Here is a 121,896-nt window from a genome sequence, read left to right as displayed (position 1 = left end):
GTCCGGTTTGCTACCTGCACTATGGGAAGGGAAAGGGGGAACAGAAAGAGGAAAGCGGAGTTAAGTTTTTGTGTTCTTTTCTCCTTGAAGTCGACCAAAGTCTCTTCAAGGTGATTATCGGCGTTGATGAAGCAGGAGGCAGGTTGGCGGTAATAAAACTTGAAGATATATTGCAACGGAAATATTTACACAGTCAAATACAGAGTTAGCAAAAGAATACTGATGCAAAACACACAAGTAAACAGCGCCTTACTCTTCTACTTTTCTTAAGTTAGAGCCTAGGACAACTGTCACTACATACGACCAACCGAGTCTCACTGTTCTACCACTAAGTGGTTACGGCCCAGACTAGCATTTCATCGTACGGAGTCTTACTGTTCTATCATGTTTAGTGATTACAGCCTAGACTGCGGAACAAGCACCTCGTCTCGATTGTTATGGGCGAAAGAGACAAAGAAAAAGGGCGGTAGGACCGTTAGCCCATCCCACAGAAGCAGTTGCCAATGAGAGTTGACAGTTTCTTAAGCCACAACCCAAAGGGATGGGCTTACTCTCAAAAGTAAATGCATTGCAAAACAACCCTGTTTTCCTTCTTCCCACAACTTAGTTTCCCTCTCTTATTTCCACGTGGTCAGTGACGGCCTCGGCAAACACGCCAGGCACGCACGATTTATTGAGGACATCTCGCACCTCAGCGGCGTTTCTAGCTAGCAGGGGGCTCGGGCGCTGGTGTCCCAACACCGCGTACCGCAGTCCCCCTCAAGGTTTTTCCTCGTAGAAAAATAATGACCGCTGGCGGCATCCGGACTCGGTGTTCTTAAAACGACGTTCTCCGAACGCGGCCTCCGCATGCGCACCGCGCCCGTCTCTACGGCGCGCATTCCAAGTTGTAACACGACACCAAGCGGGTTCTCCTCAGCCCTCAAAACAATATGCACGTGGCTGCCGCCCGAATGCGTAGGGGCGTGAACCCTCCCGCTCCGTACGCGCAACACGTGGTCCACATTGCTAGCAGCTGCGTCTCTAACCAGCAGGGGACTCAGGAGCCGGCGCCACAACGTCGCGTATACCACCGTCCCACTCGAGGTTTGTCCGCGTGGCCCTATTATGACCATTGGCGGAATGTCAACACAGCGCGCGTAAGAGCATGTTCTCCGAATCCGTTTTCCGCCTCCGCACCGCGCCCCCCCCCCCCCCCCCCCGGCGCGCGCCTCGGCTCGTCACCCGACACGACGCGGGCCGTCCGACCCCTCAAAAACAGAAACGGTTGCTGCCCGACGCGCTGGGGGGTGGACACCTCCCCATTCACAAAACGCATGGGCAACTCGCGGCACTGTAAAAGTATATACAAAACAATCATGCAGCCCTACACCGTCCATTCTGCCTGTTCGAGAGATGAGCGGCCTAACAAGCAGGATAGAGGGAACACTGTCTGTGCACACAGCAAAGCGCCTGGAAATCAGTGAAGTCAAAGCAAGTACTCCGTCGATACGTTAGGCTGCCGTCATTCTGCTGTCTGAAGCTAATCTTGGTGCTTCATAGCTGGTGACGCATATTGAAGTCACCAGTGAAGACCAAGGATCCGGTGGGCGTCAGCAGTATGTTGCAGTGCGTGGCAGTATATTTTTAAGCTAAACCCCAGCGGTTCTGACTTCAGTGCGAATAGAATGATGCGGATGAGCCATGATGCTTACCCAAGAGTTGCAAGTACTGAATTGAAAGCATCCAGCACTTGCATTGCACTTCGCGCTGACGAAGTGTGCAGGTTATTTACGAGGATTTGAAAAGTATTCATCAGAGACCAGAGCATCATAACCACTTGCCGGCCTTCTTCGGACAATTTGTCAGGAACCGCACACTGTGCACTCTACAGCCGTGCGCAGCGGTATCACTTGACGTGGCATCGGCTGTAGGAGCAGCGGTGGTATCAGTTGTGGCTTCGGTTGTGGCTTCGGCTGTGGCTTCGGCTGTGGCTTCGGCTGTTGTTCTGGCTTTGGCTGTTGCTTTAGTAGTGAAGACTAAGTTCCATTGTTCTTGGCTATGACCTTATCACATTTAGATTGAATTACCCCAGGCCTAAAGGGCAGAGGAGGAGGTGTCGGATGGGGCGCACTCTTCACAGAGGCATCAGCGTTCTTTGAAGTCCGACGGCATCGGGTGCGTCGCTTTCTAACGGCCGCAACAGCTTCCCGACGAGACGAATGGTTTCTCGCCACCTGCTTCAAGATCACCTTTTCCTTCCTTATTTTGGGGCAGTCCTTCGAGGAAGCATCATGGGACCCATGGCAATTGATGCATTTGACAACTGTGGCTGCGAAGAGTATGCAGCGTGGAGCTAGCCGCAGCGTGAGCAAACTCTCGTGTTCTCGCACATGGCGCTCACGTGTCCCAGCCTCATACAATTGCGGCATTGCAGTGGCCTTGGGATTAATGGTCACACAGGGTGTCTCAAGTGGCCCACCTTGACGTGCGAAGGGAGAGTCTCGTCCTTGAATATAATTTTCACACGGCGGGATGTGCCGAGGCGATACACGTGTTATGGTGACGCCATCAACGGCAGGCTTCACTAGAATCGGCAAGTCAGCGCTGGAGATGGAGACGTCCACGTCGTAGATGCCACCAGTAGTGGAACCATCGTTAAGGGTGATGTACGAGCAGATCTTAACGCCACCTAGTTCTGTAACTTTAGTCAAATTTCTCAGCGCAGTCTCATGTGTGACGTCGATAGCCAACACTTTTCGTGAGTTGACTAACGTCTGTTATCTGGTTTGGCTCCTCCACTTCAAGTTTCGCCGATACGGACTGTCTGTTTAGTCGCCTCAGGTTGTCAGTAGCGGGTTCTGGTACAAATAGAATCGTACTTATTGCGCTATCCTGAGTTGCTCCTACCGTTGGCATGCTCGAAGACATGGATGCCCTCGTGGCGTGTCTTCGTTTCACATTGCGGCTCCGCACAAGCTCAAAGGCGTCATCAGAGAAGTTCTCACTGCTGAGCGAGTAGACTCTGGTGTCGTCGGTGTCGCTCTGGAGGCCGCCGCTTCCTAGACGCAGCCGCCGCTGAAGTCGCCATTCCCGGCAGAGGCACGGGACGTCAACTTGCATCCACGCTACGAACCATGCCGGCTCTCCAAAGATGTACGCAGAAATAAGGACAAAACAGCTGAGCTGGAGAAGTAGCGTCCTGGCTTGCAGACGCTTCGTCTTCGTCCTGCGCCATCAGCTGAAAAAAAGAAGTAAATTGCAAGCATGTATCATTTTCGTATATTGACCTAACAGGAATATTGCGTGTAGAGGCGAAACGGCAATGCAGATAAATTATTTCACTTTTACATACATTTCGTAACAAGTAGACACCTCCCAAACAATGCATAAAATATGAAGAAAACATCCGATCTTCAAGCATTCCTCCCTTTCCGGGAATTATTTCCTGCACTTTAAGAGCAAATACAAGGGTGACTGCGCGTTTCCAAAACAACTTGGCCTCAGTCGACGCAGTAGTATACGCCAAGTACACAGAGGTGGCTACAACACAGGCTCTCAGTAAGACCATGCCACAGGCTCGCAGAATGCCTTCTAGTCGCACTCAAAACATTTGTGGGTGCAAAGCCTGTTTTCAGTCGCTCAGAAGACATACATGTCAAGTTCTTGAGCTCCTGGGCGTTATCTTTTACGCGTACTGCCAGCGCAAGCAACAGATTCTCGTGTTATCATTCTCGGCAATCGCTTTTCGCGTTTTCGACAAGCGTGAGTACCGAAATAAGGTGTATGTTGTTGCAGGGCCATAAAAAACGTCAGAAACTTGTCCCACGAAAATTCAGTACACGCAAAACTCACTCACCATGGCCGGCTTGCTTTTTCGCTAAGAGCTTCACAACCCCAGGCGCAGGTAGCAAGCCGCAAAAGTATCACAAAAAGTTACCGAATGAATTACAATAATTTTTGGGGTCAGAGAATGCGTCACGAACTTCTCCCAGTAAGATTTAGTACAGTACTCACGGATTGAAATAGGACATTCGGAGCGCGTGGCCGTGGCTACTTGTAGCGCCGCTCGTGGGTGCCCATAGAACCAACGTGCTACATGGTGGTATAGGGTTAGGGGGAGAACATCTACGGAATAGAATTGCTCCTTCCGGTCGCCAACGAACCGCTCTGTGGTTTAGCACACTGCCAGTGTGGCGCTGCAAGGCTTGCGTGCCTGCGTGTGCCGACCGAAATGGCTCGACGGTGCGCACATGCGTGAGCAGTCCCCGCCCCCCCCCCCCCCCCCCCCCGACGCTCTCTTTACACGCGCTTAAATTTGGCGATGCGGCACGCATGCTGTGCAAGCAAGACATGGGATTCGGCTACGAGATTGCGCCTTACGTGCGTTCGTATGTATGATAAACATCTGCACAAAAGAATAGCTTATTTCGTGCAAACGCCTGTGGAGTAGCCGACGAGAAACTTACGTTCTTTATTTCAGCCTCGAAATGATAACTCCCGGTATTGTTGGTCGTACTGACGTCAGCGGAAGCCGAGCCACAGGCAGTTATATATGGCGAGCACAAGACGCGCCTCCGTTTCAGACACGAGCAGCAATGCCAAGCGTAGCCATCTCAGAACGAATGCAGATTGTGACTGTCTTCAGCAGGTTTACCGCAGCAACAAAACGCCGATATGACCGGACGCCCCCGCTCGTCGGTGAGCAGGATTGTGCGGGCTTTCAGGACCGATGCTCGCTTGACAAATCTGCTCAGAGGACACCGGCCGAAGGTGACGACCGACTCTGACGACGAGCGTATAGTTGAAGCAGCGAGAGAAAACCCGAAAATGACGGCGAAATAAATACGAAACGACCTGGGGCTCGCAGCCAGCACACAAGTAGTACGCAAGCGCCTTCACATGGGTGGCCTTCGTAGTTGTGCTGCGGCGATTGAGCCCTTCATCTCCTCAGAAAACAGGATCAAAAGGCTGCTGTTTGCAGAGGAGCATCGGTCATGGACAGTGGAAGAGTGGCAGAATGTCATTTTTACGGACGAGAGCACGTTTACACCAAATGGGACCAGCAGCAGCGAGCGTGCCATGGAGGACACGAAGCATGAGGTAGGTGGACTCTTTCACGCAGCTTCTCTAAAAAAAAATCCGCCAACGTTTATCTTTCTTTACATTCCCGTAGCGCATAATACATAGGATAGATTGTATGTGTCGGCTAGGTATGCGTTTTCATCAAAAATTACGTTTTATATTCCGTGCACTCCGCTACCGCGAGGAGAGAGCGCACGCCGAAATCTTTTCACCAGCGCCTTGTTTCGTCACTAAATGGTCACTAAAGGCAGTGCATTCTGCCAACATTCAAGCGCAGGAACCCTTATCGTTGCGGTTGTGAATCGCAGTGATATAAAATAATGTCTTGTGTTCTTTCCGCTTCCTTCACACAGGTTCGACGCCCCCAATCTGCATCATGCTGCAAGCAGCGGTCGATGTATACCGTCAACGTGCGGGGGTGTATTTCCAAAGATGGCTTGGGTCCGCTTGCTCGCCTGGACGGCCGCGTTAATGCCGCAGCATACTTAGACCTCCTCGACACCGCCCTTATGCCGTATGCCCTGGATGGCCCATTTAAGGACTGCTTGTTTTACTACCAGCAGGACCGGAGCCCAGTTCACACCGCAGCACCCCTGGCTCGCCTGCTAGAAGACAGGTGTGTGACGGTGTTGAGCTGGCCTCCGCCAGGTGTGTACATGCATATTATTGACATTGTATGGGCTGAAATAAAGAAGGCCCTGTCTCGTCGGCCGCTCCACAGGTGTTCTTCGGACAACCTGTGGGTGGCTGTTCAAGAAGAATGGGAGCAGCTAGCGCGTTCTTCCTTGGCCGGTAACTTCTACGAAAGCTTGCCACGCAGAATGTCCGCCGTATTAGTTGCTAGGGGCGAACCAACAAAATACTGAGACTTCGTTTACATGTTTCACGAGGACAGGCCTGTGACTGCTTCTTTTGTTTTTGTCGTTACAAAACGGGCGAAATAAACTTTATTTCCTTTTGTGCAAGTGTTGATCATGTCTACGAAGGCACGTACGGCGTTATCTCGTAGCTGAATCCTGTGTATTAATTGCACAGCATGCGTGCCGGATCGCCAAAACGCGTGTAACGAGAGCGTCGTCTGCTCGCGCAGTTGCGCAAGCAGACGACGCCGCAAAACGGGCAGTGCGCACCGCCGAACCATTTCAGTCGGCACACGAAGGCGCGTAAGCCTTGCAGTGCCACGCAGGTGGGCTTCTTCGATTTTCCACTTCTGGCTACCCGCGGGCTGCCAGAACCTGCCAGGACGATTTTGGTCTGGCTTCTTTCTGGAAGTTCTCTGGCTAGCAGACTGCTAAAAGAGGTGATGGGCGCTCGCCGCCAATCTTTGCGGGGACTTCACGGATTGCAACGCAGGTGCTTTACCTCGCTCAGCCAACTGTCTACGGGAATCTTCGGATTTCCTTACTTTTGGCGTTATCTTTCTAAGTGGTAATGCTCACTGCCAGTGTGGTGGAGGCCGGCGACATGCACTAATATTTAACACAAGGTGAATATAAGCAAAACAACAATCACAACGGGTCTTCGTTCCTTCTAAGTGCCGCGCTTCTATGCGCTGCGGCCACCCGCCACTGCACGACAGCGCCATGTGCTGGACTACCGGCGACGCACGGTCCCCTTCGTTGCGACAGTCAGCAGCAGAGCAACCGAACGGTGCACTCGAAATTTATCAAGCATGACGAAGCCCCGCGTGAGAGTGAGGGCGAAGTCTGGCGTCACTCGGGGCACTCTCTTCGTCAGCGCGCGCAGCGCGATAGCAGCGCCCCGGTGTGGCCCCGCAGCCGCTCCAGCCACTTGAGCCGTGGTGCGTTTACTTTTTTGGCCGATAGTTCATATCTCGTTTTTCTGCAGTTAGCGATAGCTTTGCAGCTAGTCCGTGCTCGCTCCGTCTCTCCGTCGTATACTTAGGTGGCAGCTCGAAACCGATATGTGTTCAAACTGCAGGCCGTTGATCTAAGAATACACTGATTGCACTCGGTACATTTGACACACGTACATTGGCTTATTGCTCTCATGATAGCGACCAATGTTGTTTTTCGTGTGAAACGATTCGCTCATCACCAGCCACGTGCATTTTTATGCGCCAGCCGCGTCCCCAGCTACTTAGGGTGAAAATGAGAAGCACCATCAGCCACAACGAACTTTCTGAAATCGAAACCCAAGCAGGTGGACACGAAATTTCATGTGTATGAGACCTACCCGATAACCTGCTTTTTCATGTCTTGTGATGCCACAACGCCAAGTCATCAATGTCGTCAGTGGGCGACGTGATCGCAGCGAGCAGGGATCCTTGCTTTCGAGTATACAATCACTTACGCGCGATTTCGAGTCTTGTATCCGCCGCGTCGGAGGCCCTCTCTTGCACAGCGCGCAAGGTACGTGACGTTGGCCCAGTGCGCGTCCTGCGCCGTGTCGCGTGAAATCGCGAGAAAGTGATCGCATCTCTGAATGCAACTATATTTTCAATCTGGCAACGCATAAATGGGCCGACTACACCGAGCGCGCGCCGGTCGCTGCCATGCTGGTAGCTTGTTTACATTTCGCCAGCTGTCCCGGCGTTCGATTTTGCAAACTTCGGGCAGGTTCGGGTTGTCTTGGGATCCCAGCCCACGTTACTTCCTATCCTAACCGGAACTAGCTATCTGCCAGCGGACTGCCAGCGGGCTGCCTGAACTCCGAAGTTCGAAGAGGCCCAGTGTGGTAAACCACAGGCTGGCTCGTTGGCGACCGGAAGGAGCAATTCTGCTTTGTATATGTTCTCCCCCTCGCGCTATACCCCAATGCATCACCTTGGTTTCATGGGCATGCACGGGGGGCGCTGCATGCAGTGACGGTCACTCGCTCCGAATGTTCTATTTCAATCCGTGAGTACTGTACACGCGAAACTAACTGCTGCACACAACCTAGCTGCTTTTTGCTAACTGCGCCACTACGCCGAGCGCAGCCACATTGCTTGAAAGGTACCTTCAAAAGTAGCAAAATTGCTACAATAGTGTCTGGGGTCACAGAAAGCGCCAAAACTTGTCCCGGTAAGGTTCAGTGCACGCGAAACTGCGTCATGCGGCCGAGGTGCTTTTCGTCACAAAACCAGGTGCGGCGAGCGTGCCCAAGAACTACCCAAATAAGTTATAATAATAATGGTTGGGCTCACAGAAAGTGTCGCAAACATCTCCCAGTACTAGTAATTAACTCAATTTAACTAGGCCTGGATGGTGGCGCTGTTTTTCGATAACTGCATCACTATATGTAGGTTCAGTTTTGCGCAGTAAGAATAAATGTGCTTGAAGTGCGTCACAGACTGTAGAACAAAATTCCTCACCTTGATGCAGTCCAGTAGTGCAGCGTTGCCGTGTCGAAATGCAGACGCATAGCACGAAAATGCCGGGAGCTCGACAAACGGGCTACATCCAAAAGAGACGGGTCGCCGAGCAGGCGACCTTCACATGCGCAGGCGGCCTCGCTCGCCTCGGTTGCATGCCTGGCGAATTACGAATGCATATGGCGCGTCTGGCGTGCCGCTAGCTTGTTGCTAGGTGACGAAAGAAAAATAAGTCGCGAAGTATAAGTTCATTTATACGTAAAACGTTTTGTGTTTTAGTGGGAAAGAACAAAAAAATAAAACGTCTGTAAGTTCGTTTCAGATTCTTCTTTTTTTCCCGATCCTCGCATCAACTAATGAATGGAGTTTACACTAGGCGTGGCGTGTTTCCTGTTGCCAGTTTTTCCCGAGTGTCCCCTCTTGTTGAATTTCTTTCTCTATGGCGCTATCCTGGACTGTAAAGGTGAGCCTTTACAGTCAATATTTGACCATCTATTGTTCCTGCTTTATGTACGTAGCCTGCACATAGCCCATGTAAAGATATAGCTGAGCAAAGAAGCAACAGGTGTTAAGCGCTTAACTTCTTTCATATTGGAAATGGCGCTAACACAATGCGCGGAGAAAGTTGAATCAAAACAGGGAAGAAAGCCCATTCGTTACATACGTAGGTGACAACCGGCTTTCCGAAGCCCTAAAGAGACTTCTTCCATTAGGCACAACTCTGGTAGCCATATCATTGACCCACGAATCACAGGGAAGCAAGTGCCACGGTACCAGAATAATGAAGCTGAGAACCAAAATGGTGTATTAGGACCAACGAAAGGCATTCACTTACGCCGTGAGTGGCCATCTTGGTTGCCATGCTGCTCAACATCTCACTGCTCACACTCAAGTCATCTGACACAATGGTCGTCAGGGACATGGCGTCCACGCTCTACAGAAAATAGAGCAGCAACATAAAATCAGACACAAACATCACCAGCATGATCGGTACTTGCATGATCGGCATGTGCCTCGGAGAGGGACAGGTGCGTGGCGGCCTGACAATGGTTCCTAGCGGACAATGTTTTTCTGCCGACATGACATAAAACACTATGCTGCAAAATCCTAAATGCCACAGCTCTTCCTGCGTATTCTTATGGGCGAATACCTTATGTTTACCCTTCAACGCACTGATTTAATTCAGAGCATGCATATGTGAATGGAATAAAGGAATGTGCCAGCTTCAAACGGTATTGAATGAGAGACCGAGATACAGGACATGGACTAACGCGCACCTTAATTTTATTAGGGACGGCTTATCTACATATATACAACATAGGCAAGTGAGCAGAGCGCATTTCACATAAAAGCTACAATCGCATAATTTCTCAGTTTTAACAGCTTTTCTAAAGACATTTTCTTTGAGGTGAAGCAAGACGGAAGCACCCTATCTTTACCTAGTGCTTCTTCTGTGCCGTGTAAACTAGCTAGGTTGCGCCCACATATTACTGCGCCACGAAAAAAATTCACTTGTGTTAAGGGCTAAGCCAGGCCGTGCATCATGTGCGTTCTTGACATTGGGCATAAAATTCCGCTCGCATGAGGAAACGTCTGGTTCGGGCAGACAGATAGTTATATATCAGCCATCTTGCGCGGAAACATTAGCGATCTGTTAAGAATAGTACTTTATTGCATTTACGAGCACCCTGTCGGTCCTCTTCCTGTGAGCTATTACTATCAAGCTATCGAATCCTGGGCCAGAGCAGGAACATGCTTTGAAGAGAGATAATGGAGGCTTGCCATATTAGAAAAAAAACGATAAGACCTGTATAAGTAACGCTTGTGCTTTGCTGCACGGAAAAGATGTTTATTTGGATAGGAATTACATGGACACTCCAAGCGCATTTGTGTGGTCGCCGTGATGTTGCGTATAAAGTCCAACGGCGATAACACTGTTGGCGCGCGTCGTAAGCTGTATGTGCGAGTGAAAGCATGCAAGGTGTTAAGAACGGCCAGTTGCAGTGCAAGTTTTGCCGACCAGTGGTGTCAGTGGCAGCAACTTTCCTGGAACGCCGCCGCCAACCTCTAGCCACGGCGTGACTAAGTCGACTTTGTGTCGGGAACAATACGCGCGTCCTCCGCTCTCCGTCGCTTCAGCTAGGATTCGTTTGACGAAGCAGGCTTTGTGCTGAAACCGCCACTGTTACACTCTAGCCTCGCCGCCGTTGTGACAGAATGGGTCCGGCGGGCCAACTATGGTTACCGAACCCACCAACGCGGACCTGATCTGCTATGCGTGGGAGAGCTGCCTGCCACGGGAACATCGTCGGAGACCTCTCCCCACGCGCCGACCAAGACGCAAGACAATGGCTACCCGTACGCACTGCGAGGGTCCGCTCCGAGTTCTACGAAATTCGTGTGATGTCGGTTTTGGACCGAGAACATGTGTGTGTGTGTGTGTGTGTGTGTGTGTGTGTGTGTGTGTGTGTGTGTGTGTGTGTGTGTGTGTGTGTGTGTGTGTGTGTGTGTGTGTGTGTGTGTGTGTGTGTGTGTGTGTGTGTGTGTGTGTGTGTGTGTGTGTGTGTGTGTGTGTGTGTGTGTGTGTGTGTGTGTGTGTGTGTGTGTGTGTGTGTGTGTGTGTGTGTGTGTGTGTGTGTGTGTGTGTGTGTGTGTGTGTGTGTGTGTGTGTGTGTGTGTGTGTGTGTGTGTGTGTGTGTGTGTGTGTGTGTGTGTGTGTGTGTGTGTGTGTGTGTGTGTGTGTGTGTGTGTGTGTGTGTGTGTGTGTGTGTGTGTGTGTGTGTGTGTGTGTGTGTGTGTGTGTGTGTGCGTGCGTGCGTGCGTGTAAGCCGTCCCGCGGAGAGACGGCGTGTTTACAATGACTGGACGAACGTTTCCGTCCCTTTGGAATCAAGGGGAGGACCGAGTGGTTATAAGCCGCAGTAGTGTGGATGCTCGGTACGCAGTTTCTTAAGCAGTCATGTTAGACTGAGACACTCTCTCAAGCAGTCGTGTTAGACTGATGTACTTTCTCTCGCAGTCATGCTATACTGATGAACTGCATGTAATTACTGTAAATAAACCCATATTCCTCGTTCTCGATGAGAAGCAGTCGTTCCCTTCATCAACGTCCCCAGCGTGGATAAGTTGGACGACGGAATGGGCCAGCTAGCTTCTAATTCATGCCGTACTCCAATCTTGACAACGGGTTACGAACGGCGGGATTGAGCCCCCAATCATGACAACTGGTGACAGCGGTGGGATGGACTTTGCGACGTGGTGCTGTGTCTGCGGTGAGTGCTTGGTTCTTGCTTTGACTCTCTAGGCTTCATATTGTGGTTCTGTTTAGAACCGTAGGGAAGCTAGATTGTTGATTGTTAGCTAGGTTGTGTTTTCCTAGCTAGATTTAGCGAGCAGGACCAAAGCAGTAAAGCAGCAATTATGGAGTTAAGGACACTGCTGAGAGACGAATTGTTGATTGTTGGTGAGGAACTGGGCTTAGATGTACGCAAGGAAATGCTAAAATAGGAATTACTGAAGCTAATTTCCGATCAGGCCAGTGAGGAAGAAATTGAAATGGGGTTGGAACTTCTGAAAAAAAGAGAAGAACGGGACAGAGAGAGAGAGAGAGAGAGAGAGGAACGCGAGTTAAGAAAAATGCAAATTGAACTTGAAAGCAAACGTCTGGAGTTTTCTCAAGGAAGTGAAGGGGCTCTGGGACGATCAAGTGAGGCAGAATCATACCGCATGGACAGGCTATTAAAGTCTTTTGAGGTCGGGACCGACATAGGCTTGTTCCTATGCAATTTTGAAAAGACTTGCGAGAAGATGAACTTCGGCCCGAGTACATGGCCACAGTGGTTGCTGTCTATGTTGCCGTGTGAGGCGGCGGAAGTAATCGCCAGACTCAGTGCGGAAGATGCATATGATTAAGCGAAAGTCAAGGCTAATCTTCTGAAAAAATATCGTCTTTCAGCTGAAGCTTTTCGGAAAAGGTTTAGAAGCACAGGCAAGAGAGATAGCGAGGGCTATCCGGAGTTTGCATACGGCTTAAAGGCCAACCTAGCCGAGTGGCTGAAAAGCGCGGAAGCGTACGAGAGCAGAGACATGATTATTGACTGCATGTGTCTAGAGCAGTTTTAAGAAGCATCCCACAATTTGTGAAACTATGGGTGCAAGACAGAGGGAATGTAAACACTGTGGAAAGGGCGGCTGAATTAGCCGAAGAGTACGCAACGCGTAGAAAGTTAAACGCCGAGGACGGAAATTTGGACGGTCGAAATGGACCGCGGAAACCCTTTCCGTTCAAAAAGGGTTCGCAGACTAGACCATGGGAGCCTGTAGATGTGGAGAAAAGCCCGCAGAAAAGAGCGAGGACATACTTAACGGAGAAACCGCACAAAAAGAACAGAAAAGAAAATTCGAATCTTTTAGACCAATTCGCTGTTATAAATGCCACAAACTGGGACACATAGCTGTAAACTGCGGGAACCCTAGCGTAGTTTTCTCCTACGTGGAGGAAAAAGACGAGAATATGGAACTTTTGAGCCCATATCTTCACGACCTGCAAGTTAATGGCAAACAATGCAGGGTGCTAAGAGTCAGTGCCGCCACGATGGACATTGTCCATCCGTCTTACGTGATGGTAGATGACTTCACTGGAAAAGTAGCATGGATGAAACAGGTCGTAGAAGAACACAGCCTGTGTCTGCCCATGGCCAATGTCAAAATCAGTGGACTATTCGGGGAGCTATGGACCCAGGCTGCAGTTTACAAATTTTTGTCACTACAGTACCCTTACATTTTTTTCAAATCGTTCGAATCAGTTACTGCGTGAGAAAGGGCTTAGATTGGGAGACGGCGTAGTACAGGCATTGACCCGCGGCCAAGCTCGTAAAATCGCGTCGCTTTCGGCTGCAAATGCAGCAGCTGCTCCAGCGGAGGTATAACTTCAATACCCGAATCCGTGCTATACCTGACGGACAACAAATAACTTGAGGAGAGCCTGCCAGCTGACCAGCTCAATGAGAGCGTAGCTCCAGAGTAAAGTTCAAGCCTGCAGGAAGAGCAAGCTGACGCAATCACAAGCGAGACAGGGTCCTTATTATCACCGGCCTCAAACGGATTTGATCAGCTGTTACGTGTGGATAGAGTCACTGGCAGCCGAGCAAAAGAATGATGAGAGCTAAAGAAGGCATTGCTAGGCGCAACGTGACGATACATGAGAGAGCAGGGTTGTTGTATCGGCACTACAGAGATCGAAAGGGTAGGATTTTAGATAAGTTAGTCGTACCTACTAGGTACAGGGAGGACCTTTTGAGTCTCTGTCATGGAAATGGGTGGTCCGGCCACCTAGGTATAAACAAAGGAAAGATTGCTTATGGAATACTACTGGCCTGGCTGCTTCAAAGACGTAGAAAACTTTGTAAGATCATGCGACGCCTGCCAGCGCTCGGGTAAACCAGGAGAGACATGGAAAGCTCCACTAAAGGTAGTGCCCTTAATAACAGAGCCTTTCAGACGACTTGTAATAGACACGGTAGGGCCTCTACCAAAAACAAAATCAGGTTACAGGTACTTGTTTACCATGCTGTGTCCGGCTACAAAGATTCCAGAAGCAATCCCTCTGAAAGAGCTCAGCTCCACCGAAGTAGTAGACACGCTTTTGACAGTGTTTGCACGAGTTGGGTTTCCAGCCGAAATCCAGGCGGATCAAGGGTCAGTATTCACCAGCGCACTGACTTCCACATTCTTGCAAAAGTGCGGGGTAAAGTTAATACACAGTTCCGTCTATCACTCTCAGCCAAACAGTGTAGAGAGGTGGCATTCAGTGCTTAAGCGAGTTTTGCGTGCGCTCTGTTACGAGCACATGGTGGACTGGAAGAACTGTCTGCCGGCAACTTTGTTTGCTTTAGAACGGTTCCACATGAAGCGACAGGGTTCTCGCCAGCAGAACTAGTGTATGGGAGGACACTCCGTTCTCCACTAAGAATGTTAAGAGAGATGTGGGAGGAAAGAGGAGAGAGTCCAACATAGGTTGGATACGTGCTAAATATGCTGGAACAGCTAAGCGCAACCCAAGAACTAGTCGGAGAACATGTGTGTGTGTGTGCATGTTTGTGTGTAAGCCGTCCCGCGTAGAGACGGCGTGTTTACAATGATTGGACTAACGTTTCCGTCCCCTTGGAATCAAGGGGGAGACCGAGTGGTTATAAGCCGCTGTTGTGCGTATGCTTGGTACACACTTTCTCTCGCAGTCATGCTATACTGATGAACTGCATGTAATTACTGTAAATAAACCCATATTCCTCGTTCTCGATGAGAAGCTGTCCTTCCCTTCATCAACGTCCTCAGCGTGGGTAAGTTGGGCGACGGTATGGGCCAGCTACCTTCTAATTCATGCCGGACTCCAATCTTGACAACGGGTTACGAACGGCGGGATTGAGCCCCCAGTCATGACAGAAGGAAGCCGACGATCGCGGCTTAATCTGGCGCACGCTAACGAAGAAATCGGAGAGCAAACTCGCCGTTTCCTGTCGCGCGAAAGGTTGTGAGGGGATGGGATGGAGGGCAGCGAGGTTGTGCTCCAGCAGCAACTGCGCATTTCACAGCCGCGCGCAAGGGCAATTGATGATCGAGACCCTATCTCGCGCGCCATATGTGAAGGCAAGCGGTGATCGAGGCGGCGCGGGATGGAGGAAGGGTGCGCGGCTTCGACTGCGCGAACAAGTGCTGCTTCTACGGTCGCGCGTGCAGTATCTTGACATAATCTGCGGACGGTTCATATCTACGCGCACACTGTGCTCACCGCTCTTGCGTTGAAGCCGTAGACCGCACGAAGGTCACTTCGCTCGCTACTGCTGCTGCCGCGTTGCTCACATCAGCGTTTCCACAGCGACTGCTCGTGCCCATCGAGCGTGATGTGTTCATGTTGGCTCGTGCACGCTGACACAATATGCTTGCTACTTGAGTTAGTAAGCGAATGTTTCCAAGTTTAGACGGCCGATAAAGCTACTGTGCTTACTTCATATAACTGCGCACTAATTTGCTATGCCAATCGATGCTTCGCCTTGAGGGCGAAAGTACGATTTTTTTAAACGAGCTGTTACAATCACTGCATGTTGGCCAAGATGATGCGATTGTTGCTTCTATACAGACTGCGGCCTGCGTACCTGCCTGGGTTCGATCTACCTGGTGTTCCGCGTAACCTGAACGAAAGATTTTAAAAAGTCGTTAACAGTTGCTGGGCGAGGCCAAGGACATATCTTTTGCCTTATGTGTTGCTCCTCAAAATGCTTATATTTCGCTTATTGTATAGAAAAGAGATTAATGATTAAAGCTTTTCAACATTTACTTTAGTGCCAAGTGCATTTTGTCACAATGTAGAAAGTGTTCCCATCTTTTGTGACAACGTGCATGTTGCGTGACGAGATTTCTTCGGCGTTTAAATATGACCCTTCAAAATAGCAAATAAAAGGACGTCACTTAGCTCATGCGCTATCATATTGCAGCGTTCTCAATCGTGCTTCGAGCAAAAGAACCATGCGGGCGGTTCTATCGCTTATCAAGAAAGGCGATTAGTCTTTTCCGCGTGGCGCCGCGGAAGGTACCGATGCCTAGAGCGTCGGCCACTCACTCCGGCAAGCGTGAAACCAGACTACTGCGGCGAATCCAGAAATCCCGAGGATGAAGTTCACGAAATCCAGGCTAGTTACGTACAGTCGCATTCATAAATTTGGAGACCATGCGAGCCCGTGGCCGTGTGCGTGCGCACGCCGTCTGGCGGCTCGGTGCCTGCTGCCGAGAGTATCGCAGTGCGCATGCGCGTCCTTCCTATCTCGCTGGCCCGCTCACTGCCCACCCGCGAGCGCGCCGTTCACAGGAATTTGCAGCCGCCGTCGCCAGTAGTGCTGTCAGGGGAGCACACTCTCAAGTTCAACAAATGGCCACAGAGGGCGAAAAAATCGACCGCGCGCCGCTGCTAACAAAGCCAGCGTAGTAGCATCACTTCGGTATGCTTTCGTTAGTTCCAGCATTTCCCGGTAGAGGCGTCGTAGTAAGCGCAATTTTATCTTACAAACTTTCTCTTACAATTACCGAAGCATTTTCTTTTACATAAAAAACAGGGCAAAATTATCATTGCTAATTAGATATTGTACTCTTTGTTATTAAGTTTATTGTTTCTTCGTCATTATAAACGCAAATAGCGTTCAGCATCATCGATATTTCAGGTGACCTCTGGCCTGGATTTAAAATTTTTACCGCTATTTTCGAGTGCACGGCGGCACGGATTCATTCGTTCGTACACAGAGACTGGTTGCTTCTTTGTTTCTAAAACTAGTTTCTTGCGCTTCGATGTCTCGCGTTATTTAACTTGGGGTGAAGTTACGTGTTTGCAAGCGGACATGTAAGCCCGGAAGTTGGGTTTCCGTCGTGAGCCATTCGGATCAGGTCTGCATCGAAACGGGAGCTGGATTTTGCTGCGGCTGGCAACGGCAATAAAGGTGAGTCGTTTAACACCGCTGCTTGAATCGTTATATAATATCCGTCTCATTACCTTCCAGGCGGGCACAAGTTAACGAACTAGATCCTGCATTACATATGAGTAGTCAGGATCTCAGTTGCTGTTTCCTAAATAAACCTTTACTTGCGAGGCTGTCGTTTACACACACAACCAGGAAAGACAGAGCGATATCGGAACGCGCGTATCATTTTTCATCTTATTGTAGCCGTGGTTGTAGGTGACTGAGTAGCCTTATCAATATACATATTAAACTCTTTTTTCGAGTCCACCGGCAACGTCTTTCGTCCACAAAACCGAATAATCCTTTGGTAAAATGAGGTGAAAGTACAGAATTAAATGTATTAAACAGTTGCAAGCATGATAATTCACCCATATTTCGAACTTGTTGGTTCCAAATGTTCTTGCTGTTCAGATTGGTTACCGTAGGGCATTTATTTTTGCAGTAGTGAAGCGGTGCATCACGTTCGTGCAGAAAAATAATGCATCAGTTCTAATAGCTTCATGACTTTCATGCATTTGCTTGTGGAACCAGCAGTGTGATCTCTTCTACTCTATAAATGAACCCACAAATGTTCTTATTTGTGATCTTAATAATACATAAGCTGTTGACATGCATTGTAGTTAGGCAGACATCAATTTTATGGACAATAGCAATATTTATTTAACATGCTGCTTAAGCACCCTAGAACAGACAGTGTAAATTTACATATGTTCTGTAGTCGCAAATCATTACAACATATATGTCACACCTTTTTGCATTTCATATTGCAAAACTTTGCTTTTTCAATTTCTGATTCAGTCAAAATTTCTGTTCCAGACATGCAGTAATGAGGACGGCACCAGTATAAAGCAACACACTCCACGCACTAAACAGAAGCTGCTGCCTGCTACAACAAGGTCGTTGGACAACTAAGGACAACAAGGACCTGCCTGGACAAGAAGGACGTTGGCTACTACTACAAGGTAAACAACACATGGTTCAGAAATAAATATGTTTGATATATGCTGTATTGGCTTGCTGTTTGCAGCAGATATGAATGTTTGTTCATATTTATGGTTCAGTATAATTGGTTCGAACATAAAAGAAAACACACATAAGTTTGGCTAATCTGTGCTGTATCATGTGTCACCGTTTTGCCCCAACAGAGTCTATGCCAAGCACATCTTGGTCATCACAGGAGCTCCTATCTGCGCCTACAGGAAGGGGCTGGAGCCGAATTTGCAAGGCTTTTACACCAAGAACAAAGAAGCGCATGCAGAAGAATATGAATGAGATATCAAGTCTGCAGAGGACTGTGTCAAGACTGAAAAGAGCTTCAGCCACCATTCCACCAGCACGGACATTTGGCTGAGTCATCCAGGTAACTCAAAAAGGACTTTCTACAAATTCTTCGTCTTCAGATGTACCTGCAACATCCAACCAAGCACGGACGACACTGGCCAAAAGATCGAGTTCCGTCAGTTTGCCCTTAATCAGCTTCCTAGCCTTGTCTATTCCGTTTGTGCCAAGTGTAATTTTTCTTCTATAAATGCAAGCTTTCTCATTGCCCATTTTTGTTAGAGATCATTCATCCTCATCCAAATATAAAGGTCAACCGATTCTTCGCTGATACTTAATACCAGTCACCGTCTAGTAGCCTAACATATCTGTAGCAGTATCTTCTAGTGTATGTTGTCATGCGCAATTCCTCTCCTGAAATAGCTGATGCAGCATCGGCATGTGTCTTGCATTAACCTATGCACATGTGCTATGCACCATTTTAATTTTCTTGATGTTTTTAGCCTTCAATGCTTGCAGAGCAGAGTGGCTTCTCTCTTGAATGCAAGCTTTCTCATTTTCCATATTCCTAGTCTTGTTGATGATTGCTCCTCTTCCTTGATAGCCTGGGTCTTTGTGCAAGCTACACTGAAGTGATTGATTGCAGAATCTGGTTTTGCCACCCCACTTGGTTGTGGTAACTGTGTTACGTTTCTTGGATGTGGGGGCCTGGTCAGTTGCATTGGTAAGCAGTCCCTCGAGGTAAGCATTTGCTCCTGCAGTTCGCAAAGCGACATAGACTCCCAGTATACGCACACCGTAACTGGTGCGCCCCGTTCGTTCTGGCCTGCTGCAGCAATGGGCAAATTGTGCTTGTGGCCTGCCTCGGCCATGATTTGCTCAAAACGGAGACCAGTATATGTGCTTACATGGTTCGAAGTGTATAGAGTTGATAGCCGTATGGGTAGAAAGGCCAGCAAGAATGGCTGCCGAAGGTGATGCCTACAAAAACGACTTGTCCACATTGCTACAAAGTGGGACACAAAGTGTGAGCCACACATAGCGGCCCTCGAAAGAAAATAAATGTGCAGGTTGGAAAGGAGTTAACACTAAAATGCCGGGTAGTCCATGTCGCTGTGTTTGTTGCGGCAGCAGATGCCTGCGTCACCTGATTGCTTCGCAATGGAAGTTGCTCATCTTCAACGGCAACTGTTGGTTCAAACAGGTGCGAGGCTCTGTCGAATCTGTTTGTACCGCAGGTTGTCACTCCTTACCAGACCACCACATGCGACAAAGGCTAGCATTATGCCTGTAAGATGGTTCGTAGCCAATGTATAATGTATTGTCTGAACCTCATGCGGTGACCGATTGCTGTTTAATTTTGCTGTTATGTCACTTGGTTACGGTCGCAGTGTTATGTTTTTCGAATATTGCGGCCTGGTCGGTTGCACTGGGAAGCAGTCTCTCGTAGTAAGCATTTGATCCTGCAGTCTGCACAGCGACATAGACTCCCAATTTACGCACACCGTGATTCGTGCTCCCCGTTCACCCTTTCCTGCTGCAGCCATGGGCAAATTGTGCCTCTGGCCTTCCTCGGCCGCGATTAGGCATGAACGGAGACCAGCATACGTGCTTACATGGCCGGACGTGTATGAAGTTGGGTGGAAAGGCCCGCAAAAGTGGCTGATGAAGGTGGTGCCCATGAAAGCGACTTGTCCATATTGAGGCAATGTGGGACACCAAGTGTGAGCCATGCATTTGCAGCCTCAGAAAGAAAAGAAACGTGCAGGTTGGAAAGGAGTCAATGCTAAAATGATGGGTAGTCCATGTCGCTGTGTAGGCTGCGGCAGCAGATGCCTGCGTCACCCGATTGCTTCGCACTGCAAGTTGCTCATATTTAACAGCGACTGTCGCTGCAAACAGGTGGGACACTTTGTCCAATCTGTTTCTGCTGCTGGTTGTCGCTCGTTACTAGACCACCACGTGCGACGAAGGCAAGCATTACGCCTGTAGGTAGACGGCTGAATGTACCGCAAGAGACCCGTGTATGTTAATGCTCACTGTTGCCATATGGTTTGTAGCCAATGTATAATGTATTGTCTGAACCTTATGTGGTGATTGATTGCTGTTTAATTTTCCTGTTATGTCACTTGGCTACGGTCGCAGTGTTATGTTTTTAGAATATTGCGGTCTGGTCGGTTGCACTGGGAAGCAGTCTCTCGAAGTAAGCATTCGCTCTTCCAGCCTGCACAGCGACATAGACTCCCAATTTTCATGCACCGTGATTCGTGCTCCCCGTTCGCCCTTTGCTGCTGCAGCAATGGGCAAATTGTGCCTCTGGCCTTTCTCGGCCGCGATTAGGCATGAACGGAGACCAGCATACGAGCTTACATAGTCCGATACGTATGAAGTTGATAGCCAGATGGTTGGAAAGGCCCGCAAAAGTAGCTGATGGAGGCGATGCCCACGAAAGCGACTTGTCCATAGTGAGACAATGTGAGACACCAAGTGTGAGCCACATATTAGCGGCCCCCGAAAAAAAAAAAAAAAACGTGCAGATTGGAAAGGAGTGAACGGCTAAAATCTGGGGTAGCCCATGTGGAAAGGAGTGAACGGCTAAAATCTGGGGTAGCCCATGTCGCTGTGTAGGCTGCGGCAGCAGATGCCTGCGTCTCCCGATTGCTTCGCAATGCAATTTGGGCATTTTTAACGGCGACTGTCGCTGCAAACAAGTGGCACACTCTGTCCAATATGTTTCCGCTGCTGGTTGTTGCTCGTTAACCTGACCACCACGTGCGACGACGACGGTGAGCCGTTTACGAGCTCGCGTCAATGATTCCAGCGTATCTCGACATGCACATTTTATTTCTGCTATTGCACGAGAATGTACACTGCTTGTTTTCTGCCAATAATGTCGCGCGTTCTGTTCACTCACTTGTGGCTTGTTTGTATGGGCGTCAGTAGAAGCTCTTGGCAATTAGAACGCACCAGCTACGCGGCAGCGAAGGCATTGAGGCATGCCGCATAGCCTGCAGGGCAAGCACAAGCACGGCGCGTACCAGCGTACGCAACCGGCAAAAAACGGCCATATTGGATTTTGCTCAAAAAACAAAAAAAATACGTGCACTTCCGCTTCCGGATTGAGCAACGTCATCTGGCGTCCCCCTAAGTAAGTTCCATGCGCTGCCGCTGCTTATTTTCAAACCACGGCGGAAGGTACCGTTTCCCGTCTCTAAGTTGGTTCTTTATTCTATGGTGCTGTTCGCGAAGCAGCGGCGCGGCATCTTCGGTCCCCTTGGTCCGATCTCGGCGGTGTTTTTGAACTACGGAAGCGCTTGCTCTCCCCGCTTCTGTCATGGCTGTGTGGCCGATACCACGGCGTAAGATATCTGCTCTTTAGGTGCAACCGCACGCATGGATGGCAGCGGATACCTATCAGTGGTACGACGCAACTTCAAGATGGGAGATGTTTCATTGATTTTATGTCCCGTTGGTATGGCAATGGCGCTTCGCAGAAAATCCGAAGTGATTGACGCGCGAAAGTATATCTATCTATCTATCTGTCTATCTATCTATCTATCTATCTATCTATCTATCTATCTATCTATCTATCTATCTATCTATCTATCTATCTATCTATCTATCTATCTATCTATCTATCTATCTATCTATCTATCTATCTATCTATCTATCTATCTATCTATATCTATCTATCTATCTATATCTATCTATCTATCTATCTATATCTATCTATCTATCTATATCTATCTATCTATCTATCTATCTATCTATCTATCTATCTATCTATCTATCTATCTATCTATCTATCTATCTATCTATCTAGTTACGACCCTACATAAATGGTCGACCATATATGTCGGGTCGGAACTGATGTCACCGTCGGTAATGTGGGACGATGATGGTGGCCTTTGAGACGACGAAGAAGAGTGTAGCATTATCGCAGCTCTACGCTTGCTGGCTCAGCCATTAAAAGCCATCTGTAAATAGACGCACACTTCTTCCTTCCCGGAGCATCTTTGGTGGACGTGCGGGGTAATCAATTGCGCAAGACGGAGCTCCGCAGCGGACGTAACCTGGCAGCCATCTAATCAGAAGGCGAGAGTTCAACCACGGCCCCGTCGTCACCACCGACGGTCATTTTGGTCCAGCCTCGCGACCCTGGCATGTTTTCCGGGATCAACAACGTTGACGTCGATGACTGGTTGCAGAATTACGAACGGGTCAGCGCACACAACAGGTGGGATAACATTCTTATGCTGGCCAATATAATATTCTACCTCAAGGAAATGGCACGGGTCTGGTTCGAAACCCACGAAGAAGAGATTGCGAGTTGGGACCAGTGCAAGCAGAAGCTTGCACTGGTCCCAACTGGCAAGCCTGTCGGCCACCAATGTGCTGCGAAGAAGGACCTTGGGACCCGCGTACAGACGTCCACTGAGTCTTACGTGGCGTATATCCAGGACGCCCTCGCCCTTTGCCTCAAAGTTGATAACAATATGGCAGAAGCAGACAAGGTCGGCCACGTTTTAAAAGGCATCGCGGACGACGCGTTTAACCTGCTTGTTTACAAGAACGTAACAGCGGTCAATGAGGTCATTAACGAATGTCGCCGCTTTGAAGACGCGAAGAGTCGCCGCATAGTTCAACAGTTTACGCGTCTACCTAATACCGCAGCTTCATCGACGTGCGAAGACGTTTGTCCACCTCGCGCGCCCACCTCCTGCGAGAACGTCGTACGTATCGTTCGGCGAGAAATCGAAGCAGCGTCTCCTGCCACGCCAGTGACGCAGAGCTTTGACGATTCCCGGCCACTTGTGTCTCTCATTCACTCGGTAATTCGCCAAGAACTTGCCAATGTGGGTCTTTCGTCCATCTGCTCCGCCAGCCGTCCTGACTTTGCTTCGTCTGCTGCCTCTGACCCTATTCAGCGGAGCCAATATGGTTCATATCCGAGCTATCGCAACCCGGCCGAATGACGCACACATGACGATAGACCCATCTGCTTTTACTGTGGACGTGTGGGCCACATCTCTCGCGATTGTCGAAGTTCCTGGCCATCCCACTCTCGACCAAGCTTTCCCGCCTACCGCCGCTCCCCACTGAATCCTCGCCCGCCATCACTCTCCACCGAAATTGAAGACACTCCTGCCAACGCTCGAGCCACCGCGACCAGCCGCTCGCCATCACCACATAGTCGCCGCTCCCGTTCGCCCCAGCTGCGTCGCTCTCCATCCACAGCTTACCGTCGCCGCTCTCCGACGGGAAACTAACTGGGGCAGCTCCTGGAGGTGACGCTGCTCTAGAACCCCGGCCTGAAATTCCTCTGCTGAGCCTGCCTACTAATCGGAACCTTCTGGACGTGGACGAGGATGGTTTGCCTGTTACAGCACTCATCGACACAGGAGCCCAAATTTCAATCATGAGTGCGGAACTTCGAACGCGCTTGAAGAAAGTACCGACTCCTGCTCCGACTAGACTGCTCCAAGTCGCCGACGGTGGAACTCCGGCTGTGCTTGGAATGTGTATTGCTCGTGTCAGTGTCGCCGGTCGCCACACGGCCGTTTTGTTAAGTGTGCTCGAAAGTTGCCCTCACAATGTTATCCTCGGACTCGACTTTTTGGCCGCTCATTCTGCTCTTATTGACTGTTCCGCCGGCGTTGTACAACTTGACCTACCACTAACTGTCCCCGTTGACCTTCCTGCTCAAGCTCCAACTCAGCTTTGTTCCGCGGATTTTATACACCTGCCATCTCTTGCAGCAACCTGCATCCCTGTCTTAGCCTGCCCACCTGTAGCTGACGGAGACTATGTCCTTACTCCCGCGACTTCAGTCCTGCTTTCTCACAATGTCTCCTTCCCACACACCATCGTTTCTGTTGCAGATAATCAGACATGTCCTCCCATCCTAAATTTCGGACAGTGGCCCCAAGTACTTCCTCGAGGCATGTCTCTAGCCACTTTGTCACCGACGCACGAGTGCCACATTTTCGCTCTATCTGTTGCGCCGTCTTCGACCAATGCTCACTCTGCGCCTTCTGCATCAGTCCCGACCGACGACTTTACAAAGATGATCGCACCGGACCTCTCAACCCAACAAACCGCAGAGCTCCGTGGCCTCCTCGAGTCCTACTCCGACATTTTCGACCTGAACGATCGCCCTTTGTGTCAAACCACGATCGTGAAGCATCGTATAAATACCGGCGATGCAACACCTGTCTGCCGACGCCAATACCGGCTGTCGCCTTCTGCGCGACAAGTTATCCAGAGCGAGGTTGACAAGATGCTTGCCAAAGGGATTATTGAACACCCTTCCAGCCCGTAGGCGTCCCCTGTTGTTCTCGTCAAAAAGAAGGATAACAGCTGGCGAGCTGCGTTGACTATCGTCATCTAAACACGATCACCAAGAAAGATGTATATCCACTTCCCCGCATTGACGATGCTCTGGATTGTCTCCAAGGCGCCACTTATTTTTCATCTATAGGCCTTCGCTCTGGATATTGGCAAATTGCCGTGGATGAAATGGACCGTGAGAAGAGCGCATTCGTCACACCAGACGCCTTGTATCAGTTCCGGGTAATGCCTTTTGGCTTGTGCAATGCCCCGGCGGCTTTTGAACGGATGATGGACATGCTCTTACGTGGCTTGAAATGGTCCATCTGTTTGTGCTACTTGGATGACGTCATCGTATTCTCTTCAACTTTTGTTACGCCTCTTGAAAGACTTTCATCTGTTCTTTCTGTTTTTCGCACCGCTGGCTTGCAGCTCAACTCGTCCAAGTGCCACTTCGGTCACCGCCAAATAACCATGCTCAGACACCTCGTGGATTCGTCAGGCATTCGCCCCGACCCCGCTAAGGTTCATGCTGTGCAGAATTTCCCCGTACCAACTTGTGCCAAAGATATTCGCAGCTTTATTGTCCTTTGCTCGTACTTCCGCAGGTTTGTAGAAAATTTCGCCCATGTTGCCCGTCCCCTGACTGATCTCCTTAAGAAAGACGTTCTTTTCCGTTGGCGCTCAGAACAAGCGTCTTCTTTCTCGCAGCTCATCACGCTGCTCACCACACCTCCTGTTCTCGCACATTTTGACGCCTCCGCTCTGACAGAAATCCGCACTGACGCCAGTGGCTACGGCATCGGCGCAGTTTTAGCTCAACGTCAATGTGGGCACGACCGCGTCATCGCCTACGCCAGCCGCCTCCTCTCTCCTGCAGAGCGCAATTACTCGATTAGTGAGCGCGAGTGTTTCGCCCTCATTTGGGCGGTGGGCAAGTTCCGACCCTACATATATGGTCGACCATTTACAGTTACAACCGACCACCACGCCCTTTGTTGGCTTTCCTCCCTCAAGGATCCCACCGGACGCCTCGGTCGCTGGGCCCTACGGCTACAGGAATACACAGACACTGTGGTCTACAAGTCGGGTCGTCTACATCAGGACGCCGACTGCCTGTCTCGTCATCCCGTCGATGTACCGGATGTCGCACCGATCTGCGTTCTTTCGCTCTCTGCCTTGCAAGACATTGGCGCTGAACAACGACGCGATGAGTCGTTACGCCCCATTATCGAACGCCTGCTGTCTGATCCGTCTGACCCATCCCTTCACATGTTCGTACTACAAAATGGCATCCTGTATCGCCGCAACATGCACCGCGATGGGCCCGAGCTCGTACCCGTCATTCCGTCTCATCTGCGACAGATTGTACTGCAGCAACTGCACGACGATCCCACCGCTGGACACCTTGGCATCACGCGGACCTATGACCGAATTCGGCGATGGTTTTTCTAGCCCCGTCTCAACCGCGCCGTCCGGCGCTATGTTGCCGCGTGTGAGTCGTGTCAACGCCGGAAAAGACCAGCTGTGCCTCCCGCCGGACTGCTGCAGCCTTTAGATATACCGGCCGACCCTTTTTTCGCGTTGGCGTTGATCTTCTCGGACCATTCCCTATATCGAATGACGGAAATAGGTGGATTGCCGTCGCTACGGACTATACAACTCGCTATGCCATTACTAGAGCCCTACCGACCAGCTGCGCCACATACGTCGCTGATTTCTTGCTTCACGACGTTATCTTGCACCACGGTGCACTTCGTCAACTTCTCACCGATCGCGGCAGATACTTTCTTGCCAAAGTCATAGACGACCTACTTCGTTCGTGTGCTACTAAACACAAACTTACTACCACTTACCATCCTCAAGCTAACGGTCTTACCGAACGCTTGAACCGTACATTAATGACATGTTAGCAATGTATGTTTCCTCCGATCATCGCGACTGGGACATTGCTTTACCATTTGTCACGTTCGCCTACAATTCCTCGCGCCACGACACAGCTGGATATTCACCCTTCTATCTCCTCTTCGGCCGTGAGCCGACTTTGCCTTTCGAGACTCTCCTTTCAACCACACTCGACTCGCCAACAGAGTACACTCGGGATGTCATAGCCACAGCGACCCAAGCACGCCAGATTGCCCGCATTTATCTTTCTGCTTTACAGACACGCCAGGAGTGCCGTTACGAACAGAGCCATCGCGACGTGCACTACGAACCAGGTGCTCTTGTGCTAGTGTGGTATCCAACTCGGCGTGTTGGTCTTTCGGAGAAATTCCTCTCGCGGTACTATGGCCCTTACCGGATCCTTCGCCAGGAGACCCCTGTCACATATGAAGTGTCTCCGCTGGATGCCACCGTGCCTTAACCTCTCTCTGACATCATCCACGTCAGCCGCCTCAAACCCTACCTTTCTCAGACCGATGAGCCGCACCAATAAGGTGCTTTTTCCGACGGGGGTGATGTCGCCGTCGGTAATGTGGGAAGAGGAGGACGATGATGGTGGCCTTAGAGACGACGAAGAGTGCAGCATTATCGCTGCTCTACGCTTGCTGGCTCAGCCATTAAAAGCCATCTGTAAATAGACGCACGCTTCTTCCTTCCCGAAACAATATATATATATATATATATATATATATTGTCGCGAAAAGAGTATAGCGCGGGCCTCTTTGCTTTCTTTCGGGGAATTTTGTGGGCTCCTCGACGCGGGCGAAACCTTTGTACACAAATAACCGCGACGGCGCCCGCGACGGCGACGGCGCCGCGGGCATGTACTGCCGCCCGGCCGCCGCACCTGACGTCACACGTGCACCTGACTCGCCCTCTGCCCACGCTAGGCTGTCAAAAGCCGATTAGTTATGGTCAAAGTGCTTTTGTGTACAGAGTGTTGACGCGACCATTTCTTGGCCCCTTAAACTCTGACGCTTATTGGATGATGTCGGCTTGCCTGATTGGTCGGGGTAACGAAATAGCCCATTGGTGGAGAAATGTGTCGCTTGGATGCTGTGTAAACTTATTCAAGGAATAGTTCGAGTAGTTTTTTAGGATTCGCTTTCCTGACTCGCTTCGAAGCAGCAGCACATTCGCTTTCCTGACTCGCTTCGAAGCAGCAGCAAATTCGCTTTCCTGACTCGCTTCGAAGCAGCAGCAAGAGAATTCGCTCTCCTGATTGATACGAGTAGCAGCAATGGATTCGCTTTCCTGACTCTCTAAGGACCGGCAGCAGAGCACAGCATGGATTTCGCCTCACCCGGAGAGCGCCCGCCGCACGTTCGCCACCGTCGCCACGCCAGTCTAAGCTTGGTGACACTCGGCCCCGCGTCACTGGACAAACTCCGGTCAAGGGAAGACCTTGAAATCCGTGCCACACGCATGCTGGGCCAGTGGCTCAAACAACGCGCCACCACCATCACTCCACCCATGTTTTCCCCACCACCTGAGGACACCCCAGAAAACGCCATGAACCCGTCAGCCGCCGAGGTAGCCTTGGAGCCTCCCGCGGACGGTTTTCAAGCACACGAGGAGCCCCATGCCTCGATCCCCCTACCTTCCTCTGACGACGAGGACATGGACCTGTCAAGCTCGAGAAAACGAGCTCGCGAAACGGAGAGCGACGACGACGAGGACACCACGCGTCGTAAGCAGCCGCTGAACGCTCTCCCTACCTCGGAGCTACACGTTGCAGCCAGCAGCCACGTGGGGCAAGGAGACCAGGGCAGCGCCATTTTGCCAACCTCCCGCGAAACAGGTGCGAGTCTCTCCCTTCCGGCCGACCAAGGAGCCCCTCCGGCTTACCCGGATGGATGGATGGATGTTATGAGCGTCCCCTTTGGAACGGGGCGGTGGCTTGCGCCACCAAGCTCTTGCTACTATGCTGCTTAATATCCTACCTAGGTTAACCAATGAAAAAACAAAAAAACCCCACTATGAACTACCACGTCCAAATTTTCTGATACCCTATTGCGAACTGTGCTTTTGTACGTCTCCGTCTTTGGTCGTTTCCCTACTTTTCTTCCACCAATCCTCCAATCGCCTCTTACTGATGTCTATTGCGGACCTGTTTGCTTTACCACTGCTCCCGCTGAACCCAAGGGCTTCAAGGAGGCCAATGCCTAAATCGACCGCTGGATAGACGTCTTCACATTCTAATAAAATATGCTCCGTCGTTTCCCTAGCTTTACCGCAGCAAGCACATGCTTCTTCTTCCTTCTTATATCTCGCTTTATAGGTGCGTGTTCTAAGGCATCCCGATCTCGCTTCGAAAAGTAATGAGCTTCCCTTTGAGTTATCATAAATGGTTTCTTTCCTAATTTCGTTTTTTCCCCTTAAGTAGTTAGTCAAGGCAGGTTTCTTTTCCATCGCCGCCACCCATGAGATTAATTCAGCCTCTCTGACTTTCCGCTTGACCTTTGTTGCTGTGTTGCCCACCCCACAGGCCACATACTTGCTGGTAAGCTTCCTAGTTCTTTTCCTCCACTGTGAATCAATGTTTTGCCTGTACAGATACCTGAACACTCTCCCAGCCCATAACCTTTCCTCCATATTCCTCAGCCGTTCTTCATACTCAATTTTACTGCGAGCTTCCCTCACTTCAAAACTAGTCCAGCCCATATCCCCTTGCACAGCTTCATTTGTAGTCTTCCCGTGCGCGCCCAATGCGAGGCGACCCACTGATCTTTGGTTCCCGTCGAGTCCTGATTGTACCCCTGATTTAAAGCAAACAACCGCATTTCCAAAAGTAAGTCCTGGAACCATTACCCCTTTCCACATACCTCGGAGGACCTCGTACCTATTGTATCCCCATAGCGCTCTGTGCTTCATTATGGCTGCATTTCTCTTCCCCTTGACTGTTATGGTTTTTTCCTGTGTTTCCATATATCCGTTGCCTTCGTTTATCCATATACCAAGGTATTTATATTCTGTTACCCGAGGTATTTCTTGGCCCTGTATCTCCACTGTCTGTTCACTGTTTTCATTGAATACAATAACACCTGATTTTCTAACACTAAATTTCAAACCTAAATTGTTGCCTTCCTGTCCACAGATATTAGCCAGACGTTGCAAATCACTTTGCTTGTTTGCGAGCAACACAATGTCGTCCGCATAAAATAAACCTGGGAGTTGCTGCTCTATTATTGTACCTGCCTGTTTGTATGAGAGATTAAACCCGATATTACTTCCTTCTAGCGCCCTCTCCATCCTCACCATGTACATCATAAACAGCAGCGGGGATAAAGGGCACCCCTGCCTCAGTCCCTTGTTGATATGAACTTTCTCCGCGCTCCTCATCCCTTCCCATTCAACGCAAACAGTATTTTCTAGGTAAATCTCTCTCAAAAGCTGTATACAATCGTTACCTAAGCCTTCCCCTTCCAGAATATCCCACAAAATGCTGCGGTCTACGTTGTCGTATGCTCCTGTAATGTCCAAAAAGGCCACATACAACGGTCTGCTTTCTGCTTTTGATATTTCAATACACTGTGTAAGAACAAACAAGTTATCATCCAAACGCCTACCTATTCTAAAGCCATTCTGAAGCTCTCCAAAATGCCATTATTTTCTGCCCATGCTTGAAGCTTTAATTTGATTGCCTGCATTGCTAGCCTGTATATTACCGATGTAATGGCCAACGGTCTATACGAGTGAATTCTGTCTTTCTCCCCCTTACCTTTATAAATTAAATTCATTCTACTTTGTCGCCAACTGTCTGGTATTCGTCTATCTTTTAAAGTTTTTTCAACTGCTTTCACGAGAGCTTCCTTACTTTTTGGTCCCAGTTCATTTATCAGCCTAACGGGAACCTCGTCTAGCCCTGTGACTGTGCGCTTAGGAATTTTCTCTTCCGCTTTCTTCCAGTTTAAATTTGTAAGCACTAGCTCCTTTCCCCCTTGGGTCTCTTTCATGCTCTTTTTTTCTTCAAATACAACCTTGTCCTTACCCTCGGGTAAGTGCGGGCGCCATCTCTCGGCGTCCCGACGAGGCGACAGCCACCTGCTTCGCGCCTCCTCCGAACGAGGGCGCGCCTGGCCCCACCCCCTTAGTGTTCCTGTATATGCTCCCGCAGGGAGCAGAGTTGCGCATACCTTTTCCGGCGCCGCTCGTACCGCTATTGGCCGAGCGCGAAAAATGACGTCAAATGATCCGCGCCGCTGCGAAGCCAACTTTACGGGCGCATCGCCGACTCATGCGAACTCGTCGTTTCCGTCAGTACCATCGCCAGTGCAATCAGTGGACCGTCGATCGTGCGTTCAGAGGAGCAGCTAGAGGCTCTTGCATCTTTTTCTATTTGCAGATTTGCGGCTACTAAATAGTAAGCACTACTAAATAGTAAGTACTACTAAATAGTAATAGTAAATAAAAGTAAGCTTTGCTTAATATGTGCACATGTCAACATTTGAAATGCGCTTAAATCTGTGTCTGCACCGCATGTATCGAAAACGTGCAGCTGTTGTGAACGATGGTTAGTGATAAATGGCGCTCTGTTAACGGTCACTGACATAACTGCAGGCACAATAGCTCTCTTGGCGACGGTCATTAATCGGCTGGTTTCGGCAGCCAAAATGCGCTAAGTGTCCACCTTACGTGTGTGAAGTTTTAAACACTCTTTAAAACATTTCTTGCTTTCTGACCATGATAAGACAAGTTCATATGCATGCTGAAAATCATTGCACCGCTGTTTGTGGCAACGTACTGCGCGTTTGCGAGCGAACATTGGAGCTGTTCGAGCCACGGGAGTATTTTATTTTGGGGAATCGAAGGCGGTCCCACCCCATATTTGTACGTTCGTGTGTGTGTTTGTATATGCGTGTTTACATAGGTGCATACAAAGTTTCGGTTGGTTGGAAGCCCACCCCCTCCAGCTGCACGAATGACTCGTTCTAGCGTATTCTGTATTAACAAGTGCCCTTTGCTAAGCGCCTGCGAACAATAGGCGCTTGTAGCTCGCGACCTCCAGAGAAAAAGGCGGAACACCGCGCGGCATTTGGCTCCTGCGCGCGCGAGGAGTGGCTTCCCTGCAGAGCTGGATCACGGCGGCGGTACTATGCGCAACTCTGCTCCCTGCGGGAGCATATACAGGAACACTACACCCCCTACGCGCCGTCTGCTCCCAATGGCGGCGCGCCCCTCGCAGCGTCGTCTGCTAGCATTCTGGCTGCTCGCGAGAACGATGCTGCCGCGATGGAGCTAGCGGACGAAGGCCCCACTGGCTCGTCCCAGCAGGGCCCCGAGCACACTGCGGCGCGATTCCTTAAGGACCCGCCACGCCAACCTGCTCCGCTACCGAAGCGAAAGGGGAAGAAGCACAACAAAGCTCCTGCCGTTGCCTCGTCTTCGTCTCCCGACTCTTCGGACGGCTCGCGGCGCCCGCCCGCCAGCCCTGTCACCCCCAGCGTGCCTGTAGCAGCCGTACCGAGGAATTCACCACCCGCCAGCGAGCCAACCTCAGACGGCTTCACCCTCGTGCAGTCGAGGGGGGACAGGCGGCGTGCGAAGGCCCTGGAGACTGCTGCACTCCCAGTGGACCCTGCGGTCATCGCTACGGTGCTGTTCCGTCCTTCGGCACCCGGCGGAGCCTTCCGGGGAGCACCGCGCCTCGCACTCGCTGCGGCCCTCTCTTCGCGGCCCGGGGTAGCAGTGGTGCGAGTCAACCACAGGCGCAACATCGTGGCCGCTGATACCACCACCCACGAGTGCCTAGAGGGGCTGCTCAAGCTCACCGAGCTGCACGCGATCCCCGTGACTGCTCGACTACCGGCTGAGCGGGGCAAGAGCACCGGCTTTCTACACGGGGTGAGCGGGCTGCCTGCAGACACGGACCTGCTGGGAGCAATCGAATCCAGCGTGCCTGTGCTGTCGGCGACGCTGGACGGGAGTACCGCCACCCTCCGTTTTGCGGGACCGGTCCCCCCTGAGCATGTTCGCGTGCTCAAACTCGGCTTCAGGGTGAGGCCAGCCACGCCCCGTCCAGTGCAGTGCCGGCAGTGCGGCCGCTTCGGGCACGTCCTAGAGTCATGCCAATGGCCGAGCTACTGCATCTCATGCGGCAAAAACCACGCGGCGAGCGTCTCCTGCCAGACCATCCGATGCAGAAAGTGCGGGGGCTCCCACAGAGCCGACACTCCCGCTTGCCCCAAGTGGCAGGAAGAACGGAGGGTGGCCACGATCATGGCTTCGTCCACCTCGGCACTGTCGAGGCGCGCTGTCAGGGCAGCAGTTCGCGAGGAGCAGCGGTCCTCACCCGCGGCACGGTCCTACGCCAGCGCACTGAAGGGCCCCAGCCCTGCACCGAGGCGCCCAGTACCAGCGCCGCGTGCTTCCCAACGCCAGCCCAGACAGGACGCCGCCCCACCTGCCCAGACCACTGTGGATCAGCTGGTAGCAAATCTGCTACTCACCATGCAAGCAGTCAGCACTATGCTACCAGCTGACCACCCACTCCGGATCATCTGCCTGCAGGCAGTGGCTAGCCAACAGCCACACAACCAGCATGGCTAGTCGCAATGCCAAACATCGGCCGCGCATCCTGCAGTGGAATGTGCGTTCGCTGCGGCGGCGTCACGCGGAATTAGCCGCACACCTACTCCTGCACGAGTACGACGTACTCGCGTTGCAGGAAACATACACGCGCAACGGAGACTGCAGCCTACCGGGTTTCGTGGGCTACCACAGCGCGACCACCTGCGAGCTACGGACTTGCCCGCTACACCCGCCCGGTCGCTCCCGCGCGGCTGTTTACATCCGTGCGAGCTTTGCTCAAGCCGTCGTTCGCGTGGCCGACATCGTCCCTGCTTCCGTGGAGTGCGTGGCTGTGACTGTGCGCGTTGGGGGGGGGGGGGGCGACACTTGTGTCGCCAGCGTGTATGCGCAGCCCGTACGACAGTGGGATAGCCTCATCGCGCGCATCGGTGGCGACTGTGTCGTGTGCGGTGATTTTAACTCTCACCACACGGTATGGGGCAGCGCCCTATTGGATTTGGCGGTCGTAGCTGTAGAGATGAACTTGGGACGACAGGGCTAGGCGAGCAGGATTTATATACATATTAACAGTTTAAGCAGGATACATTGGCAGACTAGCGCGACTCCCATCCCATATGGAGCCCGCAAAACTAACATACAGCAAACAGTTTACGAGCACACAGCTCACTAGTACAATTCTAGTATGACAAGGAGCACTCAGCTCCCGACAACGATCACGACACGAGCACTCCTTAGCAGCCGGCAAACGCTGCTTATAAGCTCTCCGCTTGACGTCATAGTTCGACGTCGTCGTTCGGCGGGGACGGAGCAGGAATGGTCGGGAAGGTTCGTCCAAGCATTGTAAACTTGCCGCCGCCCCGCACTATCGTTTACGCCTAAACACACGCAAACACACAGGTGCGAACCCATACACGCAAAGGCTCCGGAGTCGACGACCGAGGGCTTCGTAGAAGTGTGCTCCGTCTGGTGTGGCGCGGCGGAGTGCCACATTCCTGAACTGACCGCGCGCCACGTGGCTGCCGGTCATCCGCAGTTCTCGGTACTGCCCAGCTTTCAGTGCCGACATCAGAGGGCTTCGTAGAACTGCTTTGTCCCGGATGGCTCCGCCAAGTACCAATTTCCTGATGAGCTGATCGCGCGCCACGTGGCCGCCGGCCGACCGCAGTTCTCGGAAGGGCGCCCCGACTGGTGGGCTTGGAACACGTGCAGTGGGCTGAAAGCTGGCACGTTGCCACCCCGTATGGCCATTCTTAACAGCTCCTCCATGGCCCGGAAAATCTCGCCTGGCCAGTGCTGGCAACCGCTGGGCAGGAAGAGAATGGCTGGCGAGCAAGATGACGGCTTTGCTCTCTGCAACCCCTGCGTACTCGGAATGCCTTCAACCATCTTACAACAACTGGCACAGAAGAGTCGACCCGGCAACACAATACCGCTCAGCGTTCAAACGCCCGGAATCAGCTGCTAACCCACCAGGCCTCCTATCACAATTTCAATGCAAGTCACTCAACTGGGAATCCCAAATTTTGCCCCAAAATTTCGTGCCGCCAAAGCGAGCGTTCACGTTCCTCCTGAGTTCGACCAAACCCGACCGTCGCGCTGCACAAGAGTAAAGGTTTACGCAGAATTAAACTGAAGCCTTTCAAACACCAATACTCAAACATAACTTCAGCAGCCTAACTTCGCGAACAGCCTGTTCCTACCCTATCACAGTGGCGTACTTATCTCATGTACTGTTGCCACTGAACAGGTACGCAATCACAATCGCGCTAGCTTTGCGGTCCCTATTCCGAACACGTGCTTGCATCCTACAAAGTTTTCATCACGCTGACTCACATTTGTTCCTTTAGTCCACACAGGACACGTTCCTTAAACAAACAACCACACTTGCGTAACTTACGCAACACAGAGGAACGTTTGAACAAATGTGTCTTTTACTAACTAGCTCTTCGCACGCGCACCAGAGAAGTACGAATACGGCTGCCATCGACACACACGAGCAACCCAGTCATCAACGTTCTGCTTCCTTCCGTCCACACAGGACACGTGCTAATGGACCTAAGAGCTCTTCTCAGTGCAAATCACGCACTTACTGAAAATCTACGCGGTTAACCTTAGAAAATAAAGAAACGCTTAAAAAAAAAGAAGGTTAACTAAAACGCACGCGCGTTACGATAGGCCTCTCAACAATAACCTTGACACTCAGGTTATTTACACCCACAAAAAAAAGAAAGCCTATATACTTATTAATGAACACCTCGCGAGACTACAGGTTTACTTAAAACGCGTCTTTCAAATCTCGAGCTTCTCAAACAAATCATAAACAGAGCTCATACCTTACATATTGAAAGAATTCCTAGTCTCAAATCGCGAAAATTTGCAAATGTTCAAAAACAAAACAAAACAGCACGTTTTCCTACTACGGAAGCTCTCCTGGCCTCCCGTTCCCGATTGCTTACGACTGACTCATACTTTCGGCCGAACCCGAGGTGGTCGCGGTTTAAAAGCTACTCCGGCTACGGAGGAACAACAAAAGGGCTGACTCACTATCAGCTCCCCCAAGACGTTATGGTCTCCTGCGAATTTGCATCCTCGCGCCCCGCTTTCAACATGACCTCGACTGACCGCGTCGCTACTCCCCACCTGGTCTCGTCTTGCCACCTTGCGCTTCTTTGTACTGCACGCTGAGCTTCGAAGAGAACGACGGAACGACGAGGAATTTGACTGCCCCGTGCCCTTGGTCCGCGTCCGTGCAGAACAAGCTTCTCGGTCCCCCTTTGACCGGTGGCTCGAACGTTTTCGATGCGTCAACATCGTCAGAGACGACCGCACCTTCTTCCTCGCGCCCTGCCCTTTTCGGTTTCTCGCCATCTTTGGCGGCGCTACATTAGTTACCGTCTTTCGGTCTTTACCGCGCTTCTTTTTACGGCGCTTTCTCTTCGCACTCACTTTCATGTCGCCTTCTCGTGCCTCGTGCTGGCCGGTACACATTTCATCGGCCCGGATTGGTCTCTTACTCGCACAGTCTGAGTGATTTACATTTAAATCTACTCTCACTTTGCCTCGACTGGCGCACAGCTCAACCGACTCTGGAACAATGCAGCAGGCTTTACTCGAGTTAGACAACTCGCACTCTTGCGAACTGCCCTCTACTACATTGCCCAGCTCACGCTGTGCATCTGCACACAGCCCGTCGGTATCGATCGCTGTCTCACGCGCACAGTCCGAATGATTAACAACTGAATCATCCCTATCTAGGCTATCTAGACTGGCGGAGAGCCGCACTGATCCCTGAACAATGCAGTTGTTCTCTCGTGAGCTACGGAGCTCGCCACCCCGAGAACTATTCTCAACTGCATCGTCCAGCTCGCACTTCACTTCTGCACGCAGATCTGACCTGACATGGGTGCTCGCGTCTGTCAAGTCCGTAGTATTCTGTACCTCGCTAACGACCTCGCTACCATGAGATGCGACGCACACGCGCGGTAACTGTGCCAACTTGTTCGCAGCTGGCCTAGCTATCTCTACAGTCCTCTGTTGGCACAGCACCTCGTCGCTCTCACTCTGGCCGCTGTTGCCACTAAGGCTTCGTTAGCTGCTAGCACTTCGAGTTCACCTATGAACGTGCTGCTACTCTCACAGGTACTACTACTTTCCTTGGCTTTTGAACAAAATCTGCTATTTACTTCCTGCCACTTTCGCTGCGTCCAGCTTACAGATTTCTCCAGCCGCTGTTGACTTCGCTCGATTGACTGCTCAAAACCTTGAATCTCTTTGTTCAATGCATCAATGTACCGCCTGGTTACTTCTGTTAGGCCTTCTTCCTGTGTAATGCTTTTCAGTTCCTGCCTAGCATTTTCCTGTTCTTGCTCAAATTCTTTCTGTTCTTGCCTAATTGCTTCCTGTTCTCGTTTCTTACTTAGAATTCGTTTGCCCATTTGCTCTATGAATTTCAAATCATTCTCACTTTCGAGAATTGTCTTACGAATTTCTGATTCCGTCAAGTTCTCATCCACGTTTACCTCGATCTCCTCACACAACCACAACAGGTCAGCTCTCGTCAAACACATTAGGACCATGGTCGCTACTTTAAGCTTTGGCTCTGCTGTCACACAATACTTGTTGCGATACCCACGCAAATCAAAATACAAGTAAAAGATCCCAGCGAATCAAATCCAAAAACACAGTGAAATTGAAGCCTGGTAAATCTTACAGCCAAAACCAAACGCTTACCCACTGAAGCAGCACCATATCACCAGTCCTTCCCCGCCGTATCCAGTCAGTTGCAAGAGGTGGTCAATCTCAAGTCGCCTCCAACTTGATCAGGATGCCGGTCGGTCACCATGTGCCAACGTCCGTCAGCTGCCGTTGCTGTCTCCCGAGTCGTAGGCCGATCTAGGAGCCGTAGTCGGATCTCACCGCTGCCATTCAGTTGTCAGATTTGGAGCGGTCGTAGTCGTAGCGAGGACCGTGGGACGACAGGGCTAGGCGAGCAGGATTTATTTACATATTAACAGTTTAAGCAGGATACATTGGCAGACTAGCGCGACTCCCATATGGAGCCCGCAAAACTAACATACAGCAAACAGTTTACGAGCACACAGCTCACTAGTACAATTCTAGTATGACAAGGAGCACTCAGCTCCCGACAACGATCACGACACGAGCACTCCTTAGCAGCCGGCAAACGCTGCTTATAAGCTCTCCGCTTGACGTCATAGTTCGACGTCATCGTTCGGCGGGGACGGAGCAGGAATGGTCGGGAAGGTTCGTCCAAGCATTGTAAACTTGCCGCCGCGCCGCACTATCGTTTACGCCCAAACACACGCAAACACACAGGTGCGAACCCATACACACAAAGGCTCCGGAGTCGATGACCGAGGGCTTCGTAGAACTGTGCTCCGTCTGGCGTGGCGCAGCGGAGTGCCACATTCCTGAACTGACCGCGCGCCACGTGGCTGCCGGTCATCCGCAGTTCTCGGTACTGCCCAGCTTTCAGTGCCGACGTCAGAGGGCTTCGTAGAACTGCTTTGTCCCAGATGGCTCCGCCAAGTACCAATTTCCTGAGCTGATCGCGCGCCACGTGGCCGCCGGTCGACCGCAGTTCTCGGAAGGGCGCCCCGACTGGTGGGCTTGGAACACGTGCAGTGCCACCCCGTATGGCCATTCTTAACAGCCCACAGCGATCCGACTGGCAGGGACCTGCTGAACTGCATCAATTCAACGGGCCTGCTAATCCTGAACACCGGCAGTCCTACTTTTGTTCGTCGGAGGGTACACAGGAGTGCAATAGACCTGTCGCTCGTGAGCGAGCGCTGCCACTACGAGTGGGTCCGCAGCCCTGACACGCAGGGATCGGATCATTACCCGATCTCCCTCGACCCGCTCGGCTTCAACTGCACAAGAACGTGTACGTATCGCGTCACGGACTGGTCCAAGTTCCGATCACTCTGCGCCACACCCCCTCCGGCGAACACAGATTTCGTCACGCATATTTCAAGGTGCGTGAACGCCGCCACCAAATCGTGCGTGGTGCCTGCTGGAACGCCGGCCCCCGATATGAAGCTCCTCAACTTGCGCGCTGTCCGTCGTCGCGCCGAACGCCGTGCCATCAGAAGCGACAAGGTGGAACATTGGTCGATATATAACCGCCTTGACGCTGCATGCCGCCGTCACGCCAGGCAGCGCCGCAACCAGAGCTGGCAGAGCCTTTGTGTGTCGTTGGAAGATAGTCGCGACAAGTCGCGCCCTTGGCGCATTCTCGCTGCCCTCCTTCACCCGAAGATCCCCCGCCACCCTGCACTCTCCATCGCAGTAGCTCAGGGCTTGAGCACACAGCAACTGGCAGAACTATTCGCGGATTCCTTCGCGCGGCCGTTACCCGCTGCACGCCCCGTGAGTGCAGCCTGCGCACTCCCGCCGTACAACAAGGCTCAACTGCTCGCTCCCCTGCGCTCTTTTCCTATGCGTGCAATTTTGGAGCATGTCGAGGTGTTGTGTTCGGCGGACTTTACACTCAGTGAGTTGCGAAGGGTGTTGAACACGCGTAAACGACGTTCCGCGCCTGGCGCCGACGGACTGACACATCAGGTCCTGAGGAACATCGATGCAGCGCAGCTCCCTTCACTGCTCGAGGCATTCAACCGTGTCTGGCGCAGTGGTATCATCCCTGCCGAGTGGAAGGAAGCGATCGTCGTGCCCATACTCGAGCGCGGCAAAGCGGCCACGAACACCAGCTCGTATCGTCCAGTGTCGCTTACCTCGGTAGCCGGCAAAACACTGGAGGTCATGGCTTTGCACCGCCTTGAGTGGATCGCTTCCGCCCTCGACGCTTTCGCCCCCGAACAGAGTGGATTCCGGCGACTGCGCTCAACAGCAGACTCACTCGCGGACGTTGTGGCTACGCTCGAGGACGCGGCAAGTCGCCGTGAGGCTGGATATCTCGTGCTGCTTGACGTGCAAGGCGCATTCGATGGTCTGCCCCATACCACCATCACTTAAGCACTACGTGAGCTGCATGTCACCGGCCGCATCTTCGACTACGTCGCGGCCTTCCTCAGTGACCGCACGCTCAGAGTCCGAGTTGGCAACGCGCTCAGCTCCACCCGAAGCGTGACTTTCGGCGTTCCACAGGGTAGCGTCATCAGCCCGTTTCTATTCAACCTCGCACTGGCAAGGCTCCCTGATCACATTCCGAAGATCACAGCACACGAAGTCCATGTGGCGATTTACGCCGACGACATTGCGCTGTTTGCGTGCGGGCCCACGGACCCCGGCTATCCAGTACGAGAATCACTGCAGTCGGCGATCAATGCCGTGGATGAACACCTTACCAGCATAGGGCTACAGCTCTCGGCATCAAAAACTGAGGCGCTGTTGGTGCATCCCCGGTCTCGTGCGCGCTTCGAAGTACCTCCTCTCATGCTGCGTGGAAGCCCCCTCCCGTGGCAGAGAAAAGTACGTTATCTCGGCCTCAATATAGACTGCCGGCTCAACTTCGACGCCGCCGTCTCCCAGCTATGTAAGGACTCGAAGAAGGTGGCCGGCGCCGCACGCTCTCTGCTCGCCCGTGGTCGTGGATGCACACCGCAACTTGCGCTCCGAGTCTACAACTCGGTCGCAACGTCGTGTGTGCTCTATCCACTGCCCATTACCAACGTCAGAGCCGCCAACTGGAAGGCGATCGATATGGAGCACCGCACCGCAATCCGCCAACTTTACGGGCTTCCTCGCAACTGGCAAATAGGAGCAACTCTCGCCGAAGCGGGAGACTGGCCGCCCTCACTTCGTGCACGGAAGCAAGCGATGAACCACATCGAGCGCCTTCAACGTTCGCCACAGGGACAACGCCTCGTGTGTCGCCTCCATACCCTCGAAGGCTCGGGCATGGGCCAGCGTGCCACCGAGTTCAGCGCACTCGTCGCGTCGACGCCGCAACTCCTACCCCTGCCGGTCTCGCCGCACGCCTCCGCGCTACTCGATGTCAACACCACGGTGCCAGTCCAAGCGTCGAACAGCTGTTTGTGCTATGCAGCAGGAAACGGCCGCACTTCTGCACGAGCGCTTGGGGGGCCGGCTGCTCATTTACACCGATGGCTCAGTGGCGAGTGATGGTTCCGGTGCGGCAGCGTGCACGGCGCCGGATATTTGTGCTACACGGCAGTGCCGCCTTCGTGTTGTGTCGTCGTCGACGGTGGCCGAGCTTGCTGCGATCGACCTAGCAGCTGATCTTCTGCTTCAACAGTGCAGTGTTGTTTCTGCCGCGATCCTTTCGGTCTCGCGCGCGGCACTGTGTATGCTGGCGAAGGATTACCTGAGACCTCCGTTGGTGCAGCGCGTCCGCTCAAAGCTCCGCCATCTCGTCAGTGAGGGCTGCGATTTGGCGTTGCAATCAGTGTTGCCAGGTCGGACAACGCGGCGTAGCCCAAAGCTAAAGAAACTGTAGCCCAAATGTAGCCAAACACAAAAAAGAGCAAAACAAATTTGTAGCCAAATATAGCCATTGTTATTTTCAGTTTTATCTGTATATCCATTTTCACATTCGACTACGGTAATCCCTGTTTGTACAACGTCCCGTCGTAAAAAAAATGCCCGTGATGCCGTGACGTACGGTCGACCCTTGACATCTACAATAGCTACATGATGCTTGCACACAGAACACTTTTCTGTTGGCCCCGAAAACTCAACTTCCAGCGTATCGCTGCTGAGGGAGAACGTATCGAAATGAGTGTCGGTGGGAGCACAAACAAAAAACTTGGAGGAGGCTTGGAGGACAACTGGCCAGAAAGTGTTGTGGGACGTTGATGGAAATGAACTGATCATGATTTATGGTGATAGAAACAGGCGCGCTGTTCGGGATTTAAGTAGGGATTATAATTTTAAACTGGCAAAGAAAATCTCAAAGGCCAGTAAGTGGCGAGGCCTGACAATAAAACCTTGGTACTTCCGATGTAGTCTATGAGATTACTGTAAGTAAGTCCGCTGTTATTAAGTACTACATAATTATTGCTTAATATTGCAGTTGCTATAATATTAGACACTCGCGCTTTATTTTATGCTTCGGAACTCAAAAGCGCACGCAGGGCTACGGCAACACGCTGAACTGCGTATCACGCGTAAAATCGTCGTTTCGTTTTCAATCCGATTGGTTTCGGTTTGACGTTTAAATATCAAAGCACTTGGGCCAGAAACAATGAAAACACATGACAATTACCGCAAAAGTACTTAACGCTTCGGCAAACATGAATCGCAGGAACGTCGAATTGCTAGACAAAATACTTTGTCACAATTACGGCCGCACTGTCGTCTGCCTCCCATAATGCCGGCGTATAATCATTATCGTGCTCACCTACCACCGCTTTGAGCATGGCTTTGAGCACGTTGCCAGTGAAAGACTACATCTTCACTGCATATAAAAATATTCTGATAAAAAATGTTCCACGGCGTTTTCCGCGTTACTACTCCTTGATTACACACTCTGACTGGTAAAATTTCCATTGCATTAAAGAATAGGTACCATGAAAATTGCTTCTCAGCTCTTTAATATTAAGATTTAAGAGTGGAATGGTGATAGCATTCAAAGATCCCTGACTGCTTCTCACGCTTCCCGGCAAATGCAGCGTATGCAACCATAATGTTTACCTGCGAACGCTGGAGGCGAACAATATGAACGAAGGCGAGCTTTCTAGTTCTCTTTTTTTTCCACTCGCACGGCAGGCGCAGCCGCTGCTGCGGAGGCGAGTGCCATCCGGATGGTGCTGCATGGAACTGAGCGGGGCGCGCCACTCCTGTTTGGCAGTAACCGCTTGTCCTCGTTTTTTTCCTGTGTCCCCTGTCCTTCTTCGAGCTGCACCACTCAGTCTCATGGAAAACCAACTAGCCCAAACCATCGCCCCCCTATAAGACGTCGAACGGCAGCTGGAAAAGGGGCACGTGTTCGAGGTTCCGCGTAACAAACATGCTTTCTCGTATATTGAAATTACAATTCGACGCTACCATGTCTGTAGGTTGAGTGTAAGTCATACTTTACGAATTTTCTTACGCGTTTTACTTTGAAAAAAAAAACGATTATTACAGTAATGCATATGCGCCAGCCGAAGGGCCTACGTGGTTCGGGATCAATTTTTTCACACGGACAACGGCGTCGACGCCGGATTTTCTCCGACATGGGACCCTTAACGCCTGCCGCGTTAAAGTTCATTTCGCACGCAAAGGAAAAGGGCTGTAAAGAGCTTACCGTGAGAAACGCGGACTAGGTCGAAAACTGTGCCCAGCGCGATACCTCAGATGCCTTCGCCCTGCACACTGGACCGTGTCATCTACCCGTGCTTCCCTTCTTTCATGTCGGCGCCACGATCGCCCAACCATATTGCTCTCCGTTTCTCAGCATAACCATGTTAGTACAGTGTACTGTGAAACACCCTCCACTCACAGGTTCATCCCGATGCCCGGTGAGTGGGTGTCGGCATGAGACAAAGATGAGAAGACATTGCTGGAGTAAATGTTAGCGTGGTGAAGCGCGGTGTAAATTTAAGTGCGTCAAGGATAAAATCATCGGCTCAAAGAACGATGCACTGAGGAAAGGGGGGGGGGGGGGTCATTTCGCGCACACGCACAGCCGCGCTGCTGGCTCAGCCATCTAAAACATAGAGTTCAAGATTTGTTTCTACTCTATGAGAGTCACCTCTGGAGCGTGGATTAAGGTGCCACTCATAGCCCCAACAAAGCCAAGTCGCAGATTTTCAGTAGCCCAAATATAGCCCCGTAGCCAACTCGCCCAAGTCGACGCCAAAAATGTTTTTCTGTAGCCCAATTTGGCTATATACAGCCAAACCTGGCAACACTGGTTGCAATGTGTTCCGGCGCACATTGGCCTGCAAGGGAACGAAGCCGCCGACGCTCTCGCAAAGCAGGCTCATTCCTATCGCTTCCCCCTCGCCACCTCGGTCAGCGGTTTCGACGTGGCGAAAACAACTATTCTGCGCTCGCTCCGCGCGCAGCATCCGGACCAGCGCGTCGCAAATAAAGTTTGTAACCGTCGCCGCAGGTGCGTCACTTCGACTCCTCCCCCGCGTGGGCTTCTCTCGGGCGGACCGCTCCTTCCTGCTTCGCCTGCGCGTCGGCTGCTACAAGTCGGCTGCGAGAACGCACAGGCTTCAGGGAATTGGCCGCCCCACGGGCAGCAATGGTGGCGATTTGGAGACGCTCGACCACTTGCTACTTTACTGCCCTGCCTTCGGTGTGGAGCGCACGGACTTGTGTATAGTATATCGACGACTGGGACTGACTTGCGATACGGCGACCGCACCAGGGGCGTAGCCAGGGGGGGGGGGGGGCTGGGGGCTTCAGCCCCCCCCAAAATTTTTTCGTGCTGTCCATTCACCGCCGACCAAAGCAAGCCCCGGCGCCGGAAATCATTCTGGATTTTGTCTAGAACGTCTTTTTCACGCTCAAAAAGCCATTTCACCCAGTGAAGCATCCAGTGAAGACACTAAAGCCAGCCAAGGTAACTACGTTCTTATTTATTTTTTCTACTTTGACTTTTAATCGCGAGGACACATTGATCCCCTTCAATTTTTTTGTTCTCGCTCCCCTGCCCGCGGGCTGCGAGAGCCAGCCAGAGCGCATGCATTTTTCTCGTGTTGCCCCGACCACCGCGCGGCGCACTTCGGTGCACATTCGGTTTTCTCTGGCCGAGTGCATTTTCGTCTGGCAGTTTTAGACGCTTTCTGGCTAGCAGACGAGGAAAAGAAACAATGGTCGCTCGCCGCCATCACTGTGGGGACGACGGATTGCACCGCGTTCGCTTGACCGCAACCTCTCCAGAATGTCTTGCCTCGCCGGTGTAGGATACCGAGCAGTATGCGCATGGTTCTTGGTGGACCAAGCGTCTTGTGTTTTCTTCGATATTCCTTTAATAGCCACATTAGTTGCCCAAAGTAGGCATTCGATTGTGACCAACATACTTTCCTTTGCGTTTTTTTTTTCATTATGGTGCCCCCGCCCCACAAAAGAAAAAAAAAAAAAACGTTGAGGCGCAGCAAATTGTCGCGTGGTGAAAGTTCTATTTTGTTACTTATTTTGCGGAAAGTAATGGGCCATGGGACGCTTCAGCTGCGGATACTCTTATTATATTATTGCAATAGCAATTATATGGAGACTCTAGGCGCATTCCTGCCGTCGCCGTTGCCCTCATGTTCCGCATAAATTCTAAGGGCGATAACATCGTGACCGTGCACCGCATGCTGTATGTGCGAGTGAAAGCATGTGAGGGGTGAGGGGGAATGGGTGAGCCGACGATGGTGGCTCAGTCTTGCGTGCGCAAGGGAGAAAAGTGAGGAGCAAGCGCGCCGCCTTCGGTCGCGCACAATACATCGGGGGGAGTGGATGGAATGGGGGCGGGATCTAGGATTCTGTGAATCTGTGATTGCGTAACATGTTTATTTGCCTTGTTTGACCCATTATATAGCGTGACTCTTTCTTAGATACGTAGATTTATTGGAGACTTATACGTATGTTTTGTGTATACGTGCAGTGAACTATGTTTCCGGTGGCACTTTTTTGCCCGTTATCAAGCTGTGTCTTCGCATTTGTATATTCCATTGTATCTTCGCATTTCTAATGTACGAGGGCAATCAAATGAAAGTGAGCCTACCCACCCCGCGCAATTATGGTTCTGTTCATTATCTGCAAGGCCTGCGCGTAGCACACAGGCATCTGTGATTTACAAAAGTGACACGCAGGTTTGAGGATAAATGTTCTTTAACGCTCTCATACACTGGGATGAACATGGTTGCGTGACGTAATGGACGCTCCAGAAGTGGAGCAGCGTAGTGCCGTGAGGTTTTTGACAGCTGAAGGTGTTTCTCAAAAAGGAATTAAGTCACCGTATGGCTGCCGTGTACGTCGAACATTGCATTTCATTGGCCACTGTGAAGCGTTAGAACAAACCGTTCAAAGAACGACGTGAAAGTTGCAAAGACGATCCCAGACCGGGCCAAAGCCATCGTGCAATCACACCTAACAAAATTGCAAAGGTTGATGAGCTGATGACACAAGAACGGAGGATAAGCATCGATGAACTGCCAGAGCGTGTGAACATCGCTCACGGTTCGGTTCACCGTCACCGTTCACGCCGTAATTCATGAACATTTCGGCTATCGGCTCTTGTATGCGCAATGGATGCCCAAGATTTTGGACCACCGCCAGAATACGGAGATGTTCGGCGCTGCCTTCACTCATCTGATCCGGTATGACAATAAGAGTGACGATTTCTTGTCTGAAATTGTGATCGGAGACGAACCATCATGCCACTACTACGAGCCTGAATCACGACAGCAAATCTTATAATGGAAACATTTGAATTCACCACCCCAAAAGAAAGCAAAGGCCGTCATTTCCGCCGGACAGGTATTGTTGACTTTTATTTTTCGATTGTCAGGGGCCATTACTGATAGAATTTGCTAAATTTTGAGACTATCAATTGTTTCTGATATTGCTAAACGCCGGATCGGCTACGTGTCGCAATCAAGAACAAACTACGTGACAAATTGACGAATGGGGTCATCTTGTTCCACGACAATGCCCGTCCCTACGTCGCTGATGTGGTTAATACAAAACTGGCAAAGTTCAAGCGGGGAACGCTGCAACATCCGCCAGACAGCTCAGACCTGTTGCCTTGCGACTTCCCCATTTTTGGGCGACCGAAAAAACAGCTCAAGGGAACCAGATTTGTCTCGGACGATGACGTGAATGTCAGTTGCAGACGTTTTGAAGCAGCAAGCCAAGCAACTCTATGAGACGGGAATTACGCGACTCGTTTGTCAACGGGACAAATGTCTGAATGCAAATGAAGGATACTTTTAAACAAAGTACCCCATTTTTCATATATTTGCACTGGCTCACTTTCATTTGACTCACCCTCGTATATTCTGCAAAACTCCTGCTTTTTATACGTGCTCTCTGTTGCGACTATAATTTCGGTGCAATTACTCACGATACACGACCGGTGACAGCTGCTCCTGCGTAATACATTGGAACAAATGACAGCGTCATTGAGATTTTTCACTGGCCGTTTCATATGTACAAGAATGTAAACAAGGATCTTGAATGACAAAGTTTCATTAACATATTTGTCCTCAACTTGTTCATTTCATGGCCTTTGCATTTTTCATATCAGCGGCATGGAATGCTTTGGTGGTTTCGAACTGATGTAGTTCTAAAGTTCGTGTGATATTTTCTTTACTTATTAAATAGACGAAAAACATGGAAGCATTGACACCAGTTATGTTGGGCACAATTTCTGGCACATATGAGTATAATATTTTATGAAAAGAATACATATTTTACTTGTATTGACAGTGCGTAGCGTTCAAGAATTCGTTTGCAGCATCTTTGGCAATGATAATGCAGCTATTATTCATGTATTTGATCCATAGGCAAATTGTTTAAGAGGAAGCTTTAACTCGGGCTGAACTCCGACGTGGCCTATTCAGATACATGTAAAACGTAGAAACGCTTTTCTGAGATAACTCCTGAATCGCTTTTAATGAAATTTGTCGCATTTCAGAGAGTAAGTTGAATTCTAGTGTCTGTTGGAAGCGGAATTTCGATTTAGGGCCTGAACTTTGTTTATTTAAAATATTTTGAAAAATTCGAAACTTCGAAAAAAATAGTAACACGAAGTTTACAAATTAATAGCTCTGCATCAAGAACAGATATCCCGCTTCTGTAAACAGCATCCATTGCACCATTCAAAGCGGACAAATTCGATATGTCTATTTGTATCTTACGGGAATTGGTTATGTTATGTACAAGGGTTCTGCAAAAGCCGTGTTTCCATAAGACTTCATTTTTTTAGACTCATGTGTAACATATCAACTTTGTCCGCTGTAGATGTCCTGTTATCTGCAAATCACAGAATTGTGATATCAATTTTTATTGCTGATATACAGAGTTGTAAACTGCATTGTGTCGTTTCCTGAAAATTTTCGATTTTGCCACTTTTCAATAAAATATTGACTACCTAAATCGAAAATTCGAAACAAACAGTCACTAGAATTTAAGATTTTCTTTTAAATGCAACAAACCTCATCAAATTTTGTGCAGTGGTTGCCGAGAAAAACCAATACTCCTTCTACATGTATTTAGACAAGAGCATCCGACCTAATGTTTCCTCTTAGGAGGAGGCCGAGCTGCAACGTTAGCCCCCCCCCCGAACGAAATTTCTGGCTACGCCACTGGACCGCACTGCTATTCCCTGCAGCCCACTCGTCCATCGTGAAGCACGCTCTTTCGGCACTGCTACACTACTGCAATGCGACGCACTTGAGAGCGCGGCTCTGAGGCCCGCACTCGCATTTTCATCTGTTTTTTTTTTTGCCCTTGCCACGTTCCTCCTGTCTTTCTCTCCTTCCCCTTTTTCTCCCCATTCCCCCTTCCCCGTGCAGTGCTGTTGAGGTGTCCTCCTGTGAGATACAGTTACGGCACTGCACTCATCCCTTCCGTCTCCTTTTCGAAAATCACTTCACAGTAGTTTTTTAGTGTGAGCAAGTAGACAGCAGCGGACGGCGCAACTTCACCACGGGAGACCAGGCTGGTCAGGCAGGCCGACGACGACGGGTATGACATCGTTCTGTTTGTATATATTTTGTAGTGTTAACACAAAGTAAAATATCAAGTGGATAAACCTAGTTGTTTAAATGCTACTTCTCGTCGTCGTACCTGTGGATTTGGACTTGCCCCTGCCAGAGCTCATCCCCATTCATCTTCGTCTCCCTGGTGAGCTGATGCGTCTGATATCTAACGGCTGCGTCACTTCGCTACACTATATATATATATATATATATAGATATATGTCACCATAGTAAGGGGAGTTGGTGGGGGAGAGGGCATCGCCGGGCTTATGAGCAGATACGGCGACGCGTCGCCGCCTGCAGACGCCAATCTCTGGTTGGCTGTATTATGCGCGCGTTTCTTGTCCGCGCAAGCCACTGCATGCGTTTTAATTGAAGTTGCGTCGTCGCTCCAAAATGTATCCGCTGCCGCCACCGGGCCGCTGAAAGCGCGCCATTGTAACTTTAGCTGGTCGATCGTATCTCAGCAAGCCGAGAAGATTCCCCACCTAAGGAGGAGTACAGTCGCGATCGATTTAAAGGTGATCGCTCGAGCGGCGACCCAAACTATGAGCATCGCCACGTTAGGTCATCACCGTCAGTCGAGAGGGAAACATCAGATAGCTTCCATCTCTCTCTTTTGCTGTTCGCTGAGCAGCTGTCACCACCGTCTGGCAATTCACAGCTTTTCGTCATCCTTCACGAGATAACCTGCGAATTAATTTCGACTGCCTTCTCAGCTATTGCACAGAGGCGTCATTGTTAGCCAATGTATGCATGAGGCAGCCACGCACACACATCATTGCCATGAAAGGGTAACAAGCAGAAAAATGTCGCGAGTTAGTTTTGGGGGTTACGGTTGCAGTCTGGACGAGCGTAAAAGGGGAAGAAGGCAGCGCAATTTTTATCTTCGCAGTTCAGAAATCGGCCGCTATGCAGCTTGGCAAGCCTTCCGGTTGCAGCTCGAGCGATCACCTTCAAATTGATCGCGACTGTACATATCTTGCACCGTGGCCGATACACACCACTCGCGCTTTTTGCGGAGCGCGGCGTTCCCTGCTCGGAGTGCTATCGTCGGCAGAATGCCTCGTTCGAAGAGGCGCTACTCATTATCAGGCTTTCACGCTGCTGTGCTCAGATATTTCCACTGCGTTATCGCGCCTCTCTATTGGCGGACACAGGCGTTGTTTGAGAGGTCTTACACTGTGAAAGTGTATAAGCGCATTTTGTGTATTGCCGCTTAGTCTTCTGCAACCATGCCGCCAGCTGGAGAGAGTGCTGAACGAACAAAAATCTCCGATCGCGCCCCTGGTGACAACGAACGCAAATTACGATAATCGGCCCGCGCGCTGGTGCGCAGCCAGCGAGGACGCGCATGCGCACTGCGATACTCTCGACAGCAGGCACCGAGCCGCCAGACAGCGAGCGTATGCACACGGCCACGGGCTCGCATGGTCTCCAAATTTATGAACGCGACTGTACATGCAGCTTTGCTCTAAATCTGGCCTGAACACGAACCCATGGTTATCTCGCTCACTGTCTCAAAGCAGTTAGAGCAGCTCGCGTGCAATGCTAAGCATTTTTACGGTTTTGTTACAGGAAGTCGCAAAAGTAGCACAGTGACCCAACCTGAAAAATTGTACCACCCTTGAGTGAAGGCACTGAAAGGCTTGAAAAGCCTCTTGGCGCTTGCGAGATCCCTTTAGTATATTGGCGATGTCATGATCGCACAAGGTTTTCTCACTTTGTTTTTATCACAATCATGTAGTCCAGTTTATCTCACCTAGCATTCAGCGCACGTCATTATACGTATTGAAGCAAGCTTTGTTCACCAATAGCAGCCATAACGTTTCTAGATGGGGAGAAATGTACATTATATATATGCAACAAGATACAATGGCGTGACTTGTTTTCTGAGCGTCGTACAAATCTGAACACGGGTAGAGATTTGTTCTGGAAAAAGAACAGCAAAAGTCACACTTTGGCTTATATTGCGGTCTTTAGCACACTGCTTTAGTATCTTAAACAAGTCTGTTTTAAGTTAATTGCTTTTATGGAGGCACGATTATGGAGGATCGTGATGGATGGAGTATTGTTAAGGATACACGGGTAGATTTGCGCGAGGGTAGCCTTCTAGGTCGTAGTTCAGATTTTCTTTTCTTCGATTGCGCTATCGTGAACAAGGGTACGAAGCCATGGAGCTGGTAAGTTGTCCGCTGCCATATAGCGCTAATTATGTAGCATACGTTGTTATTGTACTACACAGAGGGCGTAGCTTAGCCAGCACATGCTTTTACTAGGTGCAGATATATTTTGCGAAGAGAAGCTCTTCATGACAAATATGAACGATTTTGACTTCTGAATACGCTTTGACTGAGAGTAGGGCGTTCGCTGTGTCGGCAGAATGCAGTTTAAAGTAATAGTTTAACGGAAGCCTGCAAGGTGGAGACAAGTAATAAAAGGAAAATGAGACATCCTACCCAATAGTAGTAGTTGCTACAAAGGAAACCCATACGGGTTCCTCGAAAGAAAAGCCTCCCAATTAAAGAAATATTCGTCCTGGTCCGGCACTCAAACTTGGGAGCTCAGTTCCAAAGCATATTGACCAACAGCTGCTTTAAGCATCCAGTGGCAGCAATAAATGGCACAATCGCAAGAGAGAACGAAAGCGTTTTACACTGGCGTTGCATCGGACAAGGGCAACGAATTGTGAGGTGCTCATTAATGGAAACCATTTCGATGCGTGACTTTCATCCTGGCATACGCTTCGTTCACAAATAAGGGTACAGCTTCTATTGGATGTTCGCGCTCGAGCCAGCGGCACCAGGTTGTCATAAAAGCGTAGAACGAGTTTGACTGCATAACGAGATACCAGCGCCACGGCGACGAGAATAGTTGAGATGCTTCGCGTTGATCGCCCACATTTCTTCATGACGCTTCGGTTATTCAAGTACTATGCCACGCGCCTTACGTTCGGTCATCGCAGCATAAGGCGAATGAATATGAAGCTGCAGAAGCTCGACACACGGCATTCGCTTCGGTACACGCACGTACACGAGCAGCGGAAACACACCCAGTTGTTGAATAAGTAGGTGCTACACACAGACAGACGCATTGCTTCTCGCGTGTACCGGGGAAACCTTGGCATTATCGCAGCCCTTTCACGCTGGGCAAGTGTCTATAGACAGTGAAATTTAAAAAAAAAACAGCTCGCGTGAATAGAAATACCTCTCAAAGCGACTTGATCTGCGCAAGCCAAGTCTCTGGTGTACATAACGTATGAATCATCGGCGAGACATTAAAGAGCTCCGATTTTTGTGCTAGTACGTGATACTAAAAGAAATTTGTCAACGAAACTAGCCTCAAGAGGCACCTAGCTGGAAGCAGACAGCCAAACCAAAGCGGCAATGCAAATGCGCAGTTACTCTCCTAGAAAAGCACAAAAATCTGCTTCTGCAATTTTCGTAGCCTTCCGTCATGGCTCCTAGCACAGCACACAATAACGTCTAAAATACTATAAAATCCATGCGCCAGAAACCAACAACAAATTTTAATGTCTCACTTGGTCGCTGCTCGTCCCTACGTTGTCGGAGCCCTCGGGAACCTGCGATTATGAAAGCCAACATTTCAGCTTGTATTCAGTCAGGATTTTTAAAGAATCTTAAAACTTATGATGCTCACTCCAACTTGCTGAACCAAAACTCGGAAACATAAATATTGTCACGTGGTGGTGACGTTGAAGAACACAGTCAATACTGTGAAAGACAAAACTAACTTTTATTGGGTGAACCTGTGCCCACAAAAACAGGCTACACTTATAGCACAACGATAGTGGCGAAAACGGTCGGCGATCGTCGAAAATCTGATCAACGGTTCAAGCGCGTCGGCTTGTATACATCAATCGTCGAATGTTCCAGACTAATCGTTGGGACCCGCGTGCTTTCCACAAAGTCGCGTCAGGTGATGAAGTCAGATAACATAAGGTTCGGTGACAACAGACAGCGGATAGAAGCATCGATAACTTTCCAGAAACTTCGGATACATACAGGCGTGTCCCTCGCTGTGCGATAACATTTGTTAGGCGGCGAAACGTGGTCGCCCGATAAACATAAGTACACTTGTCATTACCCCCCCTCTTAAAAAGCATCCACACGATGCTGCAAACGAAAGTAATAAAGAAAAGCACTCGTAGCAAAGAAAACAACAAAATAAGGAAGTTCGTCAGCGTCCGTAAAAGGGTTTAAGGCGCACCACGTGGACCACTTCAGGTCGTGCGCGGCGCCGTTGTGAAGGCGAAATGCCGTCTGGCACGACGTCATAGTCCAGTGCGCCAATACGTCGGATGAACGTGTAGGGTCCGATATAGCGTCGCAGTAGTTTCTCACTGAGTCCTCGTCGGCGTATCGGGGTCCAAACCCAAACACGGTCGTCGGACTGATACTCGACGAAGCGTCATCGGATGTTGTAGTGTCGGCTGTCGGTCCTCGGCTGGTTCTTGATCCGCAGGCGGGCGAGCTGTCGGGCTTCTTCGGTGCGCTGGAGGTAGGTAGCGACGTCAAGATTCTCTTCGTCAGGGACGTGCGGCAGCATGGCGTCGAGCGCCGTCGTCGGGTTCCTGCCGTAAACCAGCTTAAATGGCGTGATCTGCGTTGTTTCTTGCACCGCCGTGTTGTAAGCGAATGTTACGTAGGGCAGGACCGCATCCCACGTCTTGTGCTCGACGTCGACGTACATTGCTAGCATGTCGGCGAGGGTCTTGTTCAGGCGCTCCGTGAGACCATTCGTCTGCGGATGGTAGGCAATTGTCGTCCTGTGACTTGTCTGGCTGTATTGCAGAATGGCTTACGTGAGGTCTGCTGTAAAAGCCGTTCCTCTGTAGGTGATGAGGACCTCTGGAGCACCATGTCGCAGCAGGATGTTCTCGACGAAAAATTTCGCCACTTCGGCTGCGCTGCCTTTCGGTAGAGCTTTAGTTTCCGCGAAGCGGGTGAGATAATACGTCGCCACGACGACGCACTTATTTCCGGAAGTTGATGTGAAAAAGGGTCCCAACAAGTCCATCCCGATCTGCTGAAAAGGTCGGTAAGGAGGCTTGATCGGCTGTAGTAATCCCGCTGGCCTTGTCGGTGGTGTCTTACGTCGCTGACAGTCTCGGCATGTCTTGACGTAACGGGCAACATCGGCGGTTAGGTGCGGCCAGTAATACCTTTCTTGTATCCTCGATAGCGTCCGAGAGAAACCGCGGTGCCCAGCGGTCGGATCGTCATGTAGGGCGTGCAGTACATCTGGACGCAGCGCCGACGGAACAACAAGAAGGTAGTTGGCGCGGACTGGTGAGAAGTTCTTCTTCACGAGTAGGTTGTTTTGAAGCGTGAACGAAGACAATCCACGCTTAAGCAACAGCAGCTCAGAAGTCTGCTCCGACGATACAAAGGCTGCTTTTCGACGTCATCGAGGATTCGACAAACACCAGTCGCCAAGCATCGCATATTCACCGACGAGTGCGCTCGACCACTCCGCCAGAGCCCTGACCGAGTTTCGCCGCGTGAACGTGAAGCTATAAGAGAACAAGTCGACGAAATGCTGCGCGACGACATCATCCAGCCGTCGAAAAGCCCGTGGGCATCCCCTGTTGTCCTGGTGAAGAAAAAGGACGGAACCCTACGTTCCTGCGTCGGTTATCGTCGTCTGAACAAGATCACGAAGAAGGATGTATACCCCCTCCCACGGATAGACGACGCATTGGATCCGCTCTGCAACTCTAAATACTTCTCGTCGATGGACCTCAAGTCTGGCTGTTGGCAAATAGAAGTCGTCGAAAGAGATCGCGAAAAGACCGCCTTCGTCACCCCAGACGGCCTCTACGAGTTCAAGGTTATGCCATTTGGACTGTGCTCGGCGCATGCAACGTTCCATCACGTGATGGACACGGTTTTAGCAGGACTGAAGTGGCAGACCTGTCGCGTTTTCTTGGATGACGTCGTTGTCTTCGTCGGAAATTTCCACGATCACCTGAGGCGGCTTGCAACAGTACCAGTAGCCATCAAGTCATCAGGGCTCACTCTGAAGCCAGAAAAGTGCCGCTTCGCTTACGATGAGCTTCTATTCCTAGACGACGTCATCAGCAAGTCTGGAGTCCGCCCCGACCCGCAGAAGACAGCTGCCATCGCAAAGTTCCCGCAGCCCATCGACAAGAAGGCAGTGCGTAGATTTCTTGGCATGTGTGCCTACTACAGGCGATTTGTCAAGGACTTTTCACGCATCGCTGAGCCGCTGACACAGCTAACTAAATGTGACGTCGAGTTCAAGTGGGAAACGCCGCCGGCCGATACATTTCAAGAACTCAAACGACGCATGCAGTCGCCGCCCATACTTGCGCACTTCGACGAGCACGCCGATACCGCAATCTACACTGACGCCAGTAGCCTAGGCCTCGGTGCCGTCCTAGTCCAGAGAAAAGATGGATATGAACACGTGATAGCTTACGCAAGCCGGTCGTTGTCAAAAGCTGAAGGCAATTATTCTACAACCGAAAAGGAATGCCTCGCCATAGTTTGGGCTACAGCGAAATTTCGCCCTTACCTATATGGCAGGCCATTCAAAGTGGTCAGTGACCATCACGCGTTGTGTTGGCTAGCTAACTTAAAGGACCCTTTAGGACGGCTGGCACGGTGGAGCCTCAGACTACAAGAATACGACATAACTGTAACATACAAGTCCGGACGAAAACACTCGGGTGCCGATTGCCTATCACGCGCTCCTGTTGACCCGCCGCCGCAAAATGACGAGGATGACGACGCCTTCATTGGAATAATAAGCGCGGAAGACTTCGCCGAACAGCAACGAGGAGACCCGGAGCTAAAAGCGCTAGTCGAATATTTGGAAGGGCACACCGGCGTTGTCCCTAGGGCATTTAATCACGGGGAAACTTGGATAAATGTCGTAGTCTGGTTCGGGAAGCATGGTCGTCGGGGTAAATGCGGCGGAATTCGAGAGGACAAACGCATTACTGGTTTCCAGAATTTCCTCGATGTACGCGATCGTCGTGCCCTTGATGTGCTTGAACTCCTGGCTGAAGTTCGTCAGCAACACTTCAGTTTTCCCTCCATGCAGTCGAGCGATCCCTCTTGCGACGCAAATTTCACGGTCTAGCAGTAGACGTTGGTCGCCTTCGATGACGCCTTCTACGTCAGCGGGTGTTTCGGTGCCGACCGAAATAACAATGCTGGAGCGAGGCGGGATGCTCACTTGATCTTTGAGCTCACTCAAGGCGTGGTGACTACGAGGGCTCTCCGGCGGTATCGCTTTATCTTTCGACAGCGTTATTGACTTCGACTTCAGGTCGATCATTGCGCCGTGTTGGTTCAGGAAGTCCATACCGAGAATGACGCCTCGTGAACACTGTTGGAGGATAACGAAGGTGGCAGGGTAAGTCCGGTCATGTAGGGTAATTCTTGCCGTGCAGATCCCAGTCGGCGTAATCAGGTATCCTCCAGCGGTCCGAATTTGAGGGCCTTCCCATGCAGTCTTAACTTTCCTCAACTTGGCGGCGATGTGTCCACTCATTACGGAGTAATTAGCCCCTGTGTCCACTAAGGCGGTAAGTGAGTGTCCGTCGAGAAGCACGTCGAGGTCGGTGGTTCTTTGTCTGGCGTTGCAGTTAGGTCTTGGCGTCGGATCACGGCTGCGTCGTGTTGAACTGAAGTTCGAACGTCGCGTCGTCAAGTCGTCTTTCGTAGGTGTAGTCTTGGCTTCCTGACTTCGTCGGGACGGCGGCGTGTCGTTATTATGTCGTCGAGATTGTCTCTTCGTCGTCTTCGTCGGCGGCGGCGGAGGATCTTCGTCAGTTCGACGAACAGCAACCGCACCTCCATCGGTTGCTGCTTTTTGTTTTTCAGATATGGGCTCGCAGAGCGGCCCTGGGCTGGGCCGCTGTATGGTGGGCACTGCCGCGACAAGTAGCGGCCTGGTGACGGCGAACGGGATGGTCGTCGAGGACTCCACTGAGTGGTGGCGAAGTAGTCGGCGATATCGCTAGGTCGTTCGCCAATCCGTGGTCGCGGCGCGTTAACGGCGAACCCTCGGAGTCCCATCTCCCGGTATGGGCATCGACGGTAGATGTGACCCACTTCTCCGCAGTGGTAGCAGAGCGGGCGGTGGTCAGGAGCGCGCCAAACGTCTGTCTTCCTCGGGTAGCTGCACTGGGCGACGGGTGGGCGTGCTGGCGGCGGCGGTGGTGGTCGACGGAACTGTGTCGTCACTGGGCCTTGCCGTGGGCGCGGAGGGGGAACGTGACGGCGGGCTACAGCGGCGTATGTCATGGCTTGCGGCTGAGGCTGCGGCGATTCAGGGGCCACTCCAATTTGTTGTTGGAGCTCCTCACGTACGGCGTCGGCAATCGAAGCCACTTGAGGCTGTGATGACGGGAACAGCTTCTGTAGCTCCTCCCGCACGACCGCTCGGATAGTCTCTCGCAGGTCGTCGGTGACCAGTGACTGAACTCCGGCGTAGCTTGTCAGATTCGTGCGGCGGTTGAATTGCCGGTTCTGCATTTCCAGTGTCTTCTCGATGCTGATGGCTTCGCGAAGAAACTCGTCGACAGTCTTCGGTGGGCTTCGTACCATTCCGGCAAAAGTTCCTCCTTTGCACCACGCATCAGTAGCCGGACTTTCTTTTCCTCGGACATTTCCGGGTCGGCGTGGCGGAATAGGCGGCTCATTTCCTCCGTGAAGATCGCGGTTGTCTAATTAGGTAGCTGCACCCGGGTTTCTAATAGCGCTTGGGCTCGTTCTCGGCGTATGACGCTTGCGAATGTCTGCAGGAAGCCGCTTGGAGCAGCTCCCAGGTCGTTAAGGTGGCTTCTCGGTTCTCGAACCACGTCCTGGCAACGTCTTCCAATGTGAAGAAGACATGTCGCAGTTTGTTCTCGCTGTTCTAGTTGTTAAAAGCAGAGACCCTCTCGTATGTCTCAAGCCAGCTTACCGGGTCCTCGAACGTTGAACCACGGAACGTCGGAGGCTCCCTGGGCTGCTGCAGCATGATGGGGGACGCTGGGGCGGTCATTGGGGTGGACTTGGTGGCGATCTTCCTGGTCATCTCAGGCAACAGTCCGTGCTGCGGGGGCAGTTGTTGAAGACGGCGGCTTGCTCGATGGTCCGGGACTACGTTGGTGTTCTCTTTGTGGTCCGGGCTTGGATCATGGCTCGTCGGGGGCGTCCGGTACATGAACAAAAAGCACCTCCACATGATGTCCCGTGGTGGTGACGTTGAAGAACACAGTAGCAATACTATGAAAGACAAAACTAACTTTTATTGGGCGAACCTGTACCCACAAAAAGAGGCTACACTTATAGCACAACGATAGCGGCGAACACGGTCGGCGATCTTCGAAAATCTGATCAACGGGTCAAGCGCGTCGGCTTGTATACATCAACCATAGAATGTTCCAGACTCGTTGGGACCGGCGTGCCTTCCACAAAGTTCTACACCAGTCGCGTCAGGTGATGAAATCAGATAACATAAGGTTCGGCGACAACAGACGGCGAATAGAAGCATCGATAACTTTCCGGAAATCTCAGATACATACAGGCGTGTCCCGCGCTGTGCAATAACATTTGTTAGGCGGCGAAACGTGGTCGCCCGATAAATATAAGTACACGTGTCAATATGAGTGCGGTACTCAGTCAGTCCCGCGAAAAAGCACAAGGTGCGGCGAGGTCCAACATATGGCAAAAATTGTTATTCGCCGGACGACAGCATGACACTGCATAAATAGTTGCAGGCTGTATCAGAAAGTAAGTTTCGTAGTCAGAATCAATAGGAATTAGGTTTATTAGCTTCATAATAGAAAATAAATTTGCAGTATGAGGTCCGAGAACATAGGGCTATAGAGAAACTTCCTGTCCAACGTTAGAGTAATTGCTAAAACTAAAGTTATAAGACGGTTGTAAACTCAGTTGTGCTAGAAAAAAAGTAAATACAGTGAATATACGAAAACTATAAGCAATTATTCTAAAAACACAAATCGGAACATCCGTATTTTCAATAAGCAGAACCATTGCTTTTTTAATGTCGCCTAGTGGTAACCGCTGAATTTGATATGACTTTCCTTTTAAACAGTAGACATGCGTAATTAAAGGGTGTGCTACTCGTTAATCACGTTTTACTATCTGAGGTTTGCTGCAACTACTACGCTATCTCGTTTTCTAAGCTCTCGATTGGCTTTTTTTTCTCGTCACAATTCGAGAATGAAACGTCGAACTACCGTATTTTTGGGTGTACAAGCCTCCACCGCATATAACCTTCGCCCCCAATTACAACTACACGGCAGTAAAAAAGAAAAGAGATCAGCGCACATGAAAGAACCACCCAGAGCGACGCTCAGTTCTTCGCAAAAACAGTCTACATTCGCAGAAAGCGCTGCTCATCCACGTCGTATCTCTGGCGAGCGGCTGTATTCCTCCATTCCTCGGCGGTGCGGACAAAACTGGATACCCACATCGGATTTAACCGCAGACGAATCAGTCACGTGATGTGCGACGTGAATCGGATCGCTTCTCAGCTAGCGTTCACACGACAGCGGATGACAGTGCGGACTTGGCAGCCTTGGCAAGGGCAGCGGCGATGGAGGAAACGCGACCGAACCGAAAATCCCAAGGCTGATTGGTCATACCGCCGTATCGTGAAGGGCTTCACGCAGAGCGAGATAGCGCCGTGGAACGGGTCACGTGACTAATTTTGCCGGCGCGGCGTTGGCGATTGGCCGAACACTGACAGCAAAATGGTGACCCACAAAGGGGAGGAGAATTGGTGACCACGAAGGAGGGGAGAAGAGAGCTTGAACACGCAGGAGTGCGGAGTGGGTGAATTCCCCAGGATAGAAGGAAAGTTTAAAATGTCGAAGAACCTTGCCTTCAGGCGCGGCTTCACGGTGGCCCCGCTGTGAAGCCACACTTCAAGGCAAAATTTGTATATTCAAATTTGTTATTTATTTTCTCCAGGGCTAAAAGCTGCGGTCATCAGCTTGACAGAGACCAGGGGATAAAATACAACGCAGGGTTTTGCTTAATGTGCACGTGGAGCCCCACCTCGATGTCCATGCCAAACCATGAACAGGTACATATATGTAGGTAACAGGGCATTAAAAATAAACAATCAGAAATAACAATAGTGTAATACGTCGTACATAATGCTAAGAAGAAATGATAACACAATAAATACAGGAAACTTGTTAGAGTACTAAAGTATGCATTGCTAGATATCTAAGTGTATTGTAAAAAAACACTAGCATAAATGGCAACATAGTTAAGTACAAGAGCCTTATCAGTATGTAGCAGATCAATTAAATAACAAATCAAGGATAATTCATTATATATACAACAAGCACTAAACAATTCAATGTGAAATTATTCCCTGTAAAACAGACTACAATGTGACGGACAAATAATAGCAGGCTAAGTAGCAGGAACGTAGCTCGAGAAGAACATCAATTTATGCACGCCAAAATAATTAAAAAAATATAATTACTGTGGTCATCGCTATATCTTTGTTATCTATTAAAGATTAACGGAAGGTTAGGTTTCAAGGAGTGCGACTTATAGAAAGCACGGAAACGTCGTATTAGTCAAAGCTGCGTGGGCGGATATCCCTAGGTTGTTGAAGCAGTGCAATTGAAGTAATGCAATGCTTCAAAGTGGATGAAGATACACAGAATGAGCGCAAAACACGAAATTCATGCATACGCGCTGTTTTCAGAACGTTGTATGACTGGAAATAATGTTCTGTCTAAGATAACTCATCAACATTTGCGATCTTGCGAATAACGTTCTTTTCTAATAAATAAATCTTGGTCATATTTCTTGGTGTTGTAGCAAACCATGCCGAACTGCAATAATTAATATGTGAAGCAAATAGTGCGGAATATGTCATTTTGCTTACACTGGAATAATGGCATGAGAACGCCACAGCGCTCCCGTACTCATTGAAAGCGAGTTACACAAATTGTCAACGTGGGAATCCCAACTGAGACACGACCCAAATGTAACGCCAAGGATTTTACGCTCATTGACTATTCCAATTTTGTGTCCGTCACACTATATATACTGTTCCAAGTTAATTACTTTCTTTTGGACAGGGAAAAAGGTACCTTAGTTTTAATTGGTTTAATATTACGACAGTTAGAATGGGACAAAGTCGCTAGTTTATCAAGGAGGTGATTACGACGTGACGCTAGATCGTTTTCATCATCACCAGAGGGCAAGATGGCGCTGTCATCCACATATAACAAATTTTGAGCTTGTACCAATGCCGGGAATATCCCTCTTGTATACGTTAAACAAAAGTGGACCTAAAATGCTGCCTTGGGGCACACCACATTTTATAAGGAGAGGAGATGAATGGTAATTGCTGATACACACAACAGCGAATATGAACTAAATCGAGCTGCCTACCACGAATCTCATAATGTGAGAATTTTTCTATAAGTATACTATGGTTTTGTTCCTTCCTAGTGGCCGTCACTGTTGGCGCTTCATCTTTTGAACGCTATGCACCAACTAGCCCCAGGCCCCACAATGTGTTTTACTGCTATATACACCATGTTCCCGCTGATGAGCCCTGGCCGTATCCCTGTTCCTTCCGACTGCCGCAGGGACGTGCAAACCGCAGTGACTCCCCCATTACCCGGTTGCAGCCTCACACTGCAACCGACACGACGGCGCTCTCAGTCATCTCGTCTTCGCTCGTTGTCACCGCCGCCGCTGGGCAGCTAGCTGGTGCGACCGACGGAGGCGAGGCCGCAATATATTGATCTTCATCAAGACTCCCTTGTGGAATAATGTTTAAAAATAAGGTGTGCGTTTCAGTTGACAATGCGAGTGATTTTGCTTTAGTTTAAATCGGGACTGCAGTTTGTTATGAGCCTGTCTTTCGAAAATCGTCTTGGACAACAAATTATGTTTTCTAGAGATCGGAACGCTACCGTTCGCGGAGTTGGCGGGGAAATGTTGCGTTCCCTTAGGGTCTGTTCTGTTTCACTTATGCTGGGAGACCAGACATTTCGAAGTTAACTTAATGTACTTGCACGTACAAGGCACGACATCATTCTAGGAATTGATTTTTTGCGTAGGTGGGGGCAACTCTGGATTGTGGCACTGGCGCGATTTCTCTTCGCCGCGGCGCGCGAACTCCAATGGCAGATAACACCAGTGATGCCGCCGCTGTTCTCTCCGTGTCGCAAGCTGTGTGATTGCCCCATCAGACTGTAATGCTTGTATCTGTCAACACTTCTCGCCCTCATACGGTTTGTTGTTGTGGTTTAGCAGAGTCCGATTATAACAACGCGCTCAAGAAAAATGCGATAGTCCCTCGCTCCTTCGTTGTCACCACCAATGGTTGTACTATTTTGTGGACAGTGAATGCTTCAACCCAATACATAACATTGCCGCTAGGACTTAAACTGGCAAGTTTTGACGAACAAGCCATTGTCAGCGTCGGAACGGTCGAGATGTCAACTGGAGGAAAAACCCAACCCCGATGGCAGCCATGAGAATTCTGCTGTCTTTAAGCGCATGATTCCCTATCTTCTAGTGATCAGTGTCTGCTTCAAGGAGTGCTCGCTCGCTACGCCAAAGTGTTTTATTAACGCGACAGCGTTAAGGACCTCGTGTCGCAGAAAAGCCGGTGTGGGTGGCGTTGGCCATGAGTGAAAAATACCGGAAGGCAATTCATAAATAAAAACAACTTGCAAGAATGGCTGGGTGGGAATCGAACCAGGGTCTCCGGAGTTTGAGACGGATACGCCACCACTCAGCGATGAGTTCGGTTGTTCAAAGCGAGACAAAAGCGCCTCTAGTGATTGCGGTGTTGCCTTAGAAACGTGCCGTAGAATGTTATACTGCGGTGTATATCGGTAATTATGAGCATGTAAATTACAGAAGTCGCAGTTAAACGAGTAGCGAAGTATGTTTCCGCTACATTTATTCTGCGCTTGGCGCACACGCGGAGCCATCTTGCGGCAAACACAGAAGACCCCCTCCTCGCAATGTATCGCGCTGCCCCGACAGGTAGCGGGCCACTCGCCCGCTTCTCCCCTTCGTCTTGTTTGAGCGCATTGGGGCCGTGCGGGGACCGGTGCGAGGACGCCCCAATACCCTTGCGTTTAATAATAGGCGGAGCGAACGGGGTGCGATAACGCTATCGCGTTCCACTCTTGAAGGCGAAGCTTAAGCGTCGTCCAATTTTTTTGGTCAAGACCAACCAGCGTCCCACACCACTGGCGTCTCGTATGCAACACCCCCTCCATACAGGGTAAGCGACGCCAGTTCATCAGAAGCCTTATCGCGTTTCACCTTCAGAGAGAAAAGTCATCGCCCAGACATCGAAGAAATGTGATGGGAAGGAGTGATTCAGGAATCACGGAGCCCCTGGGCTGCTCCTGTGATCCTAGTCAAGAGGAAAAGACAACTCATGGAGATTATGTGTGGACTATCGCCACCTCACACCATCACAGAGAGGTGTACCCTCTACCACGAATAGACGCCATCGACTGCCTTCATTCCGCGTCGTATTTCTCTTCTGTTGATTTACGCTCACGACATTGGCAAATTCCAATGCACCCCTCAGACAAGAAGAAAGTCTTCGTGACACCTGATGGTTTCCGAGTTCGTTATGCCGTTTGGCTTATGCAACGCTCCAGCTTCATTCGAGCGATTTATAGATACCGTGCTCCGCGGACTCAAATGGGAAATTTGCTTATGCTATTTAGACGACGTCATTATCTATGGCCGGGCATATCACGAGCACACTTAGCGCCTGTAGGTCTTTCTTGTCTGTATCCAGCAGGCTGTCCTTATAGTAAACTCGAAGAAATTTCATTTCGGTGAGCGTCAAGCCCTAGTACTAGGCCTTCTAGTCGACAAAGACGGCACACGACCAGACCCTGTAAATATAGCAGTGGTTCGCGACTTCCAAAAGTCACACAGAGTAAAAGATCTGCAAAGTTTTCTGGGCCTTTGCCCATAATTCCGACACTTTATCATGAATTTCGAACAGCTTGCCTCACCCCTTACGTCTCTCCTTCACGAAGACGCCCCCCATACTTGTGGACTGCTGACTGCGAGTCTGCGCTTGAACAGCTGAAATTTTTGTTGAATTCTGGAGCGGTTCTGTGGCATCTTGATCCGGAGGCGTCAACTGCGCCGCATACTGGCGCCAGCAGTGTGGGTATTGGCGCTGTGCTTGTTCAGATCTGCGGTGGCCATCAGCATGTAATTGCCTACGCTAGTCGGACACCCCTTAAAGGAGAGGAAAACTACACCGTTACTGAACTCGAGTGCCTAGCAGTCGTGTTCGCCATGCAGGAGTTCCGTCCGTATCCACACGGCCGCACATTCACGATAGTGACTGACCATCATTCACTCGGTTGGCTCGTTGGGCTTGCGCGACTCATATAGCCGGTTGGCCCGGTGGGCTTTGCGCCTTCAAGAGTTCAGCTTTTCCGTCAACTACAAGAGCGGACGATGTCACACGGATGCTGATTGCCTATCCCGTCTCCCTTTGCCGTACACTAAAGGTGACCATGATGTCTTCGATGACTACCTAGTTTCCATCTCGTCGAAGTTTCCAGACCTGAGTACCTTCGAGAGCGAGCAACGTTGCGACCCTACCTTGAAATCCCTACGGGCAGTTGCACGTCAGCCAGCAGGAACAACACCGGTTATATTAATAATCGTTTGCTGTAGAAAAAAAATTATTCGGCTGATGGTCCTCCATTGCTTCTAGTTGTACCCGAAAACCTCCGCCCTGCTGTCCTTCGTTCCATGCATGACGATATCACGTCCGGGCACCTTGGCTTTGCACGCATACTACGCCGACTTCACCAGATATTTTTCTGGCCCAAGCACTGGAAAACAACGAAACAGTGTGTCGCTAGCTGTACTGCTTGCCAGCTCCTCAAGCAAACGACGACAGCTCCAGCAGGCAATTTGCAACCAGTTAGGCCACCGACATTGCCCTTTGAAAAAGTCGGCATCCAATTGCTAGGCCCGCTTCCAAGAGCGTCAGCTGGCTATCGCTGGATTATAGTATGCGTTGATTACTTTTCTCGCTAAACGGAAACGGCGGCACTTCCATCTGCCACTGCAGCAGATGTCTCTTCCTTTTTGTTGCAACACGTCATACACCCTCACGGCGCTCGACGGGTTGTCATCGGTGACTGTGAACGGAAATTCACCGCCGACGTCGTTGAAGAAATATTGCGGCTCTGTAATTCTGCATATCGTCATTCCACTCATTACCACCCACAAATCAATGGCCTCACGGAGCGGACAAATCGAACCCTTACCAACATGCTATCAATGTATGTCGCTGCTGACTACAAAAATTGGGACGCCGTCTTACATTTGTAGCGTACGCGTACAATAGCGCAGGGCATGAAGTTACTGGATATGCGCCGCTCTTTTTGCTGTACGCACGCGCTCCCCAGTGCTTTCTCGATACTACTCGACCTTTATCGCGTCAAGAAGATCCTTCAATTGCCCAAACTATGTATCGTGCTGAAGAAGCACGATACATAGTGACAAGGATATGCGCGGCATATCCTTGTCAGCTTTACTCCCGCTGACTATGTTTTCTTGTGGACATCTGTTGGCAAAAAGAAATCGCACCGCAAGTTTCTCACCACTTAAACTGAACCATTCGTTATACTCAGTCGCTTGAGTGATGTGAACTATGTCGTCGCCAAATTGACGGCAAGTAATCGGCGTTCACGTGCGACGCAAATTCTTCACGTGCATAGACTCCAGCAATACCATCACAGGTTCCTTTACCTCGCTCAGCGAGCTTCATCTGCCCCCCAGGGAAAATGTAGCAGCACTGCACGACTGAGGCCGAGAAAGAGGAAGTAGGGAATGCGCACGTTGGCGCGGGGTAACATGCGCCGGCTGGGCCTTGCCTGTGGCTACCTGCTGAACCTCGTTTAACCATGTAAATAAGCATCTTTCGTAACAATATTCCGGGGTTGTACGTGCCAGAACCAGGATATGAATGCGAGGAACGCCGTAGTGGAGAGACCCATCAATTATTTTGACCACCTGGTGATCTTTAATGTGTACCCAATACACAGCGCGCACATGCGTTTTTTTTTTCTTTTCGCTCCCATGGATATCGGGCCGCAGGGGCCGGGATTTGATCCCACGACCTTGTGCTTAGCAGCGCAACGCCACAGCCGCTGAGCCACCATGATGGGTGGCAATACATGCAATTTAATAATTATATTGATTACTTATCGTTGCAAGCGCGATGACAGGCTTCTAAAGCTGGAACGCTCGTCAAATCTCCCGCCGTGCACAAAAACAATATGTCTGTGCGGAGTCTTGTGATGGATACATTAGGGAAAATTGTGCTTTCCCACGGCTTCATCACGGCTCCCAGTTGTCATGTGATGCGGGATGGAAACGCAGAGCTTGCTTCCGTACCTGCCCGCATTAACGTATGTGCTAGCCTTACAAAAAAAAAAAAAAAAAAAAAACAAAGAGAATGCTTTTCCATGTGCCCCTGACCGTAAGGGCATAAATGTGCTCGATATATGCTATATAATATGCGGGGCGTTTCAGAGCACACTCTCAAAAATGAAAAAAAAGAAAGAATGCATGTGGCAAATAGTACAATTTTAGCCCACACACGTGTGTATATATATATATATATATATATGTATATATAGTCATATGATAAGAAGCCAACAAACACTGACACCAAGGACAACATAGGGGAAATAACTTGTGCTTAATAAATGAAATAAAGAAACGATAAATAAGGGTAATTAAAGTGGATGAAAAAAACAACTTGTCGCAGGTGGGAATCGAACCCACAACCTTCGCATTTCGCGTGCGATGCTCTACCAATTGAGCTATCGCGGCGCTGTTTCCCCATCCACTTTCTTGGGTATTTTTGTGTACCAGTAGAACCCTGGGAGTGTTAGTACTCTCTCTTCTCGTTTATTCCATAACGAGGGTCTCGAATCCGGCACCATTGAAGCCTTCAGATAGCATGTGTGGGTTTATTGACCAGTTGCCTTCACCCAAAAAGATCACGTTCTCGTGACGCCTGCGGCAAAAAGGACGTTCCACGTCCGCCGCTAAGGTCTGAGAGTGGTGGCGCTGGCTAACACTCCCAGGGTTCTACTAGTACACATAAATACACATGAAAGTGGATGGGGAAACAGCGCCGCGGTAGCTCAATTGGTAGAGCATCGCACGCGAACTGCGAAGGTTGTGGGTTCGGTTCTCACCTGCGGCAAGTTGTTTTTTTCATCCACTTTAATTACCATTATTTATCGTTTCTTTATTTCATTTATTAAGCACAAGTAATTTCCCCTATGTTGTTCTTGGTGTCAGTGTTTGTTGGCTTCTTATGATGTGACTATACATATATATATATATTGTAAGCACTGTTAACGTACTTCGTCGTTTTCATTTGTACATAGCCATCATCATCTTCCCTCTTCTTCGACTTCTTCGCGCGTGAGCTGCGGGCGTTGCCTTTTTTGGAATAAACAGCGCTGGACAACTTGATCGGTCTCGGTATTATAAAGTGGTGGAGGTACGTCAAGATCCCGACGTCCTCTCGCGTTCCCGTGCTCCCTGGAGCTCCGTTCCGGTCGCCGCCTGCACCCAGCTACCCCTACAACAATGGACACTTCCAACCCCGGCCCTTCCGGCGCCTCTCACCCTACCACACCGACGACCCCGCCTGCGGTGCCCTCTTGGACTGTGACGAGCCCTCAGCGCGATCCAGTACCAGTAGAACCCTGGGAGTGTTAGTACTCTCTCTTCTCGTTTATTCCATAACGAGGGTCTCGAATCCGGCACCATTGAAGCCTTCAGATAGCATGTGTGGGTTTATTGACCAGTTGCCTTCACCCAAAAAGATCACGTTCTCGTGACGCCTGCGGCAAAAAGGACGTTCCACGTCCGCCGCTAAGGTCTGAGAGTGGTGGCGCTGGCTAACACTCCCAGGGTTCTACTACTACACATAAATACCCATGAAAGCGGATCCCCTGTCTTCGCGGGACTCCGCGGTGATGACGTAGACGATTGGATCGACCACTACGACCGCGTGAGTTCTTGCAACAAGTGGAACGACACCCAGAAATTGAGGCACGTCGCCTTCTACTTGACCGGTGTTGCAAAGACCTGGTATTTCAACCACGAATCCGACATCGCGGATTGGTCCACGTTTACCTCGAAGCTGCGGCAAATCTTCGCTTCCTCGTCTGGCCGTGCAGAAGTCGCCAAACAGAAGCTGGGAACGCGGCGCCAACTTCCCCAAGAGTCTTACACCTCATACATAGAGGATGTCTTGGCTCTGTGTCGCCGTGCGAATCCTAGCATGACGGAAGCCGAACGCGTTCGCCACATCTTAAAAGGCATTGGGCCTGTCGCATTCAACGCCTTAATCGTGCAAAATCCGGCTTCTGTCCAAGACATCACTTCAACGTGTCAACGCCTCGACGAGCTGCAGTCTATTCGTCTTCCACATGACTGCAGCGATCCTCAGGTTCCCCATTCTCCAGATCTACGTGCTCTTATCCGCACCATCATCCGCGAAGAGCTTCAACTACAAGACCTCAGGCGTCCACCTGCTGCCTGCGCCCCAACCCCCGCCTTCGACTTGCGCGAGGTCGTAAAGCAGGAGTTGACAGCGATGACTACACCCATGACGCATCTTGCTCCGGTAGCGCGCTCCACACCTACCTACGCGGATGTTGTTTCGCTACCCACCCCTACCGTCCCTTCCGTGCCTACTGGCGCTTCCTATGACCATTTGGCTTCGATGGGAACCAGAGCACTTGCTGCGCCATCGTACCCTCAGTGGCGTCCACCTCGTCCAGTTTGTTTTTACTGCGGTATACGCGGCCATATATCTCGCTTCTGTCGCCGGCGCCAGCAGGATGAAAGGCGAGGCTATGCTGAGCACGAAAGAGACCGCACTCGCCGATCAGACGACTACTAACCCGGACCGTACTCGTCCCCGCAACAGCGTTCTCCGTCTCCACCAGCTGCTCCCAATCTACCTCATAGTTCCCGTTCGGCCAGACGTCGTTCCCCATCCCCTTACCGGCGCTCTACATCACCGCTTCGCCCCACTTCCCATTTTGTCGACCAGCACTCGGAAAACTAACTGTTGCAGTTTTTGGAGGGGAAACTGCTTCTTATCGGTCTTCAAAAATTCCTCCTGTTCGCCCGGCCAACATGCTTTCTGTGACTGTCGAAGGTGTTCCCGCGTCAGCTCTCATCGATACCGGTGCCGCCGTTTCTGTTCTTCGGAGTGATCTGTGTTCGCGGCTCCGTAAAGTAAAAACGCCTTATCTTGGACCTATTTTGCGTGGTGCTAATAATGCATTCATTCACCCTGACGGACAGTGTACTGCTCGTGTTCTCATCGACGGCATACGCCACCACATCGAGTTTATCATCCTTCCAACGTGTATCCATGAACTTATACTGGGTTGGGACTTCCTACATTCTGCTTCAGCCGTCATTTCATGTAGAGAGGAAGTTCTCCACATCACGGATACAGAGCTTGAACCTGTTGCGGACTCTTCACTTTCATGCGTGAACTTGACCATCGCTGCCGACTACGTCCTGCGTCCTGGTCACGAATACGTTGTAGCCGTAACATCCAGTCAGATCGCCGACGGAGACGCCCTAGTCGCCCCTTCTTCCCGCTGTACTTCTCGCGGAATTCTCATTGCCACCTGTCTCGTCCGGTTTTCACGCGGCCGCGCCCTTCTGTCTGCTTGCAACACGACCCCAGATCCTGTGATGCTGCCCAAAGGGATGACTGTGGCAACCCTCGCCGACACTCAACCTATCTCTCTAGTCGCGCTTTGCCCTTCTTCATCGCCAGCCCCAACCTCAGGTTTGGATGATTCTTTCCCTCCTCCAGCCGTTCTTGGTTCTGACCTAACAGCCGCGCAGTCCGAAGCCCTAATGATGGTCTTGGCAAAACACAAAGCCTGTTTCGATAGCTGTTCCCCTGTGTTGAGCCAAACTCCTGCGGCTACACACCGCATCGAAACCGATGGTTCCGCTATTATACGACGACGCCCCTATCGTGTATCGCCGTCCGAACGAAAGGTCATTGAACAACAGGTTGCTGACATGCTTGCGCGGAAGATAATACGACCTTCATCTAGCCCATGGGCGTCTCCCGTGGTCCTGGTAAAGAAAAAAGATGGCTCAGTTCGCTTTTGCGTGGATTATCGAGCGCTCAATAAGATCACACGCAAGGACGTATATCCAATACCTCGAATTGACGACGCTTTGGACACACTACAAGGGGCGGAGTATTTCTCCAGCCTTGATCTTCGGTCAGGATATTGGCAAATTCCGATGAACGAGACTGACAAAGAAAAGACCGCATTCGCTACACCGGATGGCCTTTATGAATTTAACGTGATGCCTTTTGGCCTTTGTAATGCTCCTGCCACATTTGAGCGCATGATAGACAACGTCCTTCGTGGTCTAAAATGGAAGACATGCCTCTGTTATCTGGACGATATTGTCATCTTTTCGTCTGACTTCAGCCAACATCTTCATCGATTAGACGAAGTTCTCAAGTGCCTTGCGAATGCTGGTCTCCAAATCAATACAAAAAAATGCAAATTTGCAAGCAAAACAATAAAAGTATTGGGTCACGTCGTCTCAAAAGCTGGCATCCAGCCTGACCCCGAAAAGATTAGTGCCGTTCTTCAGTTTCCTCGCCCCCAGCAACAGAAAGATCTACGTAGTTTCCTCGGCTTGGCGTCATATTTTCGTAGATTTATACGCAACTTCGCAGCAATAGCAGCTCCTCTACACAAGCTACTGGTTACCGGTGCCTCTTTCACGTGGACTAGCGACTGCGAGTCGGCCTTTCAAGCTCTTAAGCGGCATCTTACTTCTGGACCAGTGCTTCGCCACTTCGATAATCGTGCCCCCACCATACTCCATACTGACGCAAGCGCACAAGGTATTGGCGCAGTACTTCTGCAACGTAATACAGAATCTAAAGAGCAAGTCATAGCATATGCCAGCCGAACACTTTCTCCAGCTGAGCGGAACTACACCATTACAGAGCAAGAGTGCCTGGCTATCGTTTGGTCGATTCAGAAATTTCGCCCATACCTTTACGGCCGCCACTTCACCATCGTCACCGACCATCATGCTCTGTGTTGGCTGTCATCAATGAAAAACATGTCAGGACGCTTAGGACGCTGGATACTGCGATTGCAGGAATATGACTTCACTATAACATACTAGTCTGGAAAACGCCATCATGATGCAGACGCATTGTCTCGCTGCCCACTCTCACTCTCTCCCGGTAACGCGCCGTCGTCTTCCCAACCACGTCGTTCCGATGCTACGCTTGCCTCCCACCAGCTCTCGATAACGCCCCTGGACCAAGTTACGCTTTCATCACGCTCTGATTTCGTCTCGCTTCAGCGGGCCGACTCCTACTGTCGAGCTCTCATGGATCGCCTTAGTGGGTTCACCGAACCACCCAACAGCCGCTTGCGACGCCAACTTCGACAATTCCGCCTTCAAGGTGGCGTGCTACACCGCTACGTTTACCACCCAACAGGTCACCGGTGGGTCCCAGTTCTACCTCGCTGCCTTCGCTTGCGGGTATTAGAGGCACTTCACGACGATGTATCGGCTGGCCACTTAGGCTTCCACAAGACTTACGACCGCATAAAGACCCGCTGCTTCTGGCCTGGCCTATCCACAACGGTGGCCAAATACATTGCCTCTTGTGCGTCATGTCAGCACCGCAAACGCTCGACATCCCCTCCTGCCGGTTTACTACAACCTCTCCCTTGCCCGGACGCACCTTTTGAATTTGTTGGCATTGATTTATATGGTCCCTTGCCGTTGACACCCTCCGGTCACCGTTGGATTGTCACTTCGGTCGACCATTTAACAAGATATGCCGAGACTGCCCCTCTGCGATCCGGCACCGCTTCTGAGGTCGCCGACTTTTTCTTGCGCGCCATCGTCTTGCGCCACGGGGCTCCTCGCGTTCTTCTCAGTGACCGTGGCAAGGCGTTCATTTCACAAGTTCTCGAGGAAGTTCTTCGAGCCACTAATACCGTCCACAAATCTACTTCTACTTATCATCCGCAAACCAATGGCCTTACTGAGCGCTTCCACCGTACGCTGTCTGACATGATTGCCATGTACATCCGTCCTGACCACACTGACTGGGATAAAATTCTTCCTTTTGTGACATTCGCATATAATACTGCTATTCAACGGACTACCGGCTACAGCCCTTTCTTCCTTGTGTATGGACGATCTCCTTCCACCATATTCGACAGAGAACTATTTCTCGCACCTTCTTCGCCTGACGCGTCGCTTCCAGAAGATTTTGCTGCCCGAGTTGTACATTGCCGTCAAATCGCCCGGCAAAGCACAGAAGCTACCCAAGCTGAGCGCAAGCGTTACTGCGACAACAAACGCCGTGACCTACGTTTTCACCCAGGAGACCAAGTCCTGCTTTGGACTCCAGTCCGCACCCCTGGCCTCTGTGAGAAGTTCCTTCCACGCTACATTGGTCCATACACCGTTGTGCAGCAAACATCTGCAGTGAACTATCTCGTCCGCCCAGTACACTCCGTCACTGACCGGCGCCGCCGGAATGCCGAAATTGTTCACGTGTCGCGGATGAAGCCCTTCACTCCCCGTTTAGATAATCTCTAATCTGCGGCCAGGCTGGCCGCTTCCATGACGGGGGGAAGTTAGTGTAAGCACTATTAACGTACTTCGTCGTTTTCATTTGTACATAGCCATCATCATCTTCCCTCTTCTTCGACTTCTTCGCGCGTGAGCTGCGGGCGTTGCCTTTTTTGGAATAAACAGCGCTGGACAACTTGATCGGTCTCGGTATTATAATATATATATATATATATTGTGGTGGGTAACATGCATGTGGCGCTGTGCGGACTGCCACCGCTGCGGCGCGAGACCCGAGCTCGGGCTGCTGATGCGAACGGCTAGGACTCGCGATCAAGAGCTACTTACGATCCCGCGTACGAGCTGCAATAATCCCCCTTTCATATATGTATATTGACACGTGTACTTATCTTTATCGGGCGACCACGTTTGGCCGCCTAACAAATGTTATCGCGCAGCGCAGGACGCGCCTGGTCCGTCAGTCGTGCTGCAGCAGCCCAGGGAACCACCGACGTTCCGCGGTTCCACATTTGAGGACCCGGAAAGCTGGCTGGAAACGTATGAGAGGGTCGCTACGTTTAACAGCTGGGCAAGCGACGACAAGCTACGACATGTCTATTTCGCATTGGAGGACGCCGCCAGGACGCGGTTCGAGAATCGAGAAGCCACCTTGACGACGTGGGACCTCTTCCGAAGCAGCTTCCTGCAAATATTTACAAGCGTCGTGCGAAAAGAGCGAGCCCAAGCTCTACTGGAGACCAGAGCGCAGCTGCCGAATGAGACGATCGCTATCTTCACTGAGGAAATGAGCCGTCCTTTCCGCCACGCCGACCCAGAAATGTCCGAGGAGAAGAAAGTGCACCTACTGATGCGTGGTGTAAAGGAGGAACCTTACGGTGCAATGATACGAAACCCACCAAAGACCGTAGAAGAGTTCCTTCGCGAGGCCACCAGCATTGAGAAGACACTCGAAATGCGGAACCGGCAATTCAACCGCCGCATGAACTTGACAAACTACGCCGAAGTTCAGTCACTGGCCACCGACGACCTGCGCGAGACCATCAGGGCAGTCGTGCGAGAGGAGCTTCAAAGGATCTTCTCTTCATCGCAAACTCAAGTGGCCTCAATTGCCGAAATTGTCAAAGAAGAAGTCCAGAGATCGTTCGAAGTTCCCGAGGTACAACCACAATCATCGCAGCCCCAGCCAGAAGCGATGACCTACGCCGCCGTCGCCCGCCGTCAAGTTCCCCCTCCACGACCGCGCCAGGGCCCTGTAACGCCGCAATTCCGTCGACCACCGCCGCCGCCGCCAGCACGCCCACCCGTCGCCCAGCGCAGCTACCCGAGGAAGACAGACGTTTGGCGCGCTCCTGACCACCGCCCGCTCTGCTACCACTGCGGCGAAACCGGCCATGTGTACCGCCGATGCCCATACCGCGACCTGGGTTTGCGAGGCTTCGCCGTCAATGCACAGCGCCCGAGGGAAGGTGAACGCCCTCGTGACATCGCCGACTACCTCGCCGCTACTCAGTGGAGTCCTCGACGACCGTCCCGTTCGCCATCACCAGGCCGCTACCTGTCGCCGCAGCGCCGACCATACACTGGCCCAGCCTGGGGCCGGTCCGTCAGCCCATATCCGGAAAACTAAAAGCAGCAACCGATGGAGGTGCGGTTGCTGTTCGTCGACCTGACGAAGATCCTCCGCCGCCGACGAAGACGCCGAAAAGACTATCTCGACGACATAACGACGACACACCGCCGTCCCGACGAAGTCTGGCAGGAAAGAACACGCTGACGAAAGACCACCTGACGACGCCACGTACGAACCACAGGTCAACGCGACGCAGCCGTGATCCGACGCCAAGACCTGACTGCAACGCCAGAAAAAGAATCACCGACCTCGACGTGCTTCTCGACGGCCACTCACATACCGCCTTAGTGGACACAGGGGCTGATTACTCCGTAATGAGTGGACACATCGCCGCCCAGCTGAAGAAAGTTAAGACCGCATGGGAAGGCCCTCAAATTCGGACCGCCGGAGGACACCTCATCACGCCGAGTGGAATCTGCACGGCAAGAATTACCATTCATGACCGGACTTCATGTCGCCCTTTACGTCAAATTATGCCGAGACTGTCAGCGACGAAAGGCACCACCATAAGGCCAGCGGGTTTACTACAGCCGATCAAGCCTCCTTACCGACCTTTTCAACAGATCGGGATGGACTTGTTGGGACCGTTTCCGACATCAACTTCCGGAAATAAGTGGATCGTCGTGGCGACGGACTACCTCACCCGCTTCGCTGAAACTAAAGCGCTGCCGAAAGGTAGCGCAGCCGAAGCGGCGAAATTCTTTGTGGAAAACATCCTGCTGCGACATGGCGCGCCAGAAGTCCTCACCACCGACAGAGGAACGGCCTTTACAGCGGAGCTCACCCAAGCCATCCTGAAATACAGTCCGACAAGGCACAGGAGGACAACAGCCTACCACCCGCAGAAGAATGGTCTTACGGAGCGGCTGAATAAGACCCTCGCCGACATGCTAGCGATGTACGTCGACGTCGAACACAAGACATGGGATGCCGTCCTGCCGTACGTAACATTCGCTTACAACACGGTGGTGCAAGAAACAACACAGATCAGGCCGTTCAAGTCTACGGCAGGAACCCGACGACGAAGCTCGAGGCCATGCTGCCGCACTTCACTGACGAGGAGAACCTTGACGTCGCTACCTATCTCCAGCGCGCCGAAGAAGCCCGACAGCTCGCCCGCCTGCGGATCAAGAACCAGCAGAGGACCGACAGCCGACACTAAAACCTCCGACGACGCTTCGTCGAGTACCAGCCCGGCGACCGTGTTTGGGTATGGACCCCGATACGCCGACGAGGACTCAGTGAGAAACTACTGCGACGCTATTTCGGACCCTACAAGGTCATCCGAGGTATTGGCGCACTGGACTATGAGGTCGTGCCAGACGGTATTTCGCATTCACAGCGGCGCCGCGCACGATCTGAAGTGGTCCACGTGGTGCGCCTTAAACCCTTTTATGGACGCTGACGAACTTCCTTATTTTGTTGTTTTATTTGCTAAGAGTGCTTTATTTTATTACTTTCGTTTGTTTGCAGCATCGGGTCGATGCTTCTTAAGAGGGGGGTAATGACACGTGTACTTATCTTTATGGGGCGACCACGTTTGGCCGCCTAACAAATGTTATCGCGCAGCGCAGGACGCGCCTGCATCTAAAAGAGGTTTCTGGAATGTTATCGATGGTTCCGTCCACTGTCTTTCACCGCAACTTCTGTAATCTGATTGCATGTATGCGCGACGCGAATAGTGTAGAACTTTGTGGAAGACACGCGGGTCCCATCGTTTAATCTGGAACATTCGACGACTGATCTATAAAAGCCGACGCGCTTGACCCGGTGATCAGATTTTCGACGATCGCCGACTGTGTTCGCCGCTCTCGTTGTGCTTTAAGTGTAGCCTGTTTTGTGGGCATAGGTTCGCCCAATAAAAGCTAGTTTGCCTTTCACAGTATTGCTACTGTGTTGTTTGACGTCACGATCACGTGACAATATATATATATATATATATATATATATATATTGTCACGTGGTCGTGACGTCAATGAACACAGTAGAAATACTGTGAAATATATATATATATATAATAGAGAAGAAAGGGGGTTAACCGAGGGGCCCGATTTTTATTAGTCATATCATAAGAAGCCAACAAACACTGACACCAAGGACAACATAGGGGAATTTACTTGTGCTTAATAAATGAAATAAAGAAACGATAAATTAATGGAAATTAAAGTGGATGAAAAAACAACTTGCCGCAGGTGAGAACCGAACCCACAACCTTCGCATGCGAAGGTTGTGGGTTCGCATGCGAAGGTTGTGAGCGGCAAGTTGTTTTTTCATCCACTTTAATTTCCATTAATTTATCGTTTCTTTATTTCATTTATTAAGCACAAGTAATTTCCCCTATGTTGTCCTAGGTGTCAGTGTTTGTTGGCTTCTTATGATATATATATATATATATGTATATTTAAATGGATAATCGAATAATGAGCAGAAATTCACTAAGTATTCACCTAATCACCTTAGGCGCATTTTGCAATAATACTCTCTTGCGGGCTAGTTCGTTCATACTTGAATTATAAAGGTTCTGCGAAAGTTGCACAAGAAAAAAAATGTGGACAGTACAGAAAGCCTTTGTATAGGCATTCTAATAACATGCGCCACCCGGATGTGTAAAACCTGGACAATGAAATTGCCACTATCAACACAAGCTCTGCACGCTATCTTTCACTGGCGAAAATAATTTTTAATATAGCAGGAAATACTTCATCCTCAAGGCAATTTTAAAAGAGATCAACAGCAAAACCGAAATAAACCAAAAAAATAAGAAGGACAACCGAGTACGCAGTAAAAACGAAAAGAAGGAAACAAACAACACCACTTCACGAAAAGCATATGCAAAGTCAACAATAACTGACACTAGTAACAGTAGAGCAGATATTGGTGAAAACTACATCACCAAAGTAATGAAAAAGAATAAAACTGATATGTGGCTATCGAAAAAAGCGACCTTCCTGTCTGAGTGTAAAATCGAAGGCTTGCCTGCCCACTTGTCCCTCTGTTGCCTGATGAAGAAAGCTTCAATAATTTCCCTTTCCGTCTAATAGCGTGCTTTTGCCATGACCGCGATTTGGTGGAAATGCGGTGCGCAGCCGCAACTCCCGCAATGGACATCTAAATGGCAACCATCGCTACTCCTTGCAGCCAGACGGTGCTCTCGCGTGTCATCATTGACGCAGCGCCTCGTTTGCCCAACGTGCACACCCCCACAAGATAAAGAAATACCGTAAACAACAGCGCATGCACAATTCGTGAAAAATGTTGCTTCGCGCACTCACATTTTTTTATATTTCGGCATCAGCGAGAAAATCTGCCCTAACCGGCAAGGCGCTGAAAGCACCACGTTCACGCCGTACCTGCTAGCCACTTTCTTCACATCGCGGGAGATATTGTGGACGTACGTGATAACTTACACTGACTTCTTCTTCCTTTCCTTCGCCTTAAGGCTCCATTCTTTGTATACCTTTAAGGCATACTCTCATATGCGCTGGACACTGAATGCATGCGATTAGGTTGCCTATATAACGACTTTCCGTCGTATCTTGAAAAAAAATGTTGGTATTCTGGGCTCTGTCCTGTCCTCTTTTCTCCTTTTCTTGTGGATCTTGCGTATCACGTTTATAAGTCATATAACGCAATTTACAATGATAGCCGGGGAGTTCGCAAGGCGGATCCACTAGGAACGAGTTCCCAGATGACATCAGTTTCGAGATGTAATTCCCTAACCTTGCGGATAAGTGCATTGGCCTTGCAGTTACATTTGTGCTTCAGCGCGTAAAAGGCCGTTTCGTTAAGAAAGTAAGTGGAACTACAGTGTAGAACGACAGAAAGCTGAGCTACTTGGTAAGGATTCATTATGCAAAAAAGAGGTGAGGCGGGCAGACAGGACACAAGAGTAGAGAAGTGGACAACACGTGTTGTCTCCCCGTGTTGTCCACTTCTCTAGTCTTATGTCCTGTCTGCACGCCTCACCTCTTTTTTGCATAATGAACTACAGTGCATTTTTGCCGCAACTTTGACGGCGCATATCTCGTAAATGGTGCCGTCCGCACAATTCTTTCTTCAAGTGGATATGTCTTGCAGTCTCACGCGCTAACATTTGTTAATTGCAATATGTGCCTTATGTTAATTGGTTCGAAATTTAATTGAAAACTTGTGGTAATGAGATTACTATGAATGTCAATTTTTTGTGCAAGTAATATACGGCTAAGCGAGTACACCAGGTAACGGACTAAAACTGTGCCATCTGACATAGGCAATTTTTGAAATTTCTTGAACGTGCCTGCGGGAATGTCTTACACACGCAGACGCATATATATATATATATATATATATATATATATATATATATATATATATATATACATATAAGTCATATCGTGAGAAGCCAACAAACACTGACACCAAGTTATGAAGCACAAGTCATTTATTTATTAAGCACAAGTAATTTACCCTATGTTGTCCTTGGTGTCAGTGTTTGTTGGCTTCTCATGATATGACTTATAAAAATCGGGCCCCTCGGTTAACCCCCTTTGTTCTCGTTTACATATATACATATATATATATATATATATATATATATATATATATATTGCCACGGCTCACTGGAGACAAGAGCGGTGAGCGGTATTTAACTGAGAGAATTAGGGCAAGCGTTCAATCCAGGCTTCTTCTTCTGTAGTGCCTCGCCTGCACCCACGAGGTCGTCGTCTTCATCGTCAACGTGGTTGAGCACAGATGGCGTCGTGGCATTTGCCCCCTTCCAAAAGGAGCGTCGTCCCGATGCTCGGCGGGTAGCATTCGGTGTCCAGCAAACCAGAGTGTGTCCATGTCAATCAGAAAAATAAGGTTTCATGCGCACCACGTGCACAGTCTCAAGCAGGTCCTGACGGCACCTCGAGCAGGATGGGCTGTCAGGAACTTCATAGTTGACGTCGCTAAGGCGTCGCAGAACCTTGTACGGTCCGAAGTATCGGCGCATAAGTTTCTCCGCGAGGCCTCGGCGGCGTACTGGAGCCCAAACCCAGACTCTTTGGCCGGGCTGGTAGACGACGCATCGATGGCGCTGATTGTAACGTCGGGCATCACGGTCTTGCTGGCTAGCTATGCGAACGCGCGCGAGCTGTCTTGCTTCTTCGGCGCGCTCTGCAAAATCTGCGGCGTCTGTCTCGGGATCGCTGGAATCATGAGGAAGCTTAGCATCCAGCATTCTAGTCACTTCGCGACCGTGGAGGAGACTGAATGGCGTCATTCTTGTTGTTTCTTGCCGAGCCGTATTATAAGCAAACGTTACGTAGGGTAATATTTCGTCCCAGTTCTTGTGTTCCACATCGACACACATGCACAACATGTCTGCGAGAGTCTTGTTGAGGCGCTCCGTAAGTCCATTGCTTTGCGGGTGATAGGCCGTCGTCCTTCTGTGTGCCGTGCCACTGAGGGTGAGTACAGTTCGAAAAAGTTCAGCCGTGAACGCGGTTCCCCTGTCAGTTACGATGACCGCTGGAGCACCATGCCTCAGGACGACTTTTTCGATGCAGAACTGTGCGGCCTCGGCTGCTTTGCTGCTAGGAAGTGCCTTGGTTTCAGCATATCGCGTGAGGTAATCTGTTGCGTCTATATTCCACTTATTTCCCGCAGCAGATATTGGGAATGGGCCCAAAAGGTCCATCCCAATTTGTGCAAACGGCGTTTCCGGCACTGGAACGGGATGCAATAGTCCGGCAGGTTTCGTAGGTGGCACTTTTCGTCGCTGACAGTCAAGGCACGTTCGAACGTAGTGCTTCACCTGTGCTGCGAGCCGTGGGCAGTAATACTTCTCTTTGATCCGTGATATTGTTCTTGTGTAGCCTAAGTGACCTGAGGTAGCTTCATCGTGACAGGCCTGCAACATTTCATTGCGCAGAGTTTTAGGGACGACTAGTAGATATCTTTTCCCTGTTGAAGAGAAGTTCCTCCTAAAAAGAACACTGTTGCGCAGGCAGAATGACGACAGGTGCGTTGAGAACAATCTGAGCTTGTTTGTGTTTGTGAAATCAATTTGTGACGCGAGCTCCTGGTCCTCTTGCTGTTGTATAGAGATGGTGGCCGCATCAGCAACTCCTAAAGAGCGTGCGGATTCGTCATCATCTCCGCCTGACGACTCGATCGGCGATCTGGAAAGGCAGTCAGCGTCTAAGTGCTGCCTTCCCGATTTATAGACCACTGTCATGTCGTACTCTTGAAGCCGTAGGCTCCAGCGTGCCAAACGTGCAGATGGATCTTTCATGTTGGTCAACCAACAGAGAGAATGGTGGTCACTTATAACTTGAAATGGACGGCCGTATATGTACGGGCGGAACTTGGTAACTGCCCATACTACAGCCTAGCATTCCTTCTCAGTGGTTCGACTCGGCACGTGACAATGTTCTACTCGCGTAAGCGATGACTCGCTCAGCGCCGTCTTGCCGCTGAACAAGGACGGCGCCAAGACCAACGTTGCTCGCATCGGTGTGAATCATTGTCGGCGCATCCACGTCAAAGTGTGCAAGAACAGGCGGAGTTTTTAGACGGTGCTGCAAGTCGTTAAATGCCGCCTCCTGCTCCTCGTCCCACACAAACAGGACATCTTCTTTGGTTAAGCAGGCGAGGGGTGAGGCCGATGGATGAAATACCCGCAATAAATCGCCGGTAATATGCGCATAGCCTCAGGAAGCGTCTCACTGCCTTTTTGTCTGCAGGCCTTGAAAACTTTGCCACGGCTGCAATTTTTTCAGGATCAGGTCTCACACCTGTGTGACTTACTACGTGGCCCAAAAACTGTAGTTCTTCGTAGCCAAAGTAGCACTTTTCATGTTTTAAGGTAAGTCAAGCCGACCGTATGGCTTGAAGAACCGACCGTAGCCGTCTGAGATGTTCATCAAATGTGGCAGAATAAACAATGACATCGTCTAGGTAGACTAAGCAAGTCTTCCACTTAAGGTCTGAGAGAACAGTATCCAGTAGTCTTTGGAACGTGGCTGGGGCGGAACACAAACCAAAAGGCAGAATTTTGAATGCCTAGAGCCCATTGGGCGTTATATATATATATATATATATATATATATATATATATATATATATATGTATGTATATATATATGTATGTATATATATATATATATATATACCGCTAAGTTCCTCGATACCTGAAGGTAGGTTCAAGGTAAGGGGACATCGCTTACTACTGACGCCACAATTGTCTCGTTCAAGCCAGATGTCTGTCTATTGCGACCCACGTCTTGTTTAGTGACATATCCCTGCACATCACGACGCTGTCACGGCACCCCCATGGAGCTCTCGGGTCGCTTATATATATATATATATATATATATATATATATATATATATATTTATCCAGAAACTCAGCGGCGACGTTTTCACTGAACATCATTGAAACGAACGCCACAAACAGCTCGAAATCTGTTCGTTCAACTGCTGCTTTTACTGCCCGCGTAGTCCGATGGCCACATTTTAGCGGTACCGCCAGGTTTCGAAGGCCTCAACACTTCCAAGAGGATTAAGAAAGGTAGATGGCCAAAACCGTGCACGGGCATCGGCACATGCATACATAATATAGCGCTACACTTGTCCCAGTTCGTCATAAAAATAAAATATAATGGTACTGTATGCGTCCTCAAACGTAGGAGCACCAATGTGGTATGCAAATACACATTTTGGTGCCTGTTGGGCACTAAAACCCGTACGAATCATGCAAATGATGACTCCCTGTGTATTATGGAAAAGTCATAAGAACGCCCACTGTCCTAATATATGAAAGAACGCGAAGCAAATGTTAGCCCTAAAACTAGAAAAGTTTATACTAAAACCTAGCGTTCCTATCTTTCACCAGTGTGAAGCAAAGTAGTGTAGCTAATTAACGTCATAATAAAAAAAAGCTAGCGCCGCTGGTTTAGACCGATGCTTCCGACAAGAGACTAAGCTAGTCAATAGCCTATAAGAGCTTCGTGTGCAAAATTATTGCGGCCAAACTCAACAACAAGATGTCGTGAAACTCCTTTGGACTGACAAGTACCGCTAGATTTACGCAAGCTCAAAGTAAACGCTGCAGGAACGGTGTCTTTGGTCTTGCAACTAGGCCAACAACATATACCATGCATAACGGAAAAGACCGCTCTCGATGTCGACAAATTTTTTCACAGTATGTAAATTTCAGAAGCAGTTGACGAACCGTTTTCTTTGTATTTCAACCGTTTAAATCTCGTGTAAACAACAGTAGATTATCAACTGAAAATGCCCCCCAGGACGCGCCTTCCGGAATTCACCCTCACCCATCAATGCTCTAATCCACTCACAAACTCGGGCATACTAACCTATAGCAACTAGTCGTTACAAAAACATATATAAAAAAGAAATGGTATCTCTCCAATTGCCGCGTTCCTACAAGAACACCATGAAAAAAGCGGATACCAGCCGATTAATGTGCCTTTAGAGCAAATGCAAGTACAGGTGTTTCATACGGCGCGCATATGCGTGGTGGGACTGCCCTGACCAAACAGAGGAAGATGCATGTGACTCACCTGTTCTGTCCCCTGCGAAGAGGTTGTTGGCTCCGTGGTATACGCTGTTACTTGACCTGGCTGCCGCAAACCTGCACGGATTTTTCAAGAATGTCAAAGTCCTTCAGTGAGAAAAAAAATACCTATGGCTTAGCTAAGGTTAAGCCCAGGATGCGAAGCATACTAGCCTTTATTTTAGTTGTTGAACCACAGTTTAGCGTGGTGAACTGCTGTTGCTTGGCTATATTTGGTTCGGCTAGACGAAGAAACAACTCATGCGTTGCTCTGCTTCGCCTTCGAGAGTGGAACGTGACAGCGTTCCCGTCGACCCGCCAAGGGGTGTAAGACAATGGGCTATGGCGCAGCGACTACGCGCCCCGCATTGGACGCGGTGAGCGTCGAGCAACGCAGCGTTCGGCGCGGCAACGAAATGTGCGCCTCAGCAAGCGACGCACGCCTGAGCCTTATGCCATCTTCGGCTGGTCGCCTCTGAGCGCTCTGGAGCGCTCTCGCGAGCGGCGTTGTCTTCGGCTGGTTGAAAGAGGGTGTGCGCCCTGCGTTCGGCTGGTTCTTCTCGATTGCTCTCCTCCATCTTCGAGCGCTCTGAGGCGCTCCGAGCCCTGTCGTCGGAGCAGTCGTCAAGATTGAAACGTCATCGCAACGCCGCGTCGCTGCTGTTGGCGACTGCCCACCGTAACCTAGGCAACCTAGGCCACTGCATGCTGGCGTCTCGACGAACGCTCGTGCCGCCGGCGCGTCCGCCGGTTTTCTCGGCAGCGCCGGGAGCTTTTGATAGGCGAAACATTGGACGTTGGCGGTAGTCACGTGGTTTCACACATAGAGTTTCTCACTATAACACCTAGAGGGTAATCTGGCGCCACCGTCTATGGGAGTTTCTTAAGAGGGCACCGTGCCGTCATGGGAATGACGGTATATGTGTCTGCGAGGCTCGTGTTGGCTGGTGTGGTAAAAAGCTTCGTCTAAAACGTGGATATGGCTACGCAAATAACCCGTTCTCAAAGTAAAATCTTCATAAAATGCTTCCATTCACGCCTATTACATCTTTACTCACCCACGATGCATGACCAAGCGAAGAAAAGCAAGAACAGACGACCAACTGTTTCAAAGTGAGCGCGAACCTTGTCGTCTGTCCTCCAACTTTAACGGCCCGCTGATACTTTTTACGTAACATGTAGTCGTACACACAATAACAAGTTCTCATAGTTAAACAAAACATGTTTTCGCGTAATAATAAAGCTAAAACAGCTTTTCACGTGCTGTTCTAGTAGAAAATGAATCATTGTGACAGATGGAACGGTACTTGCCAAGCGCGTCTTCAAGGTAAGAGTCCTGTCTTTACGAGAACGATGCCAAACCGAATCCACAATATACCGGCATTCCCATGCATACCATAGAGGGACCTTACATACCACGGCGCAACAGCGCCAGATTTCCCTCTAGGTAATGTAGTGAGAAACTCTATGGTTTCACATCTGCCATTTCCTCCTCCGAGAGCGAGTCGCACGTTCGGCTTGCGCGCTTGTCCTCTACCTCTGAGCTCGGGGAACGCCGGATCTGCCCAACTCTGCTTCGGGGGATGGAGGCGACCAGTCGAAGATACCATTAGAAACAGCTCGTTTCTAAGGCAACACCGCATTCACTAGAGGCGCTTTTGTACCGCTTTGAAGCATCGTACTCGTGGCTTAGTGGTAGCGTCTCCGTCTCACACTCCGGAGACGCTGGTTCGATTCCCACCCAGCCCATCTTGCAAGAGTTGAGCCCGGCTTGCAGCTGTTGTGACGTGAGTGCCCTAGCGGGAGGAGCGGGAGTTACGCCGTAGTACCATCTGTGCGACCGAAGGCTAGCGCACGAGCTGAGACCCGGCTATGTAGCTGCGCGGCCGCAAGCGAGCGCACGAGTTGAGCCTCCGCTTTTGCAGCTGTTATGACGTCATATGGTAGCTACGCGGCCGCGCGCGGCGCAGCAAGGAAGAGCGTGGTTGTGCGGCTAGTATGCTTCGCATAAAAAAGTGATGTACGAGACGTGTGCCTTGCGAAAACGCTCGCGGATGCTCTCGTCTCGAGAGACGCGAGAGAAGGCGCCCGTGCGGAGCGTTACTTGTTTTTTCTTGTGCCCCAGACAGTGGCGCGCACCCACGATGGGGGATTGGCCAAGAAACAGGCGGTTTTCCGTAAGGTTAGGAGTATAGAGAAACGAGATTTGAACAGTGGAGCGTGGGACGATAGAACTGTAATTTAGACTTTCAATGAAAATATTGTTAAGAATTTTTATAAAATAATTTAACGTAAAGAAATGAAATAATAGAAACTATGGATAATTGTAGAAAATCAGCAAGGTACTCTTTTTGTCTTTAATAAAATTGTAAACTGCAAGAAAAGCATCCCTGTGGCTTGATCCCAGTGAAGTCGCCCCAAAAGAATGTTTGGCGAGGTTAGCGATAGGCCAAGTTTGGTAAGTATGTATCTTAATATATTTTTTTTTTGTCATAGAAAGCGGCGGCATGAGAGAAAATAATGTTTGATAGTTTCAGGTGCACTGCAAAAAGAACACAGAGGGGACATAGCGAGACCAGACCTGTGTAAGTAAAAATTTAGAGGTATACGACAACTCAATTTTGTAAAAGATACCTCCAATTGCCTTGAAGGACACCAATTAATATTCCATGGGAAGCCAAGATGGTGGAGAACACGGTGTTAGCATGGATATTGCAGAATTTTGAGATATAGCGAAATTCCTGTACTTAGCCGCGGTGACATAAGCTGATGTCGGCAAAACAGATATGATAGGGCCGTTCAGGGATGCTCGTGCGAGTGAATCGGCCATTTCATTCAAGTGCAACCCATGATGTCCCGGTACCCAAAGCAAACATACTTTTCGTAAGTACGGAGCTACCATCGAACGAAATGTTCTTTGAATTGCTGAATTTAAAAATGCAGTTAGTGCTGTGCATACCCATAGCGAGTCGGTCACGATAACAGCTAATGGGTCTTTTTGGAGAGTTTTCGCAATGCTAATATAATCGCTAATAATTCTGCCTGAAATATAGGTGTGAAGTCGGGAAGGCGAAGGGAGTAGGACCATTGAAGAGATTTAGAGAAGATCCCCACTCCTGCCTTCTCATTGCAAACAGAAGCGTCAGTAGCTATTACGTTGTCAGTGGTTAGCTGATGTAGGTGGCCGTGTAAGATATTAACTAAATCTCGCCTTGGTGATAGTTTAGCATAATTAGGAAATATGTCCACGAACTCAATTTTGAGGTCTGTAAAGGCATCGTTTGAATGGTAACCTTGGCGTATGGATACATCCAATTTTTTTAACTGTGCTTGTACGAATACTATCTGCGGACTGTGGAATCTCGACCACGATACCTTGAAAAACTCAGCAGGTTCAGTGATAAAAGCATATTGCGTAGGTCTTTTTAAATAGTCATAAATTTCGAGCACCGAAGACAGGCCAAAATCTAAAGAAACCGAAGGCAGGACACAATAGCCATCGGAGCTGCGGTGCCGTTCCCATGTCGACTAAAGAAGCCCCCGCTGACCGTACTGTTTATATCTTGCGTAAGTATTTCTGTCTTTCTCGATGTGGTTGCATTGCAGTACAGGATTGAAGATAAAATTATCTTACGGATGGTACACACTGTTTCTGGCTGCTCGCTGCATTATTTGCATAGAGTAGTTCTATTCATACGTTACGCATTCACAATGTATTTAGCCGCAGTTTGTCTAGATCCCGCAGTTTCTCTAGAAGTCGCGTGGAGAGTTGTAGGGCTTGAGTCGGGCGACGTGGACAATGTCACTGGTTGTCACAGCGGAGGACGCAGTGGGCGTGGCTCGAACAATTTCATAGGTGATATCGTGATTTGGCAGAGCACGCGATATGGGCCTGCAGCTGTAAAAAAATTTGCCTTACTTTACAGAAAATCTGCTGGTAATTTATGACCGAACACTTTCCCGTAAATTAAGAACGGTCATTTCCGTAGAACGGACAACTGTAATTAGAGAACGTAATACAATATACGAGTGCTTCTGTATCTATAAAACGGAAGACTCTGTATTCTGAATCTGCACTATAAGCGTTGAAGTACGGTGCTTCTCGTATTCAGAAAACGGAACCCACTGTATGCTGAATCTGTACTATAACCGTTAAAATGCAGGTGCTTGCCGTATTCAGAAAACGAAAGGCCCCGTATGTTGAATCTGTACTATATCCGTTAAAGTACAGGTGCTTCCCGTATTTCCTCTTGCAGAGCATATCCATTGTTCGAAGAATGTGCCATCGGGGACAAAATTGTCCAAGACGTGCGAGTCGACCGAATTTTATGGTGCACTATTTGCTGGGATCAGCCGTGCTAACATCTGCGTTTCGAATGTGCATACGTGACGCACTGTTTTCAGCGGTCTTGAACAGAAATGCAATTTGGTCGATGCTCGCACTTCCAGGGTACTTTTGTCCACGATAGCCCATCTCCTTTAATGCAAATGTCATGAAGGCAGCTCATAGCCGAAGCAGCAGGTCACCATTGAGAAAATTGTCTTGCCAACGCACTGACATGGCTGCAGAGATAAAACACTTTGCACTTTGTGATATGAATGCATTGCACAGCATATATACAAAAAGGTGGAAACATTTCAGGCCTCAAGTTCTTAGATGACAGAAGCAACTTTATTTTCTTCAATCACTCGTCTTGCACTTTTTCCTGGTGAAAGTTGTTCTTGACTCCAAACGCTTGCAAGGATTAACTTGCTACTGTTAGGAGAAACAAATAGTATTCGTGAATATACATACTAAAGAAAGCGGCAAAAAAGTATAATCACAGAACGCGACAAAGCAGTAATTTCTGTGTTAGAAAAACATGTAAGTAGACCAACATTGCTGGAAAAAGGGATGTTGCTGTAGCCAACATTTCGACATGGGTGCTTGTCATCAGGGTAGCAAATGTTTTCCTTGGCTGTGTTGTTTTGGATTATGCATAGCTCATTGGCCCCTAGCCTCATTGGGGGAGAAGAAGCTGGTGCATGCAATAGGCAAAGAGAAGCCAAAGTGTTAAAATAAAGGAAGGAAGGATGTGCTTAGCAGTGGTGATTGTGATGAAGCGGGCATGAGCACTGCTGTCAGTTCTTGCTAAGAGTAGGGTTGACCAAAACAGAAAATGATGTACACATGTAAGCAGTCATTCATCCAGTAGACCTAATCTTCCCAGAAGACAAAATAGGTATTAAGAAAAACAGTTTGCACTTTTGGAAAAACGAATTAAGGAAAATAAATTTTGTATCAAGATGCATTTGATTAAGATCACTGTAAATGATAAATTAAGGCACATTATGAATACATATTTTGTTGATAGCAGATGAAGAAAAGATATATTAAACAAATATTAAAAAATAGGGACATTAAAATTAAACTGGGTATGACCATAAAACAGTAAAGAACAGCCTGTGAAAAAAATGAGATGGACAATATGATAACCAGGCGCACGATTGCAAAACGTCGAGGACACTGTTTATATTCATGCTGCTGTTGACGGCTTCAAGTTTCTGTCTTCCTGTGGAACCTTTGTCTTACTTGAACAAGGAAATGGGTCATTTTTTAAACAAGTCAGTTCAAATGCTGTTCAAAGCTTCAGCATTATTATAATGAAAGAAAATGTTATGGGCAGTTCTCCTGGTTGTGCTTTCATTCACCAGTTATTTCCACTGGTGTAAGATCAAAATTTAATGGTCTAAATGGACCATGGTCTCCTGGCAATCCATTAGCTGGTCTTTTTTTTTCAACACAGATGCCTGCACATTATATGTGTTGGCAGCAGCGCTAGCGAACTACATTGCATTTGTTGCCACAACCAAAGTGAAACTTGATAACAGTGAGTGAAAAAAAAACAGCATTCCACAATAGTGATTACAGTCAACTGGAAAAGTTGCTTAAGTTATTGTACACCCCCCGCCTCACCATAGACACAATTATACACCACACTGACTCTCATGGTGCCAACCATGCTATTATAACACTAGGCATCAAGCGAGGAGAATAAGGGGATAAGAGGGCACAATTCTTCTTGTTAGAACATCAAATGTGCTTTAAATTAATGCTACATTGCAACTAACAAAGTAGCAGCCGGTTTGTGAGATAGTGACCAATGCATACGAAAGCTAATGACATTCTGTGCAGCAGAATATTGCCGATGAGGTGTTATGCGCACAAGTGCACTCTTTCACACAAAATGACACCCTGCAGTCAAACCTTATGCCAACATTAGTTTGAAGAACATCACAGTGGAAAGTAAAGAGGGCTAAATTTGTTGAAAATTACTAAAGATTATTCGATTATTGATTATCCTTACTCTTCGTTAAAGATTCACAGACTGTTCCCTACGGGTGCTGTAAACAGGCACCCTGCTTTTACAGTCGTAGCACAGACAAGAAGAAATGCTCATTAAGTTTATGCAAGAGTATACCCTACAAATTACCCCAATTTCACATTTCAATGTGGTAGAAGAGCAAGACGAAAAAAACTATTTTCTGGCGGAAGATGCATACCCTAGAGCAGAAGAAACAAGTGTACCCTAACCATTGCTGTTGCCGATCTCTGTGCACTAGCAGTTACATATAATATGGCAGTTACAACTGTTTTTCCACAAGCACTGCAAGCTGCTGGCAGTTTACCAGTACACAGCCGTAATACATTTACGTCAAGCTAAAACTCTCTAATGGATTCGTCTCATATGACACAATTGGAATGCAGTATTCTGCAAATAAGCGAAGCGCGATGTGCCATCCCATAAAATAAAACACCTTTGAAGAATCTGAATCACGACCTCGGCAGTGACGAGGTAGAGAGCGTGTTCTGTGTAAAGTAGTGCACCTGTAAGGCTAAAGCTGTGGAGAATGCATTTAGTATCAGCTGTGAAGGTTTCTAATTTTAATTACCAACAGTAAAAGCCTCCATGCAGTTTTGTAAAATTCAAACCCCCTGCCTTCTTGTTGTTCAAAGGTAATGACACGTAGGGCCATAACATATACATTATGGGTTTCGTTCCCAAACAATCAAAGTGAATAGCACTACCCTAAGTGTTATGCGCCTTCTGTCTCGCATTTTCTGTCAAAAATTGTTAGTGTCGGATGCTGCGATCAGCAGAGAAACGGATTTCTGGAGTAATATAAAGTATTAAGTACTGTGATCTCAGTACTTTCACTGCTGTTTAAGCATTATCGGGTTATAAGGTAAAAAAATGAGGAATAAATACAACAGGTATATTTGATTTCACAACACTCATGAGGTATGTAGTAGTCTGGGTTATAAAGGAATATAGATTTACGACGCAGGACAGATTTTCTTCCACTGAAAGAATGGCATCATGCCAATGATTTTTGCATTTGGTGCTATATTGATTTGTATTTAGTCCAGTTGGAATGTGTGACCATTGTCAGCGATATCGCTTGACATGTTTTAGATTGACTGTTTTCCCAATTTAGGCAAATTCGTATTCACAAATAACCTTGTATGACACCAAGAACTTGCTCAGCAGGAGTATTTCTAACATTTGCAAGATACGAAGCTCCTGAATGCATATCTAAGCCTGGGGTGCACGCCGCCCTCTAATCTCATCAGCAAGCTTCTGGAACTCATCTGCAAAGTTTCTTATGATGAATATAAAGTTGCTTCAACGGGAGAAAGAGGGAATTTAAACAGATGAATTATGCAGCATAAGATTGATGTCAGCAAGAAGCAAACATCAAGAAGCACTGTCACTCGATGTGCATAGACTATCAAACACAAGAATTATTTGGGGTGATTTAAAATTATGCATTGGAACGAAATGTTTGAGCAAGTTCTATGTTTGAAGCTGTTGATTCTTTTTTCCCTTTGCCATCTTTGACCCAACTGGTTAGCTAAGTAGACAGAAAAGCTGCAGGAGAAAGGTGGGGGGGCCAAATTAGGCTTGTGCCCTAGGGGACCTTTTCACAGTCACTGGAGGAACTGCCCGTGGCCTCGGCATCTTCCTTGAGGGCCATGGCCATGTCTAAGAAACGTTGTTCCCCACAGGCAGCATAAAGAAGGATCATTTTCTGAGCTAAATCTTTTTCTTAAAAGAACCCATTTAAGTTGTATTCGTGGCTTTGCACCACAAAATTGACGCGTGACTGGGCACTCATGACACTTTACGTGTATTCGCAGGCTTATTCCTTGGAAAAACAATTTTATGTAGCACACAATGAGTAACAGAAATGTGTATCGGGAGGCTTTCATATTGCTCGACAACTTTTCATTCACCCTTTTTATTTAATTATTTGAGATGTTTATTCACTAATTAAAATTTATGTAATTAGGCAGAATGCAAAAAAATAATCCGAGTATCTCCAAGCGTTGGCAAATTTTACCTTCGTTCTGTCTAGTTACATTGCATTTACATATTTATAAATCTTGGTGCATGATAGTTAGGACACCTGTAGATCAAAAAACAGTATTACAATTTTCATAAAAATCTCTTGCATGTTATTGGTGGCTATGGGTGCTTCAAGTTATTCTTTCGGTACGGTACAAGCAGTTTTGAAGTAAAATTGTTTTGCATCAAGGGCATGTAATCTAGAAAATCAAGCAAAAGGTCAAGTTGTGTTCACTATTTAGATGTTTAACTATGAAGCTGCAGGAAAAGGAAACAGGACGCAACACCTAATAAACAATGCAAAATTTGAAAATCTCAACCGAACAAGAAACCAGTTTTTGAAAACGCAGAAGAAAGCCACCAGCTTACGTCGAGTACACCCTCGCTATATACACCAAGTGAAGTTGTTACCGCAATGCTTGGGCACCACATGAACGTAACAATGAACAACTTTGAGCAGAATATTAACACCACTAAATGAACTGGCCTTTGAAGATTCTTGATCTGAAATCCACGACTTGTTCTGGCGTTTAATCTGTCGAGCTCAATCTGCATTCTCATAAGCTGGCTCTCGGCCATAAGTTCTCTAAACGCAACATCAGCTTAAATCTCAAGATAGGGTAGCCCTGTAGATAAAGTGGACAATGCATGGCAAACATCACGAACACTCCTACATGTTAACCAGAGGGTTCACTCATGCGGCCATGAAATTATGTGGTGCAGAGACATGATATATTGAAGCTGGTTTTGGGAAGTGTTTCATGCTTCCAAGGCTTCTTCTCCAGTTGTGAAAGCTGTCTCCACTAGCTAAGTAAGCGATGAGAATATAAAAAGAACTTCAACAAGCTCACAATATGTTGGCGATTTGCAAGTAACCAGCCGTCTTTTTGGGGTCCTAGGTGGCCTGGTGCAAATCTACCATGCCATAGTACTTGCCTTACCCAGTACCAGCCACTTTAAAATGCAATGTGTTCAGAGCCCTTTCCCCCTGTTTTTCTGCTTTGGAAACAGTTTACCATGTGTTCAGTAGGCGTCGAGAAAGGCGACAGAAAGCACTGTGCACCACTGATTTCTAATATGTTTTGCTGGATGCAGCACACCGCACCAGATGCAGGTGAAGCCAGTGGAAATGCGGTGTCATGCAGTCGCTTGTCCTGGAAGCAGGGCATATGGTTGACTAACTAGTGCGTGCGATCAGATAATATTGCTGCCGAAAAAATTTTCTTTGTGGTTTTTCACATTTTAGCAGGTCTCTACATGTCTGGTAAGCATTTTTATGACACTCTGAACCCGTATACGGTAGTGTTCTCTTACATCAAATTTTTTTTCTCATTTACCAGTGTTTCCATTGCACGCCACTTATGTTAGCGACACTGTGGACACTGCAATGGAAAAATTCTGGACACCTCGAAACACTGCTTGGGTAGCTTATGGCACATCAGGCAGGCATGTTAGGGGAAGAAATGCCACACACCCATGCAAACGAAGTGCTGTTGGAAAGTTGTGAAGCACCAACTTCCGGGACAAGGTTGGCTTCAGTCGAGGGCGCTCGATGCGCTGTCCATCACCTGTAGTAGAGATCAGTGGTGTGGACCCTTTTACACTGGCTTTCTTTTCCGGTCGGAACCTTGGCAACAGCTTCCGCCATACTTTTTTGAACCTGCAACAGGTGCAGGGAAAGTCACATCACTGTGTGTTGATTGCATGGCTTTATTTTTTCTGCACATTCTATTAAATCATTAAAAAATACAGTTCGCACAATTTTACTACTGTATATAGACAGTCTAGTTGCTAGACATGCGAAACATTACCATCCCTCTGACAGAATGCAACAATAGAAGCATACACTGGAAAGCTACACTAAAATTTGAATTTATGTGACACCGTATGAGCACACAGCATGCTTACTGTATGCTCTAGCCCTGTGTCAAGTAAAAGTTAATTGTCAATCGTTTATGGTGTATTTCTACTTATTCCGAGTCATCAAACTGCACAATAAATGTTCCAAGTTTACACATTGTTGGCTTTTGATTGCCTATGTGATCCGTTTTTTACTTACACATGCAGTAATCCCACTGTAATAAGGAAAAAGAGCTAGAAATAGAAATGCCGTGATCATCTTCCACATTTGCTGAGGGCAGGAGCAATGGCCAATAGCATGGGGTTGAAGCTACATAAGTACTCAGTTCTCCCAGAGCTTAATTGTTCAGCAAGTAATAAAGAGGTACGCTGTGCGCCTCTGCATGACCAATAAAATCTGACTACTTCATATTGTATTAAGGCTGTTGCTTGATAGTGTACGGCAGTTCGGCTTTGGTTTTCTAATATACAGAACTGTTTAGGTACCAGTAGTTTATTTTGCGATAAAATGTAACTTGGAGCACTGGTCATTTGCACATAAATAATGCGACAGCAAATATAACACAATGATAGGAATATTGGTCTCTTAGAAAAAGTACATGCACATTATGATTATAATGTGATGTGATGCCACAATGAAACAGAAAGCAACGCATAGAAGTGGACGGCACTTCCGTGCCACCAAGGTTATTGGACAGACAGTACTTCAGAAGTGCCCGCAACACAGTCAAAGAAAGCAAAGCCGCATTTCCTTGCGTTCAACACAATGCGTTGGCGGCCTAGTTGGTGCGAATCCATAAATACTTTGTTTAGCGCAATACAATGGACACAACAATGGACATCACTTTATTGCGCCACTCCTTTATAGATAGCAGAATCTACAAGAACATGTGCAGTGAGCACCATGTGCAGGAACCACCAACATCCGATCACAAGAGCGCACTCATGGGACGGAATCCAAAAAATCATATTGAGCACTCCACAAGGTTAAAGAAGGCACACTAATTCACTGTGACCCCAATGACTGTATGAAGAAAGCTTCCGATAACTCTTGGGCGGTGGTATCACAGCACTTTTTCAAAATCGTAGTATCACGAAACATGGCTTTGCACTACCATATTTTACAATGTTGAACCTAATGGGAACCTGTGCCTGTTGGTATGGATCGCTCATGTTCGCACTGTAAACTTGAGAGAGATGGATCTATTGCAGGCAGCAGACCTCTTCTCAGCTCCAGCAGAACAACATCAACATGCCTTTCAGTAAAAGAAAAGGATTAATTAGTAATGATAAGTTACCTTGTTTGTGCTGAGTATCAATACAATTTGACTTTCATGCATATCCACTCTCCGCTTTAGTAATAGAACAGAATTATTCGTAAAATAGTCTATGATGATACCATTCGTTTCTCTTGTATGTCCACATTTTTTCGCACTGATGCACCGTTTACTGCTTGCTTACTGACACGAATGACTTGACTTCCCAGACATCATCTGAAGCAACACGTCTTGCTGCACCGCAAAAAGTTGCACCAAGGAAACACAGCAGAGCAGCCAGAGCGAAGAACTTTTTTTGTGGCCACAATTAAAACGTACACCTAAGCAAGAAAGTAACAATCACAGGTAGTGAGCCACTGCTATTGCTTCGAACGTTTATTTCCGTGTTCTAGCAGAAGTTGTTGTATCGGATACAGTATGCTCTCAAGCCAATACAAGCGTCAATACAAGTGCGCAACTGATTCTACGCTTTTAACGCGAGTGAGAAAAGGTTAGAAGTACCACAGGGAAATTGCGATCGAGCCGATCGCGCTACCACTGGAATCGATCTGAAAAGATAGGGTGATTCCTTTCCCCATTCATGTGTCATTTTTGCTCTCAAGCATGTTTCACATGATGCGATTTTCGTCGCACCGGAAGTGCGATTTCAGTCGTTTGCAATGAAAATCGCAGTCGCAGTGCCGACCCGCCGATTTTGGGCTGCGACCAACCGGTTGGTCGCACAGTCGCACCGTCGCAGCGCTCGCTGCGATTTACCGTCGAAATTGCGCAGAGAGCTATCGCGGAGGTATTTCGCCGGTTTGTTTCAGAAAATGGCGTCCCGAACAACAAGTGCACTGCGCGGAGACGTGGATTGCCGAATTCGGTACGTACGGGAAGGGAGAATAAAAAACTTGTCCTGCAGATTCCATTCTCCCGTTTCTATGCGTTTGTTGACACGCTACGCAGCAAATGAAGTGCATTTTCACGTTTGCGTCGTACGCCTTTGCGAGTTGTCAGTACTCGGATGTGTTAAAAAAAAATTAAATTATGGGGTTTTACGTGCCCAAACCACTTTCTGATTATGAGGCACGCCGTAGTGGAGGACTCCGGGAATTTCGACCACCTGGGGTTCTTTAACGTGCACCTAAATCTAAGTACACGGGTGTTTTCGCATTTCGCCCCCATCGAAATGCGGCCGCCGTGGCCGGGATTCGATCCCACGACCTCGTGCTCAGCAGCCTAACACCATAGCCACTGAGCAACCACGGCGGGTCCGGATGTGTTCGATCCCCAATAGACGATGAGGTCGTCATAGTGTTGTTTTGTTCAGTAGCATGCAAAAATCGCGCTTACGGAGCAGCTTGAATTATTTCAACCTCGGTAAGGGCAAATGACAAGACAGCAAAGTACCCGAAGTTTCAACGTTGTGCTGAACGCGGTACCGTTCAGTTGCATATTGTTGTCGGTTTTCAAGCGTGAATTTCCCGATGCATCTTGAAAGCTTATTTATTATTAAATTTGGCAGAGCAGAAGTGTACGCTATCGTAATGAATTTGCTACAATAGCATTAAATCGGTGGCTTGAATAAAATGTTACATGCACGTTAAGTTGCACCTCTTGTCTGGAGAACTTTTCTTTCTTGCACAGAAGCCAATAAACATTGACTATGTTGCGGACATTATATCCTTACTGCATATGTATTAACACTTGCTTTCAAAGGTAATTAACTCTGCAGCTAGTAGATTAAGTAAATTACTTGCTTGCTATAGTGGCACCGTGACAACGTAACCTCCTGCGCCGTTATGTAAAACTAGTACAACAATACGAAAAGCAGGCAAACGGCCTGTTCTTGTGGGTATAAAACGGGTATAAAACGACACGCTCATGAAAACTAATTCAAAACTGTGCAGTGAAGTCAGCCAGTACAAGCAGTTCTTGCACCTTTACAGCTGATCGAGTGGGCAGAAACATTCATGCCGTACATGTTTCTAGTAAGTTCGTGATCACATATATTAGTGTGTAAACCCATATAACAATATCTGCTGTGATTACTATATTTATAAGTAATGAAATACCATGCTACTTGCAAGAGCATATCACGCGAGGATTTTAGAACAAATTTCTGCATTTCAACTATACACAATATGTGGTTTATTCAACAAAGGACCACAAACTGGGCTTTTTGTACAATGACAAACTTATTTCAAATTTTAATTACATACAGGCAAGAAAAAGAAATCTATAGACAAAAATATTGTTCTTCAATTTATTCACCTGCCACTGTGGCTATACCATTCTGCTGCTAACACAAGCGGAGGGGTTGATTTGCCAGCCATGGAAGTCGCATTTCGATGGGAGTCATTGTAAAAAAAGCTCTTGCACTTAGATTTAGTTCATCACCTTTTATTGAGCCCTTAAACATCAAAATAATATCGCATAGGGGGGGGGGGGGGCATGCTTATAGAAAATCTAATACCAATAGAAAGCAAAGGCCAGAATTGTAAAACAACCATCTTTCGTGATATTTCGAGTAAATATTCATTGCATCAATATGTATTGTTCAACAGCACTGCACAAATAAGCATAATCAGGTATAGCAAGTACTCTGTCAGGAAGCTGGTGCTACAGATGTATAAATGTCAAGGCATGAATGCTCATACTACGTCGCACACATAGCACAAAGAGTTGTCCCTTCTGGCAGATATGAGTGGGCCATAAGCAGCAGAGACTTTATTGCAGGACATTGTGTAATACCGCTTATGAAAGAATGAAGAGAGTGAAGAGGCTTTTAACAGCAGTACCTCATGCTACTCTAATAAGAGGAACGATGAGCAAAAACATTTCTGGTAGAGCACTTAAACAGTAACTTTCTGAAAAACAGAAAATTCCAGGTGAGAGTTGGAGGTACATTTGGCCCACCCACACCAACAATACAGGTATACTACAAGAAACACTACAGCCTATGGTGTATTACAGTCTATGGGAAAGCTATCTTATACAGAAATCAAGAATGATCCAACAAGCCCCCGACAACACTGCAGATTTTCTTGGCCAGTCTAGCCTCTCGCTTTCCGATAAGTCGACTACATCGACGTCGGAAAAAAGACTAGAATCAAGAACTACTCCAGATTGCACATTGTGCTTCCAATAGCTGGAGAAACATACCTGCAAGTCAACATCCACAAATACTCAGCTAGTGTAAGATCATGACAGCAGAGCGAGCATGTGGGTGAAACAATTATGCCATGCCTGGACGCAAATTCTACACCAAGTGAAAAGAATAATCTTGAAATGGGGGGTGGACGAGTGGATACTACGAAAAATCGCAGATGCTGTGCTTGTGTCCAAGGTATGGTACGGTATGAATTACCAGCAGCACACAAAAAAGACAACTCATCGAATACAGGCATTGGGTAACAACAGGTATTTCAGACTTTACCATGCTTGAAGACCTCTATGAGAAAGAGCTAACCACAAGCACCTAGACAGAGTAGAGTTGCAACCTGCAGCACAAACTCTTTGTCTCAAGAGCTCAGAACCTCGTCCCAAGATACTATGCCAGCTAGCATATGAGAAGCAAAGACGACTACCCCTCCCTTCAGAAACACAACCTCTGGAGTACCTGAACTTGAAACACAACAGGCCCATACCGTGAAATATGGGGGCAAACAATTAGGCCTGGGGACTATGCTACTGCCAAACACACGGAGGAGGTTGCTAATCATGTATATGCAAGCAAACATCAGGCACACATAGTACACTGATGTGGCAATAGCAGTGTAACAGTAGTATGACACTCCATAAAACTAAACCCCATATAAGTGAGTACCATTCCAGGTCACCTTACGCCTAGAAAAGCTGAACTGAAAGCAATCAAAGCAGCACTTCTAGTGCAGATTACACCCTGCACAACACCCTGCATGGATCCACCAGATACTGTCTGGGCCTGCACATCACACAATATTGTCAGAAAAATCAGGAGATTGACACGTGGCTTGTAAGCACGTGGCCAGAAATTAAATTACAGGATACATAGCCGAGCACATAATCCAGGACACAAGCGGGCTTATAAGCCCGACATAATAACTGAAATCTGGATGAGTTTGTGTGTATTCAATATTCACTAAAGTGCCACAGATAGACAACAGACAAGAACGATGCGCTCGGTGTGTTCACTTTGTTCTTGCCCATCGTATTTCTGTTGCCCTATAGTTAATGAATTCATAAGGCTGCACAGGAGAACAATGATACCTCTGCCCAAGGGCCCGATTTTACTTCCAAATCCACGCGTGCACACACACACACACACACACACACACACACACACACACACACACACACACACACACACACACACACACACACACACACACACACACACACACACACACACACACACACACACACACACACACACACACACACACACACACACACACACACACACACACACACACACACACACACACACACACAAATGTTGCAAGAGTGCATAGCATGAAGCAGTATCCACAGGATGACACTAGAGATGGATGAGGACGAACTTTCAACTGAGGTTCATTTGTAAAAATGTGGCGAGTTATACAAATTACCAGAAAAAAGAAAGAATGAGCAAAACGAGAACAAGGTGAAAGCGGGAGCCAACATTTCGACAAGTGGACTTGTCTACTTCAAGGTCCACTTGTGGGAACGTTGGCTCCTACTTTCATGTAGTTCTCGTGTTGCTCATCGTCTTGAATTTCCTTCTCCCGCCTTCCCCGTGTATTCCCCAGAAAAAGAAAGACATCTTTGAAGGATAGATAAAAATTGGTGCTTGATGCAACCAAACAAATAAAAATGCTACAGAAAGAAAATACAGAAATATTCCAAATGCAAAAAAATCATTACAATTGCCAATCCTGCATGCCAGCACCTTTCCAGAAACACTGTTGTTATTCCAATACACAGACTGACATCTTGCTTATGCAAGCACAAGGAATGATGATCGAGCACAAGGGTGGCAATGGCGAAGCACTTCGCAAGATAACGGCAAAGGCCACCAGCACGATGCAGCTCATTCGACGCATCACCAACAAACACGCGGGCATGCGCGAAGGCAGCGTCATCCGACTCATAGAAGCCTTCGTCATTTCTCAAATAAGGTACACGGAAGCGTTTCACAACTGGACGGTTGCGGAAAAAAACAAGCTCAACTCGCCCATACGCAAGGCGTACAAATGTGCGTTGGGACTTGCGCCTGGAGTTAGCCCCACCAAGCTCTTAGAACTAGGCCTACACAATACGCTCGAAGAACTCGTGGAGGCGCAACAAGTGGCACAACTTGAACGCCTATCTAAGACCCGCCCGGGCACACACGTACTTGAAAATCTCGGTATCACATACCACTCGCAACACGGCGTCAAAGTAGAAATTCCAAGGCCCATACGCGAGCAACTATACGTACCCCCATTGCCTCGCAACATGAACCCCCAACACCACACGGGGAGGCGTAAAGCCAGGGCAAAACACGAACAAAATTTACTCTAACGACAAGGAGGCAGCCTCCACCGACGCAGCCCGCTATCGAGACAGGAAGAGTTTTGTGGCGGCAGTTACTAGCCACCGAGGCAACCACCTCACGAGCGTCACCTTGAACACGGCACATGCCGAAGCGGCAGAGGAAGCGGCCATAGCACTGGCCCTCACACAAACCAAAGCTACATACGTGATCTGCGACTCGCAAACGGCAATTCGCAATTTTGCAAATGGGCGCATCTCGCAAGAGGCGTATCGGATACTCCAGCGACATCCCCAGGGAGACCAGGGAGAGGCCGACGTTGATAACCGAAGGCATTTGCTATGGATCCCGGCACACACTGGAATGAGCACCCCCAACGAAGCGGCTCACGGCGTTGCTCGAGGCCTGACTCACCGAGCAGCATCGGAGGAAGAGCCCCCGTGGGGTACTGCAAACGTCTGGGCATGGGAGGATCGTATGACCAGTTTTCACGACATCACGGCACACTACCAATTACAAAGACGCATATACCCATTCCCTCACGCTAGGGTAGACAGGACGCAAGCAGTACAGTTCAGACAATTACAGACTCTTACAGAAACCCCAGACTCATGCACGCCATGTATCCAGACATGTACAATACAAGCAGATGCACATCGTGTGGCGAGGTTGCCACACTAAATCATATTATGGGAGTGTCGGGACCTAACAAACAAGTCGGGCAGTGCCGACCCCTCCGTCTCTTCCACCGCCAGCCTCCGGTCACGCTGGATGACCGCACTGCCCAGCTCTAACCTGACCGCACAACTCCGGGCCGTCCAGCGAGTCCAGGAAGCCGCTTCGAGACAAGGTCTCGGAACCGCGTCCGCGGCGGGTGCCCAGACCCACCAAAAAGACGCCGGACTCAAATCTTGTTGATTGGAACATAAAAGTTTACGCCCTCTCTCCTGGAAGGTAGCCACATGCACACTTGATCACAATGTTTTTTTTCCCTGGACTTGTATATCTATATGTATTTTCTATCTTTCCCGCTTTTATGTTTGGTTTCATCAAGCACTAGTCTTTATCAGGTTTTATTGCTGTACTACTTTCTGGTAACCTTTACAGATCACTGCATTTTCACAATAAATCTTTTAATTAGAAGTTAGCGTACCCTGTTCTTACTGCTTCACGCTATACATTCTTGCTACATTGGCCAAATAAAAGACTTTATAAGGTACACAGCATCATAAAGGCCATTATAGTGACTTGTTGCAGTCTAAAAAGAAAATAATGAATAGCCTGGCTGCAAATGGCACCAGAGAACAGATAGGACGAAGAAGAAAACCAAGATGATCTAACAACCACAAGTTTAATAATGTACACACCAAGTAAATGCTCGCTGACAAGCAATAGACCGAACATACACAAAAAGGAGAAGCAAAAATTAATGTGCGTCTCCCGACAGGAAATGCAACCATTTCTAATGGAGGCTGTGCTGACAAGATTCTCCCAGCCTTTTTAAATCTACAGCTTCCGTAATTTCTCTAGGCTGCAATCAGCACAGAATGCCAGCTTCTTCCTCTACAATGCACGCTCAGATGTGGACAATGCACTGTAGAGGAAGAAGCTAGCATTCTGTGGAGATCGGCTGCCTAGAGAAATTATGGAAGCTTTAGATGCAAAGACACTGGGAGATCCTTGTGTCAGGATGGCCTCTGTTACACTTTCAGAGATGGATGCATTTCCTGTTGGGATCTGTATGGACACACACCAGTTTTTGCTTCTGCTTTTTGTGTAACTGCGATTTATTGCTTGTCAACCTGCATTTACTCGGCATGTTCAATAAACTTTCATTTGTTAGTATGCCTTGGTCTCTGGCAGAAAGGTGTTCATTCTTTTTACAGTGAAGCCGCAGAAGCCAAGGCAAAACACTCATGGTCCGATCCCAAAAACCCTAGTGTAGGGGTATGAGCCATTGTTTGAGGGGGTGTGAGCCATTGCATTCGTCTTGCATGATGGACGCAGAAATTTCTTGTTGGGTAAACATAGAAATGCTTATGCATTGCAAACATACATTTATCTACGTATTATTGCAGGGAAGGGACACAGAGGGGGACGGGGTTAAGACAAGATCATGATGTCATTATTATCTCGCAGCAAAGGTCTGGTGGGCCATTGGCTAGACCGAAAGTGACGTCGTTTCTCTCTAGCAGCAGAGCGCGCGTGCAGCAGTCTCTCTCCGACTTCCCAATAGGTTCAAAAATTTGTCCCTGCATTTATTTAAATGAAATGTGCAGCCCTGGTGTGTCACTTGGTAACTACAGTGCATAAACGAGTCATAAACATTATGATTAACGCATTACAAAACACAACTGCGTAACATAATTCTCAATGACTTTGATGGACCTGCTGGATTAACACAATGAACCACTCATTGCACATTCCATGATGGTGATCTTGCAAAGTGCGATGTGTGGCATTCCAAATAAACAATGTGATAAACCCAAGCCAAATGTGTGCATAACCTCATTAAGAAACACAGACATAACCAATAATATAGAAAGACTTGAATAAACAGTTGAAATTAACCCAGTGATAAAAACCGGGGCCACACATTTCAGCTTCGCTATTTTGCCATCTGTGCAGGGTGCATGGGCAGTAATTTTTTCTGTTATTGTTTGTTAAGTGTTGTATAATGTTGTGCCAGCAAAACACGTTGGGCTAGCTGGTGCAATGTATTGGTACTGCTTTTTCTGCTGTTTTATTTTAATTTTGTGCCCTTCTTCCTTTTGTAACAACTTTTTTATTCCCCCTCGCATAATACTCCAACCTTGCAGCCTGCGAGGTATACAAATAAATAAGTACATAAGCACGTCATTCATTCATCTGCATACACCTCGCACCATTCCTTGCTGAACAAACGTCACTGTGTTGATCTCTCGCAGCAAGCATCTACATTAACTGCCGTTGGCGTTTTAGTATAGTTTGCGAACAGTGTGATGCATAAAGATTACATGACATTAAGGTTGTGACCTATGCGGTGCATAAGCAAACCTTGCAAAAGATGACATGTTGGATTGTTGAAAATAAGACAAATTGTATATATCGCAGTTACTTTAACAGCATTTAATTGACCACTTGACAAAAACTTCACATAGATTCTAACTTGTACACTGAATCTGCAGTTTTTTTTTTGCTTAATAATGTAGTCGTTACTGCATGGCCACATTGTAGATTTGAAAACAAGGCTAAATAAATTTGTTTGTTGCAATATAACAATATGCGTAGATCACAGCGATTGCAACACCAGAACTTGATACAAACATTCACACTATAGGATGCAGACAAATGCTCAGAACAAACTCCAGAATGTTTGCAACCTGATACTTATGAAAGTGAAGTTTATTTTCATGGCTGTCAATGAGAGGCAGAAAGTAAACTTAATTGTGTTCGTGGAACAAAAACGCATTGATAAGCTTAGGGATATAGTCATTACTTAACACTTTCAAAATGAATAATTATAGCTTGCTATCCACATTGAAGCAGCCTTTCGACAGCAAGAAAAGGAATCACTTTTTCCAGCTCTTAACATTGGATTGCAGGAAATGCGAGCAGGCATAAAATTCTGCCAGTATAGTCTGTTTAGGAATACTAAATTGGAATAAACATTGAGACTTGCATTTGTACTTTCTCTGGCTTGAGCAATCTAGTTTGAAATGACTCCCATAAGAATGTCGTAACAATGTTGATCTAATATAGGTTAAATGCATGACTAGCTTAAGAAATCTGGATGACTGCTATAAATTACAGTGAAGAAACTATTATATGTAATAACATTAATATTATAATATTAATATTTATTTCCACAAAACAGGCTAGCCGTGAGCGGCGTGCGAGGCTGAGCACAAAGCTGAAAAATTCTACGGGAAGTGCGCCTACGATCCTGCATTATGGATAGCGCGTATTGATATGGTCTTCCTGTTAGAAGTTCCAATATACTACCAGCGCGAGCCACAGGACAACAAAGTGGACGAGAAGCGTGTCTTTTAGAATGCTATGTTACAACGTACAGGTTTCTACAAACGTGACGGTAACTGCTCGAAACATTTGATGCGTCGGCTTTTGCGCCTTTAGAAATATTTAGAGAGTGCTCCCATATATATATTCGCAGCACAAGCACGGCGATGGACGAACCAGGCTAGCGCTAAGGTTGAAATTCACAACACAATTTTCATTCCACGTCGTAATCACACAGATCATTTGAGGCTTCGGTAAGAGGCACACGCGGGCTTTCGGGTTGGTGCTTCTTGTTCCGTTTGGCCTAAGAATATGGCTAGGAGCAGGCACCGCATATGCACAATCACGGGCAATATACACGATTCATTTCTCCAGAAGCTGACGCCGAGCACGGGCAGCGCGAGGATCTTGTTGGGCTGACACAACGACTTCGTGGCAGCCGAATTCCGAATACTGCATATGCGGTGAGGGTAGCTATATGAACTTGTCGATAGGTCATCTTGTAGATTGTTGTAGCGCAGGCATAACGAAACGGTCATGGCATGTAGACGAAACAACACACAGCGCTAAACCACCTGCAAACAGCTGTTTACGTGCGCCATGTCGCACTGAACTACAGAAACCGCCGTCGCGCACTCCAAGACAAATCTTAACTAACGTTTTTAAATTAGTAAACGTACATATTATTTGCTACTAATCAAGAGAAATCAATAATATTATAATGTAAACGTTTTATTCATTACAAAAAAAAGATTTATGCAGCGTGTGCCACGAAACCTGGCAGGAAGCAACCCTGGGCGTCGCACCCGTCGCATTGCTGAAATCGCAAACACGTGAAATGAGCCCTCTAAAAATCGCATTGCGACGCGTGTGACAGTACCGATGTTCGTCCTTCCAGTCGCAGCATGTGAAACAGCCTTAAGACGTTGCATAGTGGTCTTTTGAAACAATATTTCTGTTCGCGACACCGGCTTACCACATATAATTTTAACACCTACGTTATGCAAAGCAAATAAGATTGAAATGGGCTTACCTCATGAGCAAGTTACGAGCGCACGTAGACTGTTGAACACCCGTTGAGAGCAAGCAGGCTATCCGGTTCCAAGTTCATATGTGCACCCAAACACAGGACAACTTCTTAGATGCCGCAGCGTGCAGAGTCTTGTACACAAAGTGAAATACATCCAGAGCAAATATCCCCGCGCGATGACGCCAAATGACGAGCGCACAAGCTACACCACACAGCGACAAATTCGGAACTATGCCAATTCGAACGTGCCGAGACCCAACCAGCGTAACCATCCATAGCTTCTGTTTTGCGCTCCCGATGCGTCAATCTCTCTTTCTTAGGGTCTTGCTCCGCTCTTGAGTACAAATCGAGATATTTACGGCAAACTAACAACTTTTACAACACGGCACGATAAATGCCGGCTGACATCATATCTACCGGTTCGTCCACCACTCCTAACGGAAGCGCAGCGCGCGCTGCCCCCTGGTGCCGCACTCTGTGAGCGCCGAGAAAAGAATAGAATCGGTTTCATTTTCGCATTTGTGCTCTAGCTACTGGAACTGCAACATAATTGCTTGACAAATAATTCAATTCTAAATGAGGAGAACGCTTTCTCTCCCACAAGTTAGTGCGTTTATACAAAGGGAGAGAGAATGCAAGAAGCAGAAAGGCACGGATGTCAACCAAACCGTTCGCTACTGGGGATAGCAAACCCCTGTGCTGCAATGAAGTGCGAAGCAGTGCACTGCGATGCATCAATAAGCTCTAGTATAGTGATAATTTGGGCTGGTTGGTGCATGTAATGAACGGGTAAATAATGAGTTGTGTCATAACGTTTACCCATGTATAAAGCACATGGAACTAATGGTGTTGTATTCTGGGCCAAAAAGAAATAAAGCTTGAATAGTTACATCTCGGCACTGGGCATTCTTTCTTCCTGTCGTATTTTCTTCTTTTTGACAGTACACACAGTACTAGCACGGTAATAGGTCCTTCATCTTCAGTCACCTTCCAGTAGTTTGCACACATGTCGGTGCATGTTCGCCTTCTTTATTCTGCCGTACAAGAACGAGCGCGCTTAACGGTCTTGTTTCAAGATGAAGCGCCAAATGTTTGCAATTACATCTTACCGCAAGAATTAGCACATGAACAGTGAAGATTATGCGTAATCGATTTGTCTCAAGGAATGGGCAGTTATTGACAGAGACGAGATATTTTGTAAATATTATGGGAATGAGTTACACCAACTATATTGCAGTTCAGCAAAGCCCTTTCACAATTGGGTTAATTGCTTCCCGCATTCGAAAATTTCACCCGACCGTTGTATACTTCGATCTATAGGCCGCCAGTCCCCTTCGAGACCATTTTTGATAAATGTAAACGCAATTACGGTCATTATACCACTCCCTGCGTTTCGGTACTGATTTATAGTGCACACAATTTTTGGCGTAGAGCACCAATGTCATTCCCAGTGCACCAGCATCTGAGTGCCGCAAGCTTGTTTACGTATACCCGTATGGTCACGGCTCTTCGTTCACTTAAATATATATGCTGCATTATTAACTACAAAGCGCTTAATTGGAGAACATTGCAAGAACACGCACATATTTGCGCATATGAGCAGCGCTACAAGGCCCATATGCGCGGCAAACTGCGACCGGAATAGAAGACGCGTATATATATCTATACGATCTGTTATTGCAGCGTTTGGTAGAAGGCTAGCTCTCACATTTTGTACGTATCTTCATAATGCGTACAGTTTGCGTGTTCAATAAAATATTGTTAGCTGAAACTTTGTGAGTACGAGCGTTCGTTCAGACAGCTTAAATTTTCTCACAATAATACGGATGTTCGCATAACAAAAATACGGAATTTTGTCTTTTTCGTGCAAAACAGTGTGTAGCCGCTATATGATTACAGTGAAATGTCCGTAAAGCTTAAAACGGAGAGCATTTCCGTATATTAACGGCAGATTTTGCCGTATTTTCGAAATATGACATACTTTCCGTATTTTTACCTGCAGTTCTCCGTACAATGGCGGAAATCCTCCGTATAATGACGGAAATTTTTTACAGTGTATGTATACGCACGCTCTGAACCGCCTTCGGAGGATGTGTGCAAGGCAGCAGCAGCAGCAGTAGAAAAGCCGGTGGAAGAGGCAAAGAAAACTTCACCTGATATTTTTTGCTAATTTCGAAAATGTTTAAAAAAATCGGTTCCTTTGCGCAGTAGGCAATCGTCGGATAGAATGTTTAGGCGACGCCAGGCTACGAGTAATAAATACACGAGATTCCAGTCAATCCATGTAATTTTATGAGCCAAGCTTCCCGCCCTTCACGAGCTCAACTAAGCATCACTGGCGCTGATTGAATTGCTGCGGCAATTGCCGTTATGCAGCGAGTTTTTTTTATTACCAGGGTTCTTTTATTTGCCTGCGCAGAGGACACAATTTTAATCCTTCAGGTGCATTGCTCAATGAAGTGGAGAATACATCAACAAGAAACCGAAACGCGCAATCAATAAATTAACTAATTACCTGTTTTTACTTATGCCGTCACTTCACAATTTGCAATTTACGCATTTCATCCGACTTTAACCGATCGACATCTTTAACAAAATGCTTCGTTGTGCATTTCAGAAACTGCATGCACTTTTATAGCTTTTAGTCGGTGGTCCTTTCCCCTCTGTTGTTCTATCGGAAAAATAAAGGGAATTTTTAATGAATTGTCAATAATTATGGCAATGCAGAACTCTTATCTGATGTCATCCTCATTATTCATTAGAAATGTATGTACGTGCATATATCACTGTTTAAAATTGATAAGTACAATATTAGCCGTAATTGTTTAGCATTCCAATATTGAAATTTATTAATGAGACATTATGTATTTCATTTATAACGTAAATATCGTCTAGCTCATATAGTGAAAGAATAAATTTGCGCTACCTGCACAAATCAGACATTTATAGAAGGGCTGTGCTGCAACTAAACACCCTATACAGTAGGCTATCTGCATGACTCCTGCACAAACTGTGCCACATATTTATTTATTTATTTATTTATTTATTTATTTATTTATTTATTGATACATTTATTCGTCACAGGCTTTGAAGAGTATTGGGTGAGGGTACATATCAATACAAATACAGTACAAAATAATAAGCCATAGTAACGGTACAATTCCGAACATATTCAAAATCCAAACAACCAAATTACTTCACTACTGTAGCGAATATAAAATGTTGATTTCTTTATTTTTTTATTATTATTTTGCCTCGACCGGTAAACAGAAGCAGTGGCTGTTGGGGAAAGAACGTGGCTGGTCTCAGAGTAACCAAGCAACCAGGATAAATAAATTGACTTTCGCATATATTGCATGTACGAACATAAATCCAGTCGGAGCTGAAAGCTAGCAGGCTTGGAATATTGCAGAGCACTGTTGTCAACCAGTCCTTCTGAACAATGTTGCTATTTCAGAGGTAATATATCTAAATTGAATGGTTTCTTGTGCTGCGAAGCGCGAAAATTTTTTCTCTCGCACACGATGATAGGCTTCCGGCCCAAGCTGTCTACGCAAGATATAATACTCAGGCTTTCGGAAGAGGTAATAAACACACCGAATAACACCAACACTAAAGCAATAATGGCACTGGACCTCACCAAAGCCTTTGATCATGTCACCCGCAATGCCATCATGAATGCCTTCTCCGACTTAAAGGTGGGGGAGAGAATATACTCATACATTAAGGCTTTTCTAACCAGCAGAACGGCTCAAATAACATTCGGAAGCATCAAGTCGGATACACTACAATTAGGAAGCAAAGGCACACCGCAGGGGTCAGTGCTGTCACCCTTTCTGTTCAACATAACCCTCATACCCATGGCCAAGCTTCTTGCCGCCATACCAAACTTATCGTCGGCACTCTATACAGACGACATCACCCTCTGGACAGTCAGGGGAAGCGAAGGTGATATTGAGAGCACGCTACAGACGGGAGCGAATATAGTGACCGGATGCGCCAGGAGAGTCGGGCTAACGTGCTCGTCACAAAAATCCGAACTCCTAGTTATCAGACACAGACATAAGAAAAACGATCCCCCGGCACAATTGGATGTTAGGGTTGATGGTACAAAAGTTCCAGAAGTACAAACCTTGAGAATTCTGGGAATGCACATTCAAAGCAACGGGAAAAACACAACTACACTAAAACTAGTCGCATGCGTTGGACAAACCAACAGGCTCGTAAGACGAATAGCTAACAAACACCAGGGAATGAAAGAAACAGATTTGAGGAGGCTAGTGCAGGTTTTCGTGCTCAGCCGTATAGTATATTCTCTCCCCTATCTCAAACTTTAGGCAGCGGAAAAGAACAAGGTTGAATGCCTCATAAGACAATCGTACAAGGCAGCCCTTCATCTCCCTAAGTATACATCAACAGAAAGGCTGCTAATGTTAGGCATACAAAACACGCTTCCCGAGCTAGTGGAGGCGCACAGAATCGCACAGTACGACAGGCTAACAAAAACACCCACGGGAAGACACATTCTAAGGACCCTGGATATCAGGCAAGAATGCATAGGGACGGATGCCGTGCAAATGCCTAGAGACATACACAAGTATCTGAGAATAGATCCAATCCCGAAAAACATGCATCCTGAACACCACGAAGAAAGGAGGAAGGCGAGAGCCAAAGCCCTTCACAGGCAATATTCAAACCATAAGGAGGCAGTCTGTACGGACGTTGCAGAGCTCTGTGATCACGATGCCTTTTCGATAGGCGTCGTGGGCATGGACCTAAAACCAATCTCAGCCGCCTCTGTGCGGAGCAAAAAGGCACACGAGGCGGAGGAAGCGGCCATCGCCCTAGCCATTTTAAGCACTAAAGCAAACACGATTTTTAGCGACTCGAAGACAGCCGTTCGAAACTTTGCAAAAGGGGGGGTCCACAAACCCGCCAAACAAATCCTAAAACCGCAAAATTTCAACGCCAGACCCATTAGTATCATATGGGTTCCGGCCCACGCGTCGCATCCTGGGAACGAGGCGGCCCACAACTTAGCCCGAGGTTTCGTCAACCGGGCAGTGGGCGAGCCGGTCCTGAGGTCGGCCAGAGAGACCTTCACCACCTACCACGAGATCACATTATACTACAGAAACAACAGAAGGACGCTCCCGCTGCCGGACAAAAGCCTTAATAAACATCAACAAGTGGCCTGGCGGAAGCTACAAACTAACACCTTCCCCAACCCCTATATATACTCCCAGGCCTACCAAGGAGTCTACACCCCCGAATGTAAGCTCTGCGGGGTCACAAAGGCAGATTTAAGACATATTTTATTCGATTGCGACAATCTAAAACCGAAAAGAGAATGACATCTCTCTAACGAGCAAGAGGGGGAGGATGCGGTGTCCAGCTCGGACCCAGCGGTTCAACTACAGGCCGTCAGCTGGGCTTTGGAAGTCGCCGACAGACAGGGCCTCATTACCACAACAGGTGGCACTAGAGGAACTGATCGGATGGCCACCTCACGCACCCTGGAAGCCCACTAAAGTTAACCAAATCTTTTCTGTTGACGAAATAAAGTTGTTACCACAACCACCACGTCTTGCGAGCGGCGGGAATTTTAGAGGTTTCCATGTGACGTTGGTTTATTTACTGGGGTCACAAAAACTTAAATGGTTTTGAAAATTTGTACTTTACGTGTTTGATGTTGAAAATCAGAGGGCATTTTCACAATCCACAAAGACTGCGCTTTGCATTTTTCCTCCATGTATCCATGCCTTCTGAGAACCCTTGCTCTAGCAGTTTCGGCAGTTGTTACCAGTTTTACTCTTCGCCATTTTCGTATACGCGCTTAAAGGGACTTTGCCTCGTGAAATAACACCCGTGAGAGATTTAAGAAATTTAGGAAAGACTGATTACGGGAACCATCGCATCGGCACTGAAATAAATGTAAGGGGACGCCGGACGAGCCAAGTGCCGCTATTGCAAAGAAGCCTTCGTGCAAAGCACGGGGAATTTATTCGCGCACGCTGCTACACGGTAACACATATTGCTGATGCGGCACCGTTTTCTCCGCTGGGCAAGCATTACTGCAAATACCACAAGATCAGTTCCAGATGTTATGCGCCACTGAACGATATCTCGCCATGCTCGTGTCAGTCAAGTCTGCTATTTTGACTTCGGGTCACCTGAGTGCTGAAGGGTAGTTGCTGATTCAGTAGCGCGCTGACCGAGGATGTTGTTCACAAAATGGGCACGATGGAGGTGTGCGGGGACAGCGATGGCAATGACCTAGCCGCGTGACACACAGAGGACGCCCGACGGTACCCAGATGAAGCAGGAGACATTTTTCTTTAACTTTAATCACTACTCCGTAGTTCAACCTGTTTTCTGGCCAGTGATCGCAGGCATCTTTCTGTTTTTTTCGTTTTGTTTCGCAATAGGTCTCCGCACTTCACAGTTGCACAAGAAAAACAACTTATTAATATTGATAATTTATATGTTATATTCGATAATAGAAGAATAGGAACACTTTCCAGTGTAAGTTCTTTTACTGTGTTTTACGTAGACGCAATGAAAAAATATTTTGAACGGAATTCTAATTGTGTTCTGTATTTAGCTGGTTTTGTTGGATTTTGGGCACTCGTCTCACCTGCTTTTTTGAGATTCTGGAAGTCTCGACTTGCGGGTTTTTTTTTTTAATTTCTAGCTGGCAGCACTGCTTCTGAAGTGAGCGGAGAAAACTCATTGTTGCTTCCTGGTGTTAACAGCGCGAAACGTAGACGGGGCGCGAGACGATAAGACGACACCACAAGCTGTTGTGGTGTCGTCTTCTAGTTTCGCGTGCTGTAATCTACGTTTCGCGCTCTTGACGCCAGGATGGAAAACCAACAAGCGCAAGCTGCAATTCATTATTGCTGCAGTTGATAAGTTACTAAAAAAGCCAGTGTTGTGTGTTATAAGCGGGCCTTCCTTAGATACAATAATAATTTTGTGGCAGTGCGAAGAGGAATTAAAGTAATGGACATGTTAATATTTAGTAATATCACCGCTTATCGCACGTTTGCTAGGGACAGCAACGAAAAGTAATGCGCTCCAGAAAGGAAATGTACATACACTGCATTAAAGCAAATAAACCATGGGTGCAGTGAATTCGCAGCAGTAGCTCTTGCATATGGCGAAATTTGTTTTGCTTGCAGAAAGGTGGCTAATATATTTTAAAGACTGCTAAAATATTGTTACCAGCAAAATAAAAACGATTGAGAAGTTAGCAGAAGAATGGTGGATTGAAATGGTCATCAGGGGTTCCGCGTGGAATGTTGCTGGAGCCGTGTTGCTGCACTGACAAAGGTCCCCTTTTTTGCGATAGCAATTATATGGACACTGCAGGCGCATTGATGCCGTCGCCGCGATGTTCAGCATGAGTGAAAGCATGTGAGGGTAAACCGGCGAACGCGGTTCAATGTCGCGTGCGCGAGCGAGGAACGCGGCCCGGATGCGTGCCCCTCCTGTGGCGCGCTTGTGAGGATGGTGAGGCAACCGAGGAGGGGCGTTCCCCCGCGGCTGCTGCGGCGCCTCGTTGTCCTCCTTGTCCGCCGCTCCGTACAGAGAGGAGGCAATCACGGCGTCTGCTACTGCGTTGGCCACGCGAATCGTGGACGCCGTAGTAGACGCTTTGGCGGACGAATTGAGGACGCGTTGCCGGCGCTCGTGTGTGTGGAAAGCAATCTGCGAGGTTGCCTAAGTGCGCGCCCGTGCGGGCCTCAGCTTCAAAGCGATCTGCGATATTTGCAGAGCGCGCGTAGGGCCGGTAGCTTCGTATGCGCTGCGCTTTCTACGTTTCGTTCTTGCTAAAGCGAGACATACATGAAGGTTAATTGACTTGGTGCTGTCGCGATTCCTCTGTCCAGAATTTTCACACCGAGTTTCCGCGCTCAGCGAGAGAGATGTGCTCATTTTTACCTTACGCTGGTTAATTTAGTTAAAACTCGTTTACGGGCTAGTTGGTTTGAATTCATGATAGAATGCGTAAGCGCGACTGAACAAGGACGTAGAAAGAAACAGATACGCAAAGACAGCGCTGTCTCTGTGTGTATTTCTTTCTACGTGCTCGTTGAGTCACGCTTACACATTCTATCATTGTTAATTTGGTTAGTAAACGAATGTTCACAAGTTCGTACGGCCAATAAAATTACTATCCTTGCTTCGCAGAGCTATGTACTAATTTTCTATCGCAATCGGTGCTTCTCGTTTGTGGCGGAACTGCGATGCAATACGTTGACCGTAGCAACATTCCGTGTTTTCACCAGCGTTTATCATTAGACAGGTTTAGTATTGCTCCATGACGATACGTACGCAGCATGCAAGTGCTTTGGGGAACGTAGGAGCGGGTGTCGCGTAAGGGCTTTTAGTACTGCGAAATGCCTATACTCCATTTCATAGAGTTTCTCACTATAACACCTAGAGGGAAATCTGGCGCCACCGTCTATGGGAGTTTAAGGAGGCACCGCGGGCCGTCATGGGAATTACGGTATAGGTGTCTGCGAGGCTCGTGTTGGCTGGTGTTGTACGAGGCTTCGTCTAAAACGTGGATACGACTACACAAATAACGCGTTCTCAAAGTAAAATCTTCATAAAATGTTTCCATTCACGCATATTGCATCTTTACTCACCTACAATGCATGACGAAGCGAACAAAAGCAAGAACAGACAACAAACTGTTTAAAGGCGAGCGCGAACCTTGTCGTCTGTCCTCCAACTTTAGCGGCCCGCTGATACTTTTCACGTAACATGTAGTCGTACACACAATAACAAGTTCTCATAGTTAAAAAAAACATGTCTTCGCGTAATAATAAAGCTAAAACAGCTTTTCACGTGCTGTTCTAGAAGAAAATGAATCGTTGTGACAGACGGAACGGTACTTGCCAAGCGCGTCTTCAAGGTGTCCTGTCTCTACGAGAACAATGCCAATACGAATCCACAGTATACCGGCATTCCCATGCATACCACAGCGCAGCAGCGCCAGATTTCCCTCTAGGTAATGTAGTGAGAAACTCTATGCTCCATTTCATACATCAGGTGCAACGCTGTGCAAGCTACGCAAGTAGTGCAGTCTCCAAATTTTATCACACCGCGCGTTCCGTCTATGCTTCGCTGGGCGTTTGCTCGCCGCGTTTGGTCGCGCGAGCATGCATTTGAGGCTGCCGCGACGGCAGGCAAATAAAAACAACGAAAAGAAAATTTATATAAAACAAAGTGTTAGCGCCGAATGAACGCATGGTTTGACTGCTTCTAAGAGTACATTTTTATTTTCATTCAGAACTGACCTTATATAAAGAAAAGTTTCACAAACATCCGTCAAAGACACCGAACTGTTTACGAGTGTGGACGCAGCCACTGCAAAAAGTATCTCTAGCCTCCACAGCATTGCACCTGATGTATGAAACGGAATATACGTACGTAAGCGGAAGACGCCGGGTGCCTCGAAGAGCATGGGCCGCGCCCGCCATTACCTCGAACCGTCGGTCGAACTGGACGCTCTTGATCTCGCTAACGTGATGCAACGTGTGGGCGCATTACCGCTTCGTCGAGCTATATTTACTTTTTCTCTTTATGCGGATGAAAGAGACGACTCATATCGAGAGAAATAAAAACGGACTGCTTGCTTTCTGAGGCTGGCACGGTCATTTGCCACGAACTGCGCCGAAAGCAGGTCAAATCTTTCGCGCGAACAGCACACACTGAGGACTTTCTCAAAAACCGAAGTTCCTATTTTTGCTATGCATTCCCACCGTGCAGGATCCCGGAATGGTTTCTGCGCGTTCACTTCACGCAGAAAAGCCAAATCCTAGGCCATTGAAAAGTACAGCCTTCCGCTGGTCGCCTTTGACGGTGCCATTATGGGAAACACTTGTCTCGTGCTCTCCCGAACAAACGAGAAGGACGACAGCAGCACGCAAAGCTCCCTATACGTACCACGTAGAAGTAAATCGTGCTCCATTGAGCAAAGCGCTCTCCTGGCGTATTAATATATAGGCTTAAGTACTGCAGTGACCCAATTTACCAACACAACAGCAAAAAACACGGGATCTTCTAATTCCTCGTGTCATCTTACGTACTTCAATATCACACAGAAAATAAAACTATGCCCAATACTACATATGCAGCGTTTTTGTTACTTTATAGAGGCACCAGGCGTTATCAGACCATCTAGCTGCTTTTTGTCCAGCTAATTTGGATAACAGCAAACCTAACATGACCCAAATCACCAGGAATGTGTTCCGCCCTGGCTGCTTATATGCTCTTACTGAAGTTTAAACAACCATAGTTTTAATTTAGCGCCCATGTCATCACGGCGTCGCAGCATGGAGATACTGCTGCTGAGAATGCATGGCCAGAACGACACCGATCATACGAGTGGCTCGAAACCGCTGTCGCGTTAAAACATAGACCGATCTCATGGGCCAAAAGCTACGATTTTGACGACGAGAATATCTTGGGCAGCGACTCACTCATGTTTGCTCGGTAATGCTACGTCGGCTAGTTGAAGGACGTGGTGGTCGAAGGTAGAAGCCGAAGGACTCGAGAAAGGCTGTCGGTAGAGTTGGCGGACAGACAGACGCTCTATGCAGGAACGCTGTGGGCACACGGGCTGTCTCGGGCGTTCGCTCGCAAAGATTCCTGGAAGGAAATGCGGGCCCAACGGTCGGGTGGCGAAGCTCGAGCCGCTCGAACGTGCCGCTCGCGCTCTGTGCTTCAATGATGATCGTTGTTGCAGTAGTGTTCTGAAAATGTGGCTCACACCCAGAAAGGTGACTGGCCATGCAGCAGGAGAAGAAAATTAGACGCCACAAAACTAAATGCAAGAGAAGAACTATGTAATAAAACAAAACATTACATGATAAAATCAGAGCGGCACTTCCATGTGCATGCTAAACAAAATCGTGAGTGAGAAAAATATGCGGAACCATACAGTCCGACTTTATTACTATGATTATTTGCTCGTTACCACTTAAACTGACATACAATGAGCGCAAGAAAATTTTAGACAAGTAAATATTCTTAACAGGCGGAAACCACCTGCACGTGACCTATCTGATCCATGAAAGTGCGCGTTACATTAACCGTACGATCGGCCCATATTCATTGCGATAAGAATGATACGGAGGCTTGAGGCGCATTCACTCCGCCGCGGCCGCCAGCGCGCTGTTTCGTTATCGACTGCGCATGCGCGTTCTCCGAGTGCGCAGGCGGCTCCAAAAATGGCGAAGACAACTGCGTCGCCGCCAGGATCGCTCGATTTCGTCTGCCCGCGTAGGATAGAAAGCCTAATTTACCGGGATAGTCAACGGGGAGTGATATCTGACCTAGTTACCTTGTATGTATAGCAGAGGCGCATGATAGTGTCACAGACCATACATTACTGCTCTCGCTTAGGTGCTGAATTGCAATGTTCCTATCTTTTTGCATGAAATAGGAGCTCAAACGCAGGAAATCCTTTTGTTTCCGCTGTGGTGCCTCTTTTGGTAGAAACACGCAAATGTGGTGTGTACCACAGGGGTTGGTTGATCCCCACTACTGTTTAGTATCCGTAAGTCTTCGATCCCAGTCCGCAATGACATTACGGTATATGTGTACGCTGATGAGATAGCTTCCTTTTGCGCAACAACTGATATGTGCACACTCATAGTGATCTACAATCTTATCTGATCGAATCGCAAGACTACCTCGACGACCTGTAATTTACTCCTAACGTCAGTAAATGCTCCGCTCTTGCATTCCCTCTTTCATATATGGTGTCTTCACCACGTGTGTGCCTTTCAAGTAGCATTGTTCAAGTTCACTTAAGTAATTATTTACTTCTTTATTTAGATATACCTTACCGGCCTCAAAGTGAGGCATTCAGAAGGGGGGAAGTACATAGAATGTACATAGAATATATGACATCTATAAAACCGTATCAGTTTAGCAACTACAAGCGTAAGTGCAACCGAGATGAAAAAGAATTATTTAGTTCACGATTCACTAGGAAAAAAAAATGGCTGTGGCTTAGCTAAGGTTAAGCCCAGGATGCGAAGCATACTAGAGTAGAAGTACTCCCAGATACACTCGCAACTTCATCCTTTACCTCGGACTCTGTGGAGGAACGCTGCTGTTTAGCCGCGTACTGTGCACGTCGCTTGGCAAGCCGAACTTCTCGTTCTTCGGCCGTTTCCGTGGCTCTTTGTAACTTGCGCTTTGCGGTCTGACGAGCGGCCCTTTCCTTTCCCGCCATCGCGCTATACAACTGGCCTCGACGAGAGCGCGCCGCTCTTTTATACAGCTGTTATGACGCCAGTGCCCTAGCGGGAGGAACGGGATTTAGGCCGCAGCACCGGCTGTGCGACCGCAGGCGAGCGCAAGAGTTGAGCCCGGCTTGCAGCTGTTGTGACGTCAGTGCCCTAGCGGGAGGAGCGGGAGTTAGGCCGCAGTACCATCTGTGCGACCACAGGCGAGCGCACGAGCTGAGACCCGGCTATGTAGCTACGCGGCCGCAAGCGAGCGCACGAGTTGAGCCTCCGCTTCTGCAGCTGTTATGACGTCATATGGTAGCTACACGGCCGCGCGCGGCGCAGCAAGGAAGAGCGTGGTTGTGCGGCTAGTATGCTTCGCATAAAAAGAAAACATAGAATAATAACAAGAAATAAATCACATAGATTGTTTTCAATGAAGTCGTGTAATTAACAAGACCAGAGTATTAAGCAGCATTAAAGCTTTAAAAAAAGACAGAAAAGTTACTAACGCGACATTCCAACGGAAGGGTAAACATAGCGACATAGCAGTAGTAATGCGACAATAAGGTGTAAAACATAGTGCAAGTACAAGAAAGCATTGCGCGACAATCGTAAAACATTACATTACTTTTGTCATGTAGTCAGTCGAGGCGTCACGGAATGAATCGTAGTTGGAACGGCATGCAATGCTGTCTGGGAGCGAATTCCATAATCTGACAGCGGGACAAAGAACAGAGTAATGGAACGCATTTATAGAACCATAAAGCGGGCAAAGCTGAAATGAATATGAAGCCTATCTGACCTGGCGTAGGGTCGTTTCTAGCATGCGGATGTTCAAGTGGCGTGAAGGAATTTGTGGAACAGTGATAAAAGGGCAATGTCTCCGCGAGTGCTCAAGGATTGTAATGAAAGCTTAAGTTTTATTTGGTTACACTGGACTGGTTGCTGTAATAATTTATGATGACGCGGCTTGCTTTGTTCTGGATCCCTTATAGCTTTCAATGAGGTATTTCTGGTGAGGGTACCAAATGAAATATGTATACTCGAGCTTGGACGAACGAGAGTTAGGTAACCTAGCTTGCGAAGATTAGAAGGAACTTTTATTAGGTTGCGTCGTGTTACGTTTCGCCTACGACGCGCGGTATAGCCGGCGCGGATGCAACGGACGCCGGGGCTTCGTTCAAAGCGGCGGACATTTTGGCCCGTTCAGCGCTGCCGCAACGCCTCCCCGCCAAGCGCGTCCAGGCATGTTTCAATGCCACGTGTCTTCGTGTGTGCGTGTGTGTGTGTGTGTGCATGTTGGTGCCCACGCTTGTCAAAGCGCGGCAGCCGGGGAGAGGAGCTCCCCCAACTGTGAAGCGAGGAGGTCTGACCGGCGCCGGCCCGGCGGATGCGTCACCTACTCGTTTCAACGTGCCCGAGCGGCGCCGTCACGTGCGCCCCATCCAGAGCCGTTCCTTCTTGCCCTCAACTCCGAGAGTATAAAAGCAGCTGCCCCCGAACGCCAAGAGAGAGGCTCCGATTTCTTGCGTTGAGTAACGTGCTCTCCCGTCTCTCCACTTCGGTCGATCTGACCGGCCGCTCTTTTGCGATGCTAGAATAAACAAGTTGTTCTTTTAGCAGTCGACTCATCCTTTGCCAGCACCTTCGGATGCTTCCAGTTGTGCCCCAGGCCGCCAGGCCAACGCTACCCTTGGGGCTTGCGACCCAGATGCAACAGTCGCAAGTACCCCAACGATTGGGAGGCGTTAGCTGAAATGGACGTGATGAGCTCTGTCCAAGAAACATTCGATGTGAACAGAACTCCCACATACTTATATTGTGTAGCCTTTGCAACAATGTAAATATTAAAATAGTAAGGATACGGTGACGTTGCCGACTATCGGGTAAACGACATTACTTTGTATTTTGTGGTATTTAGTCATCAGCCATGTATTGCACCAGCTAATAATTTGTGGACGGTCTTGCTGAAGAACCAGATGATCATCTGAATATTTAATTGGGCGATAGATTTTTGATGCAGTCCCGCATGATGTGTGCGCGTTCTGCCGTCTCCCTCCGACAGACCGGTTGCTTATCTGTCGGGTATGTCTTGGGGTACTGCCAGGGCATCAGTCCCGGGCTTGGTAGCGAACCGGTTTGGAGCTGTCTCAGTAGTACCGCCTCCACTCGACTTAGCCTCGGCTGCGGTGGTGGGAGAGTCCTGCAAGCCAGGCGGTAGGCCTTCGTGATTTCGGTGTAGTCCGTCATGCGGTCCTTGGCTCCGAACCACGTCGGACGGTCTGTCGCCGGGGCGAGGTTGGTTAGGGCGCGCGCCGCTGTATCTGCCGTCTCATTGTGGTTCTCATTGCGTCCCGACGCGTCGCCAGTGTGCGCCGGGAACGATTTGATTCTTACTTTTCTGTCTTGCAGTTTGGCCGCTCGCAGTATGCGCTCGGCCTCTCTGCAGATTTGGCATTTGGCGAAGTTTTGCACCGCCTGTCTCGAGTCACTCAGCACCCCGTGGTAGTCTGCGACGGCGATGGCCAGGGCGATGCCCACTTCCTCCGCTTGTTCTGCTCCTGCGCTTATCACGCTCACTGCCGTCCTCGTGGCGCCGATTGACGCCTCTATGACGACCGCTGCGAAGGCGTTCCGTTGGTATTCGGTCACATCCACGTACCGCGCGTGCATGTACTTGGCGTGCCGGTCGATGAGAGCACTGGCCCTCGCCGCTTTTATTCACCTGTTCGACTCCGGATTCATGTTCTTGGGTATGGGGTCGATTCTGGTTTGGCTTCGGACTTCTTCGGGGACAGGGAGCTTCATCTCCACCTCGGTCGAGCGTCCTATACCTACGTCGTCCAGTATCTTCCTCCCGGCTTTGGTCGTAGACAGCCGCTTCAGTTGTGAGGTCCGTTGAGCTTCGGCTATTTTTTCGAGCGTGTTGAGTATCCCTAGATGTAAGAAGCCGGTCGTGCTCGTGGACTCAAACAGGCCCAGCGCCGTCTTGTAGTTTCTTCTGTTTATTATATTGAATTTGTTGCGTTCGTGTTGCAGCCATCTGTAGTAGGCTGCAATGTACGTGACGCGGCTGATGATGAAGGATTAGACGAGCCTAATTAGACGGTCCTCTCTCATGCCAGCTTTCTGGGAAGTGACTCGTTTGAGGAGTCGAACAGCGTTGGCCGCTTTTACCGCGAGACTGGCGATGGTTTCGCCGTTTCTTCCGTGCTTTTCGATAACCATGCCTTGGATGCTGATTTCAATGACCTCGGGGATCACGTTGCCGGATATGGTTACGATTCTGATTTTTTCGTATTGGCGTTGTCTGGTCTTGCCTCTGCCGTTGTTGGTAGGCGGAGTATGAGAAGCTCCGATTTGCTCTGCGAACACCTAAGTCCGTTGCATTCCAGCTGGTCTTTTATCGCGTCGACGGCAGCTTGCAGCGCTCCCTCGATGTGGGCATCGCTGCCGCCGGCCACCCACAGCGTGACACCTTCCGCGTAGATGGCGTGCCTGATATTGTCGATGTCCACCAGCTTCTCGGCCACTCCGATCATTACCAGGTTGAACAGCATCGGCGAAATAACCGATCCTTGCGGTGTGCCGGTGCTCCCGAGTTTCTTCTCTTGCGTATGTAGGTCGCCTGCTCGTATCTCCGCGGTTCCGTCCGTGAGGAAATCCTTGATGTAGTTCTAGGATCTTGCGCCCATGGGGAGCTTGGAGACTCGGGACAGAATTGCCGAGTGTTTCAGCTTATCGAAGGCGTTCTACAGGTCGAGCCCCAGGATAGCCTTGGTGTCGCGGGTGCTGCTGCTATCATCGATGATTTGGTATTCGAGCTGCAGCATCGCGTGCTTAGGTGCTGTCTGAAGCCGATCACCGATGCCGGGTACCGCCCTTCTCCTTCCAGGTATTCTTGCCACCTGTTCAGCAGGACGTGCTCGAGCACCTTACCCACGCAGGACGTGAGCGAGATCGGCCGGAGGTTCTCCGTGTCCGGCAGGTTCCCCGCCTTCGGGATCAGAATGGTCTTGGCTGTCTTCCACTGCTTTAGCAGCGCGTCCGCTCTCCAGCACTTACTTGTTCAAGTATTTTGCGAAATTATCAATCGAGCCGTCGTCAAGGTTCCAGAGCGCTTTGTTCGTGACGAGGTCCGGGCCGGTTGCCGACCGGCTATTCAGGTCCTGCAGGCCCGCGCGATCTTCCTCGACGTCGATGTCACGATCGAGCTTTGCATATTGTAGGCCGCCGTGCGGCGCGTGTCTTTCGGTGGGTGTAATCAGCAGGTATTTGTCGTTAATGTGCCTGGTGATTTCGTCGGCGCTGTGTACCTAGACCGCCCGATGTATGAGTGTGGCCAGTCTGTCCCTTTGGAGCGACTTGGTCTTGGTTTCGTGAAGCAGGTACCACATCAGGTTCCACGTCTTCCCACTGTGCATCTGCGTGTCTGCCACTTTGCAGGTCTCGTTCCACTGTTGCGTGCAGAGAGCGCCGCAGTGCTCCTCGATCGCTCGGTTGAGCTCCGCCACCTTCTTTCTGAGTCTGCGGTTGAGCCGTTGTTTCTTCCAGCGATTGAGTATCGAGTGTTTGGCTTCCATGAGATGCGCTAGCCGGCTGTCTAGTTTGTCGATTTTCGCGTCCGTTTCAATTTCTTTGGTCGCGTCGCGTACGCTCTTGGTTTTCGGCCTTCCACGAGTCTTTGATCTCGTCGTCACCGTCTCTCTTCTGGCTTCTGAGAAGGCATTCCATCCTATCCATCTGTGTGTTTTGATGCTCGTGTCGTTGTGTTCCGGTATGCCGATTTCCACAATGGTGTGGTCGCTGCCGAGGTCGGTCCCCGTGTTTCACCAGGTTATCGCGACCCGGGCGTCGTTCTTGACAAACGTGATGTCCGGACTCGTGTCCCAGGACACGGAGTTACCGATCCTCGTCGGATGTATCGGGTCCATGATGAGGGTGAAATCGAGTTCCGTGGTCGAGGCCCTTTGCTGTGTACTTGTAGCCCCAGGCAGGTTCATCGCGTTGAAGTCGCCGCACGTGAACAGCGTGTTGCGGCCCGCGTTAGTGCTGACTCTGTACGGTAATGTCTTGAATCACTGTTTGCTCTGCGATGGGTTGCTGTAGACCTTGAGCAGAAATATGTTTCCTATTCTTTTCTTGCCCGGGAGGATTTCGGTAGGTGTATGCTCGATCTTGATATTGCTTTGCATCTCGGGTTCGACGAATGTGAGTCCCTTGATGACCAGGGTACACAAGCCTCTCCCGTCGGGCGGGCCCTTGTGTATTCTGTAGCCGGGGTGGTACGGTGCGTCGGTGAGTGTTTCTTGTAATAGTATAACGTCCGCCTTACGCGCGACCTGTGCGATGTGCTGTTGGATGGCTGCCTTCTTCCGTCCGAGGCCGCGACAGTTCCACTGCCACGCTGTAACGCCTGCTGCTGCTGGTGCTTCGTTGGCGGCCGTGTTGGCGGCCATTGTTGCGTTGGCTGCAATGTACGGGGTTCCCTGGTTGGGTGCATGTTGCGCGAAGAGGGGTGCAAACGTCGGGTGGCTCTCTATCGGCTGTAGGGTCCTTTCGATGTAGACGAATCTGTTCGTGTTCTCCGCTTGGTAGGTCTCCATTGTTTGTTTCATTTC

The 121,896-nt window shown here is 48.8% G+C and overlaps 2 long non-coding RNA genes across 2 annotated transcripts; one reads left to right on the top strand and one right to left on the bottom strand.

The window, feature by feature from the left end:
- The first annotated feature begins 4,376 nt into the window (after nt 1-4,376).
- On the top strand, nt 4,377-6,029 carry LOC140218846 (uncharacterized). The gene is made up of 2 exons (XR_011895033.1): nt 4,377-5,082; nt 5,418-6,029. It is a non-coding gene; the product is annotated as an uncharacterized lncRNA (long non-coding RNA).
- A 3,192-nt stretch (nt 6,030-9,221) lies between these two features.
- Nucleotides 9,222-82,395, bottom strand: LOC129382715 (uncharacterized). Its single transcript, XR_008610762.2, has 3 exons — nt 81,991-82,395; nt 51,640-51,681; nt 9,222-9,314 (listed from the first exon to the last, which is right to left on the bottom strand). It is a non-coding gene; the product is annotated as an uncharacterized lncRNA (long non-coding RNA).
- Nucleotides 82,396-121,896: the final 39,501 nt, after the last annotated feature.

This window comes from Dermacentor andersoni, chromosome 6 (assembly GCF_023375885.2).
Source record: "Dermacentor andersoni chromosome 6, qqDerAnde1_hic_scaffold, whole genome shotgun sequence".
In the NCBI taxonomy this organism is placed as follows: domain Eukaryota; kingdom Metazoa; phylum Arthropoda; class Arachnida; order Ixodida; family Ixodidae; genus Dermacentor; species Dermacentor andersoni.
This window is presented reverse-complemented; position numbering and strand designations above follow the sequence as displayed.